This window comes from Coregonus clupeaformis, chromosome 9, assembly GCF_020615455.1.
Source record: "Coregonus clupeaformis isolate EN_2021a chromosome 9, ASM2061545v1, whole genome shotgun sequence".
NCBI lineage: Eukaryota > Metazoa > Chordata > Actinopteri > Salmoniformes > Salmonidae > Coregonus > Coregonus clupeaformis.
Window position 1 is genome coordinate 15,249,663 of NC_059200.1, and position 136,260 is coordinate 15,385,922.

General features: G+C 45.5%; 2 protein-coding genes across 6 annotated transcripts; one reads left to right on the plus strand and one right to left on the minus strand.

The window, feature by feature from the left end:
• Positions 1-36,090: 36,090 nt before the first annotated feature.
• LOC121573367 (E3 ubiquitin-protein ligase RNF170-like) lies at positions 36,091-43,907 on the minus strand. The gene is made up of 7 exons (XM_041885279.2): positions 43,839-43,907; positions 43,248-43,414; positions 41,452-41,530; positions 41,095-41,206; positions 37,109-37,182; positions 36,764-36,895; positions 36,091-36,405 (listed from the first exon to the last, which is right to left on the minus strand). The coding sequence occupies exons 2-7, from the start codon at positions 43,388-43,390 to the stop codon at positions 36,136-36,138; spliced, it is 810 nt and encodes a 269-aa protein (XP_041741213.1). The 5' UTR covers positions 43,391-43,414; positions 43,839-43,907; the 3' UTR covers positions 36,091-36,135.
• Positions 43,908-44,382: 475 nt separating this feature from the next.
• hook3 (hook microtubule-tethering protein 3) lies at positions 44,383-117,342 on the plus strand. 5 transcript variants are annotated; one of them, XR_006002030.1, is made up of 22 exons: positions 44,383-44,745; positions 75,300-75,385; positions 75,823-75,895; positions 76,031-76,214; positions 78,290-78,357; positions 80,053-80,115; positions 80,227-80,322; positions 83,185-83,348; positions 89,590-89,730; positions 91,464-91,665; positions 91,779-91,889; positions 92,774-92,858; positions 93,125-93,194; positions 100,810-100,950; positions 101,356-101,443; positions 103,104-103,109; positions 105,198-105,232; positions 105,372-105,454; positions 105,594-105,799; positions 109,626-109,697; positions 110,368-110,572; positions 110,758-111,196. XR_006002030.1 is itself a non-coding variant. In XM_041885281.1 (22 exons), the coding sequence occupies exons 1-22, from the start codon at positions 44,689-44,691 to the stop codon at positions 116,465-116,467; spliced, it is 2,184 nt and encodes a 727-aa protein (XP_041741215.1). In that variant the 5' UTR covers positions 44,383-44,688; the 3' UTR covers positions 116,468-117,342. The 5 variants fall into 5 exon arrangements, 4 of the variants coding, with proteins under 4 accessions (XP_041741215.1, XP_041741217.1, XP_041741216.1 ...); XM_041885281.1 differs by lacking the exon at positions 110,758-111,196 and adding an exon at positions 116,452-117,342 and having other exon boundaries at positions 110,368-110,504; XM_041885283.1 differs by lacking the exon at positions 110,758-111,196 and adding an exon at positions 116,452-117,342 and having other exon boundaries at positions 80,239-80,322; positions 110,368-110,504.
• The last annotated feature ends 18,918 nt before the right edge of the window (positions 117,343-136,260 follow it).

Consider the following 136,260-nt stretch of genomic DNA (forward strand, 5'->3'; position numbering starts at 1 on the left):
ATTTCAAAAACTAAAAGCATTGTATTTGGGACAAATCATTCACTAAACCCTAAACCTCAACTAAATCTTGTAATAAATAATGTGGAAATTGAGCAAGTTGAGGAGACTAAACTGCTTGGAGTAACCCTGGGTTGGAAAATGTCATGGTCAAAATGTATTGATACAACAGTAGCAAGGATGGGGAGAAGTATGTCCATAATAAAGTGCTGCTCTACCTTCTTAACAGCACTATTAACAAGGCAGGTCCTACAGGCCCTAGTTTTGTCGCACCTGGACTACTGTTCATTCGTGTGGTCATGTGCCACAAAGAGGGACTTAGGAAAATTGAAATTGGCTCAGAACAGGGCAGAACGGCTGGCCATTGGATGTACACAGAGCGCTAACATTAATAATATGCATGTCAATCTCTCCTGGCTCAAAGTGGAGGAGAGATTAACTTCATCACTACTTGTATTTGTGAGAGGTTTTGATATGTTGAATGCACCGAGCTGTCTGTTTGAACTACTGGCACACAGCTCGGACACCCATGCATACCCCACAAGACATGCCACCAGAGGTCTCTTCACAGTCCCCAAGTCCAGAACAGACTATGGGAGGCACACAGTACTACATAGAGCCATGACTACATGGAACTCTATTCTACATCAAGTAACTCATGCCAGCAGTAAAATTAGATTTAAAAAACAGATAAAAATACACCTTATGGAACAGCGGGACTGTGAGGCAACACAAACATAGACACATGGATACAGACACACGATAACATACGCACTATACACACATGTACACATGGATTTTGTGTTATAGATATGTGGTAGTAGAGTAGAGGCCTGAGGGCACACACTTAATATGTTGTGAAATTCTGTTATGAATGTATTGTAATGTTTTTAAAATGTATAACTGCCTTTTTCAAACAGAAATTTGCATCCTGTAGCACTAACTCCAAAAAGTTTTGGGACACTGTAAAGTCCATGGAGAATAAGAGCACTTCCTCCCAGCTGCCCACTGCACTGAGGCTAGGAAACACTATCACCACCGATAAATCTACAATAATCGAGAATTTCAACAAGCATTTTGCTACAGCTGGCCATGCTTTCCATCTGGCTACCACTAACCCGGCCACCAACTCTGCACCCTCTGCTGCAACTTGCCCATGCCCCCCCGCTTCTCCTTCACACAAATTCAGACAGCTGATGTTTTGAAAGCGCTGCAAAATCTGGACCCCTACAAATCAGCTGGGCTAGACAATCTGGACCCTTTCTTTCTAAAACTAGCCACCGAAATTGTCGCAACCCCTATTACTAGTCTGTTCAACCTCTCTTTCATAACGTCTGAGATCCCCAGAGATTGGAAAGCTGCCGCGGTCATCCCCCTCTTCAAAGGGGGTGACACTCTAGATCCAAACTGCTACAGACCTATATCCATCCTGCCCTGCCTTTCGAAAGTATTCGAAAGCCAAGTTAACAAACAGATCATTCGACCATTTCGAATACCACCGTACCTTCTCCGCTATGCAATCCGGTTTCCGAGCTGGTCACGGGTGCACTTCAGCCACGCTCAAGGTCCTAAACGATATTATAACCGCGATTGATAATAGACAGTACTGTGCAGCCGTCTTCATCGACCTGGCCAAGGCTTTCGACTCTGTCAACCACCGCATTCTTATTGGCAGACTAAATAGCCTTGGTTTCTCAAATGACTGCCTCGCCTGGTTCACCAACTACTTCTCAGATAGAGTTCAGTGTGTCAAATCGGAGGGCCTGTTGTCTGGACCTATGGCAGTCTCTATGGGGGTGCCACAGGGTTCAATTCTTGGGCCGACACTTTTCTCCGTGTATATCAATGATGTCGCTCTTGCTGCTGGTGACTCTCAGATCCACCTCTACGCAGACGACACCATTTTGTATACATCTGGCCCTTCATTGGACACTGTGTTAACAAACCTCCAAACGAGCTTCAATGCCATACAACAATCCTTCAGTAGCCTTCAACTGCTCTTAAACACTAGTAAAACTAAATGCATGCTTTTCAATCGAACGCTGCTAGCACCCGCCCACCCGACTAGAATCACCACTCTCGACGGGTCTGACCTAGAGTATGTGGACAACTACAAATATCTAGGTGTCTGGTTAGACTGTAAACTCAACTTCCAGACTCACATAAAGAATCTCCAATCCAAAGTTAAATCTAGAATCGGCTTCCTATTTCGCAACAAAGCCTCCTTCACTCATGCTGCCAAACATGCCCTCGTAAAACTGACTATCCTACCGATCCTTGACTTCGGCGATGTCATTTACAAAATAGCCTCCAACACTCTACTCAGCAAATTGGATGTAGTCTATCACAGTGCCATCCGTTTTGTCTCCAAAGCCCCATACACTACCCACCACTGTGACCTGTACGCTCTTGTTGGCTGGTCCTCACTACATGTTCGTCGTCAAACCCACTGGCTCCAGGCCATCTATAAATCACTGCTAGGCAAATCCCCGCCTTATCTTAGCTCATTGGTCACCATAGCAGCACCCACCCGTAGTCTGCGCTCCAGCAGGTATATCTCTCTGGTCATTCCCAAAGCCAACACCTCCTTTGGCCGCCATTCCTTCCAGTTCTCTGCTGCCAATGACTGGAACGAATTGCAAAAATCTCTGAAGCTGGAGACTCTTATCTCCCTCAATAACTTTAAGCATCAGTTGTCAGAGCACCTTACCGATCACTGCACCTGTACACAGCCCATCTGAAATTAGCCCACCCAACTACCTCATCCCTATATTGTTATTTATTTTGCTCTTTTGCACCCCAGTATCTCTATTTGCACATAATCTCTTGCACATCTAGCATTCCAGTGTTAATACTATTGTAATTATTCTGCACTATAGCCTATTTATTGCCTTACCTCCATAACTTGCTACATTTGCACACACTGTATATATATTTTCTGTTGTATTTCTGACTTTATGTTTTTTTTTACCCCATATGTAACTCTGTGTTGTTTTTATTGCACTACTTTGCTTTATCTTGGCCAGGTCGCAGTTGTAAATGAGAACCTGTTCTCAACTGGCTTACCTGGTTAAATAAAGGTGAAATAAAATAAATAAATAAAAATTTGGCTGTACCCCAGGAAGAGTAGCTGGCAGCAGCTAATGGGGATCCATAATAAATTCAAATACAAATACAAACACATTTACATATACCCATCATTTGATTTGGTGAAATGGTGCTGCTACAGCAAAGAGTAAACATATCTGAAATGATCTAAGTAAATAATGGCACATATTGTATAAAGCTGCAGTCAGTAACAGATATTAATAGACCAGTAATAGAGAGTGGATCTGGGCTAGCTAGGTCTGTGCTAGCTAGGTCTGTGCTAGCTAGGTCTGTGGTAGCTAGGTCTGTGCTAGCTAGGTCTGTGCTAGCTAGGTCTGTGCTAGCTTGGTCTGTGCTAGCTAGGTCTGGGTAGCTAGGTCTGTGCTAGCTAGGTCTGTGCTAGCTAGGTCTGTGCTAGCTAGGTCTGTGCTAGCTAGGTCTGGGTAGCTAGGTCTGTGCTAGCTAGGTCTGTGCTAGCTAGGTCTGTGCTAGCTAGGTCTGTGCTAGCTAGGTCTGGGTAGCTAGGTCTGTGCTAGCTAGGTCTGTGCTAGGTAGGTCTGTGCTAGCTAGGTCTGTGCTAGCTAGGTCTGGGTAGCTAGGTCTGGGTAGCTAGGTCTATGCTAGCTAGGTCTGGGTAGCTAGGTCTATGCTAGCTAGGTCTGTGCTAGCTAGGTCTGGGTAGCTAGGTCTGTGCTAGCTAGGTCTGTGCTAGCTAGGTCTGTGCTAGCTAGGTCTGTGCTAGCTAGGTCTGGGTAGCTAGGTCTGTGCTAGGTAGGTCTGTGCTAGCTAGGTCTGGGTAGCTAGGTCTGTGCTAGCTAGGTCTGTGCTAGCTAGGTCTGTGCTAGCTAGGTCTGTGCTAGCTAGGTCTGGGTAGCTAGGTCTGTGCTAGCTTGGTCTGTGCTAGCTAGGTCTGGGTAGCTAGGTCTGTGCTAGCTAGGTCTGTGCTAGCTAGGTCTGTGCTAGCTTGGTCTGTGCTAGCTAGGTCTGGGTAGCTAGGTCTGTGCTAGCTAGGTCTGTGCTAGCTAGGTCTGTGCTAGCTAGGTCTGTGCTAGCTAGGTCTGTGCCATTGGAAAGTATTCAGAACCCTTGACTTTATTAACATTTTGTTACGTTACAGCCTTGTTCTAAAATTGTTTAAAAAAAAGAAAATCTGCAGCAATCTAGACACAATACAGTGAGGGAAAAAAGTATTTGATCCCCTGCTGATTTTGTACGTTTGCCCACTGACAAAGAAATGATCAGTCTATAATTTTAATGGTAGGTTTATTTGAACAGTGAGAGACAGAATAACAAAAAAAAAATCCAGAAAAAAGCATGTCCAAAATGTTATATATTTATTTGGAATTTAATGAGGGAAAAAAGTATTTGACCCCCTCTCAGGAAGATTTCTGGCTCCCAGGTGTCTTTTATACAGGTAATGAGCTGAGATTAGGAGCACACTATTAAAGGGAGTGCTCCTAATCTCATTTTGTTACCTGTATAAAAGACACCTGTCCACAGAAGCAATCAGTCAATCAGATTCCAAACTCCACCATGGCCAAGACCAAAGAGCTCTCCAAGGATGTCAGGGACAAGATTGTAGACCTACACAAGGCTAGAATGGGCTACAAGACCATTGCCAAGCAGCTTGGTGAGAAGGTGACAACAGTTGGTGCGATTATTGGCAAATGGAAGAAACACAAAAGAACTGTCAATCTCCCTCGGCCTGGGGCTCCATGCAAGAACTCACCTCGTGGAGCTAACACCAGACACAGATGAAGACCTAGCTAGCCAGTAACTAGCTAACACCAGACACAGATGAAGACCTAGCTAGCCAGTAACTAGCTAACACCAGACAGATGAAGACCTAGCTAGCCAGTAACTAGCTAACACCAGACAGATGAAGACCTAGCTAGCCAGTAACTAGCTAACACCAGACAGATGAAGACCTAGCTAGCCAGTAACTAGCTAACACCAGATACAGATGAAGACCTAGCTAGCCAGTAACTAGCTAACACCAGACACAGATGAAGACCTAGCTAGCCAGTAACTAGCTAACACCAGACAGATGAAGACCTAGATAGCCAGTAACTAGCTAACACCTGACAGATGAAGACCTAGCTAGCCAGTAACTAGCTAACACCAGATACAGATGAAGACCTAGCTAGCCAGTAACTAGCTAACACCAGACAGATGAAGACCTAGCTAGCCAGTAACTAGCTAACACCAGACAGATGAAGACCTAGCTAGCCAGTAACTAGCTAACACCAGACAGATGAAGACCTAGCTAGCCAGTAACTAGCTAACACCAGACAGATGAAGACCTAGCTAGCCAGTAACTAGCTAACACCAGACAGATGGAGACCTAGCTAGCCAGTAACTAGCTAACACCAGACAGATGAAGACCTAGATAGCCAGTAACTAGCTAACACCAGATACAGATGAAGACCTAGCTAGCCAGTAACTAGCTAACACCAGACAGATGAAGACCTAGCTAGCCAGTAACTAGCTAACACCAGACAGATGAAGACCTAGCTAGCCAGTAACTAGCTAACACCAGACACAGATGAAGACCTAGCTAGCCAGTAACTAGCTAACACCAGACAGATGAAGACCTAGCTAGCCAGTAACTAGCTAACACCAGACAGATGAAGACCTAGCTAGCCAGTAACTAGCTAACACCAGACAGATGAAGACCTAGCTAGCCAGTAACTAGCTAACACCAGATACAGATGAAGACCTAGCTAGCCAGTAACTAGCTAACACCAGACACAGATGAAGACCTAGCTAGCCAGTAACTAGCTAACACCAGACAGATGAAGACCTAGATAGCCAGTAACTAGCTAACACCTGACAGATGAAGACCTAGCTAGCCAGTAACTAGCTAACACCAGATACAGATGAAGACCTAGCTAGCCAGTAACTAGCTAACACCAGACAGATGAAGACCTAGCTAGCCAGTAACTAGCTAACACCAGACAGATGAAGACCTAGCTAGCCAGTAACTAGCTAACACCAGACAGATGAAGACCTAGCTAGCCAGTAACTAGCTAACACCAGATACAGATGAAGACCTAGCTAGCCAGTAACTAGCTAACACCAGACACAGATGAAGACCTAGCTAGCCAGTAACTAGCTAACACCAGACAGATGAAGACCTAGATAGCCAGTAACTAGCTAACACCTGACAGATGAAGACCTAGCTAGCCAGTAACTAGCTAACACCAGACAGATGAAGACCTAGCTAGCCAGTAACTAGCTAACACCAGACAGATGAAGACCTAGCTAGCCAGTAACTAGCTAACACCAGACAGATGAAGACCTAGCTAGCCAGTAACTAGCTAACACCAGACACAGATGAAGACCCAGCTAGCCAGTAACTAGCTAACACCAGGCAGATGAAGACCTAGCTAGCCAGTAACTAGCTAACACCAGACAGATGAAGAACCTAGCTAGCCAGTAACTAGCTAACACCAGACAGATGGAGACCTAGCTAGCCAGTAACTAGCTAACACCAGATACAGATGAAGACCTAGCTAGCCAGTAACTAGCTAACACCAGACAGATGAAGACCTAGCTAGCCAGTAACTAGCTAACACCAGACAGATGAAGACCTAGCTAGCCAGTAACTAGCTAACACCAGACAGATGAAGACCTAGCTAGCCAGTAACTAGCTAACACCAGACACAGATGAAGACCTAGCTAGCCAGTAACTAGCTAACACCAGACAGATGAAGACCTAGCTAGCCAGTAACTAGCTAACACCAGACACAGATGAAGACCTAGCTAGCCAGTAACTAGCTAACACCAGACAGATGAAGACCTAGCTAGCCAGTAACTAGCTAACACCAGACACAGATGAAGACCTAGCTAGCCAGTAACTAGCTAACACCAGACAGATGAAGACCTAGCTAGCCAGTAACTAGCTAACACCAGACAGATGGAGACCTAGCTAGCCAGTAACTAGCTAACACCAGACAGATGAAGACCTAGCTAGCCAGTAACTAGCTAACACCAGACAGATGAAGACCTAGCTAGCCAGTAACTAGCTAACACCAGACAGATGAAGACCTAGCTAGCCAGTAACTAGCTAACACCAGATACAGATGAAGACCTAGCTAGCCAGTAACTAGCTAACACCAGACACAGATGAAGACCTAGCTAGCCAGTAACTAGCTAACACCAGACAGATGAAGACCTAGCTAGCCAGTAACTAGCTAACACCAGACACAGATGAAGACCTAGCTAGCCAGTAACTAGCTAACACCAGACACAGATGAAGACCTAGCTAGCCAGTAACTAGCTAACACCAGACACAGATGAAAGGGGAAAACATATAAGTATCTTTGCCATAGATGAACTTTAATTATATTAGCTGACACCCAACAGTCAAATTTTGGCACCAGTACAGTAGCTATCTAGCTTTATAAACCACGCCCCTTTGCAAACACGCCTTCTCTGGTGTTGGTTACATGGCGGTACTTATTTAAATTATGTAAGAGAATATCATGTTACCATTGGTATATTAAAATGAGAGTTAAGGTGATGTCACCTTGTCCCCTTAATAATGAATCCAAGTGTTTGACAATGGGGAGGGGACCAGTAACTTTATGATCAAACTTTATCAATGTAGAAGCAACAGTCATTTTTCATACTTTGGTCATCATACTTTGATCTGGTTTCCTTTTAAATATCATCCAATTTCATGAAAAACATTTGACTGTTCATGACCTTAAAGTGTTTGTCCACCTCCTAAATGGCAAAAGCCAATCCATCCGGTCATTCAGTCTAATGTTTAACATCTATTGCCAGGGCATATGTGTGTGTGTGTGTGTGTGTGTGTGTGTGTGTACTGTGTGTGTGTGTGTGTGTGTGTGTGTGTGTGTGTGTGTACTGTGTGTGTGCGTACTGTGTGTGTACACTTGTCCACTCCTGTCCTATTGGAATGCATTACAGTACTTGACGAACATCAACGTGTAGTTTATTTCTGCATCGTGTCCTGCATTAAGTCATTGTGCTGCCTGACCCTGGCTGTAGAACCTAATTTGTGACAATGGAAAAACGCTGGGGATTGATGGTAGAGCCAGAGTCTCCTTATCCCCTAAGTAGTGCACTACCTTTGAACAGGACCCAATGGAACCTTATCCCCTAAGTAGTGCACTACCTTTGAACAGGACCCAATGGAACCTTATCCCCTACGTAGTGCACTACCTTTGAACAGGACCCAATGGAACCTTATCCCCTACGTAGTGCACTACCTTTGAACAGGACCCAATGGAACCTTATCCCCTACGTAGTGCACTACCTTTGAACAGGACCCAATGGAACCTTATCCCCTACGTAGTGCACTACCTTTGAACAGGACCCAATGGAACCTTATCCCCTACGTAGTGCACTACCTTTGAACAGGACCCAATGGAACCTTATCCCCTACGTAGTGCACAACCTTTGAACAGGACCCAATGGAACCTTATCCCCTACGTAGTGCACTACCTTTGAACAGGACCCAATGGAACCTTATCCCCTATGTAGTGCACTACCTTTGAACAGGACCCAATGGAACCTTATCCCCTACGTAGTGCACTACCTTTGAACAGGACCCAATGGAACCTTATCCCCTCCGTAGTGCACTACCTTTGAACAGGACCCATAGGGCTATACAGGTAATAGGGTGCAATTTGGGACGCATCCACAGACAGTCGGCAGGCAGATGTGGTCAGATGGATATACAGCCCTGGCAACAGATAGTAGACATTAGATTAGTGCTTGGGTGAATGAATGGATGAATGGGCTTTTGCCATTCAGGAGTTGGACAAACGCTTAAATACTGTTGGTGGGGACTATGCCCCCCTGGCCAGTATTCAGGATGCTGATCTGGGACCAGTTTGTCAATCATAATGAATAAGATCAGCATTACTCTGAGATATTGACACAGGTCTATGACCCACAAACCCTGTATGCGTCACAAATGGTACCCTATTCCCTTTATAGTGCACTACTTTTGACCACGGCCCCCTGGCTGTTGGTCGGAATACGGTAGGAGCAGACCCAGGACCCACAGCCAGACCCAGATGAACAGCAGATTTATGTGGAGTTAGAGTTGACTGACTGTGTCGGTCCATTGGGTGTAGCCATTTACCCTAGGAGAACCCAACCAACCATGGCCTGGACTCAGAGGAGGGATTCCATTTGACCCTAGGAGAAACCAACCAACTGTCACGTTGTATAATGATTTGAAGACAGGCGCAGGAATACGTATTAGGGGTTTTATTTACTCCACCCAACATAAGGTACGTCATGGAAAACGACGGGGACGAAGCCCAAAACAAACACGTATATATACAGTGAGGGAAAAAAGTATTTGATCCCCTGCTGATTTTGTACGTTTGCCCACTGACAAAGAAATGATCAGTCTATAATTTTAATGTTAGGTTTATTTGAACAGTGAGAGACAGAATAACAACAAATAAATCCAGAAAAACTAATGTCAAAAATGTTATAAATTGATTTGCATTTTAATGAGGGAAATAAGTATTTGACCCCCTCTCAATCAGAAAGATTTCTGGCTCCCAGGTGTCTTTTTATACAGGTAACAAGCTGAGATTAGGAGCACACTCTTAAAGGGAGTGCTCCTAATCTCAGTTTGTTACCTGTATAAAAGACACCTGTCCACAGAAGCAATCAATCAATCAGATTCCAAACTCTCCACCATGGCCAAGACCAAAGAGCTCTCCAAGGATGTCAGGGACAAGATTGTAGACCTACACAAGGCTGGAATGGGCTACAAGACCATCGCCAAGCAGCTTGGTGAGAAGGTGACAACAGTTGGTGCGATTATTCGCAAATGGAAGAAACACAAAATAACTGTCAATCTCCCTCGGCCTGGGGCTCCATGCAAGATCTCACCTCGTGGAGTTTCAATGATCATGAGAACAGTGAGGAATCAGCCCAGAACTACACGGGAGGATCTTGTCAATGATCTCAAGGCAGCTGGGACCATAGTCACCAAGAAAACAATTGGTAACACACTATGCCGTGAAGGACTGAAATCCTGCAGCGCCCGCAAGGTCCCCCTGCTCAAGAAAGCACATATACAGGGCCGTCTGAAGTTTGCCAATGAACATCTGAATGATTCAGAGGAGAACTGGGTTAAAGTGTTGTGGTCAGATGAGACCAAAATCGAGCTCTTTGGCATCAACTCAACTCGCCGTGTTTGGAGGAGGAGGAATGCTGCCTATGACCCCAAGAACACCATCCCCACCGTCAAACATGGAGGTGGAAACATTATGCTTTGGGGGTGTTTTTCTGCTAAGGGGACAGGACAACTTCACCGCATCAAAGGGACGAGGCCATGTACCGTCAAATCTTGGGTGAGAACCTCCTTCCCTCAGCCAGGGCATTGAAAATTGGTCGTGGATGGGTATTCCAGCATGACAATGACCCAAAACACACGGCCAAGGCAACAAAGGAGTAGCTCAAGAAGAGGCACATTAAGGTCCTGGAGTGGCCTAGCCAGTCTCCAGACCTTAATCCCATAGAAAATCTGTGGAGGGAGCTGAAGGTTCGAGTTGCCAAACGTCAGCCTCGAAACCTTAATGACTTGGAGAAGATCTGCAAAGAGGAATGGAACAAAATCCCTCCTGAGATGTGTGCAAACCTGGTGGCCAACTACAAGAAACGTCTGACCTCTGTGATTGCCAACAAGGGTTTTGCCACCAAGTACTAAGTCATGTTTTGCAGAGGGGTCAAATACTTATTTCCCTCATTAAAATGCAAATCAATTCATACAATTTTTGACATGCGTTTTTCTGGATTATTTTATTGTTATTCTGTCTCTCACTGTTCAAACAAACCTACCATTAAAATTGTCAGTGGGCAAACGTACAAAATCAGCAGGGGATCAAATACTTTTTTCCCTCACTGTATATCCAAAGGGATGTAACAAAAGAGCGAGGTGTAACCGCTACACGAGTGGCGCAGTGGTCTAAGGCGCTGCATCGCAGTGCTAGCTGTGCCACTAGAGATCCTGGTTCGAATCCAGGCTCTGTCGTAGCCGGGAGACCCATGGGGTGGCGCACAATTGGTCCAGGGTAGGAGAGGGAATAGCCAGCAGGGATGTAGCTCAGTTGGTAGTTGGTTGTGGGTTTGATTCCCACAGGGGGCCAGTATGAAAAAAATAATAATGAATGCACTCACTAACTGTAAGTCGCTCTAGATAAGAGCGTCTGCTAAATGACTAAAATGTTAAATACACGGGACGAGACCCGTAAACAACAAGAGCACTATACACGAGACCCTGGGACAATAATTGACAAGGACAATGGGCAACAGAGGGCAGATATATACACTAATCAGGGGGAATGGGAACCAGGTGTGCGTAATGAGACAAGACAGTCCGGGGTTGGTGGTAATGAACCAGGTCAGTGATGCCTAGAAGGCCGGTGACGTAGACCTCCGGAGCTGGTGAACGGACTGAGCAGCAGTACCAGGGGGATCCGTGACACCAACCATGGCCTGGACTCAGAGGAAGGATTCCATTTTATCCTAGGAGAAACCAACCAACCATGGCCTGGAGTCAGAGGAGTGATTCCATTGCTTTATTTATACACAAAAATAAACCATATCTGAGGTATTGGGACATTTTTGGAACACAAAACTATCAAATGATAACCAGCACAGATAGTGACAAGTATCATTCCAGGCCAGTTGTACACTGTCTGGTACAATGGAGACCACAGTTCAGAGCACATCTGAGTTCTTCTGAAGCAGACTGACCTCATATCATGGTGTCCCCGTTTAGAGTTAAATCTGTTATCCACTCACAATGTTATATGGAGGGATCACAGAGAGCGGGGCTGTTCTGACAGACCTGTCTTCTCCTCTCTCTCCCAGTCAGTCAGTCAGTCAGTCAGTCAGTCAGTCAGTCAGTCAGTCAGTCAGTCAGTCAGTCAGTCAGTCAGTCAGTCAGTCAGTCAGTCAGAGAAGAAGTCAAACACAGACCCATCCCTGGTCTATCTACGGGGCGGCAGGTAGCTTAGTGGTTAAGATGGTTGTGCCAGTAACCGAAAGGTCGCTGGTTCTAATCCCCAAGCCGACTAGGTGAAAATCTGTCGATGTGCCCTTGAGCAAGGCACTTTACCCTAATTGCTCCTGTAAGTCGCTCTGGATAAGAGCGTCTGCTAAATGACTAAAATGTAAATGTAAATGTATCTGAACAGCCCATGTCTTCCTCAATCAGTCTGAGGCACGCAGCGGCACTCTGATACACACCAGCATTTACACACACACACACACAAACACACAATATGAATGTCTGTACCTCCGAACAACAGAGATTAGTCTTGGCTTCAGCCCACAGCCGCAGCCTTGGGGCCTAGAAAAAGAGGTCTGGACCAACATGAGAGATACGGCTGGCAACAGCGTCAGAAAAAATATATGTCAAAGCCTTGTCATGACTACAACGCTTCCTCAATCACTGACTTTTAAATAATACTTACCGAATTCACATGATACGGTTTGGCCTGATATGAGGCCAATGTTTTATCTATCTACCGAACAAACTAAAATTGGTTCTCTGAAAGTTCCCAGAACAGCAAATGTTCTCATAACACAAAAAACTGTCCAGTCGTGCTGATGATTGTAGAATGTAAAATGTTGTTGCAAAAACTTTCCTAGAACACATTTTGTCTGTTCTTTGAAGGTTCCAAGAATGTTTCATTAGGTTGTAGGAACAGTCTGGTGGGAACATTGTGGGAACATCACAAAATCTGTCCAGTTGTGCAGATATTTCTACAATGTTTTCTTTTAGGATGCAAAAAAACTTTAACCTGATGTTACAAGAATGTTCCCAGAACAAATGTAATCTGTTATTTAAATGTTCACAGAATGTTTCTTTAGGTTGTGGGAACATATGACAAGAGATAGGTTCTCAAAACACTAATACTGGCCAGGTGCTGACATTCAGATGTTTGTATCAGGTTGCACAAAACTTTCCTTTGATGTTGCAAGAATGTTGACAGAACAGCCTTTCTGAGTTCTTTATAGATTCCCAGAACATAGCACAATGTTCCACAATTTCCAAATAAGTTTGTTTTTGTGACGTTCATAGCATATTTGTTTTAGGTTTAGCATAATATTCCATTGATGTTCACACAATATACAGTGCCTTCAGAAAGTATTCAGACCCCTTGACTTATTCCACAGTTTGTTGTGTTCCAGCCTGAATTCTCACCCATCTACACACAATACCCCATAATGACAAAGTGAAAACATGTTTTTAGAAATGTTAGCAAATTTATTGAAATTGAAATACAGAAATATCTCATTTACATAAGTATTCACACCCCTGAGTAAATACATGTTAGAATCACCTTTGGCAGCGATTACAGCTGTGAGTCTTTCTGGGTAAGTCTCTAAGAGCTTTGCACACCTGGATTGTACAATATTTGCACATAATTAATTTAAAAAATCTTCAAGCTCTGTCAAGTTGGTTGTTGATCATTACTAAAGCCATTTTCAAGTCTTGCCATAGATTTTCATGCCGATTTAAGTCAAAACTGTAACTAGGCCACTCAGGAACATTCAATGTTGTCTTGGTAAGCAACTCCAGTGTAGATTTGGCCTTGTGTTTTAGGCTATTGTCCTGCTGAAAGGTGAATTATTCTCCCAGTGTCTGTTGGAAAGCAGACTGAACCAGGTTTTCCTCGAGGATTTTGCCTGTGCTTAGATCTATTCCATTTATTTTTATCCTAAAAAAACTCCCTAGTCCTTGCCGATGACAAGCATACCCATAACATGATGCAGCCACCACCATGCTTGAAAATATGAAGAGTGGTACTCAGTGATGTGTTGTGTTGGATTTGCCCCAAACATAACACTTTGTATTCAGTACATAAAGTTAATTTCTTTGCCACATGTTTTGCAGTTTTGCTTGAGTGCCTTATTGGAAACAGGATGCATGCTTTGGAATATTTATATTCTGTACAGGCTTCCTTCTCTTCACTCTGTCAATTAGGTTAGTATTGTGGAGTAACTACAATGTTGTTGATCCATCCTCAGTTTTCTCCTATCACAGCCATTAAACTCTGTAACTGTTTTAAAGTCACCATTGGCCTCATGGTGAAATCCCTGAGTGGTTTCCTTCCTCTCAGGCCACTGAGTTAGGAAGGACGCCTGTACCTTTGTAGTGACTGGGGTGTATTGATACACCATCCAAAGGGTAATTAATAATTTCACCATGCTCAAAGGGATATTCAATGTCTGCTTTTTTATTTTTACCCATCTACCAATAGGTGCCCTTCTTTGTGAGGCATTGGAAGACCTCCCTGGTCTCTGTGGTTGAATTTGTGTTTGAAATTCACTGCTTGACTGAGGGACCTTACAGATAATTGTATGTGTGGGGTACAGAGACGAGGTAGTCATTCAAAAATCATGTTAAACACTATTGTTGCACACAGAGTGAGTCCATGCATCTTATTACAGCATGTGACTTGTTAAGCACATTTTTACTCCTGAACTTATTTAGGCTTGCCATAACAAAGGGGTTGATATTTTTTATACTTATTGACTCAAGACATTTCAGCTTTTCTAAAAACATAATTTCACTTTTACATTATGGGGTATTGTGTGTAGACCAGTGAAACAAAATCTCAATTGAATTCATTTTAAATTCAACAACAAAAAATGTGGAAAAATCAAGGTGTGTGAATACTCTCTGAAGGCACATTTTACCTTGTCTTGGAGGTCCTCAGAACATTTCAAGAACATTTAGAAACTGTTATATTTAAGTTTTCCCTAATATTACCACAACATTCTCAGAATGCTAATTTGTAGCTCTGTAAAGCAGATTACAGATGTAATGGCAATTCACGTTTGATATAGAAACACATGGCATTTTAATGTAATTTATAGGGGATTTGAACAGCATGTAATCAAACACCACCATATTATTTACACATCATGTTGACAATCTGCAAAAGTTTTCATTCATAGGACATTTAAACAGCACTTAATCGCACAACCACATTCTCACAATATATTGCCAATCTGCACATGTGGGGTTCAAACCTTCAATGTTTGGATCCCAAGCCAAGTCTTTTATCCTCTGTGCCACCACGGGGAGTGCTCTTTCATCTTTGTTTTATCAGTATATAGCCATGGCAGTTTGTTAATCAGGAATTCCATACTTCCTTTTTAGCCTTCTTAAGTGTTGTTCACATTGGCAGTTTGAAGTGACGCAAATCCCCCCAGAAAATTGCATATCCGATTCAAATCTGTTATTTTTCCTGCAGTCTGAGCAGCCAAAAAAAAGCACATGGAATGGGATATTTCAAGCCACATTTAAAGCCACATTTATTTGCCCTCTTTTTAGACTGTTATTTGGCATATCTTGTTGCTTGCTAGCTACCCTGTTGACAGTTTGACAATAACATGTGGAAGCTAACTAGCTTGTGGAAGCTAAACAGCTACCTAGCTAGCTAGTTGACTGCTGTGACTAGCCATAAATGACTCATTTATAAAGTTGGATCATCTTATCCTTTGAGGCTTTAAAAGTGTCCTAACGCTATGATGTTGAACATTCAAACCAACTGGGAAATGTCTATGGCAGTCTTTGTTAACACCTTAGCTTGCTATATAACTTCTGAGTGATGGGAAGCACGAGCACCATAACCAATCAGCCCTCCACCACTGGTACAAACCCGTCACTACTTTGACAACTGGTTTAGCCATGTCAGCAAATGACTGCTGTCTGAACACACACAAATCTGATTTGGTCACTTGTTGTTTGGACAGTCAGTATTCCAAAATGGATTTGAAAAACAAAACTGATTCGAGCATTAAGGCCTGCAGTGTGAACACGGCTTAGACATAACTAACCCCAGGTAAATACTGGTAACTGATTTGAACCATATTTTGTACACCTCATATGTTAATAATCTGCACATTATTTCATTGAACAGAATTTAATCGTACAAACAAAAACAAATTCACATACATATTCTGCACATGTGGGGTTTGAACCTGCAATGTTAGGTTTTTAAGTCAAGTCTTCTATCCTCTGCACCACCAGGGAAGCTCGCTTACATCTACTTTTTTCAGTATATAGCCATGGCAGTATGGTTGCCATGGCAGTATGGTTGCCATGGCAGTATGGTTGCCATGGCAGTATGGTTGCCATGGCAGTATGGTTGCCATGGCAGTACCGTCAATCTGGAATTCCATGCTTCCTTTTTAACCTTCTTAGACATAACTAACCCAGGGAAATACTGGTAACTGGGTTATTCACCATCACTTCACCCATCCTCTTTATATGCTGCGTACTTCTGGGCCCATATTCACAAGGTATCAAAGACTATAAATGCTGATCTAGGATCATTTATTTTACAGTTCGTCTAAAATTCTGCATTTCTTTTTTTTTTGTGACCAACTTTTTATTGACTTTTGTCATTTTATTAAAATGTTTCGAGGGGGGGTTACAGGTACAAAACAACAATTAAAGAAATGCATACACAGATAACCCATGCCCCCCCCGCATCCTCCCTCCCCACCAGGAGGCCATTCCTCACATCCCACACCATGTAAGTCACTCTGGATAAGAGCTTCTGCTAAATGACTAAAAATGTAAAATGTAAATTTTATAACTTCTAATAGTAACCGTATCCACTGGTTAAATGGAAGAGAGTGAGGTGGTTGCCATCTTAGAGCCAACATTCTTTTCGCAGCAGTGCTGCCTGCCAGCAGTAATCTTCTCTGATTGATTGAGAGATTCAAGGGGATATCATCGTTAAGTAACATAATAGATACAAAGCAATGAATATTTAAATTCATGCACTTCAAAATGAATTTTGTTTACTTATCCCCAGGAGCATTTAACTGCAGGGCACTCCCACATCATATGAAGGAATGTGTCTATCTGATTTAGGGGACACAGTGAACAGTTGGGAGTAGGGTCCAACTTAAATGTAAAATGTTTCATTGGTGTTAGCTACAGTCTGTGCACAAAATTAAAATGTAGAAGTTGATGGTTTGGATTACGGGATGCCAAGGTCATATTTTTCCATATTCTGTTCCAGTTAAAGGGTTGTTCAGATTCAATTACATCTGTGGACCATACTTTTTTTTTAAACCAGTTGAGCTGACAGCCGTTTTTCACTGTTTCGCTATGGCTTTAGTCATCAATCTAGCAAGAGGGCAATATTTTATTAATGTAGTAGTGTCCCCCCCCAGAAAGTTGGCTTTCACCTAGAATTTTTTATTTATGTCTGAGAAAGAAAAAAAAAATCAACCCATATGATCTACTACACAATAAAAGTATAATAGAACATTAATTTAAAAGCCTTTTCTACATTATCATATGTCCATATATAGTTCTAATCTGTTTTAGGAACATCTACCCAAAATATTTCACCTTCTTTGTTACTTTACCAAAAAATATCATGATATCAGTGATAGTCAAAATCTGTTACATTTGTAATAATATGCCATCATAGCAGATGCTTTTATCCAAAGAGACTTACAGTCATGTGTGCATACATTTTTTTGTGTATGGGTGGTCCCGGGGATCAAACCCACTACCCTTGGTGTTACAAGCGCCGTGCTCTACCAGCTGAGCTACAGAGGACCACGTCTAAATCAACATTTGGGCCATTTAAACAGCGCGCGTCCCTCCTATAGACAAAGGGTTATATAAAGGGCTCAATTTTGTCGTTCTGAGCAATGTGTCTGTCTCCGACGTAAAACAAATGTTTGACTTCCACACAAAATTACTTCTTTACTTATTTTAGGTTTAAGGAAGTGTGTAGGTCGCATTCTTTATCGTAGAGCTATGAAAGTTATGTATTTAGATCCGCCTGCTCGAGAAAAATTCAGCGATTGCTTTGCCACGTCTGTGCCGCGTAGCAGTCGAGCTGGATAAATGGTATTCTAAGGACCGCCCCTTTGAGGTAACGTTGCAGTGAAGTGATATAAATGGATGTAATGATGCAGCTGACCACCAGAGGGAGGCAAATACACGTTTATTAGACAGAGGACCTTTACATGGTCCTAGGAAGGTCTGGATGGCTGTCTTCTGACTTATAAAATGGTGGGAAATCAATCAAATAAGTCATGTTTGTCACATTTTGTTTGTGTAATTCTAGTGCCCGATTTCGGGGACTGTCAGCTTAAGACGTTTTAATGGCTAGCTCAGATTACGAGCTTTCCAAAAGTTGTTTATATATTATAGAGATCAGTCCTTTCAGGAGCCTAGATAATTTATTTATAAATCCCATCATTGAATGGTTCAGTTGTTGGGTTTCCCAACGGACTCGCATAGCTGACCTATGTTGTAAGTATAGAACAAAGGAGTAGCCTGATAATGTGTAAGTATCTTTACAATCTTGGAATGTTCTCAAACCATTACTGTCCATGATATCGGCAAGGGTATGGATTCCACATTTGGACCATTGGGAGGATGCAAAAGGTCGCCCTCCAGATCGCAAGGGCATTATTGTGAAATATTGGAGTAGGGGCACGCCATTTTGATTCCCACTTACATTGTTTTTCAATTTTGCGCCAAATATAAATTGTGTGAGTAATAATAGGACCAGAGCGTATTTTACATTGTTTAAGGGACATATCAGTGAAGACCACCTCTTCCAGGGCAATAAAGCACACCATATTTATCTCTATACTCAGCCAGGGGGGCAGAAGAATCATGTCTAAACCAATTTAGGATGGGGGTGAAATGCTTGTAAAGTTTGGTATGGAGCCGCTCTAGAGCAGAGATGATACTTCCGGTAGACAAGATGGCGTATTGAATACACAGCGGTACAAATCACCTCAAGATAAAAACATAATATTCAATATCAGTAAAGTAGACTAAATATTAGCACTTCATATATTCGAGGGTAAAAACATTAAATCAGGATAATAACACAAAACAAATTATACAGTGGGGGGAAAAAAGTATTTAGTCAGCCACCAGTTGTGCAAGTTCTCCCACTTAAAAAGTTGAGAGAGGCCTGTAATTTTCATCATAGGTACACGTCAACTATGACAGACAAATTGAGAAAAAATTATCCAGAAAATCACATTGTAGGATTTTTAATGAATTTATTTGCAAATTATGGTGGAAAAAAAGTATTTGGTCACCTACAAACAAGCAAGATTTCTGGCTCTCACAGACCTGTAACTTCTTCTTTAAGAGGCTCCTCTGTCCTCCACTCGTTACCTGTATTAATGGCACCTGTTTGAACTTGTTATCAGTATAAAAGACACCTGTCCACAACCTCAAACAGTCGCACTCCAAACTCCACCATGGTCAAGACCAAAGAGCTGTCAAAGGACACCAGAAACAAAATTGTAGACCTGCACCAGGCTGGGAAGACTGAATCTGCAATAGGTAAGCAGCTTGGTTTGAAGAAATCAACTGTGGGAGCAATTATTAGGAAATGGAAGACATACAAGACCACTGATAATCTCCCTCGATCTGGGGCTCCACGCAAGATCTCACCCCATGGGGTCAAAATTATCACAAGAACGGTGAGCAAAAATCCCAGAACCACATGGGGGGACCTAGTGAATGACCTGCAGAGAGCTGGGACCAAGGTAACAAAGCCTACCATCAGTAACACACTACGCCGCCAGGGACTCAAATCCTGCAGTGCCAGACGTGTCCCCCTGCTTAAGCCAGTACATGTCCAGGCCCGTCTGAAGTTTGCTAGTGTGCATTTGGATGATCCAGAAGAGGATTGGGAGAATGTCATATGGTCAGATGAAACCAAAATATAACTTTTTGGTAAAAACTCAACTCATCGTGTTTGGAGGACAAAGAATGCTGAGTTGCATCCAAAGAACACCATACCTACTGTGAAGCATCGGGGTGGAAACATCATGCTTTGGGGCTGTTTTTTCTGCAAAGGGACCAGGACGACTGATCCGTGTAAAGGAAAGAATGAATGGGGCCATGTATCGTGAGATTTTGAGTGAAAACCTCCTTCCATCAGCAAGGGCATTGAAGATGGAACGTGGCTGGGTCTTTCAGCATGACAATGATCCCAAACACACTGCCCGGGCAACGAAGGAGTGGCTTCGTAAGAAGCATTTCAAGGTCCTGGAGTGGCCTAGCCAGTCTCCAGATCTCAACCCCATAGAAAATCTTTGGAGGGGAGTTGAAAGTCCGTGTTGCCCAGCGACATCCCCAAAACATCACTGCTCTAGAGGAGATCTGCATGGAGGAATGGGCCAAAATACCAGCAACAGTGTGTGAAAACCTTGTGAAGACTTACAGAAAACGTTTGACCTGTGTCATTGCCAACAAAGGGTATATAACAAAGTATTGAGTAACTTTTGTTATTGACCAAATACTTGTTTTCCACCATAATTTGCAAATAAATTCATTAAAAATCCTACAATGTGATTTTCTGGAAAAAAAAATCTCATTTTGTCTGTCATAGTTGACGTGTACCTATGATGGAAATTACAGGCCTCTATCATCTTTTTAAGTGGGAGAACTTGCACAGTTGGTGGCTGACTAAATACTTTTTTTCCCCACTGTATATATTGAGGTGACAGCATTGGAAATGCCTTTGGCGGTTGACCTGCTTCTGTTTTGTGGGTGGCACTGTGTGCTGTTTTCGATGGATGGGTCCTGGCCTCTCGGGGCCTTAGGGATACGGAGGGACGGGGGTGGGATGCTGATCACTGGGATGACGGCCCAACTTGGGATGGGGAGGGGCTTTAGCGGGAGAATTAGTGGAGAACAATTGGAGGGTTACTTAGTAGCAATGCAAATATCATGGTACAGCTATATGGACACTCAATCAATATGGTATTTTTTATTGGTAAATTTACAAACATATATAATGATAAATTGATTTGAAACTTGTATCTCATTATGGTATGTGGTGAAATAAGTATAGCCAGTTATAATTGTAATGGCTTAGCTGATAATAACTAATGATAATAATAACAAATGAAGTTGATGGAAAAAGGAATGGGGGGGGCGAAATATACTTCTCCCATGGGCAAAGAAACTCAAAAGGGGTGATGATATTAATTAACAGTAATTTCGATCCGAATGTGCAAATTGTCCAAACAGATACGCAAGGTAGATGGATTATTTTAAATATGTTATTGGACCATAAACAGATATGGCTCATTAACTTTTACGGACCAAATAATGATGATCCACACTTCTTTGACAATATTTATAATAAATTATCAACCCTGCAAGCAATTCAAGACTCTATTATTAGTGTGGGAGATTATATAATACTGTTTTAAATATTAATAAATTATTTTTTAATCTTCAACATAGGAATGCTACCAAAAATTATTTACTGAAACTGGTTACAAATGACGGAGTCACCCATGATTCACCAAATTATATTTTGAAGGAGGAAACAAAGTACTTTAAGCATAGGAGAAGGTCTGTATGGAGGAGTGGGCCAAAATCCCTGCTGCAGTGTGTGCAAACCTGGTCAAGACCTACAGGAAACGTATGATCTCTGTAATTGCAAACAAAGGTTTCTGTACCAAATATTAAGTTCTGCTTTTCTGTATCAAATACTTATGTCATGCATTAAAATGCAAATTAATTACTTAAAAATCATACAATGTGATTTTCTGGATTTTTGATTCCGTCTCTCACAGTTGAAGTGTACCTATGATAAAAATGACCGACCTCTACATGCTTTGTAATTAGGAAAACCTGCAAAATCGGCAGTGTATCAGATACTTGTTCTCCCCACTGTATGTGTGTGTGTATATATATATATATATATATATATATATATATACATATATGCGAGGAAAAAAACAAATGGGGGATTGGAAGTGATGCAGACAATTACATTGATGGAAGTTACAATCTATCTGCAATATTAAAGCTGATCTAACCCTACGATTTTTTATGATTTGTCTTTATTCATGCTATTCAATGCCCTTTTGAGTTCATTGAGAGAGATTTGGGCTCCCAGCGAGCCGGCTTCCTCTGTTGAGAGAAGAGGAGTTATTACTTATTTTAGAAAGGACTTAGTCTTGCTTGGTGTGGATTTACAATCAGATGTGTACAGTTATTTATAGAAGCGGGAGATTCTTTGATTAATTTGGGTTCTAATAGTAATTCCTCTGTTTCAGATTCAATAGTTGCTAATTTATCATTATTTCATAGCTTGTTGGCCAGTAAACGACTGGGACCATGGAAGTAATGGTTGAGTCTTACTCGATGGATGGCAAATTCTGCCCTCTGTCTTATCAATAAATTAAGTTCTGTCTTTGACTTTGGAAAGAGTAACAGCTACCTAGTCTGAAAAAGAGTGTTTGTTGCAAACGCTCTAACACAGTTAACAATATTTCCAAATCTGAAATGTCATCTTGAGCCTCTTTGAAGTTGGCGGTAGTAAGCATGGTGGTCAGAAAAGCTCTTCTGTTGAATTAAAATGTTCTTAATTAGAGAAAATAGAGGCGTAAATAATAGTATAACATTTATTCGTGAGATTTTAAACAGATATAAAAGAGATAAACAGATTTATGCCTGTTTGAGTAAAAAATTTACTATTTTGCTTTAGGATTACGTGCTCGCCAGGCATCAATGATGTTGTAATCAGAGAGTATATGCTGGAGAGCCTTGGTAGCGTGTGGATTGTAGTTGGTCTTATTAGATTTGTCCCACTTGTCCAAAACGGCATTCATGTCTGTCCCAATAACTATATGGAATTCAGTTAATTACAACAATATGCTGTTCAGAGAATCAAAAATATCATATGAATTTGGAGCATTAACACATAATCAAAGAACATTTTGAAAATTCTGTGCGTCCTGCTTTTAGTTTCACATCTATAACAACACTAAAGATAACAACTACATCATTTATAATACATTGTTTTGTTTTTTTAAAGGCAATACTAGCTATTCTCTCTTGGAATTTGAATGGCCTTAAACTGTCCTATTAAACGTTCCAGCTGTCTTGATATCCTAGCCAGAAACATGTTGACATGTTGTTGCCATGCTCCAAGAAACACACATGCTACAAAAGGACACACACAGAATAGAAACCCATCCATTGGTCGTTCCCCACCCAGAATTGTGTTTCCATTATGGATACATTTAGGGAAAGTTATTCTGCCTTCTAGGTCTTCCTCTTTACCCAAGATGGAGATTTTGAGTTTCTTATGTACAGTTGAAGTCGGACGTTTAAATACACCTTAGCCAAATACATTTAAACTCAGTTTTTCACAATTCCTGACATTTAATCCTTGTAAAAATTCCCTGTCTTAGGTCAGTTAGGATCACCACTTTATTTTAAGAATGTGAAATGTCAGAATAATAGTAGAGAGAATTATTTATTCTCAGGTATTTCTTTCATCACATTCCCAGTGGGTCAGATGTTTACATACACTCAATTAGTATTTGGTAGCATTGCCTTTAAATTGTTTAACTTGGGTCAAACGTTTCGGGTAGCCTTCCACAACCTTCCCACAATAAGTTGGGTGAATTTTGGCCCATTCCTCCTGACAGAGCTGGTGTAACTGAGTCAGGTTTGTAGGCCTCCTTGCTCGCACACGCTTTTTCAGTTCTGCCCACACATTTTCTATAGGATTTAGGTCAGGGCTTTGTGATGACCACTCCAATACCTTGACTTTGTTGTCCTTAAGCCATTTTGCCACAACTTTGGAAGTATGCTTGGGGTCATTGTCCATTTGGAAGACCCATTTGCGACCAAGCTTTAACTTCCTGACTGATGTCTTGAGATGTTGCTTCAATATATCCAGATTTTTTAAAAAACACAAGGCCACAGATACCCACTGGTGGTGCAGAGGATCATGATCTGGTGGTGCAGAGGATCATGATCTGGTGGTGCAGAGGATCATGATCTGGTGGTGCAGAGGATCATGATCTGGTTGCAGGTCTGATGTTTGCAGGTTCAATTCCATATGTTCTTCAACCATTTTTCATTTGAAAAAATACAATGGTTAAATTTAGGATCAGATACACTCTACTAAAATGTCTTTATGTCATCCAGATTTATAAATCCAGTCAGATATACAGAATTGAGAATAACTATAAAAAATAAAACGTGTAAAAATGATATAATTCCTACTTTGAGACGCTTGACATGGCGCCCCTGTCTTATTTTTTATGATCTGAAAAGCAAAAGGGATTGTAGATCAGCATTTATAGTCTTGGATACCTTGTAAATATGGGCCCAGAAGTACGCAGCATATAAAGAGGATGGGTGAAGTGATGGTGAATAGCCCAGTTACCAGTATTTCCCTGGGGTCAGTTATGTCTAAGAAGGTTAAAAAGGAAGCATGGAATTCCAAATTGACCGTACTGCCATGGCAACCATACTGCCATAGCAACCATACTGCCATGGCAACCATACTGCAATGGCTATATACTGAAAAAAGTAGATGTAAGAGACCTTCCCTGGTGGCGCAGAGGATAGAAGACTTGACTTAGGAACCAAACATTGCAGGTTCAAACCCCACATGTGCAGAATATGTATGTGAATATGTTTTTGTTTGTATGATTAAATTCTGTTCAATGAAATAATGTGCAGATTATTAACATATGAGGTGTACAAAATATGGTTTTGTATGATTAAAGCCAGACAAAATGAAACGTGTTCATTTACATAATGAATATGAGTTTGGGAGGCAAAGATTATTAAATATTAAAGCATTAAACCTCTCACTAAAATAATCAGTCATACAAAAGTTACACTTAGACCCGAACTGGTTCTCCAGTAGATTAGACACTACAACCTCTCACTTTCAGTTCATTGAAAATGGAACCATTTTCAAAATATCGCCCTTTCTAAAACAAGCCATACAAAGCTGGTTGCAATTCCAGTTTCATCCCCCAGAAAAGACAGAACAAATATTACAACAAATATTATCATTAAACTCAAATATACTAAAAAAAATTTTTTTTATTTTTTTTATAACGAATTATCTGTGTTAATGATTTTATGAATAAGAAAGGTGGAGTTATGTCACATGTGCAGTTAACAAAATATATGGAAATGTTTGCTCTATCCAAAATTACAACAAACTGACTGCAACATTATCGCAAAAATGGAGGAGGCAAGTGGAGAAGGAGAAGGTAGGGAACTGGTTTGTCATTAAAGACCAAAATTGGCTTCAAAAAAATCGTCATCAATAGAAAAATAAACCAGTTTCATTTGGGAAACTAAATACATTTACATTTACGTCATTTAGCAGACGCTCTTATCCAGAGCGACTTACATTATTAATTTTTTTCATACCCCCTGTGGGAATCGAACCCACAACCCTGGCGTTGCAAACACCATGCTCTATCAACTGAGCTACATCCCTGCCGGCCATTCTCTCCCCTACCCTGGACGACGCTGGGCCAATTGTGCGCCGCCCCATGGGTCTCCCGGTCACGGCCGGCTACGACAGAGCCTGGATTCGAACCAGGATCTCTAGTGGCACAGCTAGCACTGCGATGCAATGCCTTAGACCACTGCGCCACTCAGGAGATGTTGACAGTGGCACCATACAGGTTGCAAAATAGTTGGGAAGAGATTGTCGATGAGAGATTGTCGATGTGCCAATTCCATGGCACATGATACACAAAACAACGCTTGATTATATAATTACAATTATTACACAAAATTCTTGCCACCAACTGAATGATATGTATGCTGGGAATAAAACGATCTCAGCTCTGTAGATTTTGCTGTGAAGACACAGAATCACTAGATCATTTATTCTGGTATTGCCCCTATGTAGCTTGATTCTCGTCACAGGTTCAGGAATGGCTGAAAAATCACAACATTTACCTAAAATGAACACTAAAAATAGCACTATTGGGAGATTTGGAAAGCCATAGTCAATCAATCAACAATATAATAATACTTTTAGTAAAAAATATTCAACTTCAACTTACAATTTGTTGATACTACGCGATTAGAAAGGTTCAGAATTCATGTGAAACATCACAGAACAGTTGGAAAATATATGGCACATGGAAATCATAAGAGGGTGGTTTACAGAGATAGGTGGGATGGACTGAGAGTAGCTGAGGGGTGGGGTTAGGGTGATAGGTGGGATGGACTGAGAGTGGCTGAGGGGTGGGGTTAGGGTGATAGGTGGGATGGACTGAGAGTAGCTGAGGGGTGGGGTTAGGGTGATAGGTGGGATGGACTGAGGGTAGCTGAGGGGTGGGGTTAGGGGTGATAGGTGGGATGGACTGAGAGTAGCTGAGGGGTGGGGTTAGGGTGATAGGTGGGATGGACTGAGGGTAGCTGAGGGGTGGGGTTAGGGTGATAGGTGGGATGGACTGAGAGTAGCTGAGGGGTGGGGTTAGGGTGATAGGTGGGATGGACTGAGAGTAGCTGAGGGGTGGGGTTAGGGTGATAGGTGGGATGGACTGAGAGTAGCTGAGGGGTGGGGTTAGGGTGATAGGTGGGATGGACTGAGAGTGGCTGAGGGGTGGGGTTAGGGTGATAGGTGGGATGGACTGAGAGTAGCTGAGGGGTGGAGTAAAGGTGATAGGTGGGATGGACTGAGAGTGGCTGAGGGGTGGGGTTAAAAGGTAATGTTCTATAATAGTTATGACTGAAAACACAATATATAATGTATACTGTATGTGTTTAAGTACTGTCTATCCAGATGTAATGTATATAAAAATAAAAATAAATCTGACAAACTCCAAGCATTGATTATGCAAGAATGGGCTGCCATCAGTCAGGATGTGGCCCAGAAGTTAATTGACAGCATGCCAGGGCGGATTGCAGAGGTCTTGAAAAAGAAGGGTCAACACTGCAAATATTGACTCTTTGCATAAACTTAATGTAATTGTCAATAAAAGCCTTTGACACTTATGGAATGCTTGTAATTATACTTCAGTATACCATAGTAACATCTGACAAAGATATCTCATAACACTGAAGCAGCGAACTTTGTGAAGACCAATACTTGTGTCATTCTCCAAACTTTTGACCACGGCTGTATGTAAAATGTTTGTTTTTGTGATATGAGAATATTTGCCACAAACGAACTAATGTTCTGGGAACTCTCACATTACCTGGAAATATTTTAAGGAATGTTCTGTGATGGTTGTCAAAACATTTTAGTTAACATTCCGAGGATATTTAATTCAAAATATATATACGCTACCAGTCAAAATTTTGGCCGCACCTACTCATTCAAGTTTTTTTTTCTTTATTTTGTACATTGTAGAATAATAGTGAAGACATCAAAACTATGAAATAACACATATGGAATCATGTAGTAACCCACATATTTTATATTTGAGATTCTTTAAATATCCAACCTTTGTCTTGATGACAGCTTTGCACAATTTTTTACATTTACATTTTAGTCATTTTAGCAGACGCTCTTATCCAGAGCGACTTACAGTTAGTGAGTGCATACATTTTTTTTTCATACTGGCCCCCTGTGGGAATCGAACCCACAACCCTGGCGTTGCAAACGCCATGCTCTACCAACTGAGCTACATCCCTGCCGGCCATTCCCTCCCCTACCCTGGACGACGCTGGGCCAATTGCGCGCCACCCCATGGGTCTCCCGGTCGCGGCCGGCTACAACAGAGCCTGGATTCGAACCAGGATCTCTAGTGGCACAGTGCCTTAGACCACTGCGCCACTCATGTGTGTGAGTGTTAATACGTGATAGCTTAATACGCTTATTGATGATGACTAACGGCCCATGCTTGTGGAACACAGGCTACTGACGCAGGGCTAAGCTATGACAGTTATTTGTCACAGCCAACCAGCACATTTCTGAGTAACTATTCATAGTCAATATAAGATGTATGCCGAGTGATTTCCTCTCTCAGTTTTTTTATTAGATGTAGTGAGCTGATGTAGAAATGAAGGATAATTCATTACACATTGTGAGGTATGTCACTTATCACCTTAACCCCTCAGGGGGGAATTCATTTACTTTTTATTTTTAGTCATTTAGCAGACGCTCTTATCCAGAGCGACTTACAGTTAGTGAGTGCATAAATGTTTCATACTGGCCCCTCCGTGGGAATCGAACCCACAACCCTGGCGTTGCAAGCGCCATGCTCTACCAACTGAGCTACAGGAGGCTTAGTTAAGAGAGCGTTAATGTGCCTTCAGAAAAGTATTCATACCCCTTGACTTATTCCACATTTTGTTGTGTTACAGCCTGAATTCAAAATATATTAAATATTTTTCTCACCCATGTACACACAATACCCCATAATGACAAAGTGAAAACATGTTGTTAGAAATTTCAGCAACTTTATTGAAATTGAAATACATAAATACATATCTCATTTACATAAGTATTCACACCCCTGAGTCAATACATGTTAGAAGCACCTTTGGCAGCGATTACAGCTGTGAGTCTTTCTGGGTAAGTCTCTAAGAGCTTTGCACACCTGGATTGTACTATATTTGCACATTATTCTTTTTTAAAATTCTTCAAGCTCTGTCAAGTTGGTTGTTGATCATTGCTAGACAGCCATTTTCAAGTCTTGTCATAGATTTTCAAACCGATTTAAGTCAAAACTGTAACTAGGCCACTCAGGAACATTCAATGTTGTCTTGGTAAGCAACTCCAGTGTACTGTATATTTGCTATTGTCCTGATGAAAGGTGAATTCGTCTCAGAGTGTCTGGTGGAAAGCAGACTGAACCAGGTATTCCTGTAGAATTTTGCCTGTGCTTAGCTCTGTTCCATTTCTTTTTATCCTATAAAACTCCCTAGTCCTTGCCGATGACAAGCATACCCATAACATGATGCAACCACCACCATCCTGGAAAATATGAACAGTTGTATAAGTGATGTGTTGTGTTGGATTTGCCCCAAACATAAGGCTTTGTATTCAGGACATAAAGTTAATTTATTTGCCACATTTTTGCAGTTTTACTTTAGTGCCTTGTTGCAAACAGGATGCATGATTTGGAATATGTTTATTCTGTACAGGCTTCCTTCTCTTCATTCGATCATTAAGGTTAGTATTGTGGAGTAACTACATACAATGCTATTGATCCATCCTCAGTTCTATCACAAACAAACTCTGTAACTGTTTAAAGTCACCATTGGCCTCATGGTGAAATCCCTGAGTGGATAATTGCATGTGTGGGGTACAGAGATGAGGTAGTTATTCCAAAATCATGTTAAACACTATTACGGCACACAGAGTGAGTCTATGGAACTTATTATGTGACTTGTTAAGTAAATGTTTACTCCTGAACTTATTTACGCTTGCCATAACAAAGGGGTTGAATACATATTGACTCAAGACATTTCAGCTTGACATTTTTAATTAATTTGTAAACATTTCTAAAAATATAATTCCACTTTGACATTACGGGGCATTTTGTGTAGGCCAGTGACACGACATCTCAATTTTAATCACAACAAAATGTGGAAAAAGTGAAGGAGTGTGGATACTTTCTGAAGGCACTCCCTTCTCTCTCTAGGTGTATTCTGACCTTGAATTGAAGCATGAGAATAGCATGCTCTTCACCAACTATTCGTTTGCGGTGGAGATGAAAGAAATGAAGGCGTGGTGGAGGTGTGTCTGCAGATTCTAACTGAATTCCCTTCTCATCCCACCACCTGTACGGTGTGAGAAAACTATGAATAAGGTCGAGAGAAACTGCCGGTTCCAGGTGGGAAAAGCATCTACTTTCCCCGATAGACATAACACCATTCTCCATGCACTGTAATTTACAAATTGATAAGAGCTATTGAGAGCTGGGTAAATGAGTAATCCGTTTCGATAAGGTAATTGTAAGTATAAATGACAATTGTTTTAGATCTATTTTACCTTATTTTACGCTGGAGACAATGTGAAACCAGTCATATTTCAGCTGACAACGGTCCAGTCATGGTGAACCGTGCGCCAGGCTCCAGGTTTAAACTGCTACGTGTGGTCTGCGTTCCATATTGATTCAAACACGGCTACATGTCCCAAAATTATCGCACAACTTTTAATACGTTAGCCTAATATTATTCACTATTGCTAGCGATCCTCTGGAACATCCACAGAAACGTGACGGAGAAAAGTAATGTCAAATGTAAGGAAACTAACGCTAAAGTGAAAGTTATAAATGTACGTGGATATAACTGATGGTGGCTACCGTGATATGTTGATATGCTTCAGTTTGCTGCCATATGACTGGTTTCACATTTTTCTCCACAGATCATGAGGTAAAATAGGTATTTTATATTTACCATTCCCTTATTCAAACGGCTTACTCATTTACCTAACGCTTATCAATAGCTCTTATCAATTTGTAAATTACAGTGCATGGAGAATGGTTTTATTGATATAAATCGGGGGAAAAAAATTAAGTAGATGCTTTTTCCACTTAGAACCAACCGGCTTCTAGATCGTAGTCACCGTTTCCTCATGTCTAAAGTTGGTGGAATTATGAGGGAATTAAATCAAGGTCAGAATCCGGTGGTTCTGTAGACATTCCCCCCCTTTGTGACTACCAGGAAGGGGGTAACGGGAACATGGTTCATTCTGGGGTTACAGAGGTCAGGTTGTCTCATGGACCAGAGGTCAGGTGCAGGTCACAGGTTCATGGAGGGTCCTACGTAGTATTTTTTACCTCATCTTGGTGGTAAACTTATTTTTATTAGTTTAAATATAGAGGGAGGATGTAACGCAGAATTCCAGTTAGTTGTGTGAATATGGAAAAATAACGATCAAATGACTCACCTTGAAGCAGAAAACACAACTCTAAGCTGGGGAAACATGGCTATAGGAAAGGATATAATGCATTAGAGGCCGTCATTGTAATTAATAATTTGTTCTTAACTGACTTGCCTAGTTAAATAAAGGTTAAATAAAAATAATAATATATATATATAAAAAGAAGCCAGCAAGGTATTTGAAACATCTTTCATGCATCTGGTCTCTTCTTTTACATTGGCCTATGCTGCCCACTGGTGTTCATATACAATTACAACACAGTATCGTAGGATCACAATTAAATTTTTACATTTACGTCATTTAGCAGACGCTCTTATCCAGAGCGACTTACAAATAGGTGCACTCACCCTATAGCCAGTGGGATAACCACTTTATATATACTTTTTTTTTTTTTTTTTTTTTTTTTTTTTAGGGGGGGTAGAAGGATTACTTTATCCTATCCCAGGTATTCCTTAAAGAGGTGGAGTTTCAAATGTCTCCGGAAGGTGGTGAGTGACTCCGCTGTCCTGGCGTCGTGAGGGAGCTTGTTCCACCATTGGGGTGCCAGAGTAGCGAACAGTTTTGACTGGGCTGAGCGGGAACTATGCTTCTGCAGAGGTAGGGGGGGGCCAGCAGGCCAGAGGTGGATGAACGCAATGCCCTCGTTTGGGTGTAGGGACTGATCAGAGCCTGAAGGTACGGAGGTGCCGTTCCCCTCACAGCTCCATAGGCAAGCACCATGGTCTTGTTTTAGATGCGAGCTTCAACTGGAAGCCAGTGGAGTGTGCGGAGGAGCGGGGTGACGTGAGAGAACTTGGGAAGGTTGAACACCAGACGGGCTGCGGCATTCTGGATGAGTTGTAGGGGTTTAATGGCACAGGCAGGGAGCCCAGCCAACAGCGAGTTGCAGTAATCCAGACGGGAGATGACTTTAGGATACTTTGTCGTAGTCTTAAAAATGGTACAAGTTATTTGAATTTAGTTCACCTGAACACCCGCACATAGATACAAGGAAAGTCAAAAGAGTGTTGTCATGAAGATAAACACTGCAGTTCATTGAGTAAACTTCCCTTTAGTGTCAATGTGTCCCTTCTGGGTCAACAGTTGTACTTTTATACAATCTTTTAACTCTCTCCTTGTTTCTTAGATCAACCCAGAATAGTCCACACTGAAGGAGGTCACCTCAACAACAGATCTAACAACAACAATAAGAGGATAAGAGGTGGTGTTACTGTAATCTGCTCTGCCCTTGAAACATGAACGGCCTGGCTGGGCCCAGATATACAGGGGACACACACACACGTCTTACCCAGAGGTGGAAGTGGTGGCGTTTGGGGTGCAGGTTCCAGACAGACGCACACACTATGATATGACACCCCCATAAAGAGGTAAATATTCTCAAGGAAACCTTACCTCTTAAAAGAGATACATAATGATAGATCTTAATACATTTTTAATGAGGCCTAAAAATATGTTGCCGCTGTTGTTGAGACACAGCATTGTGCAAGTCTGGCTCTCTGCCCTTCGATCCGGAACCTTTCCATAACAATAACCTGGAACTCTAGGGGCCAGTTTCCCGGACACAGATTAAGCATATTCCTGGACTAAAAAGAATGCTTAATAAAGAATCTCAATTGAAATTGCATTTTAGTCTAGGACTAGTTTTAATCTGTGTCTGGGAAACCAGCCCTAAGAGTATACCAATCCTCAGATGCTACAGACGGGTTGGTTGTTTAGCAACAAAACAGGCGCATGTGCAACTATGGGGCAAAAGAGATGGGGTTGGCTTAGATTGTTGACAACACGTAAACTAAATTTCGTCAACAATGTTTATCGAAAACATGAATAAATTTGCACAATGAGCACTTGTTGCCTCAAATACATGGTTACAGTTGTCGGTTAGCTAGCTAGCATTTTTTTTTGTTGCCATATTAGCATTGACGTGACATCAGTCACAACAAGACATGGTATGAAGAACAAGAGGAAACGAGCTGAAATGAGCCACCTAGGATTCCCCGCATTGTCATTGCTGGTAGCTGTCTACGGGTGAATGTTCGTCCCATAATGCAATTAGCAGGAAAACACTGTTGTCAGCGACAGAGATGAAAATATCTGTTAGAAATTTTGAAAGAGGGGAGATCTTACACGCAACAACTAGCATGGGTTGCTAACATGACTAGGATTGTGCCTTCGGCTACTGGACAATGAAAGAAAGTTAATATAAAATAATTTCCTCCATGGACATGGTCTGATTTTGGCTAGGGTCCTTTGAAGCAAGGGTAAGACATGCCTCATAATATGAAGGAAAACGTTCAGGTTTGAAACGAAGAAGAAAATGAAGAAAAATATTTATTTCGCAATGGGATTTTTTTTTTCTCCTCCCAGATAATTGGTCTTTATTCATCGGCTTATCTATTTACTTATTTTAATCGGTTATTACCGGCTAACGGAAATCCTGACTGACACCCCAACACACACACACACACACACACTACAGTGGCTTGCGAAAGTATTCACCCCCCTTGGCATTTTTCCTACTTTGTTGCCTTTACAACCTGGAATTGAAATGGATTTTTTTGGGGGGGGGTTGTATCATTTGATTTACACAACATGCCTACCATTTTGAAGATGCAATTTTTTTGTTGTTGTTGTTGTGTGAAACAAACAAGAATTCACAAAAAAAAACTGAAAACTTGAGCATGCATAACTATTCACCATTCGCCATTTGATAAGAACCAGAATTCTCAGAGGTATTCACGCCTTTATGGCACGCCTTGTCATGCCAAACAAGACAGCAAGAAACAGACTGGTACCCAGGCTAAACAAGACAGCAAGAAACAGACTGGTACCCAGGCTAAACAAGACAGCAAGAAACAGACTGGTACCCAGGCTAAACAAGACAGCAAGAAACAGACTGGTACCCAGGCTAAACAAGACAGCAAGAAACAGACTGGTACCCAGGCTAAACAAGACAGCAAGAAACAGACTGGTACCCAGGCTAAACAAGACAGCAAGAAACAGACTGGTACCCAGGCTAAACAAGACAGCAAGAATCAGACTGGTACCCAGGCTAGAATTCTCATGTACCATCACTGAACTTCATTCATAATGAAAAGTGTCAGGACAAATGCCCAGACACTAGTTTTATCTCTCTGCCAGAACTCTTCTCACGTCAACCGTAAACCTGAGGTTTGCGTAGAGGGACAAATATTAAATTTGAAATCCCATGACATGAGGTATGTGGAGGGAGGGGGGTCTGGGGTTAACATGAGGTCATAGGGGTCTGGGGGTAACATGAGGTCATAGGAATGGTGGGGTCTGGGGGTAACATGAGGTCATAGGAATGGTGGGGTCTGGGGGTAACATGAGGTCATGGGAATGTGGTGGGGTCTGGGGGTAACATGAGGAATGTGGATCTTTGTTGTTTTTTTTTGCTTATACTTTGCTTTTGTTGTTTTTCAAAATGTCTGTAATTAAAAACATTTCTTAAGGAGTCTTGGAAGACTAGCCCTTGGGCTAAAAGAGACAATATCATCGTAATCTGTAACAAAGGTAATTATTTTTGTTTAAATGGTTTTATTTCCTCATTAATAATAATATTATTTCACATTAATCCTTACACATCAGATTATAATGAGATAATAGCCTCTTTAACATGTCACATATTTTTTCCAGATTGATTTTATGTGCCATAGTAATGATCCAGGGCAGCACAGCTATTTGTACAAAGACAAGATTGAATCCAGCAGCCGCTTGGTAACTAGCCAATTTCTCCACACACACAGACAAACAGAATATTTTTTAGATTCAATAGGATTACATCTCAACTGATGAAACAAGCTGACATTGTGACTTTTATCTGAATATTAACTTTAGGACTCTCAAATCATAGACATTTTGATGCCAGCAGACACAGTAACTAGTCCCCAATCTTGTGCATGGTGGAACTCCAGGCCAAAACAACAGACACAGAGCACCCTCCTGTGCATGGTGGAACTCCAGGCCAAAACAACAGACACAGAGCACCCTCCTCACCGAGTGCCTTTACATTTTAGTCATTTAGCAGACGCTCTTATCCAGAGCGACTTACAGTTAGTGAGTGCATACATTTTGCTTCTTCTTCATACAGGCCCCCCGTGGGAATCGAACCCACAACCCTGGCGTTGCAAACGCCATGCTCTACCAACTGAGCTACAGGGGACTACCTTTGACCTGAAACTATTCGATCATAGGCCACTGGGCCTGGCACTGTGTCTAATCTAGTCCTCCTGGTTCCTATACAATCCATTTATGTGCAGTCGAGCGGACAATAAAGTTTTAATTCACACTGCCAGTCTCTGGGTCAACACCTCTCTACATCAGTCTGCCAGTCTCTGGGTCAACACCTCTCTACATCAGTCTGCCAGTCTCTGGGTCACCACCTCTCTACATCAGTCTGCCAGTCTCTGGGTCACCACCTCTCTATACATCAGTCTGCCAGTCTCTGGGTCACCACCTCTCTATACATCAGTCTGCCAGTCTCTGGGTCACCACCTCTCTACATCAGTCTGCCAGTCTCTGGGTCACCACCTCTCTACATCAGTCTGCCAGTCTCTGGGTCAACACCTCTCTACATCAGTCTGCCAGTCTCTGGGTCAACACCTCTCTACATCAGTCTGCCAGTCTCTGGGTCAACACCTCTCTACATCAGTCTGCCAGTCTCTGGGTCACCACCTCTCTATACATCAGTCTGCCAGTCTCTGGGTCACCACCTCTCTACATCAGTCTGCCAGTCTCTGGGTCACCACCTCTCTACATCAGTCTGCCAGTCTCTGGGTCACCACCTCTCTATACATCAGTCTGCCAGTCTCTGGGTCACCACCTCTCTACATCAGTCTGCCAGTCTCTGGGTCACCACCTCTCTACATCAGTCTGTCAGTCTCTGGGTCACCACCTCTCTATACATCAGTCTGCCAGTCTCTGGGTCACCACCTCTCTACATCAGTCTGCCAGTCTCTGGGTCAACACCTCTCTACATCAGTCTGCCAGTCTCTGGGTCAACACCTCTCTACATCAGTCTGCCAGTCTCTGGGTCACCACCTCTCTACATCAGTCTGCCAGTCTCTGGGTCAACACCTCTCTACATCAGTCTGCCAGTCTCTGGGTCACCACCTCTCTACATCAGTCTGCCAGTCTCTGGGTCACCACCTCTCTATACATCAGTCTGCCAGTCTCTGGGTCACCACCTCTCTATACATCAGTCTGCCAGTCTCTGGGTCACCACCTCTCTACATCAGTCTGCCAGTCTCTGGGTCACCACCTCTCTACATCAGTCTGCCAGTCTCTGGGTCACCACCTCTCTACATCAGTCTGTCAGTCTCTGGGTCACCACCTCTCTACATCAGTCTGTCAGTCTCTGGGTCACCACCTCTCTACATCAGTCTGCCAGTCTCTGGGTCACCACCTCTCTATACATGATGGAGATGTAGATGAAGAGGAGTAGGATGAGGAAGATGTCGTCCATGAAGCCTAGCAGGCCGAACAGAGCCTCAGGGATCAAGTCCAGAGGGGAGGCCAGGTAGGTCAGAGCCCCGATCAGACACAGCAGGACACGGATCCGGAACATCCAGAACAGGCCCCCTACGGAGAACATCTCCCTGGAGAGGTGGCGCAGCAACGTGGGCACGTCACGCAGCCGGTCCATCAGCTGAGACGGGGGAGAGCAGCGGAGTTAAAAAGGCAGTGTTTAAGCAGTAGCATTAGTCGGATTCCAGATGTGTTCGTGCCGTCTTGCCAACTCCTATGATCATTGGCAACGCAATACAGTTTGGCGAGACGGCGCAAACAGATCTGGGACCAGCAGTGTTTAAATATGACATCACAGCACAGAATGGGGAGTGAGTAACTATGATTTAAATTCAATGAACGGAAATTTCAAGGAATCAATTCAGCGCAGACTCTCTCTCGGTTTATCCAGTGCTTCTTTCAGTTTATCCACTAATAATAATAATAATAATTCTCTCTAAGTGCATGAGAGAAATACTGATGTGGCAAATTAAACTCACAGATCTGGGTTGTCCTGAGAACCTGCGGTTGTAGTCATTGAGATCCCGGAGGACGAGGAGTGGTTCAACCGTTCCATCCTGCACCTGCTGAGGGGAGGGATGCTCATGGAAGAGTGGGAACAGCAGGGTCACCTGTTCGCATAGGAGAGAGATGTTAATGAGAACAACTGCACTACTACACTCTGTTGTAAATATTATTTTCATTTCATTTCAGAATCCAAAAGAATAGTTAAGGTACTGTATGTTTTAACAATGTGTGGATAAGTTGTATTACTAGGTGTGTACGATAACTAAATGTGTTGAAAGCAGGCACAGGAAAAAGTTGTAACCAGCATTTAGTCTCACCATTTGTCTGCAGATGGGACAACTGATTGCACCGAGCCACGTCCCATATCTCCAATACGCAATTACACAAGAACCTTCAAAATACAGGAAAACTTGATCATATCCAGATGGATCTATCATCCAATGGCTTAAATCAGTCAATAGCTGGCCTGGTTCTAATTCCTTGTTCCTGTACTGACTCTACCTGTACTGACTATCTATACTGACCCTACCTGTACTGACCCTACCTGTACTGACCCTACCTGTACTGACCATCTGTACTGACTCTACCTGTACTGACTCTACCTGTACTGACTCTACCTGTACTGACTCTACCTGTACTGACTCTACCTGTACTGACTATCTATACTGACTCTACCTGTACTGACTATCTATACTGACTCTACCTGTACTGACTATCTATACTGACTCTACCTGTACTGACTATCTATACTGACTCTATCTGTACTGACTATCTGTACTGACCCTACCTGTACTGACTCTATCTATACTGACTCTACCTGTACTGACTCTACCTGTACTGACTATCTGTACTGACTCTACCTGTACTGACTCTACCTGTACTGACTCTACCTGTACTGACTATCTGTACTGACTATCTGTACTGACTCTACCTGTACTGACTCTACCTGTACTGACTATCTATACTGATTCTACCTGTACTGACTCTACCTGTACTGACTATCTATACTGATTCTACCTGTACGGACTCTACCTGTACTGACTATCTATACTGACTCTACCTGTACTGACTATCTATACTGACTCTACCTGTACTGACTCTACCTGTACTGACTCTACCTGTACTGACTCTACCTGTACTGACTCTACCTGTACTGACTCTACCTGTACTGACTCTACCTGTACTGACTCTACCTGTACTGACTCTACCTGTACTGACTCTACCTGTACTGACTCTACCTGTACTGACTCTACCTGTACTGACTCTACCTGTACTGACTCTACCTGTACTGACTATCTATACTGACTCTCTATACTGACTCTATCTGTACTGACTATCTGTACTGACCCTACCTGTACTGACTATCTATACTGACTCTACCTGTACTGACTCTACCTGTACTGACTCTACCTGTACTGACTCTACCTGTACTGACTCTACCTGTACTGACTCTACCTGTACTGACTATCTATACTGACTATCTATACTGACTCTATCTATACTGACTATCTATACTGATTCTACCTGTACTGACTCTACCTGTACTGACTCTACCTGTACTGACCCTACCTGTACTGACTCTACCTGTACTGACTCAATCTGTACTGACCCCACCTGTACTGACCCTACCTGTACTGACCCTACCTGTACTGACCCTACCTGTACTGACCCTACCTGTACTGACTCTATGCACACCAGAGTATGTGAGCAGAGTTGAGCGGTTGGAAATCCCACTCGAAACTCATGGAGAGTTGCTTGCACTCTGCTCAGGCGCTCCATGTGCTTTCCAACCGTGCCGCTAAAAACCGGTCACAGGAAAGAAAAATCCCGCTCCAAATTCACTCCATTCATTAAAATCACTATTTAACCAACACCCATCTATTTTTGTGACTACCTGGATCTACCAATTGGTTTTGAAGTATTGAAACTAAACCAAATGATTTGAATGAAAAGTATTTTAATAAACAACAGGAATGGTTACTGTAATAAGTGCTCATTTAAAAAAAGTACATTATAATTGGCCTATTTTGCATGTTATTTTGGCATTAATTCATGTTAGATATCAGTTTGCAAATAATGTACAAATAAGGTGTAGATAGTAAGTATAGACCGGAAGTAGAGGCCTGGGCATTGTTGTTCACTAATTTACCCCAAGTAGGGAAAGGATGGCGGGGTTGGAAAGTAATAAAAAGGAGTATATATATAAAAAAACATGGGGGATTGGAAGTGATGCAAACAATTACATTGATGGAAGATACAATCTATCAGCAATATTAAGCTGATCCACCCCCCCCCCCCCAAAAAAAAACAAAAAAAACAAAACAATGTACAAATAAACTCCTTGAGTTAATAAAGCTGCTCCAAAATGCAGGTGTTTCAGCCTAGCTCAGTGCTTTCTCTGGTGGAGGGGCAGCCAGCAGAAAATACGGAGCGTAGGGGTTGGTAATGTTCTCTACTTGCACCGTGATTGGCTCAGTGTTCTGTCACTCATGGGGACACTACGTCACCACAGAATCTACAGGGAGACCTAGGCAGTTCAAGCCCCCTTGGGTGCTGCCATAGATTTACAGTAGAAGTGCCAGTCCAAGAAGGCTCAAGGTCATTGGACACAGGGAAAATGCTGTGGAGTATTTCTGTCTGTAATAAAGCCCTTTTGTGGGGAAAAACTCATTCTGATTGGCTGGGCCTGGCTCACCTGGCTGCCAAGTGGGTGGGCCTATGCCTTCCCAGGCCCACCCATGGCTGCACCCCTGCCTAGCCATGTAAAATCCATAGACTAGGGCCTAACAAATGTATTTCAATTGACTGATTTCCTTATATGAACTGTAACTCAGTAGAGTCTTTGAAATTGTTGCATGTTGCGTTTATATTTTTGTTCAGTATGAAAAGCAAATGATTTAAAATGTCTGCTCACTCAGCTGTGCTTCACAAGTAACACAACAGAACTATGACCGGTGTGATCATATAGCCTACTTCAAATTAAAAATGGTCCAAATAACAATGCATTGGCAGGGCAATTCAAGCAAAGCTAATATGCGGTGATAATGTGTGGGTCTTATAGCCTACTACACAAACCTCATTACTACATAACTGTTTTTCATTGGTTAATGTTGCACAGGCTTACGTTTTTTAAGTCATGTTAAAAAATCTGAGTGGTAGATCTCGGCTTGCATTTTGACTCAAAGTGATCTGGACTCAGGAAAGGTTGGTGACCACTGTTCTAGAGTTCTCCATGTTAACACTACCAACGTTTCCCTTTACTGTGGCAAGTGGGATCGAATCAACGCAATATTAGCCACTTTCAATGAAACACACCGAAACAAAACGAACTATGCAAGAGATTTTGTCTTTGTCTTTTTGGCAGAACGCTTCGGTGTAGGATTCTATTGCATTGACAGGCACGACTCAGCCCGTCCTCGACACAGACTGGTGCGGCATAACCAATCAGAGCTGCAGTAGGCCTATACGCAAATTGACCATTGCCATATATAGGGCTACATTAAACACCACACATTGGCTGCTGCTGTAGGCTGAATGATAGAACATATATTTCCATGTTAAAATGTTATGGGATGCATTTTCTCGATTGTTTTTGATGGTAGGCCACTCTGGTAGGCCTACATTATGATCAAATAGCCACAGTAGCCTACTGGGCCACTGTTAAAACTGTAACTTAAAACGGGTTCAGCCTCAGTTGCACAGGATTTTCACAACATTCAAGTTTGCGCTCAGCAGACCTGAAATTTGCTCAGTGCCGAAAAAAAGGGAACATTGTTTGTAACTCACCTTGATTTTTCACCTGTGTGTTTTATCAGTTTCTTTATGAAAATATTTAGCTAACTAGATGACAGTAGCTAAAGCAAGGGGCTATAGCAGCACACAAGTAGACTACAAATGCATGCTGGGCCGGGCACGCCCTGAGCTGGTGAAGTGAGCGCTACTGGAGCAAAATTGGAGCGGGCGAGAAGGCCGACGCTCCAGCCTTTGGGAGAAGGCCGACGCTCCAGCCTTTGGGAGAAGGCCGACGCTCCAGCCTTTGGGAGAAGGCCGACGCTCCAGCCTTTGGGAGAAGGCCGACGCTCCAGCCTTTGGGAGAAGGCCGACGCTCCAGCCTTTGGGAGAAGGCCGACGCTCCAGCCTTTGGGAGAAGGCCGACGCTCCAGCCTTTGGGAGAAGGCCGACGCTCCAGCCTTTGGGAAACTCAATCCACGCTCCAGTCAAATTGGGCACACTCAACTCCAGCTCCGCTCACATACTCTGCTATGGCCTGGTTCTGATTCCTTGTTCCTCTCAGTCTACTCACCACAGAAGAGATGTCCACAGTTGGTTTCCACTGGCAGCACAGCCTGCTGTAGACACACTGGACAGGACATGTCTGTATAGAACTGTTGCCTTGGCTCGGCTGGTTCACCTTCCTGAGGGACGGAGGGAGCGAAGGGTGTGGTATGATACTTTCATGGAAGAGAAACTAATGAGATACAATACCAGGGTCCTGTTCATTAGGGCACACAACAGAAATCGTTTTGAAATGGATTAAACTAGTCCAGTTAGTCCCTCTTTGTATCAGTACATTTTCTTCCATTTGGTGCCTAATGAACATGACCCCGCTGTACAAAGGAAGGAGCTGCCAAGGGACAGTTACAGTGTCAGATCTTCTCACCTGAGATTCGGACTGCAGCTGCTGCCGGACGGCACGGACATGTTCCTGGCTCTCTGGGTGGATGTCATGCTGCTCATTTCTTCAGAAAGAGAATCAAAAACATGTTTAGGTTCAGATATTAGAAACACACCTACAACTTGCCAACTACAACATTCACTGGCATATCAGTTGAAAACAAATAAACTCAGCAAAAAAAAGAAACGTCGTCTCACTGTCAACTGCGTTTATTTTCAGCAAACTTAACATGTGTAAATATTTGTATGAACATAACAAGATTCAACAACTGAGACATAAACTGAACAAGTTCCACAGACGTGACTCACAGAAATTGAATAATGTGTCCCTGAACAAACGGGAGGGTCAAAATCAAAAGTAACAGTCAGTATCTGGTGTGGCCACCAGCTGCATTAAGTACTGCAGTGCATCTCCTCCTCATGGACTGCACCAGATTTGCCAGTTCTTGCTGTGAGATGTTACCCCACTCTTCCACCAAGGCATCTGCAAGTTCCCGGACATTTCTGGGGGGAATGGCCCTAGCCCTCACCCTCAGATCCAACAGGTCCCAGACGTGCTCAATGGGATTGAGATCCGGGCTCTTCGCTGGCCATGGCAGAACACTGACATTCCTGTCTTGCAGGAAATCACACACAGAACAAGCAGTATGGCTGGTGGCATTGTAATGCTGGAGGGTCATGTCAGGATGAACCTGCAGGAAGGGTACCAAATGAGGGAGGAGGATGTCTTCCCTGTAACGCACAGTGCTGAGTTTGCCTGCAATGACAACAAGCTCAGTCCGGTGATGCTGTGATACACTGCCCCAGACCATGACAGACCCTCCACCTCCAAATCGATCCCGCTCCAGAGTACAGGCCTCGGTGTAACGCTCATTCCTTCAATGATAAACGCGAATCCGACCATGAGACAAAACCGCGACTCGTCAGTAAAGAGCACTTTTTGCCAGTCCTGTCTGGTCCAGCGACAGTGGGTTTGTGCCCATAGGCGACGTTGTTGCCAGTGATGTCTGATGAGGACCTGCCTTACAACAGGCCTACAAGCCCTCAGTCCAGCCTCTCTCAGCCTATTACGGACAGTTTGAGCACTGATGGAGGGATTGTGCGTTCCTGGTGTAACTCGTGTGTTCCTGGTGTAACTCGGGCAGTTGTTGTTGCCATCCTGTAACTGTACTGCAGGCGTGATGTTCGGATGTACTGATCCTGTGCAGGTGTTGTTACACGTGGTCTGCCACTGCGAGGACGATCAGCTGTCCATTCTGTCTCCCTGTAGCGCTGTCTTAGGCGTCTCACAGTACGGACATTGCAATTTATTGCCTTGGCCACATCTGCAGTCCTCATGCCTCCTTGCAGCATGCCTAAGGCACGTTCACGCAGATGAGCAGGGACCCTGGGCATCTTTCTTTTGGTGTTTTTCAGAGTCAGTAGAAAGGCCTCTTTAGTGTCCTAAGTTTTCATAACTGTGACCTTAATTGCCTACCGTCTGTAAGCTTTTAGTGTCTTAATGACCGTTCCACAGGTGCATGTTCATTAATTGTTTATGGTTCATTGAACAAGCATGGGAAACAGTGTTTAAACCCTTTACAATGAAGATCTGTGAAGTTATTTGGTTTTGTACATATTATCTTTGAAAGACAGGGTCCTGAAAAAGGGACGTTTCTTTTTTTGCTGAGCTTATATGTATAATTTAGGAAAGTAATAAACATTTTAAAAAAAAGTTAATAACTGGTTACAAAAACATCATAACACCATGTATTCCCATAAGAATGTCAATAATTACTAGACCTGCAGAGCAGAGTCACCAGTCCACACAGGAACGTGACACTGAGAACGACCACAAACAGGACAGGGTTGCTGACTCCCTCTATGAGTGAGTGTTCATCTTGCAGCAAATAGTCCAGCTCCCCACATCCATTGTTTTCATCCATCCCACTTAATCATATCCTACAGAACTGGGTTAGAAAAGAGAGAGAGAGAGAGAGAATATGAGTCACATAGCTACATCCAGCCACAACTCCCCCTATCTAGCTAGATAGCTAGCTACAGTGAGGCAACGTTACTGTTAGCTAGCTACAGAACACAAACCACTCAACGCAGAGCCAGAGTTTATAGCTAAATATGACTTAGGCTATATCTGGCGTATTGCTAAACTATAGCCAATGCGGATAATAAGAACGAAACAGGGCTAAATAAGGTCAGGTGCGTAACGTTAAATGTTTACAAGCGAAAAGTATCACCCTATCCATTAGATAGAACAGCCACAAAGTCAAAATTGGCTATATCATAAAAATGAACGAAAACAAAAATGTGCTTTTTGGTCTTAATTAAGGTTTGGGTTCGGCAAAATGCTAGCAGTATGCTGAAGGTTATGGTTACCTATCCATTGCACTGAAGTACAATAAGAACGATCCATTGGAATTGGCTGCTCCACTTCCGCATTCTTAGAAAGGTCCTTTTCACAGCCCACCTATACATGGCGTCCCAATTACTGCCTTCTCTAAATTCAACCCAATGTATTTATTCACATTTTCATGAAATAAATAATTATATATATTTTTTTGTACTTCTTGATATATGCTTATGATGACTTGGATTGCTTTTAGAGGTTTTATGGATTTACTAACGTTGATAAAGACGGATGATCCTATTCAGGCTCGAGGTTTCCGTTCTGGTCCTACTACAGAGTGGTATTATTTTTGGTTTCCACTAGATAGCACAGACACAAAGTCTAAATAGTTTATATCGTTAAAAAATCTGAAAACAAAAACTAGCTTTTTGGTTTTAATTCAGGGTTTAGGCATAAGGTTATCAGTGTGGTTAAGGTTAGGGTTAAGTTTATATCAGATTTTAAGAAGAGAAATTGTAGAAATAGGCGGGGTTTATGACTTTGTGGCCATGGTAACTAGTGACGACCATCCCAGCTGGGTGGGAAAAGGCTTGACAGAGGGGAGACCGGTAGACGTGTGTTTCAGCGTCTCTGTTTATGATTAAATAATATTTTCTTTCGACGCTGTATGTATTTATGCAAATGAAAAGAGCGTGGGACCGTATCCGTCCGGTCGGAAAACTGATTAGCTAGCTTTTTACGTATAACAATTCCTCGTGTTTTGGTTTTCCAGTTGATCAGACATCTCGGTCTTATTGATTTCATCTCGCCTAGCTGGCTGTCTAGACATATTTTCAGATAAAGAAGAGCGATCGACGTGGATTAATTGAACTAGCTACGATGAGTACCTTGGATTCTGTGGATCGAGTTGAACTGTGCGAGAGCCTTTTGACATGGGTACGTATAAATGAATTATCTCGGTCGCCGAGAAAGATTTAAGCCGATTTGATGAACGGTTGTAGACAAAGTGTAGTTAGTTAGCTAGCGCTAAAAGCAAGTCTGCCAATCTTAGGAAAGTTATGTAACAAATTGGGTTACCGGTAGCCAACGCGTTACCTAGCTATGGTGTGTATATATATACACACTACCAGCATATATATGATATCTATACCGGTTGTGTATATATAAAGCAGGCAATTTATCTTCATAAGACAAGGATTGAAAAGGATTTAAAAGGATTTGTGCGAAGCTGTCATCAAGGCAAAGGGTGGCTATTTGAAGAATCTCAAATATAAAATATATTTTGATTTGTTTAACACTTTTTTGGTCACTACATGATTCCATATGTGTTATTTCATAGTTTTGATGTCTTCACTATTATTCTACAAGGTAGAAATAAAGAAAAACCCTTGAGTAGGTGTGTCCAAACTTCTGACTGGTAGGGGTAAAAGTGACTAGGTAAACAGGGTAGGTTGGTCCCAGACCTGGCGCTCCTGTACCGCTTGCCGTGCTGTAGCAGAGAGAACAGCCTAAGACTAAGGTAGCTGGAGTCTTTGACAGTTTTTTGGGCTTTCCTCTGACACTGCCTGATATAGAGGTCCTGGATGGCAGGGAGCTCGACCCCAGTGATGTACTTACGCACTACCGTCTGTGCCGCATTACGGTCGGATGCCAAGCTGTTGCCATACTATGTGGTGATGCAGCTTGCCAAGATGCTCTCAATGGTGTAGTTGTATATAAAAAAAAAATTGAGGATCGGAGGGCCCATGCCAAATCTTTTCAGCCTCCTGAGGGGAAGAGGCATTGTCGTGCCCTCTTTACGATTGTGTTGGTGTGTTTGGACCATGATAGGTCCTTAGTGATGTGGGCACCGAAGAACTTTAAGCTCTCGACCCGCTCCACTAAAGCCCAGTCGATGTATGGGTCGATTCGGCCCTCCGTTTTCTGTAGTCCACGATCAGCTCCTTTGGCTTGCTGACCTTGAGGATGAGGTAGTTATCCTGACACCCCACTGCCAGGTCTCTGACATCCTCCTTATAGGCTGTCTCATCGTCGCCGGTGATCAGGCCTACCATCGTCGTGTTGTCGGCGAACTTAATGGCGGTGTTGAAGTCATGCGTGGCCACACAGTCGTGGGTGAACAGGGAGTCACTCAGCGGTGTGAATAGTTATGTAATTGAGATATTTCATTTTCATTAAATTTGCTACATTTTCTAAAACGTGTTTGTAATATTCATATGTGTCACCATACTGAATTGTAATTGGATGCATCATACTGTGCAATGATTGGTTAAGACCACCCAGGTGGTGAGGTCATTCTAAGATGATCATGGCCAGAGACACATGGACATGCACGTTATAGCTAGTTAATAAAGAGGTACGTTTATAAATATCCTGTCGTCCTGCATTTTATTATTTTGTACAAAGCGTACAAAACAAGACATGGTGTCAGAGTAAAAGGACTAAAAGATGGATTTTGCTGGAGTTCCTTCACCTCGAATGGATTGGGGGTCTACAAATCTACCCGATGCATGGCGTAAGTTCAAACAGCATGTGGAGCTGATGTTCACGGGTCCTCTGAAGGAAAGAGGAGAAGAGGAAAAGTGCAGCTACCTGCTCCTCTGGATCGGTGAAAAAGGGAGAGACATTTACAACACATGGACACTTACCGAGGCTGAATCAAAGGTACTGAAAACATACTACGATCGTTTTGAAGCATATGTTTTGCCAAAGACCAATACAATTTTCGCTAGGTACAAATTCCATGAGAAAGTACAAGGCGCTAGTGAATCGTTTGAACAGTTTGTCACTGAGCTGCGTCTGCTTGTGAAAGACTGTGATTATGCAAACAAGGATGAGATGGTCAGGGACCGTATTGTATTTGGAATACAATCACCGCGAGTGAGAGAGAAACTTTTGAATGTTGGATCAGAGTTAACGCTGGACAAAGCTATCGACATAGCCAGATCTCACGAGCTAGCACAGGTTCAGATGAAAACCATTTCAGGCGGCAGCATGAGCGCATCACGTGAACAAGCAGTGCACGCAGTCAGGCAGACATCAAAGCACACCTCCAGTGCCCAGAGAGCATGTTTCAGAACGGAGAGAGACAGAACTCCAAAACAGAGCGACACAGACTCCAAACGCCCCAAAACATGTGGATATTGTGGATACAAAGTGCATGGCGAACAGGGGAATTGCCCAGCTAAAGGCAAACAGTGTACTAAATGTGGAAAATGGAATCACTTTGCAAAAGTGTGCAGAGTTTACCGTGGAAAAACAGTACATACAGTGAGTGAAGATGAAATGTCAATCAAAGAGTCAAATGCTGATGAACTGTTTATTGATTCAGTGACACAGAAAAGTCAGATATCAGAGACAGAGCAAGCCTTTGCTGACATTGAGATAGGAAGACAAGGCACAGAGCTAAAATTCAAACTAGACACTGGTGCACAAGTAAACATTATTCCTCTGAGTAAGTACAGAAGCTTGACATCTGAGTGTGAGCTACAGCCCACCACGCGCAGACTGACTAGTTATGGTGGTGAACAGCTCCCAGTAAAAGGCACATGCACTCTCAAATGCAAATACAAGGAAAGGGACATGATGTTGGACTTTTACGTTGTTGACACTCGAGCACCTGCAGTGCTAGGTCTTAAAGCATGTTTAGACATGGACCTTATCAAGCTAGTTTTATCAGTGACAGCACCAGTAGAGATAGAGAATGTCATGAAGGAGTTTGCTGATGTTTTTACAGGAATAGGACTATTCCCAGGAGAATGTACCATTCACCTTAACCCAGAGCGCAACCCCTGTGATCTACCCACCGAGAAAGATTCCACTTGCTCTCCGCGCCCGTCTGAAGAAAGAGTTGGAGAGCATGGAGCAATCTGACATCGTCACCAAGGTTACAGAACCGACGGATTGGGTCAACGCGTTAGTGGTGGTGGAGAAACCACGGACAGGCAAGCTCAGAGTATGTCTCGACCCAAGAGACTTGAACAAGGCTATCAAACGCCCCCATTACCCCTTACCGACGCTAGATGGCATCACACACAAGCTAGCGGGCGCACGCTACTTCAGTGTCATGGACGCCAGATCAGGCTACTGGGCTATCAAGCTCACAGAAGAGTCATCTAAGCTCACAACGTTCAACACACCGTTTGGACGCTACAGGTTCCGTCGCCTGCCTTTTGGGATTATCTCAGCCCAAGACGAGTTTCAGCGAAAGATCGGCGAGGTGTACGAAGGCCTCGACGGAGTCGTGGCAATTGTGGGACGACATCCTTGTCTATGGTCGAACCAAAGAGGAACACGACAGAAACCTCAGCGCGATGCTGCAAAGGTCCCGCGAGAGAGGAGTCCGGCTCAACCCCGAGAAGAGCACAGTCGGCGCTACAGAGGTCAGCTACTTCGGGCATCTTCTCACAGCGAATGGAATCAAGCCAGATCCGCAGAAGATCTCAGCCATAAAGGAAATGGAGCCACCAAAGAACCAAGCAGAGCTGGAAACAGTGCTTGGCATGGTCAACTACTTAGCCAAGTTCGCACCCAGCCTCTCCAATGCTAATGCACCCCTGCGTCAGCTGCTAAAGCAGTCCAGTGAGTTCCTCTGGGACAACCAACACGACATCGCTTTCCAGAAAGTGAAAGACTTGATCACGAGAGAACCAGGACCAATCCTTGCCTACTACGACCCCAACAAAGAGCTCAGACTCCAGGTGGACGCGTCAAAGTATGGACTAGGGGCAGTGCTACTGCAAGAAGGAAAACCCATCGGCTACGCTTCCAAATCTCTCACAGACTGTGAAATCAACTACGCTCAAATCGAAAAGGAGCTGTACGCCATTCTGTTCGGATGTAAGCGTTTCCATCAGTATGTCTATGGACGACAAGTCATTGTGGAATCAGACCACAAGCCCCTCGAGTCAATCATGAGGAAACCGTTAGCCGCAGCCCCGCCAAGGCTACAGAGAATGATCCTTCAACTACAAAAATACGACTTCACAATCACTCACCGTCCAGGCAAAGACATCCCTGTCGCAGACACACTCTCCAGGAAGTTTCTTACCTACAAGGACAGCAGCCTCAGTGAAGGCATGGACATGCAGGTGCACACTGTGTACAGCAACTTACCAGTTAGTGACACAAAACTGAAGGAGATCCGAGCAGAAACAGAAAAAGACACACAACTCACACAGCTGAGGAAAGTCATACAGTCAGGATGGCCTGAGGAGAGGAGAAAATGCCCTCAGAGCGTCTCAGAGTTCTGGAACCATCGTGACGAACTATCACAGATCAACGGAATCATTTTCAAAGGAGAGAAAATCATCATTCCTACCAGTCTCAGAGAAGAGATTTTGACAAAGATCCATGCTGGACACATGGGCATGGAAAAGTGCAAACAGAGAGCACGGGACATTTTGTTTTGGCCCGGAATGTGCAAACAAATAGAGGACATGGTTGGTAAATGCCCCACCTGTCTTGAACGACGCCCTCGAACACCAAAGAGCCAATGTTACCTCACCGTATCCCAGACCGACCCTGGCAGGTCGTGGCAACGCGATCTGTTCACGTGGAACAACGAGCACTACATTATAACAGTGGACTACTACAGCAGATACTTGAACTCGACAAGCTTCACAGCACCACATCTGCAGCTGTGATACACAAGCTGAAAGCAGCCTTTTGCCAGGCATGGCATTGTAGAGACTTTAATATCTGACAATGGGCCCTGTTACAAATCAAATGAGTTTGAATCCTTCACAAAAGCATGGGAGTTCACACACGTCACCACAAGCCCACATTACCCTCAAAGTAATGGCCTTGCTGAAAAATCTGTGCAGATCGCTAAATCACTCATGGACAAAGCAAAAGCAGACAAGAGAGACCCCTACCTCAGTCTCCTTGAATACCGCAACACTCCAGTTGACAACTTCAAATCACCAGCCCAGCTGTTGATGAGCCGCAGACTTCCGCTCAATCCTCCCCAGCACCAACCAGCAGCTGCAACCTGAGGTCGTCAGCTACAAGGAAGTGCATGCAAAACGTGCACAGAGACAGCAACAGCAAAAGCGATACTACGACAGGTCAGCCAGACCACTGCCACCACTGAACGACGGAGAGTCAGTTAGAATCCAGGAGCATGGCTACTGGAAGCCAGCAGTCGTCATCCAACCAGCTGACACTGAACGTTCATATCACGTTCGCAACCGCAGAAGGAGCGGTGTACCGCCGCAATCGTCGTCACCTACTGAACACAAAAGAACAACACACTGACGAGATGAACTGTTCCCCTGAAAGAGAACGGGATGGACTAAACACAGACACAACACAACATACACCATACTTACCTGCAACACCACAAGAACTGTTGACTGACACAGAAGCATGCTCAGCTTCATATCACACAAGGTCAGGAAGAGAGGTCAAGCCTAGAGCTGTCCTAGACCTGTGAAATGTCAAAGGGTGTAGGCGGATCGCTGCCCTAAAAGAGTTTCCAGACTGTAAACTTGTTATTGAAAGTTAACTTGAAATGCTTTGGTATTGTATTTGTTTGATATGTTGAGATGTCATTGCTACAGTGAAAAGCTGAGTTGCTGAGAAATATTTGTTCTAAAAATAACAATATGCTGAATCATTGTTTGTCTGTTATGTTGATGCAGTTGGTGCAGTTTAAATGGTTACTTACCTCGAGTTCAAACTACAGAGCATATATTCAAAAGAAACGCTTTATTGTTCCACATATTTTTTCTTTTTTTTAAAAGAAGGGGGATGTAATATTCATATGTGTCACCATACTGAATTGTAATTGGATGCATCATACTGTGCAATGATTGGTTAAGACCACCCAGGTGGTGAGGTCATTCTAAGATGATCATGGCCAGAGACACATGGACATGCACGTTATAGCTAGTTAATAAAGAGGTACGTTTATAAATATCCTGTCGTCCTGCATTTTATTATTTTGTACAAAGCGTACAAAACAAGACAGTGTTCACTTTGATTGTGTGTAGATGGGTTAGAGAAAAAAGTATTATTACATTTTGAATTCAGGCTGTAAAATATGGAATAAGTCAAGGTGTATGAATGCTTTCTGAAGGCACAAGTGTGGCAATTGTGCTGAACTCTTAAGGCATAAAAGTTATTAAAAGATCAATGTGCATCATTAATTTAAATGACAATTGAACAGGTAAAGAGGTATGCTTAGATAACCGATACAGAAAAATAGACATTTTTTTACATACAGTTAGATGTAATGATTATGGCTCTAGATTGCATGGAAAAGCTGTTTCAGGTGTTTGTCTCCAACTGGACCTATTGTTTACCAACTGGACCTATGATACCTGATGGTCAAATGCTGACCCGTCTACCTCCCAAGAGTTTATCTGTTATCGTGACTGCTGTATATACAGTGCATTTGGAAAGTATTCAGACCCCTAGACTTCTTCCACATTTTGTTACGTTACAGCCTTATTCTACAATGCATTAAATTGTTTTTTTTCTCCCTTCATCTATCTACACACAATACCCCATAATGACGAAGCGAAAACAGGTTTATAGACATTTTTGCACATTTATTAAAAATAAAAAAAACAGATACCTTATTTACATAACTATTCAGACCCTTTGCTATGAGACTCTAAATTGAGCACAAGTGCATCCTGTTTCCATTGATCATCCTTGAGATGTTTCTACAACTTGATTGGAGTCCACCTTTGGTAAATTCAATTGATTGGACATGATTTGGAAAGGCACACACCTGTCTGTATAAGGTCCCACAGTTGACAGTGCATGTCAGAGCAAAAACCAAGCCATGAGGTCGAAGGAATTGTCAGTAGACCTCCGAGACAGGATTGTGTCGAGGCACAGATCTGGGGAAGGGTACCAAACAATTTCTGCAGCATTGAAGGTCCCCAAGAACACAGTGGCCTCCATCATTCTTTAAATGGAAGAAGTTTGGAACCATCAAGACTCTTCCTAGAGCTGACCGCCCGGCCAAACTGAGCAATCGGGGGAGAAGGGCCTTGGTCAGGGAGGTGACCAAGAACCCAAGGGTCACTCTGACAGAGCTCCAGAGTTCCTCTGTGGAGATCGGAGAACCTTCCACAAGGACAACCATCTCTGCAACACTCCACATCAGGCTTTTATGGTAGAGTGGCCAGATGGAAGCCACTCCTCAGTAAAAGGCACGTGACAGCCAGCTTGGAGTTTGCCAAAAGGCACCTAAAGGACTCTGACCATGAGAAACAAGAATCTCTGGTCTGATGAAACAAAGATTGAACTCTTTGTCCTAAATGCCAAGCGTCACGTCTGGAGGAAACTAGGCACCGCTCATCACCTGGCTAATACCATCCCTACGGTGAAGCACGGTGGTGGCAGCATCATGCTTTTGGGATTTTTTTCAGCGGCAGGGACTGGGACAGATGAACAGAGCAAAGTACAGAGAGATCCTTGATGAAAACCTGCTCCAGAGCGCTCAGGACCTCAGACTAGGGCAAAGGTTCACCATGCAACAGGACAATGACCCTAAGCACACAGCCAAGACAACGCAGGAGTGGCTTCTGGACAAGTCTCTGAATGTCCTTGAGTGGCCCAGCCAGAGCCCAGATTTGAACACGATCTAACATCTCTGGAGAGGCCTGAGAATAGCTGTGCAACGACGCTCCCCATCCAACCTGACAGAGCTTGAGAGGATCTGCAGAGAAGAATGGAGAAACTCCCCAAATACAGGAGTTTCAAGCTTGTAGCGTCATACCCAAGAAGACTCAAGGCTGTAATCGCTGCCAAATGTGCTTCAAGAAAGTACTGAGTAAAGAGTCTGAATACTTAAGTAAATGTAATATTTCCGTTTTTCTTTTGTAATAAATTAGCTAAAAATTTTAAAAACCAGTTTTTGCTTTGTCATTATGGGGTATTGTATGTAGATTGATGAGGGGGAAAAAACAATTTAATCAATTTTAGAATAAGACTGTAACGTAACAAAATGTGGGAAAAGTGAACGGGTCTGAATACTTTCCGAATGCACTGTATATTCCGCCTCAGGAGAACAACAAGCACTTGACAAACTCTATGAGGCTATAAACCAGCAGGAAAACATGCACCCGGAGAATGCTTTTCTTGTTGGCAGTGATTTTAATTCTCTGTCACTAAGACATATGATGCCCAACTTCTATCAATTTTAGTCATTTAGCAGACGCTCTTATCCAGAGCGACTTACAGTTAGTGAGTGCATACATTTTTCATACTGGCCCCCCGTGGGAAACGAACCCACAACCCTGTTGTTGCAAGCGCCATGCTCTACCAACTGAGCTACAGGAGGCCTAGACTCTATACTCCTGCTTCCTGTTTACAAACAGAAACTCACAGGAAGCACCCATGGTCCCAGCTCACAACAAACGTTCCCACAACTTTTAGAGAACATTCCCTTAAGAGTTTTATTAGGTCATTAACTAACATTTTCATATCAATGTTCCCGTTATGTGCAAGGAATGTTTCCAAGAGACCATTCTCTTAATGGCAAATAGAACTTACCCAGAACTTTGTTATATGTTCTCAGAATTTAAGATATTAAATTAAGATATTAATGTTCTAGACATGTGAAACGCAAACCTAAACTTCACTTGCGTCTGATATTGAAAGAAACATGGTAATGCTTTCACTGATTGCACATAAAGTAACAGTTCCTGATGATGGAGTGCTTTCTTTGTTATCCAACTGATCTTTGTGTCCTTTGTTTCATCCTGTGAACCCCGTTCATTGCTGCTTGCAGCTATATTTTAGGAAATGTTTCATGGGAGTTCAGTTCTTCCTCCACACCACCCATCTGTTTCCTTTCATTTAGAATTGTGTGTGTGTGTGTGTGTGTGTGTGTGTGGTGGATTTCCTCATTATAGCTTTCTCTCAGATGACAGTGAGGCTCTGCCTGGCGCAGATCATTTAGAGGTGAGGAGAACTAGACACACTACAAACACGTGAAAAATGAAACCTGAATAAAAAGTTAAAACAAAAAAGAGATCAGTCATTTTCAAACAACTGAATATGTCTATGTTAAAAACAGGATAATTGAGTCCCAAGGCCAGGGTTTTAGAAGTATACCATAATCTGAATAAGATTATCAGATTAATTAGGATTTGATCTGAGAACATTACCATAAGAAGGTGGATGGACCTTGTACCAGTCCATGTTTCTTGGAGTGGACATTGCTTATGAAGTGGTGGGGTCTCCTATGCTGACGAGTGTTGTCTGGCTCACCTTCTGCCTCTGCCAGGTTTCCGAACCAGCATGTGAAGGCAAAATGTAAAACCCCACACCAACTTTGTCAACATGTACTGTAATGGGTCTTCTATGCAGGCCAGCTGGCGGTCACTCATCGTCTCTATGCTACTCCACAGCAGGGTTTCTGTTAGCCGGCTTTTGACTGATAAGGAAAAGCAGATTAATTAAAACTGTTGCCGGCCAAAATGACCTGGAGAAAAAAAATCCCATTGCAAAATAATGCTTTTTATTCATTGATGGGAATACCAGTCGATGGAAATACATTTGACCGTCATGTTCATCATCAAATTAGCCACATGCGCCTTACAGTGAAATGCTTACTTTCAAGCCCTTAACCAACAATGCCGTTTTAAGAAACGAAAAAAAGTGTTAAGTAAAAAATAGCAAATAATTAAAGAGCAGCAGTAAAATAAAATAACAGTAGGGAGGCTATATACAGGGGGTACCGGTACAGAGTTAGTCGAGGTAATATGTACATGTGGGTAGAGTTAAAGTGACTATGCATAGATAATAAACAGAGTAGCAGCAGCGTAAAAGAGGGGGTGGGGTGGGGTGGGGGGGTAATGCAAATAGTCTGGGTAGCCATGATTAGCTGTTCAGGATCATGCCAAATCTTTTCAGTCTCCTGAGGGGGAATAGGCTTTGTCGTGCCCTCTTCACGACTGTCTTGGTGTGTTTGGACCATGATAGTTTGTTGGTGATGTGGACACCAAGGAACTTGAAGCTCTCAACCAGCGTCACCCATCACTTTACAATGTGAGCTGGAGGCAGTATACGTTTTGAAAAGATACTTAATTGTTTGAAACCTGAATGTTTTATTTCACACTATGAGGCATGTCTTACCTTGCTTCAAAGAAGCCTATAGGCAAAATCCGACCATGGAAACATGGAGGCAATTATTTTATATAAAGACATAGGCGGTGCGTGAGTGTGCAAAGCTGTCATCAAGGCAAAGGGTGGCTATTTGAAGAATCTCAAATATAAAATATATTTAGATTTTTTTTTTTAACGCTTTTTTTGGGTACTACATGACTCCATATGTGTTATTTCATAGTTTTGATGTCTTCACTATTATTCTACAATGTAGAAAATAGTAAAAATAAAGAAAAACCCTGGAATGAGTAGGTGTTCTAATACTTTTGACCGGTAGTGTATATCTGACAGGAGTAATGATAATTTTGGCAAATGTATTTCTATTGACTTTCCTATTGGAACCAGCACTATGCCATTTCTCTCCTGTTCTATTGGTTTACCACTAGATGTTGGAACATTGCTGCGGGGACTTGCTTCCATTCAGCCACAAGCATTTGTGAGGTTGGGAACTGATGTTGGGCAATTAGGCAGTCGTTGTTCCAATTCATCCCAAAGGTGTTTGATGGAGTTGAGGTCAGGGCACTGTGCAGGCCAGTCAAGTTCTTCCATACCGATCTCGACAAACCATTTCTGTATGGACCACGCTTTGCGCACAGGGGCATTGTCATGCTGAAACAGGAAAGTACCTTCCCCAAACTGTTGCCACAAAGTTGGAAGCATAGAATCATCTGGAATGTCATTGTATGCTGTAGCGTTGATTTCCTTTCACTGGAACTAAGGGGCCTAGCCCGACCCATGAAAAACAGCCCCAGACCATTATTCCTCCTCCACCAAACTTGACAGTTGGCACTATGCATTCGGGCAGGTAGCGTTCTCCTGGCATCCGCCAAACCCAGATTAGTCCGTCGTTCTGTGAGCTTGTGTGGCCTACCACTTCACGGCTGAGCCGTTGTTGCTCCTAGACGTTTCCACTTCACAATAACAGCACTTACAGTTGACCGGGGCAGCTCTAGCAGGGCAGACATTTTACGAACTGAATTGTTGGAAAGGTGGCATCCTATGACGGTGCCACGTTGAAAGTCACTGAGCTCTTCAGTAAGGCCATTCTACTGCCATTGTTTGTCTGTGGAGATCGCATGGCTGTGTGCTTGATTTTATACACTGGTCAGCAACGGGTGTGGCTGACAATAGCCGAATCCAGTAATTTGAAGGGGTGTCCACATACTTCTGTAAATATAGCGTATATCAATGAATTGGCGAGGGCACTAAAACAGTCTGCAGCACCCGGCCTCACCCTACTAGACTCTGAAGTCAAATGTCTACTGTTTGTAGATGATCCACTGCTCCAGAGTCCAATGGCGGCGAGCTTTACACCACTCCAGCCGACGCTTGGCATTGAGCATGGTGATCTGCTTGTGTGCGGCTGCTCTGCCATGGAAACCCATTTCATGAAGCTCCTGATTCCACTAATTTTAAGGGGTGTCCACTAGGGCTGAACGATTAATTGCATTCGCGATAATATCGCGATTTGACTGAACGCGATTTTCTAATCGCAACGTGCGCGATTTGAGGTGGTCACGTGACGCGACTTTTCATGCTGTCCAGCGCAATGGCCTCTTGCTCGACGGAACAGTCAGAAACTGACACAGCTGATACTTTAATATCGAAGAGGAACAGCACGTCGGTGGTGTGGAACTATTTTGGTTTTAAAAAAGAAGATGCTGAGCAGCGTCAGGTGTTGTGCAGAGCATGCCGTGCTCCGATTGCTACTTCACGGGGTAACACTACAAACCTGTTTCAGCACTTAAAAAAATACCACAAATCAATGCATGACAGTTGTATGACCAAAATGCCGAGCATCAGTGCGCGAGACAAGCCAAATACCTCAAGACAGGGATCACTGACAGAAATGTTCGAAAGTGTCACTCCGTATGAACGTAATTCAAAACGGCACGGAGAAATCACTCGGACAATAACCGAGTTCATAGCCAAAGATATGATGCCTCTCAGCACGGTGACCAAGCCTGGGTTCATGGCATTAATACATACGCTTGATAAACGTTACAGTATACCCTCCCGCACATACTTCAGTCAGACTGCCATACCGGAGCTGTACAAAAAGTGCAAAGAGAAAGTCGCGCGGAACTTAAAACGGTGGAGTTTTTTTGCTAGCACTACTGATATGTGGTCAAGCCGCACAGCTGAGCCGTACCAGAGTCTTACAGTCCATTTTATTGATCAGAACTGTTGGATAAGTATGGCTGGCAGTGCCATACTCGTAGTGAACTTTAGTCTGTGTGGTGTGTTATTGTTGTGTACTTGAGATAAGTGAGGCTCATCTATTTTATATTATAATATTCAAATCGTTTATAAAAAATAGTTTGTCTAAATTAAAAGTGCATTTCTCATTTTTTATTTATAACTTTATTTACTTTGATTTTACAAAATATTTTCAAAGCAAATTCCTTGTTTCAGTTGTGTGAAATGTTACTGACTTGGGAGCAGTAAGATACATACAATTTAAAATTATTTTTTCTTAAGACTGTACCTTTTGCACACAGTGTTTACAAAGTTCATGCCTTTGTTTAAATTATTTAAATGCACAGTGGCAAAGCCACAGATGTTTCTGTAATGAGCAGTTCAATAAAAATGTCATTTATTTCAAGTCATACATGTTTGAATTTAATTCTAACAAATAGACCCAGCCTATGGGAAAGAACATTTCACACTAAATGTATATACTATTGTGTTGGTCATATTTAAATCATTCATTATGTTTTGTAGGGGAAAAAGGATAAATAAATTAAATCGCATATTAAATCGCAATCGCAATATTGGGGGCAAAAAATCGCAATTAGATTATTTTCCAAAATCGTTCAGCCTTAGTGTCCACATACTTTTGTGTATATACAGTGAGGGGAAAAAAGTATTTGATCCCCTGCTGATTTTGTACGTTTGCCCACTGACAAAGAAATGATCAGTCTATAATTTTAATGGTAGGTTTATTTGAACAGTGAGAGACAGAATAACAACAACAAAAATCCAGAAAAACGCATGTCAAAAATGTTATAAATTGATTTGCATTTTAATGAGGGAAATAAGTATTTGACCCCCTCTCAATCAGAAAGATTTCTGGCTCCCAGGTGTCTTTTATACAGGTAACGAGCTGAGATTAGGAGCACACTCTTAAAGGGAGTGCTCCTAATCTCAGCTTGTTACCTGTATAAAAGACACCTGTCCACAGAAGCAATCAATCAATCAGATTCCAAACTCTCCACCATGGCCAAGACCAAAGAGCTCTCCAAGGATGTCAGGGACAAGATTGTAGACCTACACAAGGCTGGAATGGGCTACAAGACCATCACCAAGCAGCTTGGTGAGAAGGTGACAACAGTTGGTGCGATTATTTGCAAATGGAAGAAACACAAAAGAACTGTCAATCTCCCTCTGCCTGGGGCTCCATGCAACATCTCACCTCATGGAGTTGCAATGATCATGAGAACGGTGAGGAATCAGCCCAGAACTACACGGGAGGATCTTGTCAATGATCTCAAGAGAGCTGGGACCATAGTCACCAAGAAAACAATTTGTAACACACTACGCTGTGAAGGACTGAAATCCTGCAGCGCCCGCAAGGTCCCCCTGCTCAAGAAAGCACATATACAGGCCCGTCTGAAGTTTGCCAATGAACATCTGAATGATTCAGAGGAGAACTGGGTGAAAGTGTTGTGGTCAGATGAGACCAAAATCGAGCTCTTTGGCATCAACTCAACTCGCCGTGTTTGGAGGAGGAGGAATGCTGCCTATGACCCCAAGAACACCATCCCCACCGTCAAACATGGAGGTGGAAACATTATGCTTTGGGGGTGTTTTTCTGCTAAGGGGACAGGACAACTTCACCGCATCAAAGGGACAATGGACGGGGCCATGTACCGTCAAATCTTGGGTGAGAACTTCCTTCCCTCAGCCAGTGCATTGAAAATGGGTCGTGGATGGGTATTCCAGCATGACAATGACCAAAAACACATGGCCAAGGCAACAAAGGAGTGGCTCAAGAAGAAGCACATTAAGGTCCTGGAGTGGCCTAGCAAGTCTCCAGACCTTAATCCCATAGAAAATCTATGGAGGGAGCTGAAGTTTTGAGTTGCCAAACGTCAGCCTCGAAACCTTAATGACTTGGAGAAGATCTGCAAAGAGGAGTGGAACAAAATCCCTCCTGAGATGTGTGCAAACCTGGTGGCCAACTACAAGAAACGTCTGACCTCTGTGATTGCCAACAAGGGTTTTCCTACCAAGTACTAAATAATGTTTTGCAGAGGGGTCAAATATTTATTTCCCTCATTAAAATGCAAATCAATTTATAACATTTTTGACATGCGTTTTTCTGGATTTTTTTGTTGTTATTCTGTCTCTCACTGTTCAAATAAACCTACCATTAAAATTATAGACTGATCATGTCTTTGTCAGTGGGCAAACGTACAAAATCAGCAGGGGATCAAATACTTTTTTCCCTCACTGTGTATATATATATATATATATATATATATATATATATATATAGTGTATATTTGTATTACATAAAACGGATTACAGTACATGAGCCGGTTTAGTTCTGTAGTATTTGTTTTGTTGTCTACTGAGTCGGTGACTGGAGAAGGTCCGTTGAGTTTGACAGTTTGCTCATTCTCTGCCCTCCCCACAAAGCCATTTCATAAGGCAGCAGTATACAGTGAGTGATGTGGGCTATAGGCTACTGGCCCTGACCGTTATCACATCTGATTTGATCAGGATTAGGTCTGACACTCTCACAAGCACGTCCTCTGCACAGTGCACACTGATGTCACGATAGTCATTTCTGTTTCTGATCTGTCTTGAGAATCGCTGTTGTGTAACTGCAATTTGATGCAACTTTTCTTGTATAAAAATCACCTTGGTTGCTCTGACTTTTTAGTGTGAAATTATGAAAAGGGCAGCCTAATCAAAGACCGTAGCAGTGCCTTCTTCAAAGGAAAGTAGTGGAACAATTACATTGCGCCCCATGCACTCTGTGACTTGCATGAACGTGACCAGAGAAGGGAAACAGAAAGTAGAGACTGTAATTTGTCTCAGACCTTCACAATGTCTGCATATATTTTCTTCTCCATTATAAAATTGCCTATATATATATATATATATATATATATATATATATATATATATATATATATATATATATATATATATATATATATATATATATAAAATCAAATTTTATTGGTCACATACACATATTTAGCAGATGTTATTGTGGATGTAGCAAAATGCTTGTTATTGCGGGTGTAGCGAAATGCTTGAAACGTTTCCAAGCCTCGAGCACCAGCCTAAATTGGCAGCCTAAAGTGAATACCCTGCAGTGCCACAGTGACGCTAACCAGGGAGGACTTGGTAACTGGAACGGAGCAGAGAAAAAGACTGGAAGTGGAAGTGGTGGTACCCATATCAGAGTCAGGACCAGGACCAGGACCAGAACCAGAACCAGAACCAGGACCAGGACCAGGACCAGACTGCTTTCAGGGGCAGTCAAGCACCTCTAATGTGTCTGACAGTGTTCAGCCTTCTTCACTTACACACACCTGCCATTTTAATAGTCTGTCATTGCCTCTGACTTTACCTCACTGGACTAAAGGGTTATTAGGCCTATCTGTTTGGGGCGTGGGTGTTCCACTGGACTAATGGTTATTAGGCCTATCTGTTTGGGGCGTGGGTGTTCCACTGGACTAAAGGGTTATTAGGCCTATCTGTTTGGGGCGTGGGTGTTCCACTGGACTAATGGTTATTAGGCCTATCTGTTTGGGGCGTGGGTGTTCCACTGGACTAAAGGGTTATTAGGCCTATCTGTTTGGGGCGTGGGTGTTCCACTGGACTAAAGGGTATTAGGCCTATCTGTTTGGGGCGTGGGTGTTCCACTAGGGTCGTTCAAAAAGCATTGATTGTCACCCACCATCTGATTGTTTTGAAATTGTTTCTGTAGTTAGTAACCGATACGATTATAATTCCTGAAACATTATTTTGTTGAAATATAATTTGATCTCTGAGAAATTAAGCTAGGAACTGATTGCACCCAAATTGGCCATTTTTTAATTTATAGGATTCAGATCGTATTCAATGAATATAGTACCCAACATCCGATTTGGACCAAACTTCTTCCTACCAATGAGTTAGACATGATGAATCCCCCCCCCAAAATTGTCAAAAGCCACCCATGGACCCCCCCCACGCCAACCCCAACAAGCAGTATACAGTATCAGTTCGAACTGGCCGATAAATAAATTGCCTGAATTGATGTGATAATGATAAATAGAATGATACGTTTATAACATTAATGTACCCAAGTTTTATTTATTTATTATCATTTAAACTTCTACTACTAGTTTGATAGTTCTATCCATCAATTGTCCCATTAACAATCACCAATATTAGCAAACATTTCATTTCAAACTTCACATTTCTCTAGTATAGGCTCCTTTATCATAATGAACGATATCAGCAAAATGCCTGCGTTAAGTGATCGATATGGTCGGTGTCGATAACTATCGGCTCTAGTATCAGTTCTCTATGTTTAACAAGTAGTATGAAGCTGTGGCTTGGAGTATTGCTTCTCCATACTATGTATGTATTCCCTGTGAATCTGGTGATGTTTTTTTCCACTTGTTCAGAAAAATGTGTAATTGAATTTGTTTGCATTATTTACCATTTTAAAGTAGTGTGAACATACCAGGTTTTGACCACTAGATGCCGCTGTTCCTGCTATACCGCCACACTCTTATCCATTTTGCTGGTCTCTTGTGTTTATTAAATCACAACATTTCCTTTGTAACTTTGTGTAGAAAACCAATAGATTTGGCTCATTATGAAAATAAATTGTGTGGTCGTCCTCACCATTCAAGCCAGTCCTCCATGAAAGCAATTCAGCTTGTCCTTCTCTTAGCAACTTAAGGCTTTTTCAACCCAACTCGCCTTGAAAGGGAACAAGTGGCCTGCTGTCTGAGAGGGCTATCCCTATGCAATTCTGAAAACTTTGATGGAGAAATGTGCTAGGGAGTCAAATGTGGTGACAACCCTCATAATATAATTAATTGCGTGACAGTTTTTCAATAAAATGATCAGGAATCGGCACTATATGTATTGTGATTAGTGACCTTTACCATTAAAAACCAACCCACACTATACAGTGTGTGTTTGGGACTTTTACCATTGAAAGCGTTAGAGACCATAACATTGAAACCATAACATTGAAACCGGCAGGTAGCTTAGTGGTTAAGAGCGTTGTGCCAGTAACTGAAAGGTCGCTGGTTCTAATCCCCGAGCCGACTAGGTGAAACATCTGTCGATGTGCCCTTGAGCAAGGCACTTAACCCTAATTGCTCCTGTAAGTCGCTCTGGGTAAGAGCGTCTGCTAAATGACATTGAAACCGTTAGAGACCATAACATTGAAACCGTTAGAGACCATAACATTGAAACCGTTAGAGACCATAACATTGAAACCGTTAGAGACCATAACATTGAAACCATAACATTGCAACCGTTAGAGACCATAACATTGAAACCGTTAGAGACCATAACATTGAAACCGTTAGAGACCATAACATTGAAACCATAACATTGCAACCGTTAGAGACCATAACATTGAAACCGTTAGAGACCATAACATTGAAACCATAACATTGCAACTGTTAGAAACCATAACATTGAAACCATAACATTGCAACCGTTAGAGACCATAACATTGAAACCATAACATTGAAGACAATAAACATTGAAGACCATTAGAACTGCCGTAGCCGAATGGTTTACCTGTTCACCAGGAACGGACTAACAGGAAATAAACCACACAGAGGGGCTGTTTCCTGGACACAGATTAACGTAAAAGAAGGACAAGCTGATTTGCTTTCATGGAGGACTGGCTTCAATAGTGAGGATGACCACACAATGTATTTTCATAATGAGCCAAATCTATTGGTTTTCTACCCAAAGTTACAAAGGAAATGTTGTGATCTATTTAAGAAGCACGAGCTTGTTTGTCATGGCTTGCTGAAACGACATGGAATGACTCACTGGTAATCTGAAAGTGTTCTGTGTTTATAGAGAAGAACCCTTATGTTCTCATTCGTCACCACACCTCTTGACATTATAGCCAACACCTATTCCTGTACTGTTCAAGTTTTAAGGGTTGGTGATTCCTGGGACATCTTGACATTATAACCAAGGCATATTCCTCTTCTGTTCTAGAAATGGAGCCCCAGCAACTCTGCCGTGCAATGAATATTTTACATTTGTATAGTCCTGACTAGGCAGTTTTTCTTGTTTTGCTAAAATATCTGTTTTTCATTTCATTACTTGATTCTGCTGCAAAACCAATTCCTCCTCCGGAGAATCTTTTGATTTCTAAACAAATGTTTAATTATTCCTGGATGGGGAGTGTCTTCTATCCTCCCCTACCTGATAACAGTGGGTATCCTCCTCTACCTGATAACAGTGGGTCTCCTCCCCCTACCTGATAACAGTGGGTATCCTCCCCTACCTGATAACAGTGGGTATCCTCCTCTACCTGATAACAGTGGGTATCCTCCCCTACCTGATAACAGTGGGTATCCTCCCCCTACCTGATAACAGTGGGTATCCTCCTCTACCTGATAACAGTGGGTATCCTCCCCTACCTGATAACAGTGGGTATCCTCCCCCTACCTGATAACAGTGGGTATCCTCCCCTACCTGATAACAGTGGGTATCCTCCTCTACCTGATAACAGTGGGTATCCTCCCCCTACCTGATAACAGTGGGTATCCTCCTCTACCTGATAACAGTGGGTATCCTCCTCTACCTGATAACAGTGGGTATCCTCCCCTACCTGATAACAGTGGGTATCCTCCCCTACCTGATAACAGTGGGTATCCTCCTCTACCTGATAACAGTGGGTATCCTCCTCTACCTGATAACAGTGGGTATCCTCCCCTACCTGATAACAGTGGGTATCCTCCCCCTACCTGATAACAGTGGGTATCCTCCTCTACCTGATAACAGTGGGTATCCTCCCCTACCTGATAACAGTGGGTATCCTCCCCTACCTGATAACAGTGGGTATCCTCCTCTACCTGATAACAGTGGGTATCCTCCCCTACCTGATAACAGTGGGTATCCTCCCTCTACCTGATAACAGTGGGTATCCTCCTCTACCTGATAACAGTGGGTATCCTCCCCTACCTGATAACAGTGGGTATCCTCCCCTACCTGATAACAGTGGGTATCCTCCTCTACCTGATAACAGTGGGTATCCTCCCTCTACCTGATAACAGTGGGTATCCTCCCCCTACCTGATAACAGTGGGTATCCTCCCCCTACCTGATAACAGTGGGTATCCTCCTCTACCTGATAACAGTGGGTATCCTCCCTCTACCTGATAACAGTGGGTATCCTCCCCCTACCTGATAACAGTGGGTATCCTCCCCTACCTGATAACAGCGGGTATCCTCCCCTACCTGATAACAGTGGGTATCCTCCCCTACCTGATAACAGTGGGTATCCTCCTCTACCTGATAACAGTGGGTATCCTCCTCTACCTGATAACAGTGGGTATCCTCCTCTACCTGATAACAGTGGGTATCCTCCCCTACCTGATAACAGTGGGTATCCTCCTCTACCTGATAACAGTGGGTATCCTCCCCCTACCTGATAACAGTGGGTATCCTCCCTCTACCTGATAACAGTGGGTATCCTCCCCCTACCTGATAACAGTGGGTATCCTCCCCTACCTGATAACAGTGGGTATCCTCCCCCTACCTGATAACAGTGGGTATCCTCCCCTACCTGATAACAGTGGGTATCCTCCCCTACCTGATAACAGTGGGTCTCCTCCCCCTACCTGATAACAGTGGGTCTCCTCCCCCTACCTGATAACAGTGGGTATCCTCCCCCTACCTGATAACAGTGGGTATCCTCCCCTACCTGATAACAGTGGGTACCCTCCTCTACCTGATAACAGTGGGTATCCTCCCCTACCTGATAACAATGGGTATCCTCCTCTACCTGATAACAGTGGGTATCCTCCCCTACCTGATAACAGTGGGTATCTAAATGTTGTAATCTGAGCCTTTCCCCTATTTAGGCCTACCCTGAGATGCCCAGTGTTGTCTCATGCCAGCTTAACACATTACTAGGAGTCTGGGATCATGGCACCGTGTGTATTCCCTTCCCTGTAGTTCTCTATTCCCTTCCCTGTAGTTCTCTATTCCCTTCCCTGTAGTTCTCTATTCCCTTCCCTCTAGTTCTCTATTCCCTTCCCTGTAGTTCTCTATTCCCTTCCCTCTAGTTCTCTATTCCCTTCCCTCTAGTTCTCTATTCCCTTCCCTGTAGTTCTCTATTCCCTTCCCTGTAGTTCTCTATTCCCTTCCCTGTAGTTCTCTATTCCCTTCCCTGTAGTTCTCTATTCCCTTCCCTCTAGTTCTCTATTCCCTTCCCTGTAGTTCTCTATTCCCTTCCCTCTAGTTCTCTATTCCCTTCCCTGTAGTTCTCTATTCCCTTCCCTGTAGTTCTCTATTCCCTTCCCTCTAGTTCTCTATTCCCTTCCCTGTAGTTCTCTACTCCCTTCCCTCTAGTTCTCTATTCCCTTCCCTGTAGTTCTCTATTCCCTTCCATCTAGTTCTCTATTCCCTTCCCTGTAGTTCTCTATTCCCTTCCCTCTAGTTCTCTATTCCCTTCCCTGTAGTTCTCTATTCCCTTCCCTCTAGTTCTCTATTCCCTTCCCTGTAGTTCTCTATTCCCTTCCCTGTAGTTCTCTATTCCCTTCCCTCTAGTTCTCTATTCCCTTCCCTGTAGTTCTCTATTCCCTTCCCTGTAGTTCTCTCTTCCCTTCCCTCTAGTTCTCTCTTCCCTTCCCTGTAGTTCTCTATTCCCTTCCCTGTAGTTCTCTATTCCCTTCCCTGCTTCCCTGTAGTTCTCTATTCCCTTCCCTGTAGTTCTCTATTCCCTTCCCTGTAGTTCTCTATTCCCTTCCCTCTAGTTCTCTATTCCCTTCCCTCTAGTTCTCTATTCCCTTCCCTCTAGTTCTCTATTCCCTTCCCTGTAGTTCTCTCTTCCCTTCCCTGTAGGTCTCTATTCCCTTCCCTGTAGTTCTCTATTCCCTTCCCTGTAGTTCTCTATTCCCTTCCCTGTAGTTCTCTATTCCCTTCCCTCTAGTTCTCTATTCCCTTCCCTCTAGTTCTCTATTCCCTTCCCTCTAGTTCTCTATTCCCTTCCCTGTAGTTCTCTATTCCCTTCCCTGCTTCCCTGTAGTTCTCTATTCCCTTCCCTGTAGTTCTCTATTCCCTTCCCTGTAGTTCTCTATTCCCTTCCCTGTAGTTCTCTATTCCCTTCCCTGTAGTTCTCTATTCCCTTCCCTGTAGTTCTCTATTCCCTTCCCTGTAGTTCTCTACTCCCTTCCCTCTAGTTCTCTATTCCCTTCCCTGTAGTTCTCTATTCCCTTCCCTGTAGTTCTCTATTCCCTTCCCTGTAGTTCTCTATTCCCTTCCCTCTAGTTCTCTACTCCCTTCCCTCTAGTTCTCTATTCCCTTCCCTCTAGTTCTCTATTCCCTTCCCTCTAGTTCTCTATTCCCTTCCCTGTAGTTCTCTATTCCCTTCCCTGCTTCCCTGTAGTTCTCTATTCCCTTCCCTGTAGTTCTCTACTCCCTTCCCTCTAGTTCTCTCTTCCCTTCCCTCTAGTTCTCTATTCCCTTCCCTGTAGTTCTCTATTCCCTTCCCTGTAGTTCTCTATTCCCTTCCCTGCTTCCCTGTAGTTCTCTATTCCCTTCCCTGTAGTTCTCTACTGCAGCATTTTCAACACGACACTTCTACAATTTCAGGAGTCCCAACTAGCAAGGGACAACTGTTGGTGCTTCTCTGTGGGCTCACACACGCACACACACGCACACACACACACACACACACACACACACACACACACACACACACACACACACACACACACACACACACACACACACACACACACACACACACACACTCATTCCCACTTCCCTTCTCTGTCATGTCATTCACCACAACAATATCAACCCTCTCACAGAGCAGCTTTCAGTTCTGTGGTCCTGTGCTGGAACAGCCTGTATGACTGAACCATCCATTCCTTCCCTGGTAGTTCTAGTTATGTAACACACTGACAGGACTGTTTGGGTTCAGCCCCCCAGCCTCCCTGGCCCCCTGTCCCCCTGTCCTCCCTGTCCTCCCTGGCCCCCTGTCCCCCTGGCCCCCTGTCCCCCTGTCCTCCCTGGCCCCCTGGCCCCCTGTCCCCCTGGCCCCCTGTCCCCCTGTCCTCCCTGGCCCCCTGTCCCCCAGCCCCCCTGTCCCCCTGTCCTCCCTGTCCCCCTGTCCCCCTGTCCCCCTGGCCCTGTCCCCCTGGCCCCCTGTCCCCCTGTCCCCCTGTCCCCCTGTCCCCCTGGCCCCCTGTCCTCCCTGTCCCCCAGCCTCCCTGTCCCCCAGCCTCCCTGTCCCCCTGTCCCCCTGTCCCCCTGTCCCCCTGGCCCCCTGTCCCCCTGGCCCCCTGTCCTCCCTGTCCCCCTGGCCCCCTGTCCTCCCTGTCCCCCAGCCTCCCTGGCCCCCTGGCCCCCTGTCCCCCTGGCCCCTGTCCCCCTGGCCCCCTGTCCTCCCTGGCCCCCTGTCCCCCAGCCCCCTGTCCCCCTGTCCCCCAGCCCCCTGTCCCCCTGTCCCCCAGGCCACCTGTCCTCCCTGTCCCCCTGTCCCCCAGGCCCCTGTCCCCCTGTCCCCCTGTCCTCCCTGTCCCCCTGTCCCCCAGCCCCCTGTCCCCCTGTCCTCCCTGTCCCCCAGCCCCCTGTCCCCCTGTCCCCCTGTCCCCCAGCCCCCTGTCCCCCTGTCCTCCCTGTCCCCCCTGGCCCCCTGTCCCCCTGTCCCCCTGTCCCCCTGGCCCCCTGTCCCCCAGCCCCCTGGCCCCCTGTCCCCCTGTCCCCTGTCCTCCCTGTCCCCTGTCCCCCTGTCCCCCTGTCCCCCTGTCCCCCTGTCCCCCTGTCCCCCTGTCCTCCTGGCCCCCTGTCCCCCTGTCCCCCTGGCCCCCTGTCCCCCTGGCCCCCAGCCTCCCTGTCCCCCTGTCCCCCTGTCCTCCCTGTCCCCCTGGCCCCCTGTCCCCCTGTCCCCCTGGCCCCCGCCCCCTGGCCCCCTGTCCTCCCTGTCCCCCTGTCCCCCTGGCCCCCTGTCCTCCCTGTCCCCCAGCCTCCCTGGCCCCCTGGCCCCCTGTCCCCCTGTCCCCCTGGCCCCCTGTCCCCCCTGTCCTCCTGGCCCCCCTGTCCCCCTGGCCCCCTGTCCTCCCTGGCCCCCTGTCCCCAGCCCCCCTGTCCCCAGCCCCCTGGCCCCCTGTCCCCCCTGCCCCCTGTCCCCCAGCCCCCCTGTCCCCCAGCCCCCCTGTCCCCCAGCCCCCCTGGCCCCCTGTCCCCCAGCCCCCCTGTCCCCCTGTCCCCCAGCCCCCTGTCCCCCAGCCCCCTGTCCCCAGCCCCCTGTCCCCCTGTCCCCCAGCCCCCTGTCCTCCCTGGCCCCCTGGCCCCCTGTCCCCCTGTCCTCCCTGTCCCCCAGCCCCCTGGCCCCCTGTCCCCCTGGCCCCCAGCGCTGCTAAAGAAGATATGACTGTATCCCAAATGGCTCCATATTGGGACGCATATTCAGGGAACATAGGACACTTTGGTCAAAAGTAGTGCGCTATGTAGCAATTAGGGTACCATTTGGGACACTAGTAAGACTCCCTTAGTGGCCTAGCGGTAGCTGCTGTGGTTTGGCCGACCAGACCGGGGTTCTCTCCCTGTCACCAGAATTTCAATCTCTAAATTAATCAAACTTAATGCTTTGAATAATTCCCAGAGGGTGTAAGGCTCTGGTTTTAATCATGAATTAAACGAAGGTCCGCAACCAACAAGAATGATCTGTATGTTTTAATCATGGCGAGCTCTGCCGCCAAAAAATACATACACAGCCTTTATACCCCCCTGACACACAAAGGCACTTTGCTCCGCCCACCTTTTAAACAGCTTCTCAGTCCCCTTCACCCTGGAATGCTTTCTCAGCGGTTTCTAACTCCCTCCTCCTCTGTTAGTGGGTCGACACTACATTATAACTCTTAACACCGTTCACACATTTATACTGTATTTGGGGTGAAATCCTTTAGTCATTATTCTTTAAAATACAAATGAATCGATCACCTCCCCGAAGCTGTTGCTAACAGCTTGTAGGACGGGGCTGTTAGCAGAGCCTGTAACTCACAGAGAACATGCATCACAGTAGACCTGTTTTGACGAGTAGACCGTGCACACATTGTAAGCATCACATTCGTAAGACCCTAGTCCTAATTGTTACTCGATAGACAAAGGTTAGGCCTATCACAGTGTGTCTGTGTTGACTGGACAGCAGTATTAAAAAAGGAGACCTGTAAAGTGGTTCTTTGTGTGTTGTGCTGTTCTGCTCAGATCAGACTTGGAGCAGAGGACATTTAGCAATACTTTACGACACTCAGACAGACATGCCAGTAACACATCCTCTGTGGTGAGGTCAGTTTGTAGAGTATTTATAGATCTTAATTTCAGCTTAGTGTGTCTACCCCATGACTCATAACAAGTATCGATATAAGTGTGATATTTTAATATTTGACAGCCTAAACAAAGCCTATAAGATTAAATATTAGCCTCAAAGGGTAAAGAAAAAAAAGAAAAAAAATTTGAATCTGAATTGTATTACTGTTTTACTTGTTAGGGAATAACCTGCCAGTTGGAGACATTAGATTCAGGACAGAGGCGTGTCTGTGTTTATGTGACTGTAATTATGGCATTGGCCTCCATGTCTTGTCAGCTCCTCTGCTGAGTTCAGTGCTAAGCCTGACAAGATGGCGCTGCAGTGGATAGCAGCCGTTTTACGGCCTCCTGACCATTTCTTCTATTTTGTGTGTTGTTTTTACGCTGATCTTAACTTTTTTTATAATGTCTCCGGCATCATTTCTTATGACGGAAAACAGCTTCTGAGCATCAGAACAGCGATCAGTAACCTCAATTTGGATGACAATTTCTATTTCAACGAGTCAGCAGCTCTGGACGTTCTGCTTACTCCGGACCAGGCCCTAATCAGCAGCTCTGGACGTTCTGCTTACTCCGGACCAGGCCCTAATCAGCAGCTCTGGACGTTCTGCTTACTCCGGACCAGGCCCTAATCAGCAGCTCTGGACGTTCTGCTTACTCCGGACCAGGCCCTAATCAGCAGCTCTGGACGTTCTGCTTACTCCGGACCAGGCCCTAATCAGCAGCTCTGGACGTTCTGCTTACTCCGGACCAGGCCTTCGTACGAGATTACGCTGGCGAGCAAATAAACCGCCTCTACCCTCCATTCTATTGGCGAACGAATGTACAGTCACTAGAGAACAAACTGGAAGAGCTCAGTTCGAGACTATCCTATCAATGGGACCTGAAGAACTGTTATATTCTGTTTCTCAGAGTCGTGGCTGAACGAGGACATGGATAATACACATCTAGTTGGTTTTTCCATGTATCGACAAGACCGGACGGCAGCCTCAGGTAAGACGAAGGGGGAGGGGTGTATCTCTTTGTGGTCCTCTGTAGCTCAGCTGGTAGAGCACGGCGCTTGTAACGCCAAGGTAGTGGGTTCGATTCACAAAAATGTATGCACGCATGACTGTAAGTCGCTTTGGATAAAAGCGTCTGCTAAATGGCATATTATTATTATTATTATTATTATTATTATTATTATTATTATTATTATTATTATTATTATTTGTTAACAACAGCTTGAGCGCGATCTCTAATGTTAAGGAAGTCTCAAGTTTTTGCTGGCCTGAGTTAGAATAACTCATGATAAGCTGCAGACCATACTATTTACCAAGAGTTTTAATCTATATTTTTCATAGCTGTCTATTTACCACCACAACCTGATGCTGGCACAAAGACCACACTCAATGAGCTGCATAGGGCCATAAGCAAACAAGAAAATGCACACCCAGAGGCGGCGCTTCTCGTGGCCGGTGATCTTAATGCAGGGAAACTGAAATCCGTTTTACCTCGTTTTTACCAGCATGTCACCTGAACAACTAGAGGCGACAACTCTAGATCACCTTTACTCCACACACAGAGACGCATACAAAGCTCGCCCTCCCTTTGGCAAATAACTCTATCCTCCTGATTCCTGCGCACAAGCAAAAACTCAAAACAGGAAGTACCAGTAGCGCGCTCCATATGGAAGTGGTCCGATGAAGCAGATGCTAAAGCTACAAGACTGTTTTGTTGCAGACTTGAATATGTTCCGGGATTCATCCGATAACATTCAGGAGTTTACCACAGTCATCGGCTTCATTAATAAGTGCATCAACAACATCGTCCCCATGGTGATCGAAAGTACATTAGGAAAGTATTCAGACCCCTTGAACTTTTCCAAATGTTGTTACGTTACAGCCTTATTCTAAAATTGATTAAATACATTTTTTCCCACATCAATCTACACACAATACCCCATAATCACAAAAATACCTTATTTACATTAGTATTCAGACCCTTTGCTATTAGACTTGAAATTGAGCTCAGGTGCATCCTGTTTCCATTGATCATCCTTGATGTTTTTACAACTTGGAGTCCACCTGTGGTAAATTCAATTGATTGGTTATGATTTGGAAAGGCACACACCTGTCTATATAAGGTCCCACAGTTTGACAGTGCATGTCAAAGAAAAAACCAAGCCAACGAGGTCGAAGGAATTGTCCGTAGAGCTCCGAGACAGGATTGTGTCGAGGCACAGATCTGGGGAAGGGTACCAAAACATTTCGGCAGCATTGAAGGTCCCCAAGAACACGGTGGCCTCCATCATTCTTAAATGGAAGAAGTTTGGAACCACCAAGAGTCTTTCTAGAGCTGGCCGCCCGGCCAAACTGAGCAATCGAGGGAGAAGAGCCTTGGTCAGGGAGGTGACCAAGCACCCGATGGTCACTCTGACAGAGCTCCAGAGTTCCTCTGTGGAGATGGGAGAACCTTCCAGAAGGACAACCGTCTCAGCGACACTCCACCAATCAGGCCGTTATGGTAGAGTGGCCAGACAGAAGCCACTCCTCAGTAAAAGGCACATGACAGCCCACTTGGAGTTTGCCAAAAGGCACCTAAAGGACTCTCAGACCATGAGAAACAAGAATCTCAGGTCTGATTAAACCAAGATTGAACTCTTTGGCATGAATGCCAAGCATCACGTCTGGAGGAAACCTGGCACCGCTCATCACCTGGCCAATACCATTCCTACGGTGAAGCACGGTGGTGGCAGCATCATGCTGTGGGGAAGTTTTTCAGCGGCAGGGACTGGGAGACTAGTCAGGTTCGAGGGAAAGATGAATGGAGCAAAGTACAGAGAGATCCTTCATGAAAAACTGCTCCAGAGTGCTCAGGACCTCAGACTGGGGCGAAGGTTCACCTTCCAACAGAACGACACACTAAGCACACAGCCAAGACAACGCAGGAGTGGCTTCGGGACAAGTCTCTGAATTTCCTTGAGTGGCCAAGCCAGAGCCCGGACTTGAGGCTTGAAAACAGCTGTGCAGCGACGCTCCCCATCCAACCTGACTAAGCTTGAGAGGATCTGCAGAGAAGAATGGGAGAAACTCCCCAAATACAGGTGTGCCAAGCTTGTAGCGTCATACCCAAGAAGACTCGAGGCTGTAATCGCTGCCAAAGGTGCTTCAACAAAGTACTGAGTAAAGGGTCTGAATACTTATGTAAATGTGATATTTCAGTTTTTAATCTATTTTAGAATAAGGCTATAGCGTAACAAAAAGTGAAGGGCTCTGAATACTTTCCAAATGCACTGTATGTGAAAATGCTGTTCATTGACCACAGCTTCAACGCTTCGTTCAACGCCATAGTGCCCTCCAATCTCATCACTAAGCTAAGGACCCTGGAACACCTCCCTCTGCAACTGGATCCTGGACTTCCTGACGGGCCGCCCCCAGGTGGTGAAGGTAGGCAACAACGCATCCGCCATGCTGACCCTCAACACCACGCACGACTCCAACACCACCATTCAGTTTGCTGACAACACGACGGTGGTAGGCCTGATCACCAACGATGATGAAACAGCCTATAGGGAGGAGGTCAGTGACCTGGCAGTGCAGTGCCAGGACAACAACCTCTCCCTCAACGTCAGCCAGACAAAGGAGCTAATCGTGGACTACAGGAAATGGAGGGCCAAGCACGCCCCCAGCCACATTGGGGCTTTAGTGGAGCGGGTCGAGAGCTTCAAGTTCCTCGTTGTACACATCACTAAGTAATTAACACACACCAACACAGTTGTGGAGAAGGCACGACAATGCCTATTCCCCCTAAGGAGACTGAAAAGATTTGGCATGGGTCCTCAGATCCTCAAAGTTCTACAGCTGCACCATCGAGAGCATCCTGACTGGTTGCATTACCGCCTGGTATGGCAACTGCTTGGCATCTGACCGCAAGGCACTACAGAGGGTAGTGCGTACGGCCCAGTACATCACCGGGGCCAAGTTTCTTGCCATCCAGGACCTCTATACCAGGCGGTGTCAGAGGAAGGCCCTAAAAATTGTCAAAGACTCCAACCACGCTAGTCATAGACTGTTACCGCACGGCAAGCGGTACCGGAGTGCCAAGTCTAGGTCCAAAAGACTTCTCAACAGCTTCTACCCCCAAGCCATAAGACTCCTGAACAGCTAATCATGGCTACCCGGACTGTTTGCATTATTTTTTACTTAGCTATTTTTTACTTTTTTTGTTCTTAAACTGCATTGTTGGTTAAGGGCTTTGTAAGTAAGCATTTCACTGTAATGTCTACACCTGTTGTATTCAGCGCATGTGGCAAATACAATTTGATTTGATTTGACCAGCTGAAAATACAATATTTTTGATTATGGAAAATATATTTCACTGCGGTTTAGATGTTACAATGTTTCTCTACACTAGACTTGCTTGTTTTGTCACAAACTGAAATTAGGCGAACTATTAGAATTTTAGCAATAAGGAAATGGCGGAGCAATTTCTTCATAGTGCATCTTTTTAAATGTTAAAGGTTTAATATTCTCTTACTTAGTCCTGATCATGTAGGTCTAGACTAAAAAGAGAACAAACAATACACTGAATTCATACATTTTCAGTCATTTTAATTGTCAAGTCATGTCTTTTCTACACAATACTACAACACGTCTCCAATCTGGGAGGTCAACTCCATGAAGTAGTCAATCATTTCTCTGTGTATTTCAGATAGAATCAAGGCATTCAAATGTACCAGGGACCACCAAAATAGAGCTGCTTCAACCCCGGCCCCGGGGCCGCCTGGCTGGCTACTTTTTCTGTCTGTCTGGCTACTCTATGTACTTGTGGAAAACACTGACTTGTACCCCGTGTATATAGCCAAGTTATCGTTACTCCTTGTGTATTTATTCCTTGTGTTATTATTTTTCAATATTTATCTCTCTTCATTGTTGGGAAGGACCCGTAAGTAAGCATTTCACTGTTAGTCTACACCTGTTGTTTTACCAAGCATGTGACAAATAACATTTAATTTGATCTGATTTCACTTGATCACACATGAGCACAGCCTGCCATGACATCTTATCATACTGTCTGACAGAGCTGCCAAGCCACAAGCAGGTCACAGGCGCATGGACAGGGAGTTCATCAACTCTGCTCTGCAGTCACATTCCTCAATTACTTGAGCACATGTCACGTGACGTGATGCTCTGAGATGGAAACTCATTTTACCTCATTATTTCTACACCAAGTCAGTGGAGAGCCAGACTGCTACTAGACAGACAGAGGGGGAGTGAAGGAAAGGCAGAGCGGGAGAGGACAGGAGAGTAGAGCCACAGCTGTGTTTTATAGTACTCTGCAGAGAGCTATGGTAGCTATCTACTGAAGGAACAGGACCACTGGCCACGTGGCACCTCTGTCTGAGCACTGACAGTATGAGGGTGTTTAGACTGACAACACCGCTGGGTCTGGTTCATATGAAGGACATTGACAACTATTAACACGTTATCAACATAGAGAGCTAGGTCATCCCTGGAGTGGACACAGTCTTTTACTCATTTCCTGTGAAAGTCAGAGTAGCCTCAAGGCTCAAAGTATGAAAAATGTACGCACTCACTAACTGTACGTCGTCGCTCTGGATAAGAGCGTCTGCTAAATGACTGAAATGTAATCGTTGTAGAGCGCCAATCCCATTTTTGCAAAGGAAGTTAAGAATGGACAGTGGCCCAAGTTTAAGGCTATGTGAAGAATGAATAGGGGTGAGGGCTAGGTGTCAAGTAATGATGGATACGATTTTAAGGTGTGTGGGTATCTCTGTAATATTTAATAGCAGGAAATGATTGTTTTTCTACATGTTTCTTCTAGATCCAAACGTTCGGATTGGAGGCACCATGCAAAACAGTGGAAGATCTCACAAGTGGGATTGTCATGGCCCAGGCTCTACAGAAAATGTAAGTGTCAATTATATATATTTGTAATTCTTTGTTTATTTTTTTAACTGCTGGAAATGAGTTTTGTGAAACCATCAAGCCTACCTTTTTAGTGGCCGTCGTGGCTAGGGCGTCGTGGCTAGGCGTCGTGGCTAGGCGTCGTGGCTGGGCGTCGTGGCTGGGCGTCGTGGCTGGGCGTCGTGGCTGGGCGTCGTGGCTGGGCGTCGTGGCTGGGCGTCGTGGCTGGGCGTCGTGGCTAGGCGTCGCGGCTAGGCGTCGCGGCTAGGCGTCGCGGCTAGGCGTCGCGGCTAGGCGTCGCGGCTAGGGCGTCGTGGCTGGGCGTCGTGGCTAGGCGTCGCGGCTAGGCGTCGCGGCTACGCGTCGTGGCTAGGCGTTGTGTGGTTTCTCTCTTTACTTTCTTTCTCCCATTTGTGACCACTTACCTTTCTCTTCTCCAGAGACATTGTGTATTTCACTGACAACTGGATCAGTAGGATCAAGCCTGAGGTGGGAGATAACTGGCGGCTAAAGGTATGAAGATGATACATGGTGGTCGTTTTAATACATTGTCTTTTTTGTGCCATCTGCTCTCAAGCCTTTGTCATAGATGTCCATTCTGTCGTCAGTGCCACAGTCCCAATCTCACATCTTCCCTCCTCTTTTCAGATCAGTAATCTAAAGAAGGTGTTGAAAGGTATACTGGACTACAACCAGGAGGTCCTACAGCAGCAGATCAATGACTTCACCCTGCCAGACATCAGCCTGATAGGAGAACACTCAGACGCTGCAGAGCTGGGCAGGATGCTGCAACTCATACTAGGCTGCGCTGTCAACTGTGAGCAGAAACAAGGTGTGTCTGTCTGTCTGTCTGCTCAGCATGGGCTAGGCTGTCTGTATAGGCCGTTGTGTCTCTGAAGAAGCGCTCAAGGTTGTTACTAGACTCCAGCCTTGTCCTAGAGTCTAGACAGTACACAGCCTTGACCTAGAGTCTAGACAGTACACAGCCTTGACCTAGAGTCTAGACAGTACACAGCCTTGACCTAGAGTCTAGACAGTACACAGCCTTGTCCTAGAGTCTAGACAGTACACAGCCTTGTCCTAGAGTCTAGACAGTACACAGCCTTGACCTAGAGTCTAGACAGTACACAGCCTTGTCCTAGAGTCTAGACAGTACACAGCCTTGTCCTAGAGTCTAGACAGTACACAGCCTTGTCCTAGAGTCTAGACAGCACACAGCCTTGTCCTAGAGTCTAGACAGTACACAGCCTTGTCCTAGAGTCTAGACAGTATACAGCCTTGTCCTAGACACAGCCTTGTCCTAGAATCTAGACAGTACACAGCCTTGTCCTAGAGTCTAGACAGTACACAGCCTTGTCCTAGAGTCTAGACAGTACACAGCCTTGTCCTAGAGTCTAGACAGTACACAGCCTTGTCCTAGAGTCTAGACAGTACACAGCCTTGTCCTAGAGTCTAGACAGTATACAGCCTTGTCCTAGACACAGCCTTGTCCTAGAGTCTAGACAGTACACAGCCTTGTCCTAGAGTCTAGACAGTACACAGCCTTGTCCTAGAGTCTAGACAGTACACAGCCTTGTCCTAGAGTCTAGACAGTACACAGCCTTGTCCTAGAGTCTAGACAGTATACAGCCTTGTCCTAGAGTCTAGACAGTACACAGCCTTGTCCTAGAGTCTAGACAGTATACAGCCTTGTCCTAGACACAGCCTTGTTCTAGAGTCTAGACAGTACACAGCCTTGTCCTAGAGTCTAGACAGTACACAGCCTTGTCCTAGAGTCTAGACAGTACACAGCCTTGTCCTAGAGTCTAGACAGCACACAGCCTTGTCCTAGAGTCTAGACAGTACACAGCCTTGTCCTAGAGTCTAGACAGTACACAGCCTTGTCCTAGAGTCTAGACAGTACACAGCCTTGTCCTAGAGTCTAGACAGTACACAGCCTTGTCCTAGAGTCTAGACAGTACACAGCCTTGTCCTAGAGTCTAGACAGTACACAGCCTTGACCTAGAGTCTAGACAGCACACAGCCTTGTCCTAGAGTCTAGACAGTACACAGCCTTGACCTAGAGTCTAGACAGTATACAGCCTTGTCCTAGAGTCTAGACAGTACACAGCCTTGTCCTAGAGTCTAGACAGTACACAGCCTTGTCCTAGAGTCTAGACAGTACACAGCCTTGACCTAGAGTCTAGACAGTACACAGCCTTGTCCTAGAGTCTAGACAGTACACAGCCTTGACCTAGAGTCTAGACAGTACACAGCCTTGTCCTAGAGTCTAGACAGTACACAGCCTTGTCCTAGAGTCTAGACAGTACACAGCCTTGTCCTAGAGTCTAGACAGTACACAGCCTTGTCCTAGAGTCTAGACAGTACACAGCCTTGTCCTAGAGTCTAGACAGTACACAGCCTTGTCCTAGAGTCTAGACAGTACACAGCCTTGTCCTAGAGTCTAGACAGTACACAGCCTTGTCCTAGAGTCTAGACAGTACACAGCCTTGTCCTAGAGTCTAGACAGTACACAGCCTTGACCTAGAGTCTAGACAGTACACAGCCTTGTCCTAGAGTCTAGACCAGGGGTATTCAACTATTTTCCTACGAGGTCCGGAGCCTGCTGGTTTTCTGTTCTACCTGATAATGAATTGCACACACCAGGTGTCCCAGGTCTAAATCAGTCCCTGATTAGAGGGGAACAATGAAAAAATACAGTGGAACTGACTTGGAGGTCCAGAGTTGAGTTTGAAGGGTCAAGACGGTATTCAGAGTTCAGTTGAGGAAGTGTGTAAGATGAGAGGCTTCCAGTTTATCTGCAACATTCCTCTCACAGCTTCGTCAATTTCAGTTCTTGTCATTGTGTACCTCAGCTTCTTAGACAGAACATGTAGTCATTCACTCCGTCTCTCTCTGCCCTTCTAGAATACATCCAGACCATAATGATGTTGGAGGAATCTGTTCAACATGTTGTCATGACAGCCATTCAAGAGGTAGGCCTTTGTAAACATTTTGAAATGTCTGTGTGCTTTACTCGAGATGCATTTTCTGTGTCCTCATATGACACATACTACACTGTGTATGGTCCCCATGTGTTGTAGCTGATGACATCACACTGTGTATGGGCCCCATGTGCTGTAGTTGATGACATCACACTGTGTATGGTCTCCATGTGCTGTAGCTGATGACATCACACTGTGTATGGTCTCCATGTGCTGTAGCTGATGACATCACACTGTGTAGGGTCTCCATGTGTTGTAGCTGATGACATCACACTGTGTATGGTCTCCATGTGCTGTAGTTGATGACATCACACTGTGTATGGTCTCCATGTGCTGTAGCTGATGACATCACACTGTGTAGGGTCTCCATGTGTTGTAGCTGATGACATCACACTGTGTATGGTCTCCATGTGCTGTAGTTGATGACATCACACTGTGTATGGTCTCCATGTGCTGTAGCTGATGACATCACACTGTGTATGGTCTCCATGTGCTGTAGCTGATGACATCACACTGTGTATGGTCTCCATGTGCTGTAGCTGATGACATCACACTGTGTATGGTCTCCATGTGCTGTAGCTGATGACATCACACTGTGTATGGTCTCCATGTGCTGTAGCTGATGACATCACACTGTGTAGGGTCTCCATGTGTTGTAGCTGATGACATCACACTGTGTATGGTCTCCATGTGCTGTAGTTGATGACATCACACTGTGTATGGTCTCCATGTGCTGTAGCTGATGACATCACACTGTGTATGGTCTCCATGTGTTGTAGCTGATGACATCACACTGTGTATGGTCTCCATGTGCTGTAGCTGATGACATCACACTGTGTAGGGTCTCCATGTGTTGTAGCTGATGACATCACACTGTGTATGGTCTCCATGTGCTGTAGCTGATGACATCACACTGTGTATGGTCTCCATGTGCTGTAGCTGATGACATCACACTGTGTATGGTCTCCATGTGCTGTAGCTGATGACATCACACTGTGTATGGTCTCCATGTGCTGTAGCTGATGACATCACACTGTGTAGGGTCTCCATGTGCTGTAGCTGATGACATCACACTGTGTATGGTCTCCATGTGCTGTAGCTGATGACATCACACTGTGTATGTCTCCATGTGCTGTAGCTGATGACATCACACTGTGTATGGTCTCCATGTGCTGTAGCTGATGACATCACACTGTGTATGGTCTCCATGTGTTGTAGCTGATGACATCACACTGTGTATGGTCTCTGTGTTGTAGCTGATGACATCACACTGTGTATGGTCTCCATGTGCTGTAGCTGATGACATCACACTGTGTATGGTCTCCATGTGTTGTAGCTGATGACATCACACTGTGTATGGTCTCCATGTGTTGTAGCTGATGACATCACACTGTGTATGGTCTCCATGTGCTGTAGCTGATGACATCACACTGTGTATGGTCTCTGTGTTGTAGCTGATGACATCACACTGTGTATGGTCTCTGTGTTGTAGCTGATGACATCACACTGTGTATGGTCTCCATGTGCTGTAGCTGATGACATCACACTGTGTATGGTCTCCATGTGTTGTAGCTGATGACATCACACTGTGTATGGTCTCTGTGTTGTAGCTGATGACATCACACTGTGTATGGTCTCTGTGTTGTAGCTGATGACATCACACTGTGTATGGTCTCTGTGTTGTAGCTGATGAGCAAAGAGTGTCCAGTTATAGGAGGAAACGAATCGTACGCTGACATCGATGGACAGGTAAGATGTTCCGATGTTACAGAGAATGTTTGTATCTTTTAATACAATAAACATTTTATTTAGTGTATCAGAATGTATTTGTATTCTTCCATGTTAATTCTGAGGTATTAGTTCTATTTCCAGCTGAAGAAGACGGTGGAGGATCTGAACGAGGCTCTAGCCACCAAGGAGGAGATCGCACAGAGATGTCACGAGCTGGACATGCAGGTTGGCTTTACGTTTGGTTTAATTCCTTTAAGTGAACAGGGCTCTCTCTGACTTCAATATGGTGAACAGGGCTCTCTCTGACTTCAATATGGTTCGTGACAGCTACAAGTCTAGGTCATAGTTCACCATGGTGTCCTGATCATGGGTTGCACGTTTCGTCACAATATTGTTTTGAACATTCGTTTTAGGACTGATGCCCGACTGAACATTCTACTCAATACATTGTCTTTGAGCACTAATTAAGATTTCATCAAAAGTGCATTACAGTGGCTTTGAAATACAATGACATTTCCAAAGGAGGCAAATAGTTAGCAGGAAAAACTTTTTGTCATCATTTTGATGTCGCCAGATTGACTTTAGATGAAATATAACGTTAGCTAGCTAGCTAAGATTGAGGGGAGAACTCCAGATTATAGCTAGCTCACGTTAGCATTGCTAGCTATTTTTGACAAACTTTGCTAGCTAATGAAAACATTGCCAGCTAATGACAACATTACCAGCTAATGACAACATTGCCAGCTATTGACAACATTGCCAGCTATTGACAACATTGCCAGCTAATGACAACTTTGCTAGCTAATGACAACTTTGCTAGCTAATGACAACTTTGCTAGCTAATGACAACTTTGCTAGCTAATGACAACATTGCCAGCTAATGACAACATTGCCAGCTATTGACAACATTGCCAGCTATTGACAACATTGCCAGCTAATGACAACTTTGCTAGCTAATGACAACTTTGCTAGCTAATGACAACTTTGCCAGCTAATGACAACATTGACAGCTAATGACAACATTGCCAGCTAATGACAACATTGCCAAAGTAGGAATTTGACGACATGATAATGATGGCGAAGTTGTTCCCTACTAAATATTTGCCTACTTTAGCAAATGTCGTCGTATTTCCAGGACGCTGTAGTGTAATTTAGACTAAACGATCGTTAGCCTCAGTCTGTTCTATTGTCCTGCTCTATACACCCGTCTGAACCTCCGTTACTCTGATTAACATTGACCTCTTCTATTCTCCTGACTTGACTGAAACTCCGTTACTCTGCGCCTTGCTTTGAAGGCCTTCCGTGCGCAGGAGCAGCGAGATAAACTGAGGTTAGAGTATATTGAACTAGAGGAGAGGGTAAATGACACCTTTTTTATTCCTAATTTCTCTCAGTCCTTGTCCTTTTTGGTGTGTGAATTGAAAGCCCTGGATTTGCAGTCTGCTGTCTGCTTCAACAATAGCATCTCCTGTTTGAGATCAGGCTCCTTTAACTGTGGCTGCATCCCAAACAGCACCCTATTCACTATTACTCTGCACAGCTTTTGACCAGAACCCTATTGGCCAGCTGTCCTGTCCACCTCAGTGCTGTGTCACCAAGCCCCACCCACCCTGCCCCGTCCAGACTAATTCTCCTCCCCCAACCCCATGTTTACTTCCTTGTATGTTACCAAGACGTCCCGATGGCAGGAAGTGCTTGGTTGTTTGGTCGGCAGGAGTGTTCTCTCACCAGTGTCACAAAAGAGAATAGAGCTATTGAGAAATATCATGCAGATGGCGAATGGGGTTCCTCCTCAACAGATGGCGAATGGGGAGTTAACCTACCTGGCTGCCAACTGCCAATGGACTCACTGGTCATCTATCCACCTAGGTGGAGATCCATGCATTAGTTAGCATTTGCTTCTATGACAGAGTAGTAAGGTAATGTGGCTGGAGAAGAGAGTTCTTTAAGAACTTTCACTTTAAGATGTCTCTCTGGAGCCAGAAGAAAACATGTTTGTTGATGAACTGCTGTTTCACAGTACTGTAGATCTCTGTGTTTTAGGGTTAGGTGTTTCACAGTACAGTAGGTCTCTGTGTTTTAGGGTTAGGTGTTTCACAGTACTGTAGATCTCTGTGTTTTAGGGTTAGGTGTTTCACAGTACAGTAGGTCTCTGTGTTTTAGGGTTAGGTGTTTCACAGTACAGTAGGTCTCTGTGTTTTAGGGTTAGGTGTTTCACAGTACAGTAGGTCTCTGTGTTTTAGGGTTAGGTGTTTCACAGTACAGTAGGTCTCTGTGTTTTAGGGTTAGGTGTTTCACAGTACTGTAGATCTCTGTGTTTTAGGGTTAGGTGTTTCACAGTACTGTAGATCTCTGTGTTTTAGGGTTAGGTTGCTTTATCAGCTGGTAAGCTACATTTCACTTGAGCTGCCTGTTTTAATGAAGTCATACACAGTAGGTAGAACCACAGTAGGTAGAACCACAGTAGGTAGAACCGCAGTAGGTAGAACCGCAGTAGGTAGAACCGCAGTAGGTAGAACCGCAGTAGGTAGAACCGCAGTAGGTAGAACCGCAGTAGGTAGAACCACCATGACTGTTTCTGAAACACACCACTGATGCTTTACACCAAAATGTATTTACTATGACTGAGATGTGTGGTTGTCCCACCTAGCTATCTTCAGATGAATGCACTAACTGTAAGTCGCTCTGGATAAGGGCGTCTGCTAAATGACTAAAAATGTAAACGTAAAAACTTTGTGGAGTGAGTTTGTTCCTGCCATCACGTTATTGAGAAGGCCATATAAAAGCACGTTGCCCAGTTTGCTCTGTACTGTAAGAGTTTGTATGTTTGCAGCTTGTTTTGTGTGCTTGATCATGAAATGTGATCATGAAATGTGGTCACGAAAAACAGTTTTGCTGTCGAAGAAAAATTCTGATTTGTAACTACTGTACCTTTTCATGTTTTAAGAAAAATACAAATGTTATGGTGTTCTTGTAAAGACTGAAATAAATGGTAGACTGTTTGTATACAGTATGTCAATGATATGATCCTCCCCTGAAATGTTTTAAAGTTGACTGTATTGACGTGTTCCACCCCCCCACCCCCAGGTGGCAGCGTTACAGGAGGAGAGGGGTAGTCTCCTGGCTGAGAACCAGATCCTCATGGAGCGTCTCAACCAGTCTGACTCCATAGAAGACCTGAACAGCCCTGTGGGACGCAGACACCTGCAGCTGCAGACACACCTAGAACATCTCCAGGAGGAGACCTTCAGGTAAGACCCCTTAGGTAGGGAGGAGGGGGGCGTGGGGGGGGGTTTGACTGGCAGAGAGGCTGTGGCCTAAATGGTGGTTCTCGGCCCCAATTTAAGTGCACTATGAACGACAATGAGCTTCTCATTCAGTTCCTTAGGTCACTTCCCTCCAGTTCACACCCTGCAGTTCAGATTGATTACGAGGCAGTTTCGGTCCCTGTGTGTTTTTAAGATTGATATGTTCCTGGTCTCACCGATAGAACCAGAAGCTAGTGCTGACTGAGAGTTCAAGTAGAGCTATTATTAAAGAGGCTCCATGACTCACTGACAGATTGATTTGTTAAAGAGCTATTCTACCTCAGCCACGGGTCTCCGAGTCTCTTGATGCCTACAGATTAAACTACAGCCACGGGTCTCTGAGTCTCTTGATGTCTACAGATTAAACTACAGCCACGGGTCTCCGAGTCTCTTGATGCCTACAGATTAAACTACAGCCACGGGTCTCTGAGTCTCTTGATGTCTACAGATTAAACTACAGCCATGGGTCTCTGAGTCTCTTGATGCCTACAGATTAAACTACAGCCACGGGTCTCTGAGTCTCTTGATGCCTACAGATTAAACTACAGCCATGGGTCTCTGAGTCTCTTGATGCCTACAGATTAAACTACAGCCACAGGTCTTTGAGTCTCTTAATGCATACAGATTAAACTACTATAAATAGCCCTTTTAATGGACAATTCCCCTGGCTCCCACACTGCCTCCCAGTCTCCTCCCAGTCTCCTCCCAGTCTCCTCCCAGTCTCCTCCCAGTCTCCTCCCAGTCTCCTCCCAGTCTCCTCCCAGTCTGTTGTCTATAGGACTAAAAGTTTTTGGGACAGTCTTACCTCTGCAGATCAGCTGTCTCTTTGGGACAGTCTTACCTCTGAAGATCAGCTGTCTCTTTGGGACAGTCTTACCTCTGCAGATCAGCTGTCTCTTTGGGACAGTCTTACCTCTGCAGATCAGCTGTCTCTTTGGGACAGTCTTACCTCTGCAGATCAGCTGTCTCTTTGGGACAGTCTTACCTCTGCAGATCAGCTGTCTCTTTGGGACAGTCTTACCTCTGCAGATCAGCTGTCTCTTTGGGACAGTCTTACCTCTGCAGATCAGCTGTCTCTTTGGGACAGTCTTACCTCTGCAGATCAGCTGTCTCTTTGGGACAGTCTTACCTCTGCAGATCAGCTGTCTCTTTGGGACAGTCTTACCTCTGCAGATCAGCTGTCTCTTTGGGACAGTCTTACCTCTGCAGATCAGCTGTCTCTTTGGGACAGTCTTACCTCTGCAGATCAGCTGTCTCTTTGGGACAGTCTTACCTCTGCAGATCAGCTGTCTCTTTGGGACAGTCTTACCTCTGCAGATCAGCTGTCTCTTTGGGACAGTCTTACCTCTGCAGATCAGCTGTCTCTTTGGGACAGTCTTACCTCTGCAGATCAGCTGTCTCTTTGGGACAGTCTTACCTCTGCAGATCAGCTGTCTCTTTGGGACAGTCTTACCTCTGCAGATCAGCTGTCTCTTTGGGACAGTCTTACCTCTGCAGATCAGCTGTCTCTTTGGGACAGTCTTACCTCTGCAGATCAGCTGTCTCTTTGGGACAGTCTTACCTCTGCAGATCAGCTGTCTCTTTGGGACAGTCTTACCTCTGCAGATCAGCTGTGCCCCGGCTGTGCCCCGGCTGTGCCCCGGCTGTGCCCCGGCTGTGCCCCGGCTGTGCCCCGGCTGTGCCCCGGCTGTGCCCCGGCTGTGCCTGCTGTCCTCCAGACCAGGACCTGTATTTATAAAGTGTCTGAGAGTAGTAGTGCTGATCTACAATTAGGCCCCTGTCAATATCGTCTTATTCATTATGATTTAAAAGGCTAAACTGATCCTAGACCAGCCACTAACCATTGGGATCTCACAGCAGGTACTGTCACTCTGTCACTCTGTCACTCTGTCACTCTGAGACTACCAGCACCCAGCCCCTCCACCCAGCCCCTCCACCCAGCACCTCCACCCAGCCCCCAGCCCCTCCACCCAGCCCCAAACCAGCCCCTCCACCCAGCCCCCAACCAGCCCCTCCACCCAGCCCCTCCACCCAGCCCCTCCACCCAGCCCCTCCACCCAGCCCCTCCACCCAGCCCCTCCACCCAGCCCCTCCACCCGCCCCTCCACCCAGCACCTCCACCCAGCCCCTCCACCCAGCCCCTCCACCCAGCCCCAAACCCACCTCCACCCAGCCCCTCCACCCAGCCCCTCCACCCAGCACCTCCACCCAGCCCCCAGCCCCTCCACCCAGCCCCCAGCCCCTCCACCCAGCCCCAAACCAGCCCCTCCACCCAGCCCCCAACCAGCCCCTCCACCCAGCCCCTCCACCCAGCCCCTCCACCCAGCCCCTCCACCCAGCCCCTCCACCCAGCCCCTCCACCCGCCCCTCCACCCAGCACCTCCACCCAGCCCCTCCACCCAGCCCCTCCACCCAGCCCCAAACCCACCTCCACCCAGCCCCTCCACCCAGCCCCTCCACCCAGCACCTCCACCCAGCCCCAAACCCACCTCCACCCAGCCCCTCCACCCAGCCCCTCCACCCAGCCCCCAACCAGCCCCTCCACCCAGCCCCCAACCAGCCCCTCCACCCAGCCCCTCCACCCAGCCCCTCCACCCAGCACCTCCACCCAGCCCCCAACCAGCCCCTCCACCCAGCACCTCCACCCAGCCCCTCCACCCAGCACCTCCACCCAGCCCCTCCACCCAGCCCCCAACCAGCCCCTCCACCCAGCCCCCAACCAGCCCCTCCACCCAGCACCTCCACCCAGCCCCTCCACCCAGCACCTCCACCCAGCACCTCCACCCAGCCCCTCCACCCAGCCCCCAACCAGCCCCTCCACCCAGCCCCCAACCAGCACCTCCACCCAGCCCCTCCACCCAGCCCCAAACCCACCTCCACCCAGCCCCCAACCAGCCCCAAACCAGCCCCTCCACCCAGCCCCTCCACCCAGCCCCCAACCAGCCCCTCCACCCAGCCCCCAACCAGCCCCCAACCAGCCCCTCCACCCAGCCCCTCCACCCAGCCCCTCCACCCAGCCCCCTCCACCCAGCCCCTCCACCCAGCCCCAAACCAGCCCCTCCACCCAGCCCCTCCACCCAGCCCCTCCACCCAGCCCCTCCACCCAGCCCCCTCCACCCAGCCCCTCCACCCAGCCCCCCAACCAGCCCCTCCACCCAGCCCCTCCACCCAGCCCCCCAACCAGCCCCTCCACCCAGCACCTCCACCCAGCCCCCAACCAGCCCCTCCACCCAGCACCTCCACCCAGCCCCTCCACCCAGCCCCTCCACCCAGCCCCCAACCAGCCCCTCCACCCAGCCCCTCCACCCAGCCCCCCAACCAGCCCCAAACCAGCCCCTCCACCCAGCCCCTCCACCCAGCCCCCACCCAGCCCCCACCCAGCCCCAAACCAGCCCCTCCACCCAGCCCCTCCACCCAGCCCCCACCCAGCCCCAAACCAGCCCCTCCACCCAGCCCCAAACCAGCCCCTCCACCCAGCCCCTCCACCCAGCCCCCACCCAGCCCCAAACCAGCCCCTCCACCCAGCCCCTCCACCCAGCCCCTCCACCCAGCCCCTCCACCCAGCACCTCCACCCAGCCCCTCCACCCAGCCCCTCCACCCAGCCCCCTCCACCCAGCCCCTCCACCCAGCCCCCTCCACCCAGCCCCCAACCAGCCCCTCCACCCAGCCCCTCCACCCAGCACCTCCACCCAGCCCCCAACCAGCCCCTCCACCCAGCCCCTCCACCCGCCCCTCCACCCAGCCCCCAACCAGCCCCTCCACCCAGCCCCCAACCAGCCCCTCCACCCAGCCCCTCCACCCAGCCCCTCCACCCAGCCCCCAACCAGCCCCTCCACCCAGCCCCTCCACCCAGCACCTCCACCCAGCCCCCAACCAGCCCCTCCACCCAGCCCCTCCACCCGCCCCTCCACCCAGCCCCCAACCAGCACCTCCACCCAGCCCCCAACCAGCACCTCCACCCAGCCCCCAACCAGCCCCTCCACCCAGCACCTCCACCCAGCCCCCAACCAGCACCTCCACCCAGCCCCCAACCAGCACCTCCACCCAGCCCCCAACCAGCCCCTCCACCCAGCACCTCCACCCAGCCCCTCCACCCAGCCCCCAACCAGCACCTCCACCCAGCCCCCCAACCAGCACCTCCACCCAGCCCCCAACCAGCCCCCTCCACCCAGCACCTCCACCCAGCCCCAAACCAGCACCTCCACCCAGCCCCAAACCAGCCCCCAACCAGCCCCTCCACCCAGCACCTCCACCCAGCCCCAAACCAGCCCCCCAACCAGCCCCTCCACCCAGCCCCCAACCAGCCCCTCCACCCAGCCCCCTCCACCCAGCCCCTCCCACCCAGCCCCTCCACCCAGCCCCTCCACCCAGCCCCTCCACCCAGCCCCTCCACCCAGCACCTCCACCCAGCCCCAAACCAGCCCCCAACCAGCCCCTCCACCCAGCCCCCCAACCAGCCCCTCCACCCAGCCCCCTCCACCCAGCCCCTCCACCCAGCCCCTCCACCCAGCCCCTCCACCCAGCCCCCAACCAGCCCCCTCGCCGCCCCTGTTCCACTGGAGGTAAAAACACAGTGCCCTTGGGTTCATCTCACCCATGGGACCTCACTGCCTGGGGGCCAGGGGTCTGGGTTCATCTCACCCATGGGATCTCACTGCCTGGGGGACAGGGGTCTGGGTTCACCCTCACCCACAGGACCTCACTCTGCCTGGGGGCCAGGGGACTGGGTTCACCCTCACCCACAGGACCTCACTCTGCCTGGGGGCCAGGGGTCTGGGTTCACCCTCACCCACAGGACCTCACTCTGCCTGGGGGGTCTGGGTTCACCCTCACCCACAGGACCTCACTCTGCCTGGGGGCCAGGGGTCTGGGTTCACCCTCACCCACAGGACCTCACTGCCTGGGGGGGTCTGGGTTCACCCTCACCCACAGGACCTCACTGCCTGGGGGCCAGGGGTCTGGGTTCACCCTCACCCACAGGACCTCACTCTGCCTGGGGGGTCTGGGTTCACCCTCACCCACAGGACCTCACTCTGCCTGGGGGCCAGGGGACTGGGTTCACCCTCACCCACAGGACCTCACTCTGCCTGGGGGCCAGGGGTCTGGGTTCACCCTCACCCACAGGACCTCACTGCCTGGGGGCCAGGGGTCTGGGTTCACCCTCACCCACAGGACCTCACTCTGCCTGGGGGCCAGGGGTCTGGGTTCACCCTCACCCACAGGACCTCACTGCCTGGGGGGGTCTGGGTTCACCCTCACCCACAGGACCTCACTGCCTGGGGGCCAGGGGTCTGGGTTCACCCTCACCCACAGGACCTCACTCTGCCTGGGGGGACAGGGTTCACCCTCACCCACAGGACCTCACTCTGCCTGGGGGCCAGGGGACTGGGTTCACCCTCACCCACAGGACCTCACTCTGCCTGGGGGCCAGGGGTCTGGGTTCACCCTCACCCACAGGACCTCACTGCCTGGGGGCCAGGGGTCTGGGTTCACCCTCACCCACAGGACCTCACTCTGCCTGGGGGCCAGGGGACTGGGTTCACCCTCACCCACAGGACCTCACTCTGCCTGGGGGCCAGGGGACTGGGTTCACCCTCACCCACAGGACCTCACTCTGCCTGGGGGGTCTGGGTTCACCCTCACCCACAGGACCTCACTCTGCCTGGGGGGTCTGGGTCACCCTCACCCACAGGACCTCACTCTGCCTGGGGGGGTCTGGGTCACCCTCACCCACAGGACCTCACTCTGCCTGGGGGGGTCTGGGTTCACCCTCACCCAGCTGATTCAAATGATCAAAGCTTGATGATGAGTTGGTTATTTGAATCAGCTGTGTAGTGAAAGGGGCAAAAACCCCTTGGGGTCCCCAGGAGCGGGTTTGGGAAACGCTGGACTATGGGTTTGGGCACTCCTCCATAGTAGGCCATGCTCCGTCTGGGTCATTTTCCCAGGCTCTTTGGACCCCCCCTGGAGCCGCACCAACTGAGCACAACATCCTCAAACGACTGACAGAATTTCACTTTGCATGGAAACCTCATCACCTCAAATCTCATGTTGAAGCTTTTGAGGCACTGTGAGGTGACCTCCTGTGAGTTTGTGTGTATATATATATATATATCTGTCATCACCATCATCAGATGTGTGTGGGGTTTCAGTTTGGACTGAGGTGTATGTTTCTCTCTGCAGGCTGGAGGCAGCGAAGGATGACTATCGTATCCGCTGTGAGGAGTTGGAGAAGGAGCTGACGGAGCTGAGAGGACAGAACGAAGAGCTCACCTCCCTGGCTGATGAGGCCCAGTCACTGAAGGACGAGATGGACGTACTCAGGTAGGAACCACCCTACACCCTAACCCCTAACCCTACACCCTAACCCCTAACCCTACACCCTAGCCCCTAACCCTACACCCTAACCCCTAACCCTGGCTGATGAGGCCCAGTCACTAAAGGACGAGATGGACGTACTCAGGTAGGAACCACCCTAACCCCTAACCCCTAACCCCTAACTCTACACCCTAACCCCTAACCCTACACCCTAACCCCTAACCCTACACCCTAACCCCTAACCCTACACCCTAACCCCTAACCCCTAACCCTACACCCTAACCCCTAACCCTGGCTGATGAGGCCCAGTCACTAAAGGACGAGATGGACGTACTCAGGTAGGAACCACCCTAACCCCTAACCCTACACCCTAACCCCTATCCTACACCCTAACCCTACACCCTACACCCTAACCCCTAACCCTACACCCTAACCCCTAACCCTACACCCTAACCCCTAACCCCTAACCCTGGCTGATGAGGCCCAGTCACTAAAGGACGAGATGGACGTACTCAGGTAGGAACCACCCTACACCCTAACCCCTAACCCTACACCCTAACCCTACACCCTAACCCCTAACCCCTAACCCTACACCCTACACCCTAACCCCTAACCCTACACCCTAACCCCTAACCCTGGCTGATGAGGCCCAGTCACTAAAGGACGAGATGGACGTACTCAGGTAGGAACCACCCTAACCCCTAACCCCTAACCCCTAACCCTAACCCCTAACCCTACACCCTAACCCCTAACCCCTAACCCTACACCCTAACCCCTAACCCTACACCCTAACCCCTAACCCTACACCCTAACCCCTAACCCTACACCCTAACCCCTAACCCTGGCTGATGAGGCCCAGTCACTAAAGGACGAGATGGACGTACTCAGGTAGGAACCACCCTACACCCTAACCCCTAACCCTACACCCTAACCCTACACCCTAACCCTAACCCCTAACCCTACACCCTAACCCCTAACCCTACACCCTAACCCCTAACCCTACACCCTAACCCTACACCCTAACCCCTAACCCTAACCCCTAACCCTACACCCTAACCCTAACCCCTAACCCTACACCCTAACCCCTAACCCCTAACCCTACACCCTAACCCTACACCCTAACCCTAACCCCTAACCCTACACCCTAACCCCTAACCCTACACCCTAACCCCTAACCCTACACCCTAACCCCTAACCCTGGCTGATGAGGCCCAGTCACTAAAGGACGAGATGGACGTACTCAGGTAGGAACCGCCCTACACCCTAACCCCTAACCCTAACCCCTAACCCTACACCCTAACCCCTAACCCCTAACCCTACACCCTACACCCTAACCCCTAACCCCTAACCCTACACCCTAACCCCTAACCCTACACCCTAACCCCTAACCCTACACCCTAACCCCTACACCTTAACCCTACACCCTAACCCCTAACCCTGGCTGATGAGGCCCAGTCACTGAAGGGACTTGATGGACGTACTCAGCTCAGGCAGACTCACACAAATATGTCTCTCTTTTTCCATTTTTTCATGGTAGGGGTCAATTCAAATAGGAAGTTTAATTCCTGAGTTGACTCAATTGAAATGGAATTGACCCCAACCATGGTAACACTCAAGTGCTAGTTAACCCAGCAAGCAGGCATGTAGTGGTGCACTCGTTGCCCGCCTTTGGCATAGTTGGCAGCCCACTGGCGGCACAACGTTTTGCGTAGACACTGACCTCCGCTTGTGTCATACAGACACTCGTCAGACAAGGTGTCCAAGCTGGAGGGCACGGTGGAGGCCTATAAGAAGAAGCTAGAGGACCTGGGAGACCTGAGGAGACAGGTCAAGCTCTTAGAGGAGAAGAACACTGTGTACATGCAGAACACTGTCAGTCTGGAGGAAGAAGTACGCAAGGCCAACACCACCAGAGGACAGCTGGAGACCTACAAGAGACAGGTATGGATGGAGACCACACACACACACACACACACACACACACACACACCACTACACACACCACTACAAACACACAGAGAGAGAGTTTAACATACTGTCCTTGTTGTCCCCAGGTGGTAGAGCTGCAGAACAGGCTGTCTGAGGAGTCTAAAAAGACAGACAAGATGGAGTTTGAATACAAGAGACTCAAGGAGAAGGTGGACTCTCTCCAGAAAGAAAAAGATGTAGGTGCAACAATGGTTCATGTCACTTTACAGTACTGTACTTCAGTACTACTATAGTTTACAGAACCACAGGTCAGTCAACCAGTCATCTGTAATAATAACAGAAGTGGAACGTAAACAGGAAGCAGCCGTGGTCTGTAACAGGAAGCAGCCGTGGTCTGTAACAGGAAGCAGCCGTGGTCTGTAACAGGAAGCAGCCGTGGTCTGTAAACAGGAAGCAGCCGTGGTCTGTAAACAGGATGCAGCCGTGGTCTGTAAACAGGAAGCAGCCGTGGTCTGTAAACAGGAAGCAGCCGTGGTCTGTACTAAGTGTGTTGCTCTAATGCTGAGAGATGAGTGTGTGCTGGAATCATGTTTGTTTTGCCCATCACAACAGATTCCTTTCCTCAGATTTTTTTATCTAACCTTTTTCCTGCAGAGTCAGACCACAACATTAGTACCTGCAACTCTGTGACAGCTTGAGATGATGATATTTAGCCGTGCACTGTTCTGTTATGTAACATGGGGCTTCATTCTCTCTCTCTCTCTCTCTCTCTCTCTCTCTCTCTCTCTCTCTCTCTCTCTCTCTCTCTCTCTCTCTCTCTCTCGCTCTTCTCTCTCTCTCTCTCTCTCTCTCTCTCTCTCTCTCTCTCTCTCTCTCTCTCTCTCTCTCTCTCTCTCTCTCTCTCTCTCTCTCTCTCTCTCTCTCTCTCTCTCTCTCTCTCTCTCTCTCTCTCTCTCTCTCTCTCTCTCTCTCTCTCTCTCTCTCTCTCTCTCTCTCTCTCTCTCTCTCTCTCTCTCTCTCTCTCTCTCTCTCTCTCTCTCTCTCTCTCTCTCTCTCTCTCTCTCTCTCTCTCTCTCTCTCTCTCTCTCTCTCTCTCTCTCTCTCTCTCTCTTCCCCCCAGCGGATGAGGTCAGAGAGAGACTCTTTGAAGGAGACCATTGAGGAGCTGCGTTGTGTTAAGGCTCAGAAGGAACAACTCTCTCCAGGTGAGAAACACACTCCTGCTCTCCCATGGTTGATCTGTTTATCCTCCCCTGCTGTCAGTGTCTCTCGACAAGAGAAAGAAAAGAGCTGGAAGATACGGGATGTTACTGAAGGATGGTAACAGGTTGGGCTGTTCAGTTTACTTGTTGCTACTTGCAGCAGTGACGTCTTTTGGCGTAGTTTGTTCATATTCATGTCCCCGCAGTGCCTCTAGTCTGTTTTAGTCATCAGAGTTTGTGTCTAACATCATGTGTTTGTGTTTCTCCAGGCATGGTTCCACTCGGCAGTAATGAGGGCTCTGATTCGCTGGCTGCAGAGATCATCACCCCGGAGATCCGGTATGATTTGTTGAGCCCCCAGACATTCCACAGCCCCCAGACTGAATCATGCATATCACGTTCACCCATAATGCAGCTCACACAATGTTTACTTTCATCCAACAGGCTCTGTTTTGGTGGGAGGAATGTTGAAATCTGTTGGGTCATAAACTAGCTTATGTACTGTTTATTTACCTCCTGTCCTCACGCTAACACGTGTTATCTGTTATCACACTTTCTCAACGTTTCAAAGATTAGTGCTCTGTTTCCGTTTCTGGTAGATACCCATATGTCTATAAATCCTTCTCAAGGCTCATTAACTTTATGTGACCACTTCAAATAAATATTTTCCACTAAACCAATTAGACCGCTCTCCTCTTCTCTGGCCGCTTCCCCTCTAGTCGGTTTGACATTCTCCGCTCGGCAACAGCCAGATACCTTCAAAGCTTTTTCCGTTGTGTTCTGTCTGCTCTGAAGGCTGATGACTGGCCTGGCTGGGTAATGTACTGCTCTGTAGAAGGCTGATGACTGGCCTGGCTGGGTAATGTACTGTGGACAGAGAGTTATACTTGTTAGTTATGTAATGTTCAGTATTTCTCCAGATCCCTCAGAGTTACATCAGCTCTGTTCTAGCTGCTTTCCAAGAGCTATGGAATGGAATGACATTCCCTGCTGATACAGCTAGCGTTAGTGTAGCATAGCTCAGTCTAGTGGCTGGAAACACAGCTAGCGTTAGTGTAGCATAGCTCAGTCTAGTGGCTGGAAACACAGCTAGCGTTAGTGTAGCATAGCTCAGTCTAGTGGCTGGAAACACAGCTAGCGTTAGTGTAGTATAGCTCAGTCTAGTGGCTGGAAACACAGCTAGCGTTAGTGTAGCATAGCTCAGTCTAGTGGCTGGAAACACAGCTAGCGTTAGTGTAGCATAGTGGCTGGAAACACAGCTAGCGTTAGTGTAGCATAGCTCAGTCTAGTGGCTGGAAACACAGCTAGCGTTAGTGTAGCATAGCTCAGTCTAGTGGCTGGAAACACAGCTAGCGTTAGTGTAGCATAGCTCAGTCTAGTGGCTGGAAACACAGCTAGCGTTAGTGTAGCATAGCTCAGTCTAGTGGCTGGAAACACAGCTAGCGTTAGTGTAGCATAGCTCAGTCTAGTGGCTGGAAACACAGCTAGCGTTAGTGTAGTATAGCTCAGTCTAGTGGCTGGAAACACAGCTAGCGTTAGTGTAGCATAGCTCAGTCTAGTGGCTGGAAACACAGCTAGCGTTAGTGTAGCATAGTGGCTGGAAACACAGCTAGCGTTAGTGTAGCATAGCTCAGTCTAGTGGCTGGAAACACAGCTAGCGTTAGTGTAGCATAGCTCAGTCTAGTGGCTGGAAACACAGCTAGCGTTAGTGTAGCATAGCTCAGTCTAGTGGCTGGAAACACAGCTAGCGTTAGTGTAGCATAGCTCAGTCTAGTGGCTGGAAACACAGCTAGCGTTAGTGTAGCATAGTGGCTGCAAACACAGCTAGCGTTAGTGTAGCATAGCTCAGTCTAGTGGCTGGAAACACAGCTAACGTTAGTGTAGCATAGCTCAGTCTAGTGGCTGGAAACACAGCTAGCGTTAGTGTAGCATAGCTCAGTCTAGTGGCTGGAAACACAGCTAGCGTTAGTGTAGCATAGCTCAGTCTAGTGGATGGAAACACAGCTAGCGTTAGTGTAGCATAGCTCAGTCTAGTGGCTGGAAACACAGCTAGCGTTAGTGTAGCATAGCTCAGTCTAGTGGCTGAAAACACAGCTAGCGTTAGTGTAGCATAGCTCAGTCTAGTGGCTGGAAACACAGCTAGCGTTAGTGTAGCATAGCTCAGTCTAGTGGATGGAAACACAGCTAGCGTTAGTGTAGCATAGCTCAGTCTAGTGGCTGGAAACACAGCTAGCGTTAGTGTAGTATAGTGGCTGGAAACACAGCTAGCGTTAGTGTAGCATAGCTCAGTCTAGTGGCTGGAAACACAGCTAGCGTTAGTGTAGCATAGCTCAGTCTAGTGGCTGGAAACACTTAGACAGGCCTCAGCCTCAGACTGGTTTTACTAGCCTCTAGCCACACCCTGGACAGACATACTGCTCACTAAACACTACTGAATACTGTTAAACAATTTAACAGACATCCAGCCTCCACACTACTAAACGCTTTTCCACTGTAAACTAAACACTCCTAGAACACTACTAAACTGTAAAAGCCTGTATGTGGCATTCAAATTCGGGTGGAATTCGTTGGAATTGCAGTGGGATAAAATATTCATCCCGAATTTGAATGCGGCTGAGGCCTGTCTAAGTGTTTCCAGCCACTAGACTGAGCTATGCTACACTAACGCTAGCTGTGTTTCCAGCCACTAGACTGAGCTATGCTACACTAACGCTAGCTGTGTTTCCAGCCACTAGACTGAGCTATGCTACACTAACGCTAGCTGTGTTTCCAGCCACTAGACTGAGCTATGCTACACTAACGCTAGCTGTGTTTCCAGCCACTAGACTGAGCTATGCTACACTAACGCTAGCTGTGTTTCCAGCCACTAGACTGAGCTATGCTACACTAACGCTAGCTGTGTTTCCAGCCACTAGACTGAGCTATGCTACACTAACGCTAGCTGTGTTTCCAGCCACTATGCTACACTAACGCTAGCTGTGTTTCCAGCCACTATGCTACACTAACGCTAGCTGTGTTTCCAGCCACTAGACTGAGCTATGCTACACTAACGCTAGCTGTGTTTCCAGCCACTAGACTGAGCTATGCTACACTAACGCTAGCTGTGTTTCCAGCCACTAGACTGAGCTATGCTACACTAACGCTAGCTGTGTTTCCAGCCACTAGACTGAGCTATGCTACACTAACGCTAGCTGTGTTTCCAGCCACTATACTACACTAACGCTAGCTGTGTTTCCAGCCACTAGACTGAGCTATGCTACACTAACGCTAGCTGTGTTTCCAGCCACTATGCTACACTAACGCTAGCTGTGTTTCCAGCCACTAGACTGAGCTATACTACACTAACGCTAGCTGTGTTTCCAGCCACTAGACTGAGCTATACTACACTAACGCTAGCTGTGTTTCCAGCCACTAGACTGAGCTATGCTACACTAACGCTAGCTGTGTTTCCATCCACTAGACTGAGCTATGCTACACTAACGCTAGCTGTGTTTCCAGCCACTAGACTGAGCTATGCTACACTAACGCTAGCTGTGTTTCCAGCCACTAGACTGAGCTATGCTACACTAACGCTAGCTGTGTTTCCAGCCACTAGACTGAGCTATACTACACTAACGCTAGCTGTGTTTCCAGCCACTAGACTGAGCTACGCTACACTAACGCTAGCCATATATTTTATCCCACTGCAATTCCACCGAATTCCACCCGAAATATACAGTACCAGTCAAAAGTTAGACACACCTACTCATTCAAGGGTTTTTCTTTATTTTAACTATTTTCTACATTGTAGAATAATAGTGAAGACATTAAAACTATGAAATAACACATATGGAATCATGTAGTAACCAAAAAAGTGTTAAACAAATCAAAATATTTATATTTGAGGTTCTTCAAAGTAGCCACCCTTTGCCTTGATGACAGCTTTGCACATTCTTGGCATTCTCTCAACCAGCTTCACCTGGAATGCTTTTCCAACAGTCTTGAAGGAGTTCCCACATATGCTGAGCACTTGTTGGCTGCTTTTCCTTCACTCTGCGGTCCAACTCATCCCAAACCATCTCAATTGGGTTGAGGTCGGGGGATTGTGGAGGCCAGGTCATCTGATGCAGCACTCCATCACTCTCCTTCTTGGTAAAATAGCCTGGAGGTGTATTGGGTCATTGTCCTGTTGAAAAACAAATGATTGTCCCACTAAGCCCAAACCAGATGGGATGGCGTATCGCTGTGGTAGCCATGCTGGTTAAGTGTGCCTTGAATTCTAAATAAATCACAGACAGTGTCACCAGCAAAGCACCATCACACCTCCTCCTCCATGCTTCACGGTGGGAACTACACATGCAGAGATCATCCGTTCACCTACACTGCGTCTCACAAAGACACAGCGGTTGGAACCAAAAATCTCAAATTTGGACTCCAGACCAAAGGACAGATTTCCACCAGTCTTATGTCCATTTCTCATGTTTCTTGGTCCAAGCAAGTCTCTTCTTATTATTGGTGTCCTTTAGTAGTGGTTTCTTTGCAGCAATTCGACCATGAAGGCCTGATTCACGCAGTCTCCTCTGAACAGTTGATGTTGAGATGTGTTGATTACTTGAACTCTGTAAATAACTTATTTGGGCTGCAATTTCTGAGGCTGGTAACTCTAATGAACTTATCCTCTGCAGCAGAGGTAACTCTGGGTCTTCCTTTCCTGTGGCGGTCCTCATGAGAGCCAGTTTCATCATAGTGCTTGATGGTTTTTGCGACTGCACTTGAAGAAACTTTTAAGTTCTTCACATTTTCCAGATTGACTGACCTTCATGTCTTAAAGTAATGATGGACTGTCGTTTCTCTTTGATTGTTTGAGCGGTTCTTGCCATAATATGGACTTGGTCTTTTACCAAATAGGGCTGTCTTCTGTATACCTAATGGATCAATTAGCCTTTTAAAATGATAAACTTGGATTAGCAAACACAACGTGCCATTGGAACACAGGACTGATGGTTACTGATAATGGGCCTCTGTACGCCTATGTAGATATTCCATTAAAAATCGCAGTTTCCAGCTACAATAGCCATTTACTGAACAAAAATATAAATGCAACATGTAAAATGTTGGTCCCATGTTTCATGAGCTGAAATAAAAGATCCCAGAAATGTTCCATACGCACAAAAAGCTTATTTCCCTCAATTTTTTGGCACAAATTAGTTTACATCCCTACATCCTACAGTGACAAACAAAAAAACAACTCCATTCAGAATATTAAGTAGCACCTGTTGGCTCTTGTTCGTTGTAGCCTATGTTTCTCCTTTTAACTTTTAATTCCGTCATTTAAATTTCATCTTCCCATTGATTAGATATCTGCTAACTTTTGCCACATACGGAGCGAGGCTCTATGACCGTAGCCTATTGCCGCTTTGATGACTTCTGATTGGCCAACAACATTTACATTACATTACATTTACGTCATTTAGCAGACGCTCTTATCCAGAGCGACTTACAAATTGGTGCATTCACCCTATAGCCAGTGGGATAACCACTTCCCAATTATTATTTTTTAGGGGGGTAGAAGGATTACTTTATCCTATCCCAGGTATTCCTTAAAGAGGTGGGGTTTCAAACAACATCAGGAAGCTACACGCGCCAGGCTCCTCGTGGAAGCAGCAGCATAAATTATGACATCTCTCTGTCTGTCTCTGTCTCTCTCATTCTCGCTCTCTCTCTCTCTCTCTCATTCTCTCTCTCTCTCTCTCATTCTCTCTCTCATTCTCTCTCTCTCTCTCTCTCTCTCTCTCTCTCTCTCTCTCTCTCTCTCTCTCCTGCAGCCGTCACATTCAAAACTTTACGGGCCCTTCCGGACAAGTTAGTTAAAATTACACATACCCGAGACCCGTGACAATCATGTCAGATCTGACCCAAACCCGTGACATTATTTCGAATTCTGGATCCGGTCTCGGGTATTCGGGTACAGGTGGATTCGTCAATACCTCTAGTTTGAATACCACTGCCTTAGCCCCATCCTGGACAGCCAGCTGACAGCAGACAGCCTTACCATTTAACACTATTTTACAGTACACTACTAAAACTCCACGGTACAAGCTGTTCAAGTCCTCTCTACCCTTGGGACAATACAGCAATAAACTCTGTCCTGTTAACTGTCCTGCTTATCCCTGGTTTCCCGATAGCGATGGAACTTAGGCTTACGAGTGTTTTTAACGATGCATCTTTCCTACAACGGCCGAAGTTGTAACATGCGTTTCCCAAAACACCACGCCGAGAGAACGGTCGCTAAGTGCGTCATTGTAGCACGTGTCGATACTGAGAGGATCGAAAGAAAGGGAGCGCTGCTCTCGGATCAGCTTTCTCCATTCAAATCTTTCCTTAACATTCAAATTATTCCACAATACTGATGAGGGATCAGCTTCTAGAGAGATATTACCACCTACGGCCGCAAATATTGAGGCGGCTTATTCTAATGCTTACCCAATAAAAATTCACTAAATCACAGATTTGGCACAATATTGCGCACGTTAGTCTACACATCATGAAATATGAAACATTGGCAACTTTGTATTTGTAGTCAACTTTGTTCTGAAGTTTTCGATTGACACAGAGACGGATAAACCATGTGATTCTATGTTCAGCGGAGATCTTCAGTGTATAAAGTGTCGCGGGAGGGCAAAAAAAACAACATCTAACGACCCACTTAGCTGTTCTAGGAGTGGTCTGAGGCAGTCGTTAAGATTTAAGAGCGTTTTCAAGTGCAACGTTAATAGTGATGGTTTTGGGAAACCGCTCAGAGATTTTAACGATGATCCTTTATTTATTTAACCCTTATATTAACAGGTTAGTTGACTGAGAACACATTCTCATGTACTGCAATGACCTGGGGAATAGTTACAGGGGAGAGGAGGGGGGATGAATGAGCCAATTGGAAGCTGGGGATGATGGGAGGAGGGCCAGGTTGGGAATTTAGCCAGGACACCGTGGTTAACACCCCTACTCTTACGATAAGTGCCATTGGATCTTTAGTGACCACGGAGAGTCCGGACACCCGTTTTAACATCCCATCTGAAAGACAGCACCCTACATAGGGCAATGTCCCAAATCGCTGCCCCCGGGGCTTTGGGATAATTTTTTAGACCAGAGGAAAGAGTGCCTCCTACACCACTTCCAGCAGCATCTGGTCTCCCATCCAGGGACTGACCAGGACCAACCCTGCTTAGCTTCAGAGGCAAGCCAGCAGTGGGATGCAGGGTGGTATGCTGGTTGCTTTTGGAAAACCGGGCACTGGCCTGTAAGGTCCTAGTGGACAAAGCCTGACAGAGACTAAAGAATTAGTCAATCTCTCTGTGTTCTGTTCCAGAGAGCGTCAGATTTTTTTGTTATTTTTAATAGGATTCCCCATTAGCCGACGCAATGGCGACCGGTAGTCTTACTGGGGTCCGACACATAATGAAAAAAACATTACAGACAAAATACTTTGCAATTTACATACATTTATAAACATGAAGATGTTGAAGCTGTATTATAGTTACTGTTACTGTGTTAGATAGTAATGTTAGTAATGTCTGTCTCTGTGTGTTACTGTGTTAGATAGTAACATGTTAGTAATGTGTTGTGGTGGTCCTCTGTTCCAGAGAGAGGCTGATCAGACAGTAATGTGTTTGGTGGTCCTCTGTTCCAGAGAGAGGCTGATCGGACAGTAATGTGTTGTGGTGGTCCTCTGTTCCAGAGAGAGGCTGATCAGACAGTAATGTGTTGTGGTGGTCCTCTGTTCCAGAGAGAGGCTGATCAGACAGTAATGTGTTGTGGTGGTCCTCTGTTCCAGAGAGAGGCTGATCAGACAGTAATGTGTTGTGGTGGTCCTCTGTTCCAGAGAGAGGCTGATCAGACAGTAATGTGTTGTGGTGGTCCTCTGTTCCAGAGAGAGGCTGATCGGACAGTAATGTGTTGTGGTGGTCCTCTGTTCCAGAGAGAGGCTGATCAGACTGCAGCATGAGAACAACATGTTGAAGCTGGCCCAGGAGGGTTCTGACAATGAGAAGATCGCTCTGCTGCAGAGCTTACTGGAGGACGCCAACAGTAGGAAGAATGAACTGGAGACGGAAAACAGGTTCACACACTATACACACACTACACATACACACACACACACACACACTACACACACTACACACACACACTACACACTACACACTACACACTACACACTACACACACACACACACACACACACACACACACACACACACACTACACACACACACACACACTACACACTACACACTACACACACACACACACACTACACACTACACACTACACACACACACACACACTACACACACACTACACACACACTACATATGTTTATGTCCTTGTAGGGACCTAAAATCGATTTATATTCTAAATCCTATTTTCCCTAAACCCTAACCTTAACTCCTAACCCTAAACCTAACCCCTAAGCCTAGTTCTAATCCTAATTGTAACTGATTCATGATGATGGTGTGTGTTCCAGACTGGCGAACCAGAGACTGATTCAGGGTCAGAGTCAGGTGGAGGATCTGCAGAGGAGTCTTCAGGAACAGGGCTCCAAAGCAGACGACGTGAGTACCGCTACACTGATCTCAGATCAGGCTCTCAGACTAACTCCTCCACCTGCTGCTGTTTTTATAGGGTGCTTAAAAGGGATGGCACAGTTTATTACATTACAACTATCAGAGTGGCTGTTAAAGAACTGGAAACTACAGAATCCTGTCATGCTATGTGGGTGTTCACATTAAACTACAGAACCCACAACATCCTGTCATGCTATGTGGGTGTTCACATTAAACTACAGAACCCACAACATCCTGTTATGCTATGTGGGTGTTCACATTAAACTACAGAACCCACAACATCCTGTTATGCTATGTGGGTGTTCACATTAAACTACAGAACCCACAACATCCTGTTATGCTCTGTGGGTGTTCACATTAAACTACAGAACCCACAACATCCTGTCATGCTATGTGGGTGTTCACATTAAACTACAGAACCCACAACATCCTGTTATGCTATGTGGGTGTTCACATTAAACTACAGAACCCACAACATCCTGTTATGCTCTGTGGGTGTTCACATTAAACTACAGAACCCACAACATCCTGTCATGCTATGTGGGTGTTCACATTAAACTACAGAACCCACAACATCCTGTCATGCTATGTGGGTGTTCACATTAAACTACAGAACCCACAACATCCTGTCATGCTATGTGGGTGTTCACATTAAACTACAGAACCCACAACATCCTGTCATGCTATGTGGGTGTTCACATCAGATCCTGATGAGGAAGATCTTACTGCCACATCATGTCAGTTCATCGTTATTCTCTTACCTGGCTCTTTTACAAGCCCAGAAGACATCTACTGATGAGAAAATTAAGCAACAATTTACTAATACTAGTCCGTTTCATTGTCCTCATATCAAGTCATAAACTGCCTGGATGTGTTGTCATATGTCACTAACATTCTAACACTGTGTCTGTGTCCTGTCGGTTGTCGTCTGTGTAACATCACTCATGTTGTAGCGTTGGGAAGGCATTGGTTTACCGGCCAACCCATCCTGGTTGAAGGTTAGAGGTCGTGTGTGTATAGAGCTCTCCTGATTGGATAATGGATCTGTCATCGATGACATCAGCAGGAAGAGTATTGTGTGTGACGACGTAACCGCCTCTTGTCTAAGTCTCCTCACTGCATGACTAATCTAACTGAAATGCTGCTGTCTCTCTTCCCCGTCTCTCTGTCCCCCCCTCTCTCTCTCTCTCTCTCTCTGTCCCCCTCTCTCTCTGCCCCTCTCTCTCTCTCTCTCTCTTTCCCCCTCTCTCTCTTTCCCCCTCTCTCTGTCCCCCTCTCTCTCTCTGCCCCCCTCTCTCTCTCTGCCCCCTCTCTGTCCCCCTCTCTCTCTCTGCCCCCTCTCTGTCCCCCTCTCTCTCTTTCTCTCTCTCTCTCTTTCCCCCTCTCTCTCTCTCACCTCTCTTTCTCCTCCTCTCTCTGTCCCCCACTTTCTCTCTCTCTCCCTCTCTTTCACGCTCCCCCATCTCTCATGCTCCCCCTCTCTCACGCTCCCCCTCTCTCTCTCTCTCTCCCCACTCTCTCTCTCTCTCTCTCGCTCTCTCTCTCCCCCACTCTCTCTCGCCCACTCTCTCTCTCTATCTCTCTCTGTCTGGGTCCCTGGTTTTGTCCTGCATTAAATCGCCTCTATTCTCTCTCTCCCCCTCCTCAGGCGATTGTAAGTATGGCTTGGAGATCAATCCCAGTTAGATGCCTTCACTCAATGTGTAATAGTTTAATTAAATTATACACTGAGTGTACAAAACATTAAGAACACCTGCTCTTTCCATGACACAGACTGACCAGGTGAATCCAGGTGAAAGATATGATCCCTTATTGATGTCACTTCTTAAATCCACTTCACTCAGTGTAGATGAAGGGGAGGAGACAGGTTAAAGAATAATGATTAAGCCTTGATACAATTGAGACATGGATTGTGAATGTGTGCCATTCAGAGGGTGAATGGGCAAGACAAAAGATTGAAGTGCCTTTGAACGGGGTATGGTAGTAGGTGCCAGGCACACTGGTTTGTGTCAAGAACTGCAACGCTGCTGGGTTCACTACCCAAAGGGCATCTAGCCAACTTGACACAACTGTGGGAAGCGTTGGAGTCAACATGGGCCAGCATCCCTGTGGAACGCTTTCGACACCTTGTAGAGTCCATGCCCTGACAAATTGAGGCTGTTCTGAGGGCAACTCAATATTAGGAAGGTGTTCTTAATGTTTTGTACACTCAGTGTGGTTAGATTAGTGGTTAAGAATTGCCTTTTCAATCTATACTTAACAAAAATATAAACGCAACATGTAAAGTGTTGGTCCACGTTTCATGAGCTGAAATAAAAGATCCCAGAAATGTTCCATATGTACAAAAAGCTTATTTCTCTCAAATGTGTTTACCTCCCTGTTAGTGAGCATTTCTCCTTTGCCAATATAATCCATCCACTTGACAAGTGTGGCATATCAAGAAGCTGATTAAACAGTATGATCATTACACAGGTGCACCTTGTGCTGGGAACAATAAAAGGCCACTCTAAAATGTGCAGTTTTGTCACAACACAATGCCACAGATGTCTCAAGTTTTGAGGGAGTGTGCAATTGGCATGCTGACTGCTGGAATTTCCACCAGGGCTGTTGCCAGAGAATTGAATGTTCATTTCTCTACCATAAGCCGCCTCAACTTCATTTTAGTGAATTTGGCAGTACGTATAACCGGCCTCACAACCGCAGACCACGTGTAACCACGCCAGCCCAGGACCTCCACATTCAGCTTCTTCACCTGCGGGATCTTCTGAGACCAGCCACCAGGACAGCTGATGAAACTGAGGAGTATTTCTGTCTGTAATAAAGCCCTTTTGTAGGGAAAAACTAATTCTGATTGGCTCCCCAGTGGGTGGGCCTATGCCTTCCCAGGCCCACCCATGGCTGCGCCCCTGCCCAGTCATGTGAAATCCATAGATTAGGGCCTGATTTTAATTTGTTTCAATTGATTGATTTCCTTATATGATCTGTAACTCAGTAAAGTCATTGCATTTTGCGTTTATATTTTTGTTCAGTGTCCATGCTGGTGACCTAGATTGAAATCAGGGTGATACTATTCTCTATAGGAGCTTTGTTTCCAAGCTACACCCTTTTATTTCATACCACATGAGATAGGAATCTTAACTCCTTAATCATTCATGGCGTATTTTAGAACTTGAAGGAAAATGTACTGCATCATTTCCATTACCCTTTCATTTTCTTTACGGAAATCAAAACCAGAAAATCAATATACCAACATCAAATGTGTGTATTGCAACATAATTCCAAGCCATACAGTATTGATATGTAATATGTCTCAATGTGCTAACATGTTGAGTCAGCACTGTATAGGCCTCAGCACTGTATAGGCCTCAGCACTGTATAGGCCTCAACACTGTATAGGCCTCAACACTGTATAGGCCTCAACACTGTATAGGCCTCAACACTGTATAGGCCTCAACACTGTATAGGCCTCAGCACTGTATAGGCCTCAGCACTGTATAGGCCTCAACACTGTATAGGCCTCAGCACTGTATAGGCCTCAACACTGTATAGGCCTCAGCACTGTATAGGCCTCAGCACTGTATAGGCCTCAGCACTGTATAGGCCTCAACACTGTATAGGCCTCAACACTGTATAGGCCTCAACACTGTATAGGCCTGATGTACGTGACATCCTTAGTGTTTTACAATGCCCTCTGGTGGACGGCCATGAAATCACAACCAACCAATTTTTTTAATTTTTTTAGTCAATCATTCTGAAGAAGAAAAATGATGCACACGTGTAAGTAATCATTTTAACTATTTGTTCAATTTTAAGACTGAAGTTTAAAAGTTTGGTCAGATGGATTTAACATAATGATTGTTTGTTTTTGCACGCTGTAAGAGATGACCTGACTGTCTGTTGTTGTGTTCTCTAAAAGGGAGAAGTTGCGTGAAGTGAACAGCGAACTGCAGAAGAAGAGTGCGTACATCGATGACTTGGAGCCCAAGTACACCTCTAGCTGTAGGTTAAACATCTATTACCTCTCATTGTAGTTGCATAAAATATAGAATATACACAACTTAGACTTAGCAGATGCTTTTATACAAAGTGACTTAGTTGTAAGTCTTAACTATTCGGTCCTTGTTGATTCTCCTTCCAGCCCAGAAAGTAGAGGAACTGGAAGAGGCGTTAAAGAAGAAGGATGAAGACATGAAGCAGATGGAGGAGAGATATAAGAAGTACCTGGAGAAGGCCAAGAGTGTTATCCGGACCCTGGACCCTAAACAGAACCAGGGCTCAGCACCAGAGGTCCAGGCACTCAAGAACCAGCTGCAGGAGAAGGACAGGATGCTGCACTCTCTGGAGGTACGAAGGGGCTGTGGTAGGGGGTAGGGTGTAGGGGTTGAACTGGGTTTAGGGTGAGGTCCAGGCCCTGAAGAACCAGCTACAGGAGAGAGAGAGAGGATGGGTGTAGGGGTTAGGGAGAGAACCAGCTGTGAGTGAGTGAGTGAGTGAGTGAGTGAGTGAGTGAGTGAGAGAACCAGCTACAGGAGAGAGAGGATGGGTGTAGGGGTTAGGTAGAGAACCAGCTACAGGTGAGAGAGAGAACCAGCTACAGGAGAGAGAGAGAACCAGCTACAGGAGAGAGAGGGGATGGGTGTAGGGGTTAGGGAGAGAACCAGCTACAGGAGAGAGAGAGAGAGGATGGGTGTAGGGGTTAGGGAGAGAACCAGCTACATGGTAGGGGGTTAGGGAGAGAACCAGCTACAGGAGAGAGAGAGGATGGGTGTAGGGGTTAGGGAGAGAACCAGCTACAGGAGAGGGAGAGAGAGAGGATGGGTGTAGGGGTTAGGGAGAGAACCAGCTACAGGAGAGAGAGAGAGAGGATGGGTGTAGGGGTTAGGGAGAGAACCAGCTACAGGAGAGGGAGAGAGAGGATGGGTGTAGGGGTTAGGGAGAGAACCAGCTACAGGAGAGAGAGAGAGGATGGGTGTAGGGGTTAGGGAGAGAACCAGCTACAGGAGAGAGAGAGAGAGGATGGGTGTAGGGGTTAGGGAGAGAACCAGCTACAGGAGAGAGAGAGAGAGGATGGGTGTAGGGGTTAGGGAGAGAACCAGCTACAGGAGAGAGAGAGAGAGGATGGGTGTAGGGGTTAGGGAGAGAACCAGCTACAGGAGAGAGAGGATGGGTGTAGGGGTTAGGGAGAGAACCAGCTACAGGAGAGAGAGGATGGGTGTAGGGGTTAGGGAGAGAACCAGCTACAGGAGAGAGAGAGAACCAGCTACAGGAGAGAGAGAGAACCAGCTACAGGAGAGAGAGAGAGAGAGAGAGAGAGAGAGAGAGAGGATGGGTGTAGGGGTTAGGGAGAGAACCAGCTACAGGAGAGAGAGAGAACCAGCTACAGGCGAGAGAGAGAGAGAGAGAGAGAGAGAGAGAGAGAGAGGATGGGTGTAGGGGTTAGGGAGAGAACCAGCTACAGGAGAGAGAGGATGGGTGTAGGGGTTAGGGAGAGAACCAGCTACAGGAGAGAGAGAGAGAGGATGGGTGTAGGGGTTAGGGAGAGAACCAGCTACAGGAGAGAGAGAGAGAGGATGGGTGTAGGGGGTTAGGGAGAGAACCAGCTACAGGAGAGAGAGAGAGAGGATGGGTGTAGGGGTTAGGGAGAGAACCAGCTACAGGGAGAGAGAGAGGATGGGTGTAGGGGGTTAGGGAGAGAACCAGCTACAGGAGAGAGAGAGAGGAGGATGGGTGTAGGGGTTAGGGAGAGAACCAGCTACAGGGAGAGAGAGAGAGGATGGGTGTAGGGGGTTAGGGAGAGAACCAGCTACAGGAGAGAGAGAGGGATGGGTGTAGGGGTTAGGGAGAGAACCAGCTACAGGAGAGAGAGAGGAGAGGATGGGTGTAGGGGTTAGGGAGAGAACCAGCTACAGGTGAGAGAAGAGGATGGGTGTAGGGGTTAGGGAGAGAACCAGCTACAGAGAGAGAGAGAGAGAGGATGGGTGTAGGGGTTAGGGAGAGAACCAGCTACAGGAGAGAGAGAGAGAGGATGGGTGTAGGGGTTAGGGAGAGAACCAGCTACAGGGAGAGAGAGAGAGAGGATGGGTGTAGGGGTTAGGGAGAGAACCAGCTACAGGAGAGAGAGAGAGAGAGAGAGAGGATGGGTGTAGGGGTTAGGGAGAGAACCAGCTACAGGAGAGAGAGAACCAGCTACAGGAGGAGAGAGAGAGAGAGAGAGAGAGAGGATGGGTGTAGGGGTTAGGGAGAGAACCAGCTACAGGAGAGAGAGAGAACCAGCTACAGGAGAGAGAGAGAGAGAGAGAGAGAGGATGGGTGTAGGGGTTAGGGAGAGAACCAGCTACAGGAGAGAGAGAGAGAGAGAGAGAGAGAGAGAGAGGGGATGGGTGTAGGGGATAGGGAGAGAACCAGCTACAGGAGAGAGAGAGGGGATGGGTGTAGGGGGTTAGGGAGAGAACCAGCTACAGGTGAGAGAGAGAGAGGATGGGTGTAGGGGTTAGGGAGAGAACCAGCTACAGGAGAGAGAGAGAGAGAGGATGGGTGTAGGGGTTAGGGAGAGAACCAGCTACAGGAGAGGGAGAGAGAGAGGATGGGTGTAGGGGTTAGGGAGAGAACCAGCTACAGGAGAGAGAGGATGGGTGTAGGGGTTAGGGAGAGAACCAGCTACAGGAGAGAGAGAGAGAACCAGCTACAGGAGATAGAGAGGATGGGTGTAGGGGTTAGGGAGAGAACCAGCTACAGGAGAGAGAGAGAACCAGCTACAGGAGAGAGAGAGAGAGAGAGAGGATGGGTGTAGGGGTTAGGTAGAGAACCAGCTACAGGTGAGAGAGAGAACCAGCTACAGGAGAGAGAGAGAACCAGCTACAGGAGAGAGAGAGAGAGAGAGAGAGAGAGAGAGAGGGGATGGGTGTAGGGGTTAGGGAGAGAACCAGCTACAGGAGAGAGAGAGAGAGAGAGGATGGGTGTAGGGGTTAGGGAGAGAACCAGCTACAGGAGAGAGAGAGGATGGGTGTAGGGGTTAGGGAGAGAACCAGCTACAGGAGAGAGAGAGGATGGGTGTAGGGGTTAGGGAGAGAACCAGCTACAGGAGAGAGAGAGAGAGGATGGGTGTAGGGGTTAGGGAGAGAACCAGCTACAGGTGAGAGAGAGGGGATGGGTGTAGGGGTTAGGGAGAGAACCAGCTACAGGAGAGAGAGAGGATGGGTGTAGGGGGTTAGGGAGAGAACCAGCTACAGGTGAGAGAGAGAGGATGGGTGTAGGGGTTAGGGAGAGAACCAGCTACAGGAGAGAGAGAGGATGGGTGTAGGGGTTAGGGAGAGAACCAGCTACAGGTGAGAGAGAGAGGATGGGTGTAGGGGTTAGGGAGAGAACCAGCTACAGGAGAGAGAGAGGATGGGTGTAGGGGTTAGGGAGAGAACCAGCTACAGGAGAGAGAGAGAGGATGGGTGTAGGGGTTAGGGAGAGAACCAGCTACAAGGAGAGAGAGAGAGAGAGAGGATGGGTGTAGGGGTTAGGAGAGAACCAGCTACAGGAGAGAGAGGATGGGTGTAGGGGGTTAGGGGAGAGAACCAGCTACAGGAGAGAGAGAGAGGATGGGTGTAGGGGTTAGGGAGAGAACCAGCTACAGGAGAGCGAGAGGATGGGTATAGGGGTTAGGGAGAGAACCAGCTACAGGAGAGAGAGAGAGAGAGGATGGGTGTAGGGGTTAGGGAGAGAACCAGCTACAGGAGAGAGAGAGAGAGGATGGGTGTAGGGGTTAGGGAGAGAACCAGCTACAGGAGAGGGAGAGAGAGGATGGGTGTAGGGGTTAGGGAGAGAACCAGCTACAGGAGAGAGAGAGGATGGGTGTAGGGGTTAGGGAGAGAACCAGCTACAGGAGAGAGAGAGAGAGGATGGGTGTAGGGGTTAGGGAGAGAACCAGCTACAGGAGAGAGAGGGGATGGGTGTAGGGGTTAGGGAGAGAACCAGCTACAGGTGAGAGAGAGAGAGAGGATGGGTGTAGGGGTTAGGGAGAGAACCAGCTACAGGAGAGAGAGAGAGAGAGAGAGGATGGGTGTAGGGGTTAGGGAGAGAGAGAGGATGGGGTAGTACCAACACTTTACTACATTTACCCTCAATGTGACTTCTCAGTCAGACTCAACCATTTTACTGTTCCTCTGTTGATCTCCCTCTACAGAAAGACTATGACAAGACCAAGGCCCAGCGAGACCAGGAGGAGAAACTCATAGTGTCTGCCTGGTACAACATGGTGTGTTTTTATATTGGACCTGCATTGTAGTTAAGCAATAAGGCCCAATGGGGTGTGGTATATGACCAATATACCACGGCTAAGGGCTGTTCTTAAGCACGACGCAACGCGGAATACCTGGATACAGCCCTTAGCCGTGGTATATTGGCCATATACCACAAACCCCAGAGGTGTCTTATTGCTGTTATAAACTGGCTACCAACGTAATTAGAGCAGTACAAATAAAAATGTGTCATACCCATGGTAAACGGTCATATATACCACGTCTCTCAGCCAATCAGCTTTCAGGGCTCGAACCACCCAGTTTATAATACATTATATTAGTAATTTCAAACACTAGAGGGCGCTGTATGATTTCAAATGCCACTTCACATGAAAACTCCATAGAGATAAAAACAAGGAATGGTGGTGCTGGCTTCAGTGTGTATTTTGTTGAGGAATAGTGGTGCTGGCTTCAGTGTGTATTTTGTTGAGGAATAGTGGTGCTGGCTTCAGTGTGTATTTTGTTGAGGAATAGTGGTGCTGGCATCAGTGTGTATTTTGTTGCCAGAGATTGTGAGTGTAAAATTAGAGGAAAAGTCCCACAGCAGATGCAGGGGATTTAACCAACAATTGTGATGTCCTTTAATGAATATATGTCTTAATGAATCCACTGTGTCTGTCCCCCCAGGGCATGGCTCTCCAGAAGAAGGCAGCAGAGGACCGTCTGGCCAGTACGGGTTCAGGACAGTCCTTCCTGGCCCGCCAGAGACAGGCTACCAGCACACGCCGCTCCTACCCCGGACATATCCAGCCTACCACCGCCAGGTAGACACGTCACCATGACCCCTGACCCTTCACCCCTGACCCTCCAGGTTAGGTACTGCCACGGCCAGGTAGACACGGCACCACGACCCCTACCTGACCCTTCACCCTGACTCCTGACCCTCCAGGCCAGGTAGACACGGCACCACAACCCCTACCTGACCCTTCACCCTGACTCCTGACCCTCCAGGCCAGGTAGACACGGCACCACGACCCCTACCTGACCTTCACCCTGACTCCTGACCCTCCAGGCCAGGTAGACACGGCACCACGACCCCTACCTGACCCTTCACCCTGACTCCTGACCCTCCAGGCCAGGTAGACACGGCACCACGACCCCTACCTGACCCTTCACCCTGACCCTCCAGGCCAGGTAGACATGGCACCACGACCCCTACCTGACCCTTCACCCTGACCCTCCAGGCCAGGTAGACACGGCACCACGACCCCTACCTGACCCTTCACCCTGACCCCAGCCCCGAAACCCTCCAGTTGTCCACCAGACAGACGGGCGCTACTCTGTAACGGGTGTCTGCTCTGCTAAGCAATCCAGACAATTCAGGATGGATTAAACGTCTCCTCAACTGCTCCTCTGTTCTCTGTCCTTCAGCTCAGGATGGATATTTTATTGTATTTTTATTTTTAAGGGCTAGATCAGCTTTAATATTGCAGATAGATTGTAACTTCCATCAATGTAATTGTCTCCATCACTTCCAATCCCCCATATGTTTTTTTTCTCGCAAATATTTATATATATACATACATACAGTGGGGGAAAAAATTATTTAGTCAGCCACCAATTGTGCAAGTTCTCCCACTTAAAAAGATGAGAGAGGCCTGTAATTTTCATCATAGGTACACGTCAACTATGACAGACAAAATGAGAAAAGAAAATCCAAAAAATCACATTGTAGGATTTTTCATGAATTTATTTGCAAATTATGGTGGAAAATAAGTATTTGGTCAATAACAAAAGTTTCTCAATACTTTGTTATATACCCTTTGTTGGCAATGACACAGGTCAAACGTTTTCTGTAAGTCTTCACAAGGTTTTCACACACTGTTGCTGGTATTTTGGCCCATTCCTCCATGCAGATCTCCTCTAGAGCAGTGATGTTTTGGGGCTGTCGCTGGGCAACACGGACTTTCAACTCCCTCCAAATATTTTCTATGGGGTTGAGATCTGGAGACTGGCTAGGCCACTCCAGGACCTTGAAATGCTTCTTACGAAGCCACTCCTTCGTTGCCCGGGCGGTGTGTTTGGGATCATTGTCATGCTGAAAGACCCAGCCATGTTTCATCTTCAATGCCCTTGCTGATGGAAGGAGGTTTTCACACAAAATCTCACGATACATGGCCCCATTCTTTCTTTTCCTTTACACGGATCAGTCGTCCTGGTCCCTTTGCAGAAAAACAGCCCCAAAGCATGATGTTTCCACCCCCATGCTTCACAGTAGGTATGGTGTTCTTTGGATGCAACTCAGCATTCTTTGTCCTCCAAACACGACGAGTTGAGTTTTTACCAAAAAGTTCTATTTTGGTTTCATCTGACTATATGACATTCTCCCAATCCTCTTCTGGATCATCCAAATGCACTCTAGCAAACTTCAGACGGGCCTGGACATGTACTGGCTTAAGCAGGGGGACACTTCTGGCACTGCAGGATTTGAGTCCCTGGCGGTGTAGTGTGTTACTGATGGTAGGCTTTGTTACTTTGGTCCCAGCTCTCTGCAGGTCATTCACTAGGTCCCCCCATGTGGTTCTGGGATTTTTGCTCACCGTTCTTGTGATCATTTTGACCCCACGGGGTGCGATCTTGCGTGGAGCCCCAGGTCGAGGGAGATTATCAGTGGTCTTGTATGTCTTCCATTTCCTAATAATTGCTCCCACAGTTGATTTCTTCAAACCAAGCTGCTTACCTATTGCAGATTCAGTCTTCCCAGCCTGGTGCAGGTCTACAATTTTGTTTCTGGTGTCCTTTGACAGCTCTTTGGTCTTGGCCATAGTGGAGTTTGGAGTGTGACTGTTTGAGGTTGTGGACAGGTGTCTTTTATACTGATAAGAAGTTCAAACAGGTGCCATTAATACAGTTAACGAGTGGAGGACAGAGGAGCCTCTTAAAGAAGAAGTTACAGGTCTGTGAGAGCCAGAAATCTTGCTTGTTTGTAGGTGACCAAATACTTATTTTCCACCATAATTTGCAAATAAATTCATAAAAAATCCTACAATGTGATTTTCTGGATTTTTTTTCTTCTCAATTTGTCTGTCATAGTTGACGTGTACCTATGATGAAAAATACAGGCCCTCTCATCTTTTTAAGTGGGAGAACTTGCACAATTGGTGGCTGACTAAATACTTTTTTCCCCCACTGTACATATATATACATATCCTTTAAAAAAATATATTTCCCTTTATTACTTTCCAGGATGGATAAATTGTTCTACCTGGATCTTTAGCTAATATTATTATTATTATTATTATTATTATGTACATTTCTCTAAAACATGTTACCATTCTGTTCATGGTCTGTCAGGAATCCTCTGTCTAATAACTGTTTTCATATTTCCTTGTAACACAAGGTTGTGAGTAGAGATGCAGTTTGGTGGTAGCGGATGGATGTTTTTTTAATCGTTATAAAATCAGAGGATATTTTCGTATCTTGATCTGACGCTTACAGAAAATGACGTAAGCCTTGCAGTAAGTGACTGTCAGGACATGTATAGTAACAGAGAGGGATATGGTATATCACAAGTTAGGGGGCGGCAGGTAGCTTAGTGGTTAACAGCGTTGTGCCGGTAACCGAAAGGTCGCTGGTTCTAATCCCCGAGCCGACTAGGTGAAAAATCTGTCGATGTGCCCTTGAGCAAAGCACTTAACCCTAATTGCTCATGTAAGTCGCTCTGGATAAGAGCGTCTGCTAAATGACAAAAATAAATAAAAAAATAAAATACAATAATGAGTTGGTCTCTTTAGCAGCCCGGTACCTAATATGTGTTCAGTAACGCGAAGTGTTAGGGGGTCTGTTTGCTGGCTGTAGTAGGAGATTTGAAAGGTTAGTTGCATCGGGACTCCTCTAGCCTGTGAGTGCACTTGCAGTGTATTAGCTGTAGAAGATATTCAGGGAGTTTCATCATCCCCCTAAGTGTTGAAATGTTAACAGTAGAACAGCAGAAAGTGTCCTATTTCCTAATTGACTGTTTCTCAATCAACCATTTTAATTGGCTGAATGATTCATTATCCTGAAAACAAGGCGAGCACCTCTTCCCCCCTCTGTAGTTCGCTCATATCAGCCAGCAGTCATTATTGATTATCGAACCGGTGATAAAACAAGGCTAGCACCTCTTCCCCCTCTGTAGTTCGCTCATATCAGCCAGCAGTCATTATTGATTATCGAACCGGTGATAAAACAAGGCGAGCACCTCTTCCCCCTCTGTAGTTCGCTCATATCAGCCAGCAGTCATTATTGATTATCGAACCGGTGATAAAACAAGGCGAGCACCTCTTCCCCCTCTGTAGTTCGCTCATATCAGCCAGCAGTCATTATTGATTATCGAACCGGTGATAAAACAAGGCGAGCACCTCTTCCCCCTCTGTAGTTCGCTCATATCAGCCAGCAGTCATTATTGATTATCGAACCGGTGATTACTGATCAAGCGTCTCTCCCTGTCATCCTGCGTTGTTTGAGGGAATTCCAAACTGACTGTCCAGACCTTCATTCATATTTCATTGTGTAGTGTGCAGTCTGCTTTCTAAACTATAGCGTCCATATTTAAGCGGTGGACATAGTCAGACTGTGGTCAGTACCCATAACTGACTGTATCTAACAGATGGAAATTGTCATTTGAAGGTATCGAAAGGGTCTGCAAAACAAACACATGAACTTGTAAAATAACCACTGCTGCCACCGAGGAGGTGGATTCTAAAATATAAATTGATTTCCAAATTTAGTGTGGGGCGCATTTCCCCATTCTCATTCACTGTGCTATGCCTTACGTCTCTGACGCAACATGGGACGCTATGTCATGTCATACTTGAAAGAAGTTCAACTGTCTAACTCTGACCGACCGACCAAACACACTATGCTCCCTCTAGTCCAAGGTGTCTGTCGATGAAATAAGCAGTAGATGACCAACGAACTGGACAGGGTTTACTTCACTGCTATTCTAAACCTACTTGTGATTTTTTTGTCATGGTAGACCCTAGACAGACTACTTGTAGACCGTAGACAGACTACTTGTAGACCGTAGACAGACTACTTGTAGACCGTAGACAGACTACTTGTAGACCGTAGACAGACTACTTGTAGACCGTAGACAGACTACTTGTAGACCGTAGACAGACTACTTGTAGACCGTAGACAGACTTCCTACTAGAACGTTAGAATCTCCTGATTGATCATCACAAATAATTTTCATACAATCTGAATTTCTGTCTATTAGCCTCTGATGTCATTGTAAAAAAGGGTTTTGGGTATCAGAGTATCATGTTTTAAAGTGATACACACGACTGTTGAAAAAAATATGAAGTTTGAATGTGTATAAAATACATAGTTGTTGATGTGTTCTGACAACTCGACACCCCCATGGCTTGGCTTCAACGTAAGCTTTTGGATGTGGAAATGTTTTCTTAACGTTTACAACTGCCATTAAAAAAAAAATTTACAAAAAAATTTCACTGCTAAGAAAAATTCATACAATTGCGTAATATGGTGTCATTTTCTGCCTCCTGCTCTGCCTGCACAGTGTATCTGTACAGTCATATCTTACGATGATAACATGGTGTCAGAAGTGAATCAACCTCGTCAAATAACACGACCAGAACATTGTCCGAGTCGACTCGAGTGAAGATTTGACTGAAAATAATAATATTCCGTGAGTTTTGTTCAGCGTTTAGTGACGAAATGTAGCTAAAAGCTCTCTCTGTCTCTGTCACTCATCTCGTGAGCACTGAGCAGCCAAGAGGAACCGTTGCTATGGATACTCACAGGCAGAGAGCACATGGAGCAGAAGCAGTGCAGTGCAGGGACAGAGATGAGCAGCTAACCAAGAAAGTTATTTAAAAAAAAAAAAAAAAAAAGTTTTCGGTTAGGGATTTTTTTATTAACGTTAACGATCCCAATTTTGTATTAACATTCACACCCCTACTTCGCTAGTTCATTCATAGTTTCATCCTCTACCTATCATTTTGAAACCTACATCACTATAACCAGAGCCAAAGGCTTTGCTTTACTGACCCAGCCTGAGAGAATGACTGTCTCTTCCTGGTCATATTGTCCCTGTCCTGTCTCTTCCTGGTCATATTGTCTCTGTCCTGTCTCTTCCTGGTCATATTGTCTCTGGCCTGTCTCTTCCTGGTCATATTGTCTCTGTCCTGTCTCTTCCTGGTCATATTGTCTCTGTCCTGTCTCTTCCTGGTCATATTGTCTCTGTCCTGTCTCTTCCTGGTCATATTGTCTCTGTCCTGTCTCTTCCTGGTCATATTGTCTCTGTCCTGTCTCTTCCTGGTCATATTGTCTCTGTCCTGTCTCTTCCTGGTCATATTGTCTCTGTCCTGTCTCTTCCTGGTCATATTGTCTCTGTCCTGTCTCTTCCTGGTCATATTGTCTCTGGCCTGTCTCTTCCTGGTCATATTGTCTCTGGCCTGTCTCTTCCTGGTCATATTGTCTCTGGCCTGTCTCTTCCTGGTCATATTGTCTCTGTCCTGTCTCTTCCTGGTCATATTGTCTCTGTCCTGTCTCTTCCTGGTCATATTATCTCTGTCCTGTCTCTTCCTGGTCATATTGTCTGTGTCCTGTCTCTTCCTGGTCATATTGTCTCTGTCCTGTCTCTTCCTGGTCATATTGTCTCTGTCCTGTCTCTTCCTGGTCATATTGTCTCTGTCCTGTCTCTTCCTGGTCATATTGTCTCAGACTGGTTTGTGTGTGCTCACCTCTCTCTCTCTCCTTCCACAGCGATGTGATTGCATGACCGGTGCAGGGTTGGCAGGTGCATGGCCGGACAGCCGTTCGTTTATTTGCATGACTTTATATTGAATTGTGCTTGGCAGCTTGCAAATAACCCTCAAGGCATGGCTGGCCAGGCCCAGATTAGGCCCAGGACGGGGCAAGCGTTCTCCACAGACTGACGGCACACCCCTCTGAGGCCACACTAAGCCCCCTAGCACACTCTAACACCCCTATCCCCCACCTCCACTCACATCATGACACACTACCAGACAACAACAGCCTCTAGTGGGGGTATGGGGTTGGGGAGCTGGGGCAGCCAGAAAGTCTCTCTCTCTCTAAATGGTAGAGTAGTGGGAGAAGAGTCTCTCTCTCTAAATGGTAGAGTAGTGGGAGAAGAGTCTCTCTCTACATGGTTGTATTAAATCAGACCAGATAACCTGTCTAAAGCTAGTAGCCTGATCGATATGAAACCCTTTTCCCCAGAGCCTTTTTGAAAAAGAAAGCAGAGGGCTAACGTTGTAAGATAGCCATGTCCTGGGTCATGTTCATTAGGCACCAAATGGAAGAAAATGGACTGAAACAGGGAGTACTGTTTTCTTTTTGTGTGGCGCACAACGTTTTGAAATGTATTGCTACGATGTGCCCTAATGAGCACGACCCAGGCGTGGCACCAATGGGCAGACAGGCAGCAAGTCAACAAGGATGTTATCATGAGCACGTTAAAAGTGCTTTTACCTCACGTGTTTAGTGTAAAACCAGTGTGAGGAAGAGACGGCTCTTAGGGGCTCTAGTAGATGTTTTCCCCTGATGCTGTTGTCTTTTTAGTGGGGCGGCAGGTAGCTTAGTGGTTAAGAGCGTTGTGCCAGTAACCAAAAGGTCGCTGGTTCTAATCCCCGAGCCGACTAGGTGAAAAATCTGTCGATGTGCCCTTGAGCAAGGCACTTAACCCTAATTGCTCTTGTAAGTCGCTCTGGATAAGAGCGTCTGCTAAATGTCTGAAATGTAATTTAAGTTTTCACATAATAACAGAAATATATTTCTCCATATTATTATGCAACGGATGAACTTTGACTCTTCGTGTTCTGGTCTCCTTGTTCTGGTCTCCTTGTTCTGGTCTCCTTATGATTCGTAGGGCAACGTGTCTCTTAACTGTCTGTCCTGTTTGCTTTTTGCATGTCTCCTGATGAACATAGAGCTACACTTTGCATCCCAAATGAAACACTATTCCCTACTTAGTGCACTACTTTTGACCAGAGCCTAATGGGCCTATATAGGGAATAGGGTGCCAATTGGAACTAAGAGCTAGTTTCAAAACCACTTGCCATTAATCATGGCAGTAGCTCTGGAAAAATGATGGTAACACTTTACTTCAAGCCTGCAGGTATAATGCTTCATAACCTTTAAGAGTATTATCTTGTCTCTTTATGTCAACTGACTCAAACGGCTGGTATTTCATCCATTATGAGATTATAAGACATTATAATAGTCATATGCTTATGACAATGCATCATAACTGCATCATAATGCATTTTAACCTCTGGTGTTAAGTAAAGTGGAACTAAAGTAATGACTGTTTTTTTTTTTTTACTACCGTCCATGATAGTGGTCTATCAACTCCTACCTGTCCTAGCCTGGTCCCAGATCAGTTAGACTCCTAGTCTGGTCCCAGATCAGTTAGTCTCCTAGCCTGGTCCCAGATCAGTTATTCTCCTAGCCTGGTCCCAGATCAGTTATTCTCCTAGCCTGGTCCCAGATCGGTTAGTCTCCTAGTCTGGTCCCAGATCAGTTAGTCTCCTAGCCTGGTCCCAGATCAGTTAGTCTCCTAGCCTGGTCCCAGATCAGTTAGTCTCCTAGCCTGGTCCCAGATCAGTTAGTCTCCTAGCCTGGTCCCAGATCAGTTAGTCTCCTAGCCTGGTCCCAGATCAGTTAGTCTCCTAGTCTGGTCCCACATCGGTTAGTCTCCTAGCCTGGTCCCAGATCAGTTAGTCTCCTAGCCTGGTCCCAGATCAGTTAGTCTCCTAGCCTGGTCCCACATCGGTTAGTCTCCTAGCCTGGTCCCAGATCAGTTAGTCTCCTAGTCTGGTCCCACATCGGTTAGTCTCCTAGCCTGGTCCCAGATCAGTTAGTCTCCTAGTCTGGTCCCACATCGGTTAGTCTCCTAGCCTGGTCCCAGATCAGTTAGTCTCCCTAGTCTGGTCCCACATCGGTTAGTCTCCTAGCCTGGTCCCAGATCAGTTAGTCTCCTAGTCTGGTCCCACATCGGTTAGTCTCCTAGCCTGGTCCCAGATCAGTTAGTCTCCTAGTCTGGTCCCACATCGGTTAGTCTCCTAGCCTGGTCCCAGATCAGTTAGTCTCCTAGTCTGGTCCCACATCGGTTAGTCTCCTAGCCTGGTCCCAGATCAGTTAGTCTCCTAGACTGGTCCCACATCGGCTAGTCTCCTAGACTGGTCCCAGATCGGTTAGTCTCCTAGACTGGTCCCACATCGGTTAGTCTCCTAGACTGGTCCCACATCGGCTAGTCTCCTAGCCTGGTCCCAGATCGGTTTGTGTTGTCTTGACAGAGATCTGGAACCATAGGACAGTAAACATTTATAGCCTGGTTGAGCTTGACTGAATGTTTCAAACAATGGTGAGCATCATTCAGTATGGTTTAACCAGTCTATAATAAACCTATAGGAGAAAATACATGTAAAAAAATAAATACTGATGCTTTTCAGTCGGCAGGTTTTATGGTTACTGTAATTTTTATTCATAGGAGGAAAACTTTTATTTAACATGAACTGAAGTAGCAAATACCCTTTCCATTTGCCAAGTTTTATATTGCTGCTTATATACAGTATGAACACAGTGTATGGGAGAAATGAGTTGAGAAGGAGGAACTTAGTGGTCATTTGAGAAGAAAAAAAAGAGAAGAGGATATTTGAATTAGATGGATTTCATCATTTCCTGTCTCTGTAAAACTTGTTGATAAAATGTGAACATGTACAGCTGGTGATGAAGTTATAATAAAGCTTTTATAAAACTAAATGAACCTGTTTCACTGTTTCTCTGAGTCTTTATAGAAAGTCATATTCACGTTTCCTACCCATTTTTTCCAAATGTTGTAAGACCTTCCTAAGCCGCTGATGTGTCGTGCCACCGTCTGTGGGAACATGACGGTCAAACACTTCCTTTTTGCCCTCTCTCTGTTTCAACATCTATACGCTGGGAGAGTTGGGCTTCATCTGCTTCCCATCTTGATAAGGAACATACTACTATAGTTACTGGAGGTTTTCAGCTGGTAGAGCACGGCGCTTGTAACGCCAAGGTAGTGGGTTCGATCCCCGGGACCACCCATACACAAAAATGTATGCACGCATGACTGTAAGTCGCTTTGGATAAAAGCGTCTGCTAAATGGCATATTATTATTATTATTATTATTATTTTCCTTACTAGAATAATACAAGTAATTCCACAAGGCATAGTTTCAGGGTCATTAGACAAGGCATAGTTTCAGGGTCATTCCACAAGGCATTGTTTCAGGGTCATTAGACAATGCATAGTTTCAGGGTCATTAGACAAGGCATAGTTTCAGGGTCATTCCACAAGGCATAGTTTCAGGGTCAATAGACAAGGCATAGTTTCAGGGTCATTCCACAAGGCATAGTTTCACGGTCATTAGACAAGGCATAGTTTCAGGGTCATTAGACAAGGCATAGTTTCAGGGTCATTCCACAAGGCATAGTTTCAGGGTCATTCAACAAGGCATAGTTTCAGGGTCATTCCACAAGGCATTGTTTCAGGGTCATTAGACAATGCATAGTTTCAGGGTCATTAGACAAGGCATAGTTTCAGGGTCATTCCACAAGGCATAGTTTCAGGGTCAATAGACAAGGCATAGTTTCAGGGTCATTCCACAAGGCATAGTTTCAGGGTCATTAGACAAGGCATAGTTTCAGGGTCATTAGACAAGGCATAGTTTCAGGGTCATTCCACAAGGCATTGTTTCAGGGTCATTAGACAATGCATAGTTTCAGGGTCATTAGACAAGGCATAGTTTCAGGGTCATTCCACAAGGCATAGTTTCAGGGTCATTCCACAAGGCATAGTTTCAGGGTCATTAGACAAGGCATAGTTTCAGGGTCATTAGACAAGGCATAGTTTCAGGGTCATTCCACAAGGCTTAGTTTCAGGGTCATTAGACAAGGTATAGTTTCAGGGTCATTAGACAAGGCATAGTTTCAGGGTCATTAGACAAGGCATAGTTTCAGGGTCATTCCACAAGGCATAGTTTCAGGGTCATTAGACAAGGCATAGTTTCAGGGTCATTAGACAAGGCATAGTTTCAGGGTCATTAGACAAGGCATAGTTTCAGGGTCATTCCACAAGGCATAGTTTCAGGGTCATTCCACAAGGCATAGTTTCAGGGTCATTAGACAAGGCATAGTTTCAGGGTCATTAGACAAGGCATAGTTTCAGGGTCATTAGACAAGGCATAGTTTCAGGGTCATTCCACAAGGCATAGTTTCAGGGTCATTCGACAAGGCATAGTTGCAGGGTCATTAGACAAGGCATAGTTTCAGGGTCATTAGACAAGGCATAGTTTCAGGGTCATTCCACAAGGCATAGTTTCAGGGTCATTAGACAAGGCATAGTTTCAGGGTCATTCCACAAGGCATTGTTTCAGGGTCATTAGACAATGCATAGTTTCAGGGTCATTAGACAAGGCATAGTTTCAGGGTCATTCCACAAGGCATAGTTTCAGGGTCAATAGACAAGGCATAGTTTCAGGCTCATTCCACAAGGCATAGTTTCAGGCTCATTCCACAAGGCATAGTTTCAGGGTCATTAGACAAGGCATAGTTTCAGGGTCATTCCACAAGGCATTGTTTCAGGGTCATTAGACAATGCATAGTTTCAGGGTCATTAGACAAGGCATAGTTTCAGGGTCAATAGACAAGGCATAGTTTCAGGGTCAATAGACAAGGCATAGTTTCAGGGTCATTCCACAAGGCATAGTTTCAGGGTCATTAGACAAGGCATAGTTTCAGGGTCATTAGACAAGGCATAGTTTCAGGGTCATTCCACAAGGCATTGTTTCAGGGTCATTAGACAATGCATAGTTTCAGGGTCATTAGACAAGGCATAGTTTCAGGGTCATTCCACAAGGCATAGTTTCAGGGTCATTCCACAAGGCATAGTTTCAGGGTCATTAGACAAGGCATAGTTTCAGGGTCATTAGACAAGGCATAGTTTCAGGGTCATTAGACAAGGCATAGTTTCAGGGTCATTAGACAAGGCATAGTTTCAGGGTCATTCCACAAGGCATTGTTTCAGGGTCATTAGACAATGCATAGTTTCAGGGTCATTAGACAAGGCATAGTTTCAGGGTCAATAGACGAGGCATAGTTTCAGGGTCAATAGACAAGGCATAGTTTCAGGGTCATTCCACAAGGCATAGTTTCAGGGTCATTAGACAAGGCATAGTTTCAGGGTCATTAGACAAGGCATAGTTTCAGGTTCATTCCACAAGGCATTGTTTCAGGGTCATTAGACAATGCATAGTTTCAGGGTCATTAGACAAGGCATAGTTTCAGGGTCATTCCACAAGGCATAGTTTCAGGGTCATTCCACAAGGCATAGTTTCAGGGTCATTCCACAAGGCATAGTTTCAGGGTCATTAGACAAGGCATAGTTTCAGGGTCATTAGACAAGGCATAGTTTCAGGGTCATTCCACAAGGCATAGTTTCAGGGTCATTAGACAAGGCATAGTTTTAGGGTCATTAGACAAGGCATAGTTTCAGGGTCATTAGACAAGGCATAGTTTCAGGGTCATTCCACAAGGCATAGTTTCAGGGTCATTCCACAAGGCATAGTTTCAGGGTCATTAGACAAGGCATAGTTTCAGGGTCATTAGACAAGGCATAGTTTCAGGGTCATTAGACAAGGCATAGTTTCAGGGTCATTAGACAAGGCATAGTTTCAGGGTCATTCCACAAGGCATAGTTTCAGGGTCATTAGACAAGGCATAGTTTCAGGGTCATTAGACAAGGCATAGTTTCAGGGTCATTAGACAAGGTATAGTTTCAGGGTCATTCCACAAGGCATAGTTTCAGGGTCATTAGACAAGGCATAGTTTCAGGGTCATTCCACAAGGCATAGTTTCAGGGTCATTAGACAAGGCATAGTTTCAGGGTCATTCCACAAGGCATAGTTTCAGGGTCATTCCACAAGGCATAGTTTCAGGGTCATTAGACAAGGCATAGTTTCAGGGTCATTAGACAAGGCATAGTTTCAGGGTCATTAGACAAGGCATAGTTTCAGGGTCATTCCACAAGGCATAGTTTCAGGGTCATTAGACAATGCATAGTTTCAGGGTCATTAGACAAGGCATAGTTTCAGGGTCATTAGACAAGGCATAGTTTCAGGGTCATTCCACAAGGCATAGTTTCAGGGTCATTCCACAAGGCATAGTTTCAGGGTCATTCCACAAGGCATAGTTTCAGGGTCATTAGACAAGGCATAGTTTCAGGGTCATTAGACAAGGCATAGTTTCAGGGTCATTCAGACAAGGCATAGTTTCAGGGTCATTCCACAAGGCATAGTTTCAGGGTCATTAGACAAGGCATAGTTTCAGGGTCATTCCACAAGGCATAGTTTCAGGGTCATTAGACAAGGCATAGTTTCAGGGTCATTAGACAAGGCATAGTTTCAGGGTCATTAGACAAGGCATAGTTTCAGGGTCATTCCACAAGGCATAGTTTCAGGGTCATTCCACAAGGCATAGTTTCAGGGTAATTCCACAAGGCATAGTTTCAGGGTCATTAGACAAGGCATAGTTTCAGGGTCATTAGACAAGGCATAGTTTCAGGGTCATTCAGACAAGGCATAGTTTCAGGGTCATTCCAGAAGGCATTGTTTCAGGGTCGTTCCACAAGGCATAGTTTCAGGGTCATTCCACAAGGCATAGTTTCAGGGTCATTAGACAAGGCATAGTTTCAGGGTCATTCCACAAGGCATAGTTTCAGGGTCATTCCACAAGGCATAGTTTCAGGGTCATTAGACAAGGCATAGTTTCAGGGTCATTAGACAAGGCATTGTTTCAGGGTCATTAGACAAGGCATAGTTTCAGGGTCATTCAGACAAGGCATAGTTTCAGGGTCATTAGACAAGGCATAGTTTCAGGGTCATTCCACAAGGCATAGTTTCAGGGTCATTAGACAAGGCATAGTTTCAGGGTCATTCCACAAGGCATAGTTTCAGGGTCATTCCACAAGGCATAGTTTCAGGGTCATTAGACAAGGCATAGTTTCAGGGTCATTAGACAAGGCATAGTTTCAGGGTCATTCAGACAAGGCATAGTTTCAGGGTAATTCCAGAAGGCATTGTTTCAGGGTCGTTCCACAAGGCATAGTTTCAGGGTCATTCCACAAGGCATAGTTTCAGGGTCATTAGACAAGGCATAGTTTCAGGGTCATTCAACAAGGCATAGTTTCAGGGTCATTCCAGAAGGCATTGTTTCAGGGTCGTTCCACAAGGCATAGTTTCAGGGTCATTCCACAAGGCATAGTTTCAGGGTCATTAGACAAGGCATAGTTTCAGGGTCATTCCACAAGGCATAGTTTCAGGGTCATTAGACAAGGCATAGTTTTAGGGTCATTAGACAAGGCATAGTTTCAGGGTCATTCCACAAGGCATAGTTTCAGGGTCATTAGACAAGGCATAGTTTCAGGGTCATTCCACAAGGCATAGTTTCAGGGTCATTCAGACAAGGCATAGTTTCAGGGTCATTCAGACAAGGCATAGTTTCAGGGTCATTAGACAAGGCATAGTTTCAGGGTCATTAGACAAGGCATAGTTTCAGGGTCATTCAGACAAGGCATAGTTTCAGGGTCATTAGACAAGGCATAGTTTCAGGGTCATTCAGACAAGGCATAGTTTCAGGGTCATTAGACAAGGCATTGTTTCAGGGTCATTAGACAAGGCATAGTTTCAGGGTCATTCAGACAAGGCATAGTTTCAGGGTCATTAGACAAGGCATAGTTTCAGGGTCATTCCACAAGGCATAGTTTCAGGGTCATTAGACAAGGCATAGTTTCAGGGTCATTCCACAAGGCATAGTTTCAGGGTCATTCCACAAGGCATAGTTTCAGGGTCATTAGACAAGGCATAGTTTCAGGGTCATTAGACAAGGCATAGTTTCAGGGTCATTCAGACAAGGCATAGTTTCAGGGTAATTCCAGAAGGCATTGTTTCAGGGTCGTTCCACAAGGCATAGTTTCAGGGTCATTCCACAAGGCATAGTTTCAGGGTCATTAGACAAGGCATAGTTTCAGGGTCATTCAACAAGGCATAGTTTCAGGGTCATTAGACAAGGCATAGTTTTAGGGTCATTAGACAAGGCATAGTTTCAGGGTCATTCCACAAGGCATAGTTTCAGGGTCATTAGACAAGGCATAGTTTCAGGGTCATTCCACAAGGCATAGTTTCAGGGTCATTCAGACAAGGCATAGTTTCAGGGTCATTCAGACAAGGCATAGTTTCAGGGTCATTAGACAAGGCATAGTTTCAGGGTCATTAGACAAGGCATAGTTTCAGGGTCATTCAGACAAGGCATAGTTTCAGGGTCATTAGACAAGGCATTGTTTCAGGGTCATTAGACAAGGCATAGTTTCAGGGTCATTCAGACAAGGCATAGTTTCAGGGTCATTCCACAAGGCATAGTTTCAGGGTCATTAGACAAGGCATAGTTTCAGGGTCATTCCACAAGGCATAGTTTCAGGGTCATTCCACAAGGCATAGTTTCAGGGTCATTAGACAAGGCATAGTTTCAGGGTCATTAGACAAGGCATAGTTTCAGGGTCATTCAGACAAGGCATAGTTTCAGGGTCATTCCAGAAGGCATTGTTTCAGGGTCGTTCCACAAGGCATAGTTTCAGGGTCATTCCACAAGGCATAGTTTCAGGGTCATTCCACAAGGCATAGTTTCAGGGTCATTAGACAAGGCATAGTTTCAGGGTCATTAGACAAGGCATAGTTTCAGGGTCATTCCACAAGGCATAGTTTCAGGGTCATTAGACAAGGCATAGTTTTAGGGTCATTAGACAAGGCATAGTTTCAGGGTCATTAGACAAGGCATGGTTTCAGGGTCATTCCACAAGGCATAGTTTCAGGGTCATTAGACAAGGCATAGTTTCAGGGTCATTAGACAAGGCATAGTTTCAGGGTCATTAGACAAGGCATAGTTTCAGGGTCATTCCACAAGGCATAGTTTCAGGGTCATTCCACAAGGCATAGTTTCAGGGTCATTAGACAAGGCATAGTTTCAGGGTCATTAGACAAGGCATAGTTTCAGGGTCATTAGACAAGGCATAGTTTCAGGGTCATTAGACAAGGCATAGTTTCAGGGTCATTCCACAAGGCATAGTTTCAGGGTCATTAGACAAGGCATAGTTTCAGGGTCATTAGACAAGGCATAGTTTCAGGGTCATTAGACAAGGTATAGTTTCAGGGTCATTCCACAAGGCATAGTTTCAGGGTCATTAGACAAGGCATAGTTTCAGGGTCATTCCACAAGGCATAGTTTCAGGGTCATTAGACAAGGCATAGTTTCAGGGTCATTCCACAAGGCATAGTTTCAGGGTCATTCCACAAGGCATAGTTTCAGGGTCATTAGACAAGGCATAGTTTCAGGGTCATTAGACAAGGCATAGTTTCAGGGTCATTAGACAAGGCATAGTTTCAGGGTCATTCCACAAGGCATAGTTTCAGGGTCATTAGACAATGCATAGTTTCAGGGTCATTAGACAAGGCATAGTTTCAGGGTCATTAGACAAGGCATAGTTTCAGGGTCATTCCACAAGGCATAGTTTCAGGGTCATTCCACAAGGCATAGTTTCAGGGTCATTCCACAAGGCATAGTTTCAGGGTCATTAGACAAGGCATAGTTTCAGGGTCATTAGACAAGGCATAGTTTCAGGGTCATTCAGACAAGGCATAGTTTCAGGGTCATTCCACAAGGCATAGTTTCAGGGTCATTAGACAAGGCATAGTTTCAGGGTCATTCCACAAGGCATAGTTTCAGGGTCATTAGACAAGGCATAGTTTCAGGGTCATTCCACAAGGCATAGTTTCAGGGTCATTAGACAAGGCATAGTTTCAGGGTCATTCCACAAGGCATAGTTTCAGGGTCATTCCACAAGGCATAGTTTCAGGGTAATTCCACAAGGCATAGTTTCAGGGTCATTAGACAAGGCATAGTTTCAGGGTCATTAGACAAGGCATAGTTTCAGGGTCATTCAGACAAGGCATAGTTTCAGGGTCATTCCAGAAGGCATTGTTTCAGGGTCGTTCCACAAGGCATAGTTTCAGGGTCATTCCACAAGGCATAGTTTCAGGGTCATTAGACAACGCATAGTTTCACGGTCATTCCACAAGGCATAGTTTCAGGGTCATTCCACAAGGCATAGTTTCAGGGTCATTAGACAAGGCATAGTTTCAGGGTCATTAGACAAGGCATAGTTTCAGGGTCATTCCACAAGGCATAGTTTCAGGGTCATTCCAGAAGGCATTGTTTCAGGGTCGTTCCACAAGGCATAGTTTCAGGGTCATTCCACAAGGCATAGTTTCAGGGTCATTAGACAAGGCATAGTTTCAGGGTCATTCCACAAGGCATAGTTTCAGGGTCATTAGACAAGGCATAGTTTTAGGGTCATTAGACAAGGCATAGTTTCAGGGTCATTCCACAAGGCATAGTTTCAGGGTCATTAGACAAGGCATAGTTTCAGGGTCATTCCACAAGGCATAGTTTCAGGGTCATTCAGACAAGGCATAGTTTCAGGGTCATTCAGACAAGGCATAGTTTCAGGGTCATTAGACAAGGCATAGTTTCAGGGTCATTAGACAAGGCATAGTTTCAGGGTCATTCAGACAAGGCATAGTTTCAGGGTCATTAGACAAGGCATAGTTTCAGGGTCATTCAGACAAGGCATAGTTTCAGGGTCATTAGACAAGGCATTGTTTCAGGGTCATTAGACAAGGCATAGTTTCAGGGTCATTCAGACAAGGCATAGTTTCAGGGTCATTAGACAAGGCATAGTTTCAGGGTCATTCCACAAGGCATAGTTTCAGGGTCATTAGACAAGGCATAGTTTCAGGGTCATTCCACAAGGCATAGTTTCAGGGTCATTCCACAAGGCATAGTTTCAGGGTCATTAGACAAGGCATAGTTTCAGGGTCATTAGACAAGGCATAGTTTCAGGGTCATTCAGACAAGGCATAGTTTCAGGGTAATTCCAGAAGGCATTGTTTCAGGGTCGTTCCACAAGGCATAGTTTCAGGGTCATTCCACAAGGCATAGTTTCAGGGTCATTAGACAAGGCATAGTTTCAGGGTCATTCAACAAGGCATAGTTTCAGGGTCATTAGACAAGGCATAGTTTTAGGGTCATTAGACAAGGCATAGTTTCAGGGTCATTCCACAAGGCATAGTTTCAGGGTCATTAGACAAGGCATAGTTTCAGGGTCATTCCACAAGGCATAGTTTCAGGGTCATTCAGACAAGGCATAGTTTCAGGGTCATTCAGACAAGGCATAGTTTCAGGGTCATTAGACAAGGCATAGTTTCAGGGTCATTAGACAAGGCATAGTTTCAGGGTCATTCAGACAAGGCATAGTTTCAGGGTCATTAGACAAGGCATTGTTTCAGGGTCATTAGACAAGGCATAGTTTCAGGGTCATTCAGACAAGGCATAGTTTCAGGGTCATTCCACAAGGCATAGTTTCAGGGTCATTAGACAAGGCATAGTTTCAGGGTCATTCCACAAGGCATAGTTTCAGGGTCATTCCACAAGGCATAGTTTCAGGGTCATTAGACAAGGCATAGTTTCAGGGTCATTAGACAAGGCATAGTTTCAGGGTCATTCAGACAAGGCATAGTTTCAGGGTCATTCCAGAAGGCATTGTTTCAGGGTCGTTCCACAAGGCATAGTTTCAGGGTCATTCCACAAGGCATAGTTTCAGGGTCATTAGACAAGGCATAGTTTCAGGGTCATTAGACAAGGCATAGTTTCAGGGTCATTAGACAAGGCATAGTTTCAGGGTCATTAGACAAGGCATAGTTTCAGGGTCATTAGACAAGGCATAGTTTCAGGGTCATTCAGACAAGGCATAGTTTCAGGGTTCATTAGACAAGGCATTGTTTCTGGGTCATTAGACAAGGCATAGTTTCAGGGTCATTCAGACAAGGCATAGTTTCAGGGTCATTCCACAAGGCATAGTTTCAGGGTCATTAGACAAGGCATAGTTTCAGGGTCATTCCACAAGGCATAGTTTCAGGGTCATTCCACAAGGCATAGTTTCAGGGTCATTAGACAAGGCATAGTTTCAGGGTCATTAGACAAGGCATAGTTTCAGGGTCATTCAGACAAGGCATAGTTTCAGGGTCATTCCAGAAGGCATTGTTTCAGGGTCGTTCCACAAGGCATAGTTTCAGGGTCATTCCACAAGGCATAGTTTCAGGGTCATTAGACAAGGCATAGTTTCAGGGTCATTCCACAAGGCATAGTTTCAGGGCCATTAGACAAGGCATAGTTTTAGGGTCATTAGACAAGGCATAGTTTCAGGGTCATTCCACAAGGCATAGTTTCAGGGTCATTAGACAAGGCATAGTTTCAGGGTCATTCCACAAGGCATAGTTTCAGGGTCATTCAGACAAGGCATAGTTTCAGGGTCATTCAGACAAGGCATAGTTTCAGGGTCATTAGACAAGGCATAGTTTCAGGGTCATTAGACAAGGCATAGTTTCAGGGTCATTCAGACAAGGCATAGTTTCAGGGTCATTAGACAAGGCATAGTTTCAGGGTCATTCAGACAAGGCATAGTTTCAGGGTCATTAGACAAGGCATTGTTTCAGGGTCATTAGACAAGGCATAGTTTCAGGGTCATTCAGACAAGGCATAGTTTCAGGGTCATTAGACAAGGCATAGTTTCAGGGTCATTCCACAAGGCATAGTTTCAGGGTCATTAGACAAGGCATAGTTTCAGGGTCATTCCACAAGGCATAGTTTCAGGGTCATTCCACAAGGCATAGTTTCAGGGTCATTAGACAAGGCATAGTTTCAGGGTCATTAGACAAGGCATAGTTTCAGGGTCATTCAGACAAGGCATAGTTTCAGGGTAATTCCAGAAGGCATTGTTTCAGGGTCGTTCCACAAGGCATAGTTTCAGGGTCATTCCACAAGGCATAGTTTCAGGGTCATTAGACAAGGCATAGTTTCAGGGTCATTCAACAAGGCATAGTTTCAGGGTCATTAGACAAGGCATAGTTTTAGGGTCATTAGACAAGGCATAGTTTCAGGGTCATTCCACAAGGCATAGTTTCAGGGTCATTAGACAAGGCATAGTTTCAGGGTCATTCCACAAGGCATAGTTTCAGGGTCATTCAGACAAGGCATAGTTTCAGGGTCATTCAGACAAGGCATAGTTTCAGGGTCATTAGACAAGGCATAGTTTCAGGGTCATTAGACAAGGCATAGTTTCAGGGTCATTCAGACAAGGCATAGTTTCAGGGTCATTAGACAAGGCATTGTTTCAGGGTCATTAGACAAGGCATAGTTTCAGGGTCATTCAGACAAGGCATAGTTTCAGGGTCATTCCACAAGGCATAGTTTCAGGGTCATTAGACAAGGCATAGTTTCAGGGTCATTCCACAAGGCATAGTTTCAGGGTCATTCCACAAGGCATAGTTTCAGGGTCATTAGACAAGGCATAGTTTCAGGGTCATTAGACAAGGCATAGTTTCAGGGTCATTCAGACAAGGCATAGTTTCAGGGTCATTCCAGAAGGCATTGTTTCAGGGTCGTTCCACAAGGCATAGTTTCAGGGTCATTCCACAAGGCATAGTTTCAGGGTCATTAGACAAGGCATAGTTTCAGGGTCATTCCACAAGGCATAGTTTCAGGGTCATTAGACAAGGCATAGTTTTAGGGTCATTAGACAAGGCATAGTTTCAGGGTCATTCCACAAGTCATAGTTTCAGGGTCATTAGACAAGGCATAGTTTCAGGGTCATTCCACAAGGCATAGTTTCAGGGTCATTCAGACAAGGCATAGTTTCAGGGTCATTCAGACAAGGCATAGTTTCAGGGTCATTAGACAAGGCATAGTTTCAGGGTCATTAGACAAGGCATAGTTTCAGGGTCATTCAGACAAGGCATAGTTTCAGGGTCATTAGACAAGGCATTGTTTCAGGGTCATTAGACAAGGCATAGTTTCAGGGTCATTCAGACAAGGCATAGTTTCAGGGTCATTAGACAAGGCATAGTTTCAGGGTCATTCCACAAGGCATAGTTTCAGGGTCATTAGACAAGGCATAGTTTCAGGGTCATTCCACAAGGCATAGTTTCAGGGTCATTCCACAAGGCATAGTTTCAGGGTCATTAGACAAGGCATAGTTTCGGGGTCATTAGACAAGGCATAGTTTCAGGGTCATTCAGACAAGGCATAGTTTCAGGGTAATTCCAGAAGGCATTGTTTCAGGGTCGTTCCACAAGGCATAGTTTCAGGGTCATTTCCACAAGGCATAGTTTCAGGGTCATTAGACAAGGCATAGTTTCAGGGTCATTCAACAAGGCATAGTTTCAGGGTCATTAGACAAGGCATAGTTTTAGGGTCATTAGACAAGGCATAGTTTCAGGTTCATTCCACAAGGCATAGTTTCAGGGTCATTAGACAAGGCATAGTTTCAGGGTCATTCCACAAGGCATAGTTTCAGGGTCATTCAGACAAGGCATAGTTTCAGGGTCATTCAGACAAGGCATAGTTTCAGGGTCATTAGACAAGGCATAGTTTCAGGGTCATTCAGACAAGGCATTGAAATATAATATTTGTTATTTTCATCTACTCTCTCCACTTAGGCTGAAATCTGTTATTGCATATTGAAGTAATTACATGTTGATTAGTGTTGATTAAAAGGCCAGTTCAGTACAGGAGCAAGGTTAACCTGGATCATTGAAACCAGACCTTCTATTCTGGAACAGTTAGTTCTAAAGAACAGCACGCATCTAAAAAATTAAATACCGGTCCTGACACCTCAACACCGCCATAATACCGGTCCTGACACCTCAACACCGCCATAATACCGGTCTTGACACCTTAACACCGCCATAATACCGGTCCTGACACCTTAACACCGCCATAATACCGGTCCTGACACCTTAACACCGCCATAATACCGGTCTTGACACCTTAACACCGCCATAATACCGGTCCTGACACCTCAACACCGCCATAATACCGGTCCTGACACCTCAACACCGCCATAATACCGGTCCTGACACCTTAACACCGCCATAATACCGGTCTTGACACCTTAACACCGCCATAATACCGGTCCTGACACCTCAACACCGCCATAATACCGGTCCTGACACCTCAACACCGCCATAATACCGGTCCTGACACCTTAACACCGCCATAATACCGGTCCTGACACCTCAACACCGCCATAATACCGGTCCTGACACCTTAACACCGCCATAATACCGGTCCTGACACCTCAACACCGCCATAATACCGGTCCTGACACCTTAACACCGCCATAATACCGGTCCTGACACCTCAACACCGCCATAATACCGGTCTTGACACCTTAACACCGCCATCATACCGGTCCTGACACCTTAACACCGCCATAATACCGGTCCTGACACCTTAACACCGCCATAATACGGTCCTGACACCTTAACACCGCCATAATACCGGTCCTGACACCTTAACACCGCCATAATACCGGTCTTGACACCTCAACACCGCCATAATACCGGTCTTGACACCTTAACACCGCCATAATACCGGTCCTGACACCTTAACACCGCCATAATACCGGTCTTGACACCTTTAACACCGCCATAATACCGGTCCTGACACCTTAACACCGCCATAATACCGGTCTTGACACCTTAACACCGCCATCATACCGGTCCTGACACCTTAACACCGCCATAATACCGGTCCTGACACCTTAACACCGCCATAATACCGGTCCTGACACCTTAACACCGCCATAATACCGGTCCTGACACCTTAACACCGCCATAATACCGGTCTTGACACCTCAACACCGCCATAATACCGGTCTTGACACCTTAACACCGCCATAATACCGGTCCTGACACCTTAACACCGCCATAATACCGGTCTTGACACCTTTAACACCGCCATAATACCGGTCCTGACACCTTAACACCGCCATAATACTGGTCTTGACACCTTAACACCGCCATAATACCGGTCTTGACACCTTAACACCGCCATAAATTAGAGGGGAGGATAATCTATCTCTGGCCCTCTAGTATGGTGAAAGGAATGTCCTTTGTTTCAGAGACTTACTGCCGCCCAAAAAACTTCAACATCCGACAATGAACATTGGGACAATATATTTTGTGACGTCATTAAAAAATGGTAGAAAAAAGACGTTATAACGAAAACGTTGTGACTTGAAGAGCTTAGTTGATGTATATCAGGTTTACATCATTTACCTTGTGTAGAAAATATCAAGGAGGAAGACGATGTTTCCGTGAAGATAGGAATGAGATTTTAGCTTTCTAACAAAATACTTTTGCCTCGTAACTAGCCACGCCCGAGGGAGCTCAGAGAGCGTGTCAGTATGACGGAAACGCCCCTCTTTACCAGAGTGCATAAAAGATTGAGTTAAGAATTATCAGATCAGACTAGACGGACCTCAAGCTGCAGCGAGGTCAATATTGGTCCCGACCCTGAAAATCACCACGAGGTGAAGACGACAAAGTTTGCCTCCACTAACAACCAACGTTCCGGCTGAGGAGCTGTTCTAAGTGCTGTATTACATTTACATTTTAGGCATTTAGCAGACGCTCTTATCCAGAGCGACTTACAGTTAGTGAGTGCATACATTTTTCATACTGTATCTAAGAAGGTGAATTTAAATGGGACCATCCTGTTAATCTCTTCAAACCATCGTCTACTACACTGCTCTCATCACCTCACAGGGGATCATCGACACGGCTGATTAGCCGTCCTCAGAAGACCATTTCCAGAATGAGTGAAAGTAAACAGACAACTAAGAAGAAGGACATTGTGACCTCTTGTGGACAATCTGAGCCTTACATCTAAAAGGCCATCCAAAAGAGAAGGCCCAATCAACCCCTTCCCACGAAGGCCTGGGTCCAACAGAGATACACGACGAAGACCTCCAACACGTAAATACATGCATTACTTCTTACCAAACGGGCGGCAGTTCAGGGCAAAGTATTAGGATTACTGTGAGCGTAGGTCCATGTGTATCCAAGTGTTTTCTCTCTCTCTCTCTCTCTCTTTAACGCAGACAACTGGGAATTCGGTAAAAAACTAGCTCTGACTGGGAAAATACGTTTTGAACGGTCATCCAACTCGGAATTACAAGTCGGGAACTCAGGCCTCTTTCTAGAGTTCCGACCTGAAGATCAGTGACGTCATGATTCGACCTTGTTCCCAGTTGTTTTGAAAGCACATTTGACGACAAAATGTGCCAACAAGGACCGCCGAGCTACCTTCCTGTAAAGAAGAGTAAAGTTAAGGCCTCAACATCTTGCTGAATTCATCTGAGCTAACATCTATCTGAATTTCTGTCGGTGTCCATTTTGAAAGTGCTGAACCAAGGCCTTCCTCGTCGCAGCTCGTTGGATTGCACTTCATTATACTTAGAGCTAAGCTATGATTTTAAAAAGTCAGTAAATGATGCAGAATGAACTGTTTCACTGCCAGACGAGGCTGAGCTGATAGCCAGGTGTAGCGTTGGTAAGGATTCACTCCATGGTGCTGAAAGGAAAGCTCCGCTGTCGGGACAGCTTTATGGAGGCCCTAACAGTTTGTGGGCACAGTTTGTCACCGTTATAGTGCAACTAATGTATTGTTTAGTGTTGTGTTGTGGCTTTGCTGGCATACATCTAAAAAATTATTGTTGAGTTTGCCCCACCAAAAATTACATTCTAAAATCGCCACTGAGACCGTTAATAACCTACAGAACTTGAGACAAACGTATGCAGTATTAAGCCATGGAACGAGTTGATTGGCCAGTGAGTGGCCAAGCCCTCGTCACACCTACAACTTCTTTATTCACCAAAAACCAGCCCTCCCGTGCCACCACGAGAAGGGTGTGATATTGCGGCCAGCAATTCAGGGCGTTCCTACATGTGGGCGTTCCTGCAACTGGAGGAACCTCTCTTTATACTTCTATTGGTCCATTTTTAAGCTAGGACTCCGGTGAACAGGCGGGAGGTGGCTAGCTAGCTAGGACTCCGGTGAACAGGCGGGAGGTGGGGGGGGCGAGAGTCGGTGGTGGGGGGCGACAACGCTAGCTAGCTAGCTAGGACTCCGGTGAACAGGCGGGAGGTGGGGGCGAGAGTCGGTGGTGGGGCGACAACGCTAGCTAGCTAGCTAGGACTCCGGTGAACAGGCGGGAGGTGGGGGGGCGAGAGTCGGTGGTGGGGGGCGACAACGCTAGCTAGCTAGCTAGGACTCCGGTGAACAGGCGGGAGGTGGGGGGCGAGAGTAGGTGGTGGGGGGCGACAACGCTAGCTAGCTAGGACTCCGGTGAACAGGCGGGAGGTGGGGGGTGGCGAGAGTAGGTGGTGGGGGGCGACAACGCTAGCTAGCTAGCTAGGACACCGGTACACAGTGTCCTTCGCCCCTGCCTGCCGAACCACTGCTTTCCTGCAATTCTGTTAACGTTATGGTGAGGGCACGTGCTCGGCAGGCAGGGGGCAAAGGACACTGTGTACTAGCTAGCTAGGACTCCTGTACACAGCCGGGAGGCAGGGGCGACACCGCTAGCTAGCTAGCTAGCTAGGACACTGATACACAGCCGGGAGGCAGGGGCGACACCGCTAGCTAGCTAGCTAGCTAGGACACTGGTAGCTAGCCCCTGCCTGAAGAGAACTGCTTTCCTGCAATCCTGTTAACGCCGAGGGCGTCTGTTTAATTATTACATCACTTCCTAGGTTTGTTCAAATAGAGCCCCAATGTTTCATCAATGAGAAAATGTGCAGAATGTCGGCCAAGTTTCATCTAGCGCCACTTGACTTCCACTCATCACCAAATTTGGTAGTGAGTGTCTGGGTTTCGCCTTTTGTCTGTGGTGATACTAAATTATAACTAGGGTTGCAAAGCTACCTGTAATTTACGAAAGTTACCGGAATCTTCTGTAATTTTGGTAATTAACAGGTTATCTATGGCAATCTATGTTAACTTTGGTAATTTATAAAACAAATAAATGAATTCATATATATATATATATATATATATATATATATATATATATATATATATATATTATATATATCTGTGTCCATGAGTTTCTAGTGGGTAGATCATATGGTTCAAGAGAAAATAGCCTATTAATGAAAAAAGTATCTAATCAACGATGCCATTATTTTCAATTAACTCTGCAACTCTTCCAAGTATTGACTTTTTTCACAACTGCCACCAGTTTGGCGCCAAAACATTGACAACAAATACATAGTGAAATATGTAAATACAAGTTTATAAAGAACAATATATAGAACATTTCATGCTGAAATTCTCAGGTTAAACACAAATGGTATTCACTAAATTGATGGTTTATATTTAGGATAATGTTTTACAGGTTTGTCATTCTATTTTTTATTGTAAAATCATCTTCTTTAATAATTAAATACAGTATAAAGCCACACATGAGGACCAGAGATAATTACACACGTGATAATCTGAAGTAGAGGGACAGAGATAATTACAGACACCTGTGATCATCTGACGTAGAGGGCCAGATATAATTACAGATAC

What these genes read in the sequence shown, in the direction of transcription:
- LOC121573367 (XM_041885279.2), bottom strand. Translation starts at nt 43,390, where the DNA reads ATGGATGAAAACAATGGATGTGGGGAGCTGGACTATTTGCTGCAAGAT. An exon ending in CTGTGGACATCTCTTCTGTG is followed by an intron (nt 37,183 to 41,094) that starts GTGAGTAGACTG and finishes TGTATTTTGAAG; the next exon opens with GTTCTTGTGTAATTGCGTAT. An exon ending in GTCCCATCTGCAGACAAATG is followed by an intron (nt 36,896 to 37,108) that starts GTGAGACTAAAT and finishes CTATGCGAACAG; the next exon opens with GTGACCCTGCTGTTCCCACT.
- hook3 (XM_041885281.1), top strand. Translation starts at nt 44,689, where the DNA reads ATGAGTACCTTGGATTCTGTGGATCGAGTTGAACTGTGCGAGAGCCTT. An exon ending in GAACTGGAGACGGAAAACAG is followed by an intron (nt 100,951 to 101,355) that starts GTTCACACACTA and finishes TGTGTGTTCCAG; the next exon opens with ACTGGCGAACCAGAGACTGA. An exon ending in AAGAAAAATGATGCACACGT is followed by an intron (nt 105,233 to 105,371) that starts GTAAGTAATCAT and finishes GTTCTCTAAAAG; the next exon opens with GGAGAAGTTGCGTGAAGTGA.